Source organism: Melospiza melodia, chromosome 10, assembly GCF_035770615.1.
Source record: "Melospiza melodia melodia isolate bMelMel2 chromosome 10, bMelMel2.pri, whole genome shotgun sequence".
Classification (NCBI taxonomy): Eukaryota; Metazoa; Chordata; class Aves; order Passeriformes; family Passerellidae; genus Melospiza; species Melospiza melodia.
This window is the reverse complement of record NC_086203.1, coordinates 24,624,856-24,739,909: the sequence shown is the minus strand read 5'-3', so window position 1 is coordinate 24,739,909 and position 115,054 is coordinate 24,624,856. Positions and strand designations below refer to the sequence as shown.

Here is a 115,054-nt window from a genome sequence, read left to right as displayed (position 1 = left end):
TCCCTTATATGTTCCTTATGCTTTGTCTCAGAAAATGCTGCAGATCTCTTAGTGCTGGCAGGTCCAGCCTTTTCCAGCTTCTATTTTTTTCAAAGGAGAGAGGATTCCCCCCTTGGTGCTGTCTGAAACACTGTCAGATGCAGAAAACAGAACATGCAGTATTTCAAAACCTCAATTCTTATTTTAAATGACCAATCTCGTAAAAATGGCTTTTCTATAATTTATCCTTAATAAATTATTACACAGACTTTAAATGTGAGCTGCTGTGGAATTAATACACAGACCCTGAATCATATTTAACTTTCCAGCCCTGTATAATGAAAGGGCATTTTAACACTTTCAGTGCTTAGGTTCTGTGTGCTTAGTGCTGAGATTCTGTGACAATTCTTCAGTCTCTTTGTGCAGCTTCAGAGACAGAGGTGATGCTTGATCACTCTGGCCTTCTGCCCCAATGATGGCATTTTTCTTCTACAGAAAAATAAAACGCATTTTGTTGAAGGCTGTTGGAAAGGCGTGTCTCAAGGAATTAGTCCCAAATCAGGACATTTGATTCCTTTCCTTCCTTTCCTCATAGCCACACTTTGAAAATTGAAGAGTGGCAGAGAAGCCTGTTCTGTTGAGTCTTTCCAACACAACTCCTCAAACAGATGATTGAGGGCTGACTCAGAAGAAAGCGTTCTGTCAGGGGAAGAGCACTGAGGTGAGACACCTCCCATCACCAGGCAAAGGCACAGGAATTCAACCCAACCCAGGCGTCATTAACAGCTTAAGTGGCTCAGCCCATGCCCTAAGTTCTCCCATCACTCGAACTCTTCAAATGGAGAACCCTTTCACCCAGGTCGTTGTAAGAGAAGTGTTTCAGTTCATCCAGCAGTCACAGCCCTTTGTGGTGTTGGTCATGTTGTGGGAGGGGATGAGTCCCTCTGCAGAACAGATTCCTGGAGGCAGCTCCGGCTTGCATCGAGCAGGAGGAGGAAGCTGATGACCGAAAGTGGTGCCTGTCAGTCTCACTCCAACATTTTCCAAGTATTTTCGCCTGTGAAGTGATCCAGGCAATTGGAATTGTAGCTTTCCAGAAGCAGATTTAGCTGACAAGTTTCTGACCTCTCTTTGCAATAGCGAGATGAAGAATGCTAAGAAGTTATTTTCAGCCTTCAGAGAAGAGTCTGAGTTTCCACTTCAAAGTTGGCTTAATCTTCCAGCTATTTAACATTTGAAAATACAAGGCACGGATTTCAGAAGAAAAAAAAAAAAAAGGCATAATATTTTGACCTAACCCAAATGCCTTTTATACTATATTTCCTGGGGAGGTTTCTTTTGTTTGTTCCAATTGAAAAAAAAAACCAAAACAACCTCTGAAATTTTCCATAAAATTACTTCTGTGTCTCTCTAGTTATAAATATTGGTTTTGAAGTGTTTGGAGCTGTGATCTGTTGACTGTAAGTACAAGAAGATCTGATGTAGGTACCGTTTAAGTAAGGGGAGGTAGAAATTCATTTCTCCCTTGTGACACTGATCCAGGTCCTTCAAGGCCGGATATGAAATGCAGAGGCTGAGGCCGTGCCCATCAATCCATTTCCACCAGGAAAACCTCAGTTCTGCTGGGAGCAGAATGGTTTCCACATTACATCTCCTCACAGGTTTTGGCACATGCCTGGCTCTAATGATCAGTCTGAGCCGCCAGCAACAAGATCAAGCTGCAGCTAATTAAACATGTGTTGGTAGTCAGTGTCTCCATTTCTGAAGAGACAGTATGAGGAGAAGAGCCAGAAGTCTGGAGTAATCTCTGAATACAAAACCCTTTGTATGTGGGGCAGAGGGTGCAGGGGGAGGCAGGGCTCTGATATTCTCTCTGAAAATCATTACTTGGCTCCATTCATATGCTTATAATTTCTTCATCCTTCTTTAGTCTGCGCCTACATTTCAGATGAGCAATTAAATTAATCAGGTCTTTTCTGCATTGTCCTTTTCTAATCCATCCTCTGACCTTGCTCTTTGAAGCTATTCACAGCTCGCTGCCTGCCTTGCTCAGCCCCGCACAGAAAGGAGCATTGACTGTGAAACGCTCTCATTGCTCCTGCTGCCGGCAGCAGGGAAGTGGGAATGGCTCCCTGCAAACTCCCTGGCAAGAACAGACACGTCCAGGTTATTTGCTGTTACTGGCAAATACAAGGAGCAGTAAATACAGGTGGTGCCTCCAAGCCCCCCGCAGCAGAGCATGCCAGCAGGTACCAGATGCTGCCAGAGGCTGGAGCTGTGGCCTCATGCATGGCTTGGACTTCCCCAGACGAAGTTTCTCAGCTTGGTCCCAGGTGTGAGAAGCCCTTTGGAGCAGGATGCACGTTTGTAGTGGTGGGAGCATGCAGCTCTGCACTTCCACTGAGGATGATGCCTTGCCTGAGCTTAGAACAAGCAGGTACACACTGGTGGCAGCTTTTCCCTGCTTCAGAAAACACAGCACAGCTGAACTGGCAAACAACTGAGACCTAGAATTTCAAACCATGAGCTGCTGAAAGGAGATGTAGGGCAGCAGTGGCCATGGAGGTTTGTTTCCTGGCAGCACAGTGAGTCTGAGCCTTGTCTGTGGGAGCAGGAGGCAATGGCCTTTCTTCTTACCTGTGCTGGGGCTCAGCTGCTGAAACATTTGCTGTCTCTCCTTCATTGTTCTCATCCCTGAGCATGCCATGTCTCCTCAAATCCACATGTCTGAGGGGGACAGTAAACCCAGATTAGTGGCATAGGAAACCCCAGCAGATCACTCTGCTGACTCTCACCTGAGCTGCTGCTCCATTCAGGTAGGACAAATGGAGAGCTGATACCCTTCAGATCCACTTTTTAGAGATATTTCTAAATTCTGCTGACTGAATTGCTTGAAGTGGGGTGTTCTCAAGACATTTCAACAGCTCTTGTCAACACCGACAGCTTCATCCTGCTCTGTGTGGAAAAATGCAGTGGGTGTGCCCTGTGCTGGGGCAGAGCTCACCTGGAATAACCCCTGAGAGCTGCCTGCCTGCCCCAGAGAGGCTCTTGCCCAAGATAACCTGGCTGTGCCCTCCTCTTCAGCTTTGCTCCACATTGTGCAAGTGGCATGTGAGGCTTTCCAGGTACGACTGGCATTCAGATTTCACTGATGGCATTCTCCCATCTGATCATTCCCAATGGCTTGGGGCTTTCAAGAACTCAAATGTATGGCAGCATTTAACTTGGGAGAACCAGAAGCTTTTGACAGCAGGTTTGTCCTGGGCTGTTTGCCTTGGCTAAAGAACTGGTGGCTCCAGCAGGCAAAAACAGCACCAATATAAAATCTGAAAGAAACAATTTCTGGCCTCACAGCCACCTAATCTCTCATGATCTGAGCCACCACCAGCAGCCTGGTTTTGCTAGGCATTTCTCTACCCTATTTATAAGCAGGCTTCAACCCTGTAAAATGGTAAGTAAAAGACTCTTCTCTTTTTCTCCCAATCAAAAGAGACTATAGACAGCTTTAAAAACATGAGTCAAAGGACCTTTCCACCTGCAGGGTGGCAAATGAATGATTAATGTGAGGGATTGCAGGACATCTGTGACACTTCCAGTGCTGTGGCAAGGGAAGGGCAGGAAGGTTTCACTCCTGCCAGCTCACCTCCTGCCGAGCCTGCTGACACCTGCCTCTCTGCCAGTTACCCTAAATCGGTTTGTTTTCCCTTATCTTCATAAATGGTCCTGAAAAGTCAAAGTAGCATGGCAGAAGTGTGAATTTACAGCATAAAGCAAATAATTCTGCTGCGCCAAAGAGAGCTCCAGGGAGTGAGGGGGGATAGTAGAAAGTTACTTGTTGCTATAGCGCTAGGATGTTGTGTGCAAATTGGCAGAGTCCCACCTGATGGCTTTGTTTAGCCTCAAATTGAAAGGCATTAAGTAATCACATGAACTGGGGCCATCTCCCACCCCTTTGTCAGAGAGGCTGGGGGAGCTGAGCTGAGGGGTTCCTGAGCCTGACAGCAGAGAAATACAGACCTGGGAAAAGCTGAAGCACTGGCATTTCATTTCAGAGAGCAACAGCCTGAAGGATGAGGAGTTGGAAAGGAGCAGGAGGGAGGGAAGGGAGCCTGTGACACCCTGCCATGCTGGCATCAGAGGCCAGGGTCCCTCCAGCACCTCAGCAATGCCCAATCTGAGAGGGGCAGGTCCCTTTTTGAGAGGGTAAGTTTTATGTATCCACTTGGCTCTGCATTTCATAGCAGGTGCTCTTCTCCACAGAGTGGGACTGGGCTCCAAGTTTTTATTGGTGTGGACTCCAACTCCCAAATGCTATTTACAGGGAAATTGAAGACCGCCTTCACAATTAACAATAGATGGCTATAAATCTTACTCAGTTACTTAGCAACTAACACAATAAAATCCTAAGGTTAAAAGGAGAAGGGTTATTTGGAGATACCTTGGGGAACACATAATGGCCATTTGCATTCCTGGGTGGGAGGACACAAAAAAAATTCCTGGGATATTTACAAATGAGTGTACTGATGAAAGAAAAAAGGTGCAATTACTCAGTACTGTTTTAATCAAAATACCTCAGGACAGAGAAATCTAACAAAAAAACTAGTAGTCAAATGACTGTGATAAAGAGCACTGAGAAAATGTATAATCTACAGAACTTGTAGAAGGGTTTGTTAAGTTGCTAAGCCCACTTTGTTGCCATTTGTGACATTTGAAGTGTGTGTACTGCAAAGTATCCGTGTAAGAAACGTTCAGAGTGAATCTGACCATTACATGCCTGATGGAATATGCCCCAGAAAATCCTACGCAGCGTAAAAAAAATTTAAAACCAAAGTAACACAGCATGATTCATCCCGGCCTGGGTTCCTGTTATGCACAGCACAGATTGAAATTCCATCTCCCCACCTCAAACTGGGGTTTGTGCACTGCCTTTTCTGCCTGCAGTAATTGCAAATCTTGGAGCTGGAATGAGCAGAAACACTGAGAACTCCTAAAAGACCCTCATGGGGGCACATTTACCCAGGAAGAAGGAGGCTTGGTGGAGGAAAGATGCAGCAAATTAAATGTGTAGTCTCCATCAAACTCCTTCAGCAGCTGTGGCACTTAGAGGTAGTTTTAAGCCCTCCTTTTGCTGTTTGAAAGGCTTCAGACAATAACTTCCTAATAACAGTCAGACATTTATAACCTTCAGGGTACTAGATGGAGACAGGGCTCATGTTGAGCTGTAATTCACCTGCACAGGCTGCTGGCAGGAGGAACCACGAGGGGACTGACTCTGTGTGTAACAGCCAAATTCACCCTGACATCACAGAGGGGAGAAATGGATGGGTCCAGCATGAAAATGAGAGCTGCTTTCTGCCTTACTCCACTGCTTTCTCTTGGTGCTGATGGTCAGGGCTGGACTGTAAGAGGCACAGGGGTGTCAGAGCTGATGGAGGGATGCTGAGAGCTTCCTGCATGTGAGTATTCTGGAGGTGATTTCCTGACATGAGGCACAGTTTGCAGGATAGAAAAGCCAGGGGCACTTGCCTGGAAAGACTAGGAAATTTTCCTGGCTTCACACACAAAACTGTTTTGTCTGCCAGCTAATTCCCATCCAGAATTGCTGGAGCAGAGTTGAAGGCAGACTTTCCATGGTCTTTGGTGGCACAAGTTGTCCCCGTATTTCCTATCCCCTGGTTGCAGCTACTGCTGTGGGCCTGCAGCTCCTCTTCCCAGCTGGCAAGGACTGCCCCTGGGCTGGGACACAATCACTGCTGCTACTGCACATGCTGGTGTCCCACATGGGATGGAGGCCACCAGGAGAACAGAGCCCTAATGACAGCCCTGCCCTGCATCCCGGGCTGCTCTTCTGCACAGATCTATCCCATGGCAGTCCCTGTTCCACCTACCTTGTGACCAAAAGCTAACACAGGAGCTGTATTATACCTTTCCCTGAGTTCTTTGATTTCCATCATAATTATTTCTGTATTATCAGGTACAACAGGGAGCAAGAAGCAAAAAGCATCCCTGTCATTTCCCTCCTCTTGGCCATCCACAGCTTCAAAGGGAAGGAAAATGGGTCCAACTCAGTGCATGAATGGAGCAAACTGGGTTTTAAACTGGTTTAGTCATTAGAAGGGCTGGAAGGAGAGTCAGCCCTAGGCAGGTTTGATTGAAACAGAAATGGGAGGGGAAGATCACGTATGGAACAATTGAAGTGACAGCAGAAACAATAATTTGTCAGCCAAACTGTCTAGCATGTATTATACATGTGTGTCTGTTTCTGAGCCTATTTGACAGCAGTATCTGACACCCCCCACCTCCAAGCTGAGTCTGCCTCCACTCAAGAGGAAGATCTCCATGTCTATAAAAATAATAATGCAAAATACCCTTTTGAAAGTAGCTCTTGTGGCAGCACAGGTAGGGCTGGAGCTGTGTTGCTGTCCCCTGCCTACCCAGCCATGCCAGGATGGTGCATCATCCCCTTTGCACATGGTGAGAACAAGGGAGTGGGAGTTTATTTCCTGAGAGATCTTTACTCTTGGCAGCTTTTCTGGGGGAGGAAAGAGAAGAGGAGCATTCAGGCCAATGAGATAATGTATCCCCTCCCTTTCCCAAATGCATCCAGAGATGATGTTCTGGCCTGGCTGTTTCCTTACAGAGAGGGAGCATCTGAGCATCCCTAAAAGGGGATGGGGTCCTCCAAAATAGCCCTTCATTTACCCTGGATGTCTCAGACCAGAGAGGAATTGTTGTTCCTGTGAGATATTCAGGTGAGCAGGAGTCCCTAAGGACCTGACTTCACCGGGATCTGTGCTACCTGAGTATTTTCATGGCTCTGAATGATTTCTCCAGATCCTTCTGCAGGCACAGCAGAACAGAACCCCTCACCCCTCTTGTCTGCATCTTCTGCACTCCCAGGCTGAGTCCTCATCTTCCCTCTTCTGAACACACTGATGCAAGCCTTGATGCTCAGAGCCTCCCCTGCCTTTTCCTTGTGTCACCCCCTGTGCCTGCAGGACACAAGCATGCAGGGTGACAGGGAAGTTTGGTAGCTTCATGGACAGCTTGGGAGGGGACCAGCCAGCCTTGTTTTAAGTTTGAAGTAGCCAGCCTTGTTTTAAGTAGCAATTTAGGACTTGCATCTTCATCAGAAGACTGGAGCTGTGATTCAGTACAGCCACACCTCCAAGGAATTTATCCTCCAACTTTGACTTACATTTGCTGTTTTAAACTCATAGCAGATGTCCTCGCCAGCCCTGTTATTGAGGGCGCACAGCATCTCTTGCAACAGCAGAGCAATTAAAGAGGATTTGCAGGTCACCTTTAAAGCATTTCCCACAGCACGTTGAATCTTGTTATAAGTCCTGTATCCAATACTGTTTTTATTTCAGCAGTTTTAATTGGAGTTTTAAATATTCTGAACCTTATGCAAGACACCCAAAGTGCTGGAGATTTTTCAGGCCCTCTCTTGCATGACACCCACTCCCTGAAATCCCATTGTCCTTCTGTAGAACTAACAGTAACCCTGATAATGTATTGGACACTGGATACAGGCTGGAGGCTGAGATGTTTCAATATGAGGTCAAACCCCAGCCTGCAACCAGTTGCCCACTGTGTGATGAAATGTATACTTGGAGAGATCGCCTCTTCCCTTGAGAGTTTATAATATATTCATGCACCACTGTATGAGTTGGAAACTGGGAGAGAAACCAAGAAGGGAAATGATGAGGAAATTTAGCAGAAGGGAGCAATAGAGGGAAGCTTGGAGGGTTTTGGAAAGGTAAAAATAGCAACCACAGAAAAACAGAGCAGGGAGCATTCAATATTTTCTCAGTGCCATGAAGAAAGCCTATGGAAAAGGAAATTTTCTCCATTATAAAATTCTGTGAGTGGAGGGTTTTTTATTTTCCTTAGATTGGGTTTGTTTGTTTTATTTGGGTTTTTGTTTGTTTATTTGTTGGGTTATTTTTTTGATTTGGGTGTGGGGTTTATTTTGTTTTTGGTTTTTTTTGTTTGTTTTTGGTTTTTTTGTTTTGTTTTGTTTTTTTTTTTTTTTTTTTTTTTTTTTTAAGAAAGCACAGTATTTATGGCATGAAAGAATGAAAATCTCCCCAAAACTTTTTGTCTGAGACTCTTCAAAAGGCCACCTCAGCTACACAGTTCCCAGCCTCATTTCAGCCTCCCGGGGAAGAAGATACAAGAGAAGAATTGACAAAAATGAGAACTGATTAAATGGAAAAAAGAAATTATCAAAGGGTTACCATTTTAACCAGCTGTGAGGCAGCAAGGCGAGGGAACAAAGAGGCAAGGAAGGAGGGGAAGGAGCTGACAGCATCTGCAAACAACCACAACCCTGGGTGAAGCTGTGAAATGCTAATGGCGAAGCTGCTCCAGCCCCACTGGGGAAGATTTTCCGAGGAGCCCTGTGCTCTGTGAAGCGTTTGCTGCTCCTCCTCTCCCCACGGTTCACTTTGCTCTGCCTTGTGCCAGATGCGCTGTTTGATTGCAAACCCCAGGGGCACGGGGTGGGCATTGCTTTATTGCACCGTATGTATGACAAGAGGGGGCTGATGCATGGGCAACCCTACGGCTCCCAGCCCCATGGATCCCAGGCTCCCAGCCCCATGGATCCCAGGCTCACAGCCCTGCTGGCCCCATGGATCTGATGCTCACAGCTCCCAGCCCTGTGAATCCCAGGATCACAGCTCTCAGCCCCATGGATCTGATGCTCACAGCCGCACAGATCCCAGGATCACGGCTCCCAGCCTCATGGATCCCAGGATCACAGCCCTGCTCTGGGAGCACCGTGAGCTCCGGGGCTGTAACAGGTGGTGCTTTGCGTCCCACTCCAGCATCTCAGGCCGCAAACATATTTCCTGTGACAGTGTTTTTCCTGCACCCTGCCCGTGTTTGTGGGCTAAACGTGTCCTCCTTGAGGAGGGGATCACACGCCCGGCAGGAATCCGGGATGATCGACCCGTGCCTGGGCCAGTTAAATCCCCTGCACAGCGCAGGTAAGCTCAGCGTGCGCCCTGCCGAGCCGCAGCTCTGCCCTTGGGGAGCCTCAGCTGTTTTATCGCCACCCAGCTCTGGAGCCCAACGAGGACATGGCGCTGCCCGCTGCACACCCGGCCGAGCGGGGGGCTCCGAGGGCGGGCAGGGCCCGGGGAGCGGGGCGGGGGAGCCGGTCCGTGCCGGGGCGGTGCCTGCCGGGCTGAGGGGCGGGTGAGGGGCGGGAGCGCGGCCGAGGGGCGGCCGCCGGGGGGGCGGGACGGGCCCGGACGGGGCGGCCGCTGCTGCCGCGCACTCGGGCAGGGCTGCGCCGGGCTCCGCGCCGGGAGCGCTGCCATGTTCGGCCGCGGCTCCCGCAAGCGGCTCTCCAGCCGCTCGGTGAGTGCCGGGGGTTTCTCGCCCCTCGTTCCCCGTCCCCCGCTCCGCTCCGCTCAGCTCCCACCTGTGGCTCTGTCCCGCCGCCCGCTCCGGCTGCGCCCCGGCGGGTCCCCGCCGCCCCCATGTGCCGCTTGCTTGGGGTGTGTCCCCGCTCCGGCCCTTCCCCTGCCCTCTCCCAGCCGTGCCGGTGCCTTTCCCCCGGGCGTGCCCCTTCCCTATCCCCCGGGTGCCCGTTCCCGTCCTCCTCGTCCCGCAGCCGCCGCTGACTCTGCTGTTCCTTGCAGCTGACGGCGTCGGGGGAGCCGGAGCGGGGCCAGCCCTGCAACACCTGCGGGGACCAGTGCCCGGGCTTCGCCCTGCACAAGTGGAGGTAAGGCCCGGCCAAATCCCCTGGGTCATCGCCCCCATCCTCCCCCACGCCCGGTCCCATCGCGGCTCTCCCTTCCCGGGGCTTTGCGGTGCCCTTCGAGTTCCGAGTGCATCCGGGGTGCAGGTGTGGTTCTTTAGGGAGGGTTTGTGTTGGTCCCAGGCGCGTTGCCCACCCACGGTGGGGGTTCTGGGGACACGGGTGGGCCGCCCCCACACAGGTATGCCCGCGGCCGCCGCCGGTGCGGGGCGCAGCAGGACCCAGATGCGGGACTGGGGTAACTGGTTTGGCGATTACCGACTCGCAGCTTCCCCGGTGCGGTCAGGAGCTCGTCCTGCTGCTCCGGGTCATGCCGGGGGCTGGAGCTGCCTTCACCTGTCAGGGACAACCTGAGTGGGGTGGGGTGAGGTGGGAAGGGAAAAATGGAGCTGAAGGGGTTCTTGCGGTCTGCATCAAACCGCTGCGTGAAACTCCGGCAAAAATAGTGGTTTTGGTTATTTCTGTTGTCTTTACAAAGATGGTATTTCTGTCTCTTCAGAAACCTGACAGTGCCGGTGCCTGATAAGCGCAGCAAGCCCTGGCCTTCTCCTGGGTCAGCCCCTTCTCCCCTCCCCACGTTCTGCTGTCTCAAAATGAGTTCCTGCTGATGTGCGATCTGGGACTTGCTGATATTAAATCTGGGCTGCGGGCCCTGGGAGCTCTACATACTCTTAGTAGGCCAGGGAGCCCTTGGCGACCTTTTAACCTTATTTTGCAGGGTATACCCTTTTCTCCATCATCTGCTGTGCTTGGCGTTCCTCCCAGCCTCTGCCCTACTTCTCAGAGCTGTGTCTCACCAGATTAAAGCTTGGATTCGGAGCAAGGATGGGGATTGATATGTTCCTGTTGAGTTGTATCTTAACGTTTAGCCTTGCAAATCATCCCATGGAACCCATGGGACGGGTTCCATAGGCTGAGGTCTGCCCTGAGGGATGCACAGGAGCAGGTGGGGCTCGCCCTGGTCCTCGGGCTGTCCCGGGTTTCCTCGTGTCCCTGCAGAGCCGCTTTGTAATACTTAAAAGTGCCAGGGAGAACTTTCAAATGCAGGATAAGAAGAAAAGCCGTGGTCACCAACAGTATTTCTCTCCTGCTCCAAGGACTTGTGAGGTGCTGTGCTTCACATTTCGTTATGTCCGAGAGTACAACTGTACACTAGCTTTTGAAGGATGAAGTGAATTTGGTAGGATCCCACCAGGGGCCAAATGGCCCAGCAGAAGGGGCACACAGCTGCCTGGGGCGTGTCAGATCCGAGGGATGTTGCAGCTCTTTCCAGACTGTGCCCTCTGCATTGGCACACAGATCTTGACAAACCCCATGTGCAGGAGCCTCCACCCTGCCAGGACTACCCATAACCATCTCCTTTGCTGACAACCTTCAGGCATGGGAGGGGATTTTTGCAAATACAGTGTGGATTTTTCCAGCGGCTTTCTCTCAGGAGAGAAGTGCTTATGTGCCCCGGGGCAGGAGAAGGATGGGGACCCTTTGGGTGTGGGTGGGGTCAGCCCCCAGAGGCATTGCAGCCTTTGTGCTCCGGGGTTTGCATCCCACTGAGCAGGTTAGACCTTACTCCAAGTTTCCTTACACCAGGACTCGATTAGCTGAGAGCCCTCCTGCAGACATTCCCATTTAATTGCCTTGATGTAAGAGTAATTACACAATTAAACCAAATAAAGCAGTCTATTTGCCAGAACACAATGGAGAGGAAATTCGTTCATTTTTCACTAGCCAGTGGTCTATTAATGCCAGGAATAGGTGAGCAGACAAATTATTCCCAATAGTTTGTAGGTTGAAAGCATGCTGAGGAGCCTGTGCCCTCTGTGCAGGAGATGTTGCAGTCACTGACTGGTGGGGCTGCTCACCTGAACGTGCAGAATGAGACTGAAAGAAAACAAGAAAATAAGGGTTTGCAAGGAGATCCTCACATTAGGGGTGTAAATCCAGATCAATTGACCTGTAGAGATTTATAAGGCTTTTTGTAATCCTTTGACAGCAGAGTTTTGCTGATAAATGTAAATAGGGTGGTTTTCAAAGATGCAGAGTGGTGATAGCGCTTTAGGGAGACAGAATTTATAAACTTGCAGACACTGAAGCCATTGCTGAGGCAGGCATTGTCTATACCAATATCCCAATTATGCTGGACTCTGTATTTTCAATTTACCTGTGATTTTAGGTGTGATCTGTGCAGGCACTCCCTCAAGCAAGCAGACTGCTTTGTTAGAGGATGAAGATTCCTGTGTTCCTGTGTTGCCTTAACAGCCACTTTTCTCAGAGATGGCTCTGAGCATTTGCTGAATTTATCATTCCTGGAAGCACAGGCATGCTTCTTGAGACAGGGAAACCTCTTGAAAATAAATTATATTCTGCAGAACTGTTTTCAGAATAAGCCTGCTTTCTCTACTGCAGGTGATGTGCAAAAAGAAGATGAAAGGGGATTCATGAAAGGGGATTGTTAAAGAATTAAATAATGTTGCTGGGTTTTGAAGTTTATTTTAGAATCTTCGTAATTTTGCTCTGAAATTATAATCCTACATTCAAGGTAGTAGGTGAATTATCCTGTAGCAGTGTCAGTTTATTTAATGCTAATGTGGTGGAAACAAGGAATTGAAAACACCTCAGTCCAGCCAGAGCCTACATCTTACTCCATCAAAGAGCTCTCTTCTGCACGCCACAGATCCCTGCCTCTCGTTGTGAGGCAGAAATTCAATTTATAGCTTTAAATCATTTAGCCCCAAAGAGGAAAATGTAAGTGGTTTTTCTGAGAAGGTTTGGGGGCAAAGTCCATGAAGACACAGCTATCAAACTATAACCAGTGAAACCCTGAATTTCTCATGGGCTGAGCAGAAAAATGACTCCTTCGTCTCGTCTCATCACTTTCTGCTGTGGTGGGTTGTCATCAAAGTGCCAAAGGACTGAGTTCATTTGTGTGGGCTCCAGCCTAGGAAATGGAAATGGCGTGTAGGTAACCAAATCCTCATTAATAAAGGTGGCTTTGTGTGGAAAAAGGGAAATCAAATTCAATAAAAATTGAACTCCTTAGGAGCCCGGTTGCTGTTTTCTAATCAGATCTGCATTACATTAAACTGTGTGCCATTCAGCTTGTTAACAAGCTTTGGCATTAAATAAAGCTGTCACTGGAGTTTGGTGAATGAATAGCCATTAGCAGTGTCTTTTGCATAATGTCTTGCAGAGAAAAGCCTTCGAGGGAGGTGGTCCAGGAGCAAGGAAGGGAATTTATAACCTAGTGCCGGTGCAATTAGTGTGAATATGCAAACCTTAAAGGTGACAAATGGTTCGCTTTTGCTGCTGTTAAGCTTACTGTGAAGAACTAATTTCAGATTTACTCTGGGTGGAGTAAAATTACAGCCTTAGTACCTCCGTTAAAATAGCTGATCCTTCGTGTTGGGAGATTGGCATGTGTTTAGCACACGGAGCCATGGTTTGTTTGCTCCTAGAGAAAGCCAAAATACTCCTGCAGATCAGCAGACCTTGCTGTTCCCTGCTCCCTGCCTTCTCCAAACCCACCAACTAAAAAGATAGAAGCGGGACACGCGGGTCTCAGGATGGTGTTTGAGCTTTGCTGTGAGGAAGGGGGGATGTGCCACCTGGCTTGCAAAGCCTGCAGAGGCAGTGGCATACGGCTGGTTTCTGAGGGAAGGAATTTGGATGCTGTCTCAGAGAAGACAATTTTAAAAATAGAGTCTGAAAACCTTTGGAGAAGTCTTTGTTGCCATAGTTATTCTTCTGGTTTGCAGAAGAATTTGAAAAGCAGTAATAAACATGACATGAAGACAAAGACTGGTTTGCCAGGGTTTTAGCTTCAGTGTGAGATTATGTCTTACATCTTTTCTTGGAGCATCTTTTTCCTTGCATACGTCACACAATCTTTGTCCCTTGGAATCACATTTTGCTGAGGAAGAGATCTGCTTCTCTTCATGCCTTGCTGTCACACATTGTGCTCTTAATATCAGTGCTGTGTGTTTGTACAGCACACAGTGCCTGGCCCTTGCTTTTCAGGGTGAATTTATGTGACCTGATGTAGTATTCAGTAATATTCCATATTAACAAATTTTGCTGCATACAGTTGTTTTGAGCGTTTATTTATTTATTTCCATAAATCAGCATCTTTCTGTAATCTACTGCAGTCAGTCCTGCTGAAGTCTGATCTCATCTGGCCTTTTTGGATCAGGGAGTGTCTGCAAAGACAAACTTCTCATCTTCTCAGGAGAGAGGTGCCTGGAGATCCCAGGTGATCAGCCCAGAGGGTTGTGATTGACCACTGGGTCACAGAAACCTATGGACAAGGAAAAGAGATGCATGTCCTGAGACAGTGACCCAAAACGGGGTGGTGGACCAGAAGCCTTGTGATGTTTGATGATGTTGGGTGATGGTGCACAAGTTGCTTTGCAACTCCCTTCTCTGCCTTGTTGACTGTAGGCAGGGAGTTGCTTGTGGCAGTGGATGTTTGTTTTGTTCTGTAGGCTTGTTTGTTTAGTGCCCAGTGCTCTGGAGATTGCTGTGCACAAGAGCAGCAATCTGTGTGTTTGAAATGAGCGAGAAATTCTGTGTGTTTGCAGCCTTTGTCTGCATTCCTAGGGCTCTGATCCTGCCCCTGGGGGGTACACCCCAGCAGGCTCATCCCTGGGTGCCTTTGGGTCTCCAGTTTGCTGCCTGGTTCCTCATCCAGAGAGCAGAAACAATAATATTTGTAACGCAGCACATGAGCGAATAACACTGAATTCTGAAGCATTTGTTTCTACTTCCAAAAAAAAAAAAAAAAAAGTACAGATTATTGCTTCCATATGTTTTCAGCATTTCTCATAGGTTATGTCTCTTGCACACACACACTCCCAGCTTTTCCCTGGCATGAATAACAGGCTTTGTGCCTCTCTTCTTTAGGATTCAGATATTCTGCACTTCCTTGCATGTTTATTGGAAAGGGTTTGGAGATGTGAGAATAGCAGTGCCTTATCTTGAATAGTCTGATGTTCCTATCACTGCCGTGGTGAATTGTGCTAGCCTGGAAGGTTTTAGAAGATTCATCATTTTGCAGTTGGGAACCTGCTGAAATGGGCCAAATTCAGCCAGTGCAGGTGTGGCCCAGTGCAGATCCATCAAACACTCCTGAGGTGAGTCCCCAATGGACTGCAGAGGGCTAAGGCTGCTGCTGTCCCTAGGGGACCTGTGCCTGCCCCTAGGGGTGGGCAGGACTCACCTGCTTCCCAAAGATACTGTCACCCTGGCAGAGGGGATGCAAAAAAATCAAAGGCTGGTTTTGTTTGCTGATTTTAAAGCCTTTCACAAAGCGGTTGGTGTCATTAGCTTGTTTTTAATTTATTTTTTGTGTGCTTATTTGGTACCAGGTTCAGAAAGGAGAAGCCACTCCCTGCCATGTCCTTCAGTGGCAGTCAGTGCCCTTCAGCCCCTGTGCCCGGGCTGGTTTGGTGTGGGTGCCTGTGTGCACTGGAGCTCAGCTCAGGGAATGCCGCACTGTGCTCTTGGCTTGGCATCAGTGACTTCGGCTGTCCTATTTTCTTACACCTGCAAGGTTAAACACTTGTGTAAGTGTTTGGGAAATCAGGTCTACTTTTTTGGGGGGGCTTTTCACCCCCACAGTAGTAGGGAGAACAGGGATGGTGAGTGATGGCTCGTGCTGCTCCCACTGTTCCAGCAGCAGCTCTACCAGGGGGCAGCCAGGCCATTGGGATGGGGGTTTGGGTGGATTGTGGGGTAGGTATCAGCTCTGCCCTGCCCTGGGACAATTCTTTTCCAAAATGTTGAGTGCTCAGTTACATTTAAGGAACTCCCAACAATTTTTTCTGACTTGTGGGTTCCATTTCTTTGTGCCCTGCTGCTGAAACAGCACTTGAAACAGCACTTAAGACAGCCAAGACTGATAAGGTATCCTGTTTGTGTTGGCTGGGAGACACAGTATCCACATTACCAGAGCATTACAGTGTCAGAGGCAGTGTTGTCCCTGGCAAAAAGCCCAAAATAAATTCTTTAATTTTTTGTATGCGATGTACAAAAGAGCAGGTGAGGTATGTATTTGTTTCCGGGCAAGCCCAGGGAGCCTGTTTGAAGTCCTTTACAAGCCACTCAGGATTGTATTGCAAGAACTCAAAAGCAGTTTGGACACTTGTTGATTGAATTTCAGCTGAGCACAGAGCCCTGCTCTGCAGCTGCTCTAACTGGAGCTGCTCTGCCGGACTCCATTGCCACTGAGCTGCTGGCAAAAGCCAGAAAAGCAGAATTTCTCCTAGGGAACGGGCAGTGTGGGTAGATTTTCTGTCTCTTTTGAAGTGGCCATGTGCAAGTCTATTTTTATGAATGGTGTGAAAAAACACTTATAAGCTGTTGCGGGATTTGGGCTGATTTTGTGGGGTTTATTCTGTATCTGGTGTGATTGTGAATTACATTGATGATGGATAGCTGTCTGTAGAGCAGACACACTGAATTCTGAGTTCGTGTGGTATTTTACTTCTAAACAAATAATTTTAAAATTTGGTTGGGATTTTTTGTTTTTTGCACTATTTTTTTTTTTTATTTTTTTGAAAATAACTACAACTTCTTCTTGGTATGCAAAGAGTAGTTTTACCTTCCTGGTGTGAGCCAGTGGGGTTTGCCATCCCAAGGGCCGAATTTGGCTGGTCTGTACTTTGGTGGTGCCTCAGCCACGGGGCTGTGCTGCTGGATAATGGCAAAGCACAGTTCCCTCATGGAGCCTTTCTAGGTGGATTTGCCCAGGAGAGACCCACAAAACCTGGAGGCAGGATGTGTTGGCTTGCACTGGGATCTCCTACAAGCAGACAGCTGTTGGTGCTGGAGGCTGTGCTCGTGGATTTGGGAGCTGTGAATTAGTGGGACGTGGTGAATGATTTAACAGCCCAGTGATGTGTAAGGTCCTGAGCTCCCTGTGCATCCACCCAAGCCCAGGGAAACGGGTTAAATCGCTTGTTGAAGCGTCTGCTGGGCTGATGAGAGGGAGGAGGTGGGAGATGAAGAGCTGACTGGTGCTGTGACACGCGGAGCTGAGCTGTCACCCCGCTGTTGCCCCCGATCCCCTTCCCGAGCCGTCTGTCCCGCCGGTGCCCCTGGGCTGCGCCCCGCTGGAGCCCGGCCGGGCCGTGCTGCGTGTGGCCTGTGCTGGGCCGGCAGGAAAACTCCTACTGCTCTGTTCGAGGGCTTGCAACAGGCCTTTGTCACCAGCGTGGTGTGGCCTGAAAGAAAAAGCTGGCAGGCAGCGCTTTGGTGGGATAAAGGCTGGAAGCGGGATCCCCGCTGGAGGGGCCGGGCGCAGCTTTTGGCTGACGCCCACGGAGCGCTGCCCTCCTCTTTGTTGCTCTCGGCTGTTGAGAGTCTGTTCAGTGTTTTCAAGAGTTTTCCTTTGGTTTTGTTCTTTTTCTGTTTGCCTTTAAAAAGTCAATCTTCAGTCTTTTAGAGTTTTTCAAAGACATTCTCCCCCGCCATCCCCCCCCCCCCCCGCCCAGTAATCCATCCTTATTACACCAGTGAGTCACTCTTCAAATAATGAATTGCGTTTTCATTGTCTGGCTCGTAAGTCTATCACCGAGTTTAAGGATGGCCGATAGTATCAGCTGAGACCTTTGGCAGCTGGCTTTGCAATTTTGTGGTGCTCATTTGGGTATTTGCTTTTTTCTCTAATGAATAATCTCCCAGCCGTGGCGGTGGAAAGCCGGACCTTTCCTGTGCTTGTAGCATCTCTGCGGTCACTATCTAATGTTGAAGGAATTTGTAACATTAGCAGAATTGTCTGATGTGAGGAAAACTAATTTCAGGGTAAACCTCATGAGCATGGCTGTAAAGAACATTTTTCTCATGCTTGCAGACCCCAGATGTGCATCAATGCAGTCCCAATGGCCAGAACCTCTCTCAGTTCCCCGGTGCTTGGGTCAAGAGGGGTACAGAAAACTCAGGGTGCTCCTCTCTGCTGCTGGAGAGGCTGTGTCTTCCCACGTGTGGCTCCGCTCTTCACAGGACCCTGATACCAGGGCTTATCACTTGGAGAGCTCAGTGTGACAATTATTATTCTCACTGCAGAGAGAGACACTTTGTACTCAGCCATTGCAGCAAACATTTCATCCCCTATCCATTGCCCTTGTGTGGATGCTGCTGCTGCGGTGATAAAAAACATAATGGCTGTTCTTGCTGATAAGGGGAGTGTGTAAGTGTAATTATTGAAATCCCTATGCAGAGCTCTGAGGATGGATGGAGAGTCCCTCTCCCTCTGAGGGGTTTCTGTTGCTCTGGAGCCTGTTGGGGAGAGCACGAGCCTGCAGCTCCTGGCAGCTGAAGTGGGAGCTGCTCGGACACAGCTGTGAGCAATTAGTAAAGGATGTCTTTTCCCCTCCCTCCACTTTCTTTCCTCCTCTTCTCTTTGAAACCAAGTCACAGGCTTCAGGGAATCCAGAGGAGACCTCAAGCAGTTCAGGTTTGAGATGCTCCTGGATCAGGTTGAAGGTGGCCACTGCTCAGTGCATTGGCATTCAGCAGCAAGGTGAAGGTCTAGGGATCCAACCCAACCTTGCAGGAAGCATACTGCAGCCAAGGAGCCAGAGATTATTTAGATCAAGCCAACAAAAAAACATATTTCCATGGCAGCAGTAACCATAGGAAACCTCCTCAGCATGTCTTGGGTGGTTCCTGTTTCCCTGCCTTCATCTGTTTGCTTTGCAAGCATAGCAGTGGTTGCAAGTGCCCCTGGTGTCACCAGGAGTGGCCCATGAGCCCTGCTGTCCCCAGGGGCTTGGCAGTCACACCAGGGTTGTGTCACTTCTCCTCGGTTTCTCTTTTGCTCTAGTTGGTAAAAAGATGCTTTGAGAGGCTTCTTTAGATGCCATCAAGTCTCAAAGCCACCTCTTTACCTGGTGTCAGCTCACAAATGTGCATTTGATCCTTAAATACCCAAGGCATAAAGGCGAATTGTCTCCCAGGGTCCAATTCTTCTTCTTTTCTATAGAGTCTTAAAAGATACTTTTACATTCCGTCTGGCTCAGCTAGTGATGCTTGGCCTTCAACCAAGACAGGGAATCTAGGACAAGAATCCCTGAATGCTCTTAGAAGAGCAAGATGAGAAGTTATAAAAAACCACAGCATTTTGTTGGCGGAAAAAAAAAAAGCTGGTAAAAGATTTTGTTTAAAAAAATAATCTGGAATATTTTTGATCAGCTTCATGTGGACACATTTACAGGAGGGCGTAAGAGGAGGCTTGTTTTCCTGGGTAGTGCCTCCTCTAGGAAATCCCAGCTGTGAAGTGAATACAAATGCAGGAAATTGAGAGGTTTTGCAGTGAGTCACTGGAAGGGATGAGGAACCAGTTGTTCTGGTGTGATTGTGCTGATGACAACCAGCTCTTTGACCTGCCAGGGACAGAGTGGCTGTGTGAAAGCACCTGGGGGCTTGGGCATCTCAAGCCAGCACCCAAGGGTGCTTGGACCCCCCTGTCCTCCTCCCACCCTCCAAGGGCAGTGTGGAGGTGTCCTCACGGAGCTCTGCAGAGCAGATGGGCCCTGCTTGCAGTGCCAAGGTACTGCACAGAGACAGGTTAAAAAAAGATGTCTCCTTCTGTGGGAGCGTGACACAGAGAGGGAGAAAATACCTCGTGGTGCCAGTAACTGGGGTGTTTTGGTGCTCCTGTAGCAGACAGTGCTGCTCTGACCTCTCCAGGCTGTTGGGTGCTTCTCATGGCAGGGTTTGCTCTGTGGAGAAGGACCTGGCTGCTCTTTGGGGTGGAGATGGAGCCCTGTGCAGAGGTGCTGCTGGGCTTGGTGTCCCCTGTCTTCCCCTGACTCTTAGCAGATGATTTAATCCCTATTTTTGCAAAATCCCAACTCTATCAAAGTCAGATTTTTGCTTGAAATTACACATTTGAAGAAGTAGCAGCAGGATGGGGACAAGGCTGATTGTCTTTCTCTTCTCACCTGTCAAACAGTGGGAGCACTCATCACATTGCTGTGGCTGGGCCCTGCATTTGGTGCCATAAAGGCCACGTGTCTAAAGTGCAGCCCCTTTAAATGTCAGATATGAGAAGAAGTGGGACGTGACAAGACAATAAAAGTTAATATTCTAAAGTCAGGTTTGTGCAGCGTAGCTTGGATTTTTAATATCAAGTGCATAATTTATTACAAGGTTAGCAGTTTGAAATACATATATTTGAATATGTTTTAATGTTATCTTTCCTTCCAGTAGCAGGAACAATGCTCCTTTACAATAGAAAAATGATTTCACATTGCCACGTGACAGTTTCAGCTTGTACCTCTAATAGATGTGTGATCTGCTGAAGTGTGAAGGCTATCTGATAAGTGCCTGAATAATAAAGCTATATTGTTTGTTCTGATCTCCCTTTGTCATTTTCAGGTGTATAAATAAAACATTTTCACATTGGGCCCTGTGCAGTTCCAGCCCAGACTTATTTACTTTCTGCTGAGGTAACTTGGAAGAGACATGAATCTTCTAGTGTGACAGGAGAAATCAGGTGGCATCATTATTGCATGTTGTGCTCAAAATGATCAAATGCAATGTTAATAAATATTTTCCTGAGAAAAGTTATAAGTATTTAAAGAATATTTTTAAACAAAGAAGCATTTGTCTCATGTACAGCAGAGGGCACTCTGCATCGCTGCTGCGCTACTCGGCTGCTGCTCCAGCTGCCCGAAGGGGGAAAAAATCCCTGTGCTTAAATTATAGTTTGCAGAAATGAAATACTCTGTGTGTGTTTGCTTATACAGGGGTGTGAGTGTGTATATTAAAAGACACAGGGTGGCGTATATATAAAAATAATCCCAGCACATAATGTAAAACTTAAATATTCGTAGTGGTTGCTGAAGTTAGGTGAAGCACATGTTGTGTTGATTAATGCTCTGCCTGCTGTTATGCTGAGCTTCAGAGGGGACTGAAGTGTGCTGAAAGGAGAAAATGAAGAGGCCCTGGCTAGTGAAGGGTTGCAATCTTCATCTTCTTGAAGGCATAGAGGCTAGTGACAGCCTAGGATGCTGGCAACTGCCCGAGCAAAGGAAAGATCTTGAAAGATGGATAATATTGGAGGGTGTGGAATTAAGAGTCCTTCTGTGTATAAAAGCAGCAGATCTGGGGGCTTGTGGGTTCTGTGCTGGGGTTTGCAGTGCTGAGATCTCGTTCCCAGCAGCACCAAAGCTTGTGGAGTTGCGAGGCTCTTGTGAAAATCCCGGAGATTGTTTTTATCCTTACTGTAGGAGTTATCTGTGCAAGGAAATTTAAAATACTGAGGTTTGTGCCTGAAGCAGGAAGCAGCCTTAGCCCCAAGGATGCTGTGGAAGGGCTGGATTCTGGCTGGGGTGTTGTTAGTTGGAAGATGAAGCACCTGCTTGCTGGGGGAGGGACCCCATCCTTGAGGTACAGAGGTGTGTCCTTCATGGTCCAGAGATGATCACAGAGATTGGTGCCATCTCACTTCTTTAATAAGATTTTTTTTCCAACAAAAATGGACTTTTTTCATTTTTGTTCCCTTCAGCTGATTATTCAGACACTGCCAAGGTACTGCCAAGGTGGGTTTCTAGTTTAACTCTTAGTGCACCTTCTTTTCTTAGTGTTTTTCTTTTAAGAGGAAATAAAGAGCTCCAAAGCCAAGTCCTTGTTCAGCTTTTGGCTGTATTGTAATGCTTTTGAAATATTCTGGATAGCTGGATTTTGTGCCATGCTTTGGGTGACAAGTTTCTTGGTAAAACCATGCAATGCCATGCTGAATTTTCAGATTTTAGTAATTAATTCAAGAGGAATTCAGATTTCCTCCTGTCTCCCCCAGTGAGCTGCTTGCGTTGGGCTTAATCTAAATCTCTCAAAGCAGGGCTCCTGCAAGAGTCTGGAAGTGTCAACGCTGTTGTATAAAATATGGGCCTGGTAACAAGAATGAGGGGGCATGTAGTTCAAGATAACCAGTTTATGCTAAATACACAGCTGGGTGGATTTTTCTATAGAGAATCTGTGGCGTATAATGATCAGAGAAATATGGAAATGCCGGAGGGGCTTTATAATAATGGGTGCTAATTATGATGAAATGGATTTGGGTGGTAGGGAGTAATCCAAGATTACAATAGTAAGGGGTTTTTTTAAGTAGCTCCTGCTATTTGGGAGGGCAGCAGAGCTCCTTGTTACATGGCTTAAAACAATCTCTTTTAGGATTGTCACAAGCAGCGTTCGCCCTTGGCTGGTTATTTCACAAGGGCTTGGTGCAGCTCAGACATGACATATGTGAGTAATTTCAAGGATACAAGCTGGCCCACGTGCTGCAAAGCACATTCTCACTAGGATAAAGATGCTGTTATATCATTGTGCCTGGATAATTGCTTTCCTGGAGGTGTCACTGGAGCTGGTATCTGGGATGGGCTGTTTTGTCCCATTATGGTGGTTCCTGGATGGTGTGGTTTTGGGGCTGTGAGAGCAGGATGGTGCTGCCATCACCAGTTAGATGCTCCTGCCTGTGCTGGTGGGCTGGGAAGTACTGGGAGAATGCTGCTGGGAATGAACTGTTGCAGCTCTGGGATTGGGACCAAAAGCAAGTTGTAACACCACAGCCTGGAGCACAGGATCCTGGTTCTGGCTACAGGTTTTTGGGCAGGAGCACATGTGTAAAGCCAGGCACGGATCTGCTCATGCTGCTTGGCTTTTCCTTTCTTGTAAGGATTTGCTGGTCTTTTTTCAGTGCTGACCATGCCACAAAGCACTGGACTTAGCACACAGAGTGCCTCAGGTACTCATCTCCTTGGAAAACAGTGGTTGTGAAATGTTTTGTTGTTGTTAACAGAGATGTGGCAATGCAGAGCTTGAAAAGCTGCACTTGAATTATCCAGCCTTGTGCTGGAGACCAGCAAGCCTTATGACTCACCTTAGCCAGAGTCAATAGAAATGAAACTATTTAAATACACAATTAAAATATGTTGTTATGTTAGCATGTGGACCTCCATGCAAGCTTGCTCTCTAACTAGGTCAATTAAAGGACCCCCATGGAAGAGATGTAGGAGGCTGGTTTAAAAAAAAAATCCCAGTGTTAACTGCTTGTTTGCTGCCAAGTAGATTTTGGTCTGAAGTGAAAGGCATAAAGCACCTGGACTTTATGGGCAGGCTTTGGGGGGACTTATCTTCACTTTGGGACTCCAAAATCTTGTAGGCAGTGAGAAGAAATGGGTTAAAAAGATGTTGCATGCTTCCTTTCAGGGGATGAAATCCAGCTGGCACACAGTGCCCTAGCCCTGGTAGCAGAGAGGGTTGTTGGCCATGGCCAGGACGTTGTTGTGGTTCAGCTTCACCATCTCCCTCAGCTTTTCCAGATGATCCAGGAGCTTGAGTAGTTCATAAAAGGAGTGAGTAGCCAAATGGACCAATAAAAGGAGTTTGTGGAAAGGCCCAATATATTTTATGAAGAAAGAAATGGATCCTCTAATGCGAGGGTTGTGTCTTGTAAAATTTTGCAGGGCTGCAAGTGCTGTTAAACACTGGCTCCCTGCTCCAGCCACTCCTTGGAGCACACGCAGCAACTGCTGAAACTTTCCTTTTGACCTGAACTCTTCCAAGTTTGGGGTGAAATCCTGACCTTGGAGAAGTCATGTCATGAATTTCCCAGGGACCATCAAAGTGGTCATCAGTACAAGAACTGTGATCACAGTCCTTGAATTAAATTTGTCTGGCCTTGTGGGATTTTTTTAGGCAAAATGGAACAAAACTTTACATCTTCTTAATGCTCTTTGATGGCAGCAACAGCAGCTGGAAGGCCAAAATTTGGCCTGGCCATGGTTATTGCTGGGAAATGCCTTTGTGTGATCCAGGAAAAATGAAGCTGTTTGGAAGTGAGCAATGAGTGAGTTTGCAGAGTGGGATGCTCTGTGCACACTTGGTGCTTCCAGTGATGGTAACCCACGGAGTAAAATTTCAGCCCAGCACAGGGGGCACACGCAAGGGTGATCAATGATTTAAATCCCATGTCCCCCAGGCTGCTCAAAGGGTTTGAAGCTGGCTGTGGCACAGGGAGCTGGGGTGCCCTGCCAGCTCAGGTGGCACCATCCATAGCTGCAGAGATCTCATCTCACCATGCCACCCTGAATGCTGTAGGATGGGGAGGCAGCAAGTGAGGCACAGCATCACTGGATGTGGCATTGAAAGGATGGGCAGAGAGCTGCAGGAAAGTAGAAAACAAGGATCTTGCTGCTGATTCATTGTTTTCTGTGTCTGCAGCTTCGATCTTGATGCTAGCCAACCTGTGAGATTTTCAGCTAAACCTTTTTTAGTATTCTCCTTATGTAGTTTGAATTTATTCCAATGGACTGCAGTGATGTGGTGGTGTTCAAGTCAGGCTTGAGTTTCTTAACTGATAAAAATTTGATGACATTTCTTCTGTCTTGGCCCCAAGGAGCAAAGCTTCAGAGCTCAACCAATCTTACAAGATTCCTGTCCTTTTGATCCAACACCTTCTGAGAATTGTTTCTGCTGCACCCAGACTTTAAAATAGGACAAATTCCCAATATCCAGCCTGCAAATTCCCAATTTCCAACCTGTAATTAAAGTTTGGCTTCTAAACCAATGTCTTTGGTCCAAAATGCTGAGCAGAGACAAATTTTGGGTTGTGTCCCTCTGCAAAACAACCACAGAGATGATGCCTGCAGGTGTGTGGCCTTTCACTGAGCCAGAGATGGGGTGACCCCAACTGCAACCTAAGAGAAGAGTCCAGATTTCAAGGGAATGGCATTACATTTCTCAGTCACTGGAAGTCTTTACAGTCAAGGAGGGATTACCTTTGGAGAGGATTTGGTCATTCCCAGTTCTGGAGAACTGGCTTTGCTGAGATCTCCTCACTAGAAATGCTCAGCTCCCCTTCAGCTTTATGGGAACACAGAAGTGTCTCCTCTGGTAGACAGAGATGCTCAAGAAAAAGGGCTGTGGGACTGAATGAAGTTGCCATGCTTTTGGCTACCAGGCCCCTTCCCGTGAGCCTTCTCAAAGGCAAAGGTTGGGTTTTTCTGCTGGAGCTTGGCTGCTGCTCTCACTTTCCCCATGGCCACCTCTTGAGGGGATCAGTGGTTGGTTTTGGCAGGAACTATTTCGTGCTTGGAAACACAGTGATCTCAGCTGTGTGCAGGTCTGCGTGAGGCTGGGTATTAGAGCTGCTTTGATGTCTGCACTGATACATATTAAGGCAGCTCAGGATGGTTTTATGCAGTAGCCCTAAGGTGCTTGCACAGAAAAAGGTGCTTTAGAAATGTAAATTCTGTTTGAGGACAGATTTTTCTCTGCTGTTCTCTCTCAATTCAGGATGAGGCGGTAAAAATGTAGCATTTAATTAAAGTTTGTAAAGGTTTGGAAATGAATTGCCATAAACATAAAGGATGTAATCAAATGTCTGCCTAATCCCCACCTTAAGGGCACATTAAATGCAGATAGAGTATAATATGTTAGAGACCAGGATTGAAAAGCGATGAGGATTTGGGAGCAGATCTTTCTTACCTGAAGCTTATAAATTATTTTACTTCAGGCTTAGGGATTTAGACATCTACGTACAATAGAAAGCCACGTAGCAGCCCAATTCTCAGCCAGCACAGCTGGCATCATTCTACTGAGTCATTTCAGCTACAAATCCTTAGGGCACAGCCCTGTGACGTGGTTACAGCGCACTGTCCTGACGGAGTGTGGCATGGGAATCATTCCTCACTTCATCACTGAGTAGGGGGCTGCTTCTCTGAACTCAGTAGGGGATTAGATAAAAGCACCTAACAGGTTTTCATTGTTGGACTAGAGCAGCATAAAGAAGGGAATGTGGCATTGCACAGTGTCAGCTGGGGAGCTGGGCTTACTTGGCTGCAGGGATGCCTTCTGCCATCTCCAGCTTCAGTCTGAAATCCAAAAAATAAAATAACTCAACCAGTTTTTATCCTGAAAAACTCAGCAGGAAACAAAGGCTGTTATCTCTCTGAGATTTTTTCACCTGTGACATATTTTATTTCTCTCTAGAGAAATAAAATCAGGACACGTTGGAACTGTCTGGCTCCAATTGCCATTCCCCCTGCATCCCTGGGAGCCAGGCATCCCATAGATCTGCTCTTCCCCATGGAACTGCTGGACCCTGAGGCTATCCTTTAGCAGTGCTCTATCAGCAGGACCATGCCGTGGTTTTGGTTTGCAGTTAGTGATATTTGGCATTGTTTGGTTTTGGGTAGAAACCAGGCTGTGTTCTGTGGTCCAGCTGTGTTTCCTGTTGTGATTTATATGGAAATCAGGAATATTTCTCTTGGTGGAGAAAGAGCACGGAGATGCCACCAAAACCCCAGCTAGACCCATGTCTTGTGACACTTTGCTGGTGGCAGTAGAGCTTTGCATTGTTTGGGCCCGAGGCTAGAGGGTGTGGGATGGAAGGAGCTGCAGGCAGTTGGCTCTCGTGGATTGTGGTGGAGGTGGTGATGACAACCCTTAGAGGAGCAGAGGTGGTGGTAGGGAATTGCCCTTGATGGTAGGTAGCAGCAAGGAACCAGCAAAGGATTAACTCATCCTCTAAATGACCAGGAAGAAAAGAGCCTGGACTAAAGGGAAGGGGCCAAAATACTGATGGCAGAGCTGAAAGTAGCCTGGTTAAAGGTAAAATTAGTCCCATGTCTTATACTGCAGGGCCCCATGGAAACGGGGAGGGCTTTCTTCTTCTGTTGAATTGGGCTCTATGCCAGGTGAAAGAAAACATTTTCCCAACACCAAATGGAAAAATGCAAGGCAGACATCTTAAATGAACTGTTAAAGGAATAGAGCCGTGAAAAGAATACATTTGCTGTGCACTGGGGTTATGGATTTAACAGATTTTTTACTATATGCGACCTTTGCAGTTTGTAAAAAGTGGAATCTGCTGCAGAAACTCAAATTGTACTCAAGGCTGAAAGCAAACCTCAGGTTTCATCGCTGTTCCTGGCTTTGCTCAGGAGGAATGGACAGTGTATCTCTGTCCTCCTCAAACCTTGCTGTGATTTTCCTTTCCCCTTTAGCCCTCTCCTTGCTCTTTCTACAGATCATTGGCAGTTTTGCTCGTGCTTTAAAATAACCCAGGCTAAAAAGTGTGATCTGCATTTCAGCGATTTTTGATTACACCCACGTCCTATATTTATTGCCGTTTAAATCATCTATGTTAGTTGGAGATGGGTTTCTTTTGAGCAAGGCAAAAAAACCATGACTCTGTTGCTAACTGTTGCTAAGGCAAAGAAGATATTTATTCATCAGGGCACTTCTTCAGTACTGCAAGGATGGTAGCCATGGAGGAGTGGAAGGAAAGGAACGGTTATGTATTTAAGCCCTTTCTGTTATTGTTGTTGGCCTCTTGCCATATCTGCTGATGGTCAGCAGATGTCTTTTTTTCTCCCCTCCCAGCATTGTGCATCTTGGATTGGAGGTGCAGTTTGGGTTATGGTGCAGGGCAGCTGATCTGAGGAGCCTGGTGTGAAACCCAGAGGGTCCCTGGGATGATCTGCAGGGCTTTGGAGAGTCCGTGGTCCCACAGGCATTACAAGGCTCCCATGTTTTGTAGCTCTTTCCCCTCAGTCTCTCCAAAGACACTTTCTACTTCCTAGCTTCACAACGTCCTTTTAAAAAAATCTCATCAAATCAAAGCCACCAAGAGCCAAAAATTATGCACATGGCTGTGTTCCCTCCCTGAGCTGCTGCTGGGGGATGTGCAGCAGTGCTGTTAGCTGGCTCTTGCCAAGGGAAGAGGTTTTCCTTTCAGCTGTCATAGCAACAAGAAAATATTGTTTTGATGGGGATCAAATTAAAAATTAAATTTGTCTTTTTCCTAGTAAGCAAATTGCTCACTCATGAAAAATATAAATCACTTTGATCAGGGTAGATGTCTTTTTAAGCACCTCTGTGGATTTCTAAAGTCAATTCTGCGAATGTCTCATTCCACATTATGTCTCTGCTGGGTTTATGTAGAGTGTCCCATGAATCTAAGCTTTATTTAACATTAGACTTGGGTTGAAAAGCTCCCTGGTAAAACTTCCTCGGTGCTTATAACCAGCCAAAGCATGTGGGGGAGAAGTGGGGAAACAGGTCTGAAAAGTGTCCAGAAGCAAAAGGAGTGACTCGTCAAATGTAACATTTCTATGTTTTCAACTAAAAAACCAGACAAGCAGACATTAGTTTGGTGGTTTACAAGATGTAGAGGTGAACACAACCTGAGAGTGGAGAGGAAGGGGTGAGTCAGGTAATTGGGAGTGTCTGGGACAGTGCAGGGGAGAAAGCAGGGTGATGGTGTCTTGCACATGTTCCCACACCCAAAGTATTTGCAGTTTAAGGATTTTCTAAGCCATGGTGATTTCCAGGTATTGGGTATCCCTGGGTGCCTTTCTGTCCCATAAGTTCCCTTCTTCTTTGAGCCCACATGGACCTGTGGAATCCATAGCATCACTCACCATGATTCAGTGCCCCTGCAGGGGGGACCACCTTGCTGAGAGTGCTCTGAACCCAGGTGACTTCCTTCAGCAAGGTCACACCATCCAGGTGAGGGAAAAACCTTCCCAGGCTGCCCACAGGTCCTTACAGCACCAGAGCTGCACTGATGGCCACATTTCTTCTCAAAGCAGTACTTGTAAACTCAAGCAAATTATATCTTTTCCCCTATTGGCTCATGGTATAGCAGCAGTTGCAAATTTACTCAGCCTATCTCATTCTCTCATCTATAATAAAGATTCCTAATAGATAAAGAAGAAGCTTTGTGGTTGGATATAAAGCAAAAAAAGGAAAAGGGTTTTCTTGGAAAGCATTTAAACATCACAGGCATTCTTCTGCAGAAGTGAACAACCCCCTGTCCAATGTAGTGCAAATAATTGAGTTTGTTTTGTTCAAAAGACATCCTGGTAGCTCAGATGCTTAGATGGTTTGTGAATGTAACCAGGTTTTTTGACTGCTTGAATGACTCTGACCTGACATGTGCAGTGGAATACAATGTATTGAGGGCTGCAGAAGTCCATGGTGCTTGACTGAAAATGATCTCCCAGACTTTGGTGACACAGGGAGGCCAGGAACTTCCTACACCTTACATGGGATGTACAAATGCCAGCTGTCTGTGAGAGGGGCTGTCCCTTTGGCCACGTCCCTTCAGCTGCTCTCAGTACAGGCTCTGGCTCTGGGTTGCCAGAAGCAGGGGAAGAGGGAGAAACCATCCAGAAAATAACCATTTTATACAAGTGACTGGTGGGCTGTGGGACATCTGAGCTCTCCAGGTGCCCAGGCCTTGGTGCAAAAGTGCTGACTTTGTGGAATGACTGTGCCACGCTCAAATCCACTCACACACACAGAGTTACACACACACTAACACACAGACACGCTCACACACATTTTCCTCTTATATATTTGAAAAAGCAATACTAAATTACATATATAAACGGCAACATCTGTTATGGAAGCCTGGTCCAGGCAAATTACTGCTTTAGAGTCGGTGCAGATCCTCCTGTGATTCACTTCTGTGCTTGCCAGAGTCACATCATACCCACAGCGCTTTTTTCCAGCTATGATAGGTGTGTCTCTTTTCTTTTACACCCACATCAAATTCCTAAAATAAGAGGAGTGTAAAAGGGAAAAGTAACTGGAGTTTATTTTCCTCTGGAGTCCATGGGGCTCTGGAAGTTATTATTAGAGGTGAAGTCATCACAGAGGAGGCTGTAGCCCTTGGGGAGGGGTGTGGGCGATGCTGTTCTTGCAGAAAGAGGGGTGGTGGCAGCAGAGGAGTCCTGGGCCAAGGGGACACAGGCACCAGTGGGAAGACTGGAGAAATCCCTGTCTACACCTTGTCCATTATTTTGGCTGGATTGGAGACACTGTTCTGCTGTGTGTCCCTCCGCCAGTGTGGTGGCATTGGCAGCAGAGCAGAACTGCCCTGGGTGCTCCGAGCTCCACCACATCTGCAGCACCATCCCGTCACTGGCATAACGTGCCCACACCACTGTGGTAGCTGGATGGAGCTGTTCTTTATTTTTACTTCACATAAAAGAGTGGGATCCTAGTTACCTAGGAAACCAGCAGTCCTAATTACAAGGAGTTTGATTCACTGGATGTAAAATGCTATATGATTCTCCTTTTTCTCTTCAAAAAATAGGAATTAAAAATGCATTTCATGAAATGATAACCCCGTTCCTAATGGAAGGTTAATCTTGAATGATATCTGTATGAGTGGTGTCCTGGAAATATAGAAAATGACAGTTCTGTTGTGTCTGTAGTGGTGAGCCAGGCTGGGATCAGCAATACCATCCTTTGCTACCCACTGCTTATGCTGAACCATGGCTGCCTTCAGGCCAGCACTGAAAACAAATCAAAGTCATTGCATTCTCTGTGATTTTCTTGAGGGGTCGGGTTTGGTTCAGTTTGATTTGATTTGGGGGGATTTTTTGTTTGGTTTGGGCTGTTTGGTTTTTTGGCTGTTGCATCATGTGCAGCACAGAGAGGAGATAAAGCCAGAGGGCAGAAGTGAAAATATCTCCTGCCGGGAACTCCAGATTGCAGCCAGGCAAAGAGCTCAGCACTGCTTGGTGCAGAAAGGATTAAAGTCTGTGCAGGGCTTATGAATAACCCCATTGAGCAACTGCTGGACTGGATGCTAAGCAGTGGCTAAAGTGTTTTGCCAGATCTGCTGGAATTTGCATTTTTCAGACAGCAGTGAAGTAATATTATGGTTCACAGCAAAACAGGATGCGAGTCAATATGTAAATGCTGAATAAAGAATGCAGCATGTGTGCAGAGTGGCCTTTGCAAGTGGTCTCAGAGTTCATCCTCCCCAGCCCTCTGTCCTTTGAGGGTAATAGCTGAAAATGCAAAAATTAGGGAGCATTTTGTGCCTTGGCTTTCTGGCTTCCTTTACTTGAAGCATACAGCAAGGGGACCATCCCGTGCCGGTCAGAGCATTGGCTGTATTTGGGTCAGGAAGGTTACCAGGAGGGCAGAGATTTGCACATGGAATTTATTATTTTATTCCATTTTTAGAATGTGCTTACGGTGGTTTAAGGCTAGAATTCGTCTTGTAACACAGATATTTAAATCCTGGCCTGTAACCGTGGCTAAGAGGAGAGCATTTAATACTTGCTAAATCCCTATTTCAAATAAACATGTGAGAGAGCAGCTTTCTGGTTTATTGGTGAAGAAACAAAGCTGATATTTTAGAATGTATCCAATTAAATTCTGCAGAGTGGGCTTTCATGTGAGGATAAATACATGTCCCTTCAAGCTTGAGAAGCAGGGACTGATGAAGAGGTGTTTAGCTGTAACTTCATCATGGTTTTGACAAGGACTTTTTCCAGCCCAGGGTGTGGTCACTGACAAGTTGGGAGCCTCCCATACCAGGGAATGGCTGGTATATTCTGGTTATATGCCATCATGGAAGGAGAAGGCTCATTGTGTTAAATTTATGCTTGCAGTTGATGATCCTAAGGGTCTTCTCCAACCTGAATGATTCTGTGATTGCCACCCTTGGTTGGGTCTGCATCATATGGATGGAAAACCAATGAGGGAATGGGTGGGTGGGTCACAGCAGCTCAGGGGCTTTGCTGGGGAAGCCTGGGCTGCCCTGTGGTCTCTCTCCATGGGCTGCACCCCTGATGCTCCAGCATCCCTCTGGCTGGGTGGCACATCCTGGTTTCTTGTCAGGATGCTCCTCCATGGGAGAGAGTGACTGAACATCCTGGAGGGAGGGAATGCTTTCTGTCCAGGGCAGCCAAGGGTGGTTTGATGTGTTACTGCACTTCACTTTTGTGGGGATGATCAGCACCACCAGACACTTTTAAGGCCTAGAGGAATAATTTGGGAGTGGGGAGGCAAGCAGCATCCCCTCTTTGCAGGAGTGGGATGGGTGCCTGCACCATACCTGTGTGCAGATGGGATGAGGGAGCTGGGAACCCCAAGGATGCTCATTCTGCCAATGGCTTTCAGTTAATGGGGTCCTGATATCCGTGATTATGTGGCAAATTGTGTGCTTGCACAAATGGTTTATCAAAGGCAGCAGAACTGACTCCTGTACTCAGTATTAGGTGTGTGTTTCAGTGCCTTGTAGAATTGTAGAGAAAGCAGCTGACCCCAGCCAGGACTTCAGCTGGACTTTTTCTGGACTGAAAGAATTTTTCAGCCTTTTAAATACATCAGGAATTTCACAAGACATCCATCTCTGGTTTTAAAAACCCATCACCATAGTATAGCCTATCAATGTCTGACAGCTGTGACCAGGTAAGAATTACCATGTCTTGAAGTGAATTTATGAAGCCACAAATTACCTTTTACCTATTGAAAATGAATGCAATGCTAGTGGTTTTGGACTAACACTAAGAAACCACAGTACTGTTTTCATTTAACAGTCAACTTGTGACTGATATAATTTTTTCATGTACACCTCCCCAAATGTTTGGAATGTATAAATATATATTGCACATTTAAAAAATTATAAAAACTATTAGGCAAGAATAGCACATTAAAATGTATTTTACATGTTTTTCTTAGGCTCAGTTGGCCATATGTTAAAATAAACTTCAGCAATGGCAACAATTCTTGTTTGAGATTATGTCTTAATAAAATAGTATGTGGGTGGTAAATACAAGCAGATACATTTCTGCACAGGAACTGGGATTCAGCGATTTGATATGATGCTTATCTAAACTATCCCCACTGAGTAGCTTCCACCTGCATCCTCTAGGTTAAGAAATGGTCTTCATCCCATTGGAGCCAGCAGGACCTCTCCAGTGGTATTGGTAGAATGTGCTATGGCAAAGGTGCCTGTGGGATAGATGAAGCTGGGCATCCCCAGGGACGTGGTGCAGAGCTGCTCCTCTGAGAGCATCTTAGAGCTCCTGTATCTACTGAAATCCTTGGTAGACACAGTACTGGGACAGCAGGCAGGACCTGCAGGGTCTGGTGCCTCAAAGAGGCTGTTGGGTGCAGGGGCTGGATGCAGGCACTGGGAGCATCCCACCCTGTTCTCCAGTGTGACATGGAATGGTTGGAATGGGGGGCAGGCTGGATAATAATTGCATTTTCACCTGACACTGTAGCAGTGAGATGCCATGCAGCAGAAAATGAGCAGTTAAGGCTGCATTAAAGAAAGTGAGCGGTGTCCTGGTGTCAGTGTCACCAGTCTAAGGTCAGGATGGGGGCTGGCTCTGCCTGGGGTTAGTTTGGAGTCCGTGCCATCTCCTTCTGTGGTGTCCCAGCCCCTCTGGCTCCCACATCAATGCCAGACCCATCCCTGTGCTATTTATCTTCAGTGCTGATAATTTACTTAGCTTTGCAATTACTCAGGGTTTAACTCTGCAGCCTGTTTTAATTGGTGGGGCTGCAGCGTTGTTGTGCTAAACTCAAGACAGATGGTGCTTGATCAGGGACCACACACAGAGAGCACAGAAATGGTGCTGGCCAGTCCAGCCAAGCAGGGTCCTGTGTGGATACTGGTGGGTGGGAGCCAGCTCCAAGTCAGGGATGCTTTGCTGAGCTGCCTTAAACACCACGTGGGGAGAGGCAAAGGGAAGGGGCCATGCTGGATACAAGGGAGAGCATCACCTCCCCAGCTCACCCACCTCTGTTTGCCCCATGGAATGGAGGATTTTGTGGAAGAGCAGGGCAGAGCCTGCCAGGTCCAGCTCTATCACCTGCATGGGGAGCTGTCACTTTTGCTGGAAGGGCCCTGCAATGCAGGAGTGCTCTGTTCCCCTTGCAGGGAGAGCAGGGAAAGAGGGCGTTGCCAGGCAAAGGCATTAGAGGCATCACCTCTCATGAGGTGATGTAGCTGTGGCTAGACAGCGTTAGTTCAGTGCACCAGTTGCCATGGCATCTGGCACACGTTGGCACAAGGGCTGGGATAGCACTCTGCCCAAATGCTCAGACAGTTTGTCTCATTGCTTGGAGCCAAGGAAGGGGCACTGGGATGGTTCTCTACCAGGAGACCCCAAAACTTGTGCTCTTTCTGCACCTGCCCCATGACCTCTCAGGGCATCACACATCAACCCGACCTATGTGGCTGTAGTGGTGCTCAGGCAGTCACTGTGTCAGTGTCTCTGCACACCCTGAAGCTCTTCCTGCTGTCAAGCTGAGAGCAAGGAAGGTGTAATCCTGGCTTCAACAAGGTGAGGCTCCTCACAGGGCTCACAGGACTCTCTCAGAACTTGCTGGTAGGAATTAAAGGAGGAACACTCCTAAGGGCTTATGAGGAGTGCTGAGTGAGCTGGGGGCTCAGAGAGGCTCAGTCTCTGCAGCTCCCTGAAAGGATGTAGAGGAGTGAGGGTCAGCCTCTTCTCCCAGGCAGCAATCAAGAGGACAAGAGGAAATGGGCCTCAAGCTGCACCAGGAGAGGTTTGGATTGGATATTAGGAAATAATTGTTCTGAAAGGATTGTGAAGCATTGAACAGGCTGCCCAGGGAAGTGGTTGAGTCATCATCTCTGAAGGTATTTAAAAGCAGAGTAGGTACTCAGGGAAATGGTTTAGTGGTGGGCTTGGCAGTGCTGGGTTAATGGTTGAACTTGATGATCTTGAAAGTCTTTTCTGAACTAAACAATGCTGCAATTCTATAAACTTGTTCTGTGCTCGAGATGATGACAAGCACAGTGGGCACAGGTTTGTAGGGTGCCTGTTTGCAGCTGGGCTTTTTTCCCAAGGTGTGTGGGTGCCCTTCCTCCTGCCCATGCACCAGCTGTTGGAGATGTGGGACAGAGCATCCTGGAGAGATGGTCTTGCAGCTGAGAACACGTGTGGATGACCTCAGACTGTGAGAGGCCATGATTCACCAGAGCCCTCTGATGAGATTAGAGATTTAACCACTTGAATTTCTTGGGACCTCTGAAGCAGGAAGAAGCCACTAATGATCAGACTTGTCCTCTCTTGTCCAGTCCTGCAGGCAGTGAAGCTGGTGGACAGTGGTTTTGTGAGCTGCCAGGAGAGCCAACAGAATGTGCTGACCATGTGAGAGTGCAGGGTGGTGCAAAGGCTTTCTCATCTCCCTTAAGGAAATTGGTTTGCAAGTAGAAACAGTTCTGCAATTAGAAATTCATCTGTCTGTGACTTGGTTGTATAAAACACTTTCACACCTTCCTTGGACTAAATGCAAGGTAACAAATGCTGGGATCCTGACAGCTGGATTAAGGGTGATTATCACAGGATTTCAGGAGAATTAACACAACAGTAAAATCTGAAGAAACCCTGGGAAACAGTAAGAAGTACAACAGGAGAAGACCCATCCTGTCAGTGTGCCAAATGGATGAGTGCTTGTGGTCCAGTCAAAGCCTGGGAAGGGAGAGCAGATCCAGGGCTGTGGACCTTGGACACATCACTGGATGGGAAAGGCAGAATCAGATATCTGTCTTGGGGTGTAACTCCCCAGTATGAAATAAAATGCAGCCCTGGATTGTTGGTTGTGCCGCAGCCAGGGTGCTGTTATGTGCATTTTTATGAGGCATTTTATCTAGTAGTGCTTTTTCTCTCGAGGACCCTTTAAATTGATTTTCCACACCAACTTATTTTTATAATTGCATCGTGTTTACTGATCCTGGCTCATGAACTTCTAACATCTGAATGCTGTAACTGCGAGGCAGCCAGCCTTTCTGGGGGGGCTGCCTTGAATAAATACAGCACAGAGGAGCAGATAAAGTCAATTAATTAGCTTGCAGCCAGCCTCAGTAACGAAGTGGCTCACAGGGTGTTTATCCAGGGAGTTGCACCTTGCCCTGGGCTCTGCCCAGGGACAGGCAGAGGAGAGGTTACCTTATTTCAGTCAGCTGCAAGTCTGCTGGTGCAATGTGAAAAGCAGCAGAGTGGAGCCAGTGTTCAAAGCTGAAGTCTGAAATCTCTAAATAGAAAATTGAAGTAAACAGGGTAAGAAAAAGAATCTTTATTGAAATTCTGATAAACAGCTGAAGTGATGCAGATGAAAAGTGAGAGATTTTGTTGTTATTAGTGAAGTAAACAAGGGTAATACAGGATTTTAAATTATTTGACCTGTAGATTTTTTCTTTTTTTTTTATACTAAACTCATTTGAGTTGCCTGGTCAGTCATTCAGGGAATACCATTTTACTGGGAAATATTGGTTTTCATCACATCAGCTGCTGATCTGTGGTGCAAATCTCTTGCCATAATATTGTAACTACCATTTCACTCATTCCTCTGGCAGGGTTCCCTCCAGCTGTGGGGTAAAATGGTGACAACAAAGCAAAAAGCTGTCCTGACCTTGCCACGATGGACATTTTCCCTCAGAAAAATGTGCCTTTTTAGAACCTCTTGGGACTTGCAGAAAATGGGTTTGCATTTAGGGCTGGCCCATGCTGCATTAAGAGCCTTCCCTGGCGTGGCAGGGTGCTCAGAGCTCCAGCAGCTCCCTGGTAGCAAGCTGGGGTTCCCTCTGATTTACACCCCATCAAACCTTCCCACATTTCTCAGATTTTCTGCCAAAGTGTAGGTGCAGAGTTTCACAGGCCTTGGTTCAGGTGTTGCACTCTGTGTCTGTCATTAATAAACAGGATTTACATAAGTAAGAGGGTGGAATATTGCTCACAGCCCTCATCTGGTGTAGAGTAGCTCTCCACTGATAAACTGTTTATGTCAAAGAGGGAAATAATCTTTAAATGAAATGGATAAGCAAATAGCTGGATTTGGCAAACAGATGTGAGAAGTGGAGTAGAAATCAGAGTGTGTAACAATAGGTAAAATATTGTCAGGATTCATTGTCTCAGTTCCCCTCTCCTCTGCTCCAGCATCTGGGCATACAGAAGGAGGAGGCACATAGTGACTGCCCCACAGCAGCCCAAGCAGCTTCAGGGGGGAATTTCAACCCATACTGAACATTGCTTTAAAATCACTGAGAAGCAGGAAATTTTTCAACAGCTTTGAGAACAACATGTTGATGGCAACAAAGCAAAGTTTTAATAATCAGTGGAGAACAGTGTTATACTCCCAGGATCTGTTGCTCTAACACACAAGTTTGTACTGGGATGCTTTCCTAATGTGATTTATTACCAGGCTTGTTGTTATATGGCTTTTCTAAGTGATACTTTATTAATTCCAAGTGTTTGGTGCCTTTGAAATAGAAGAGAGCCAAATCTGACAATTCGATAGTTTGACATATTTATTGAGATCTCTGTACTCTGCTTATCTATCCCTCCAGCTCCACAATGAGTTTCTTTACCCTGAATAGGGGTTTATGTACTGCACATGGAACTACTATAAAAATTAAAACAACTTTACCTTTGTTTTCTTGCTGTCTGAGCTCCAGCCTCACAGTCCATCCCAGCCATCCACAGCTGGGAGAATTTGGAGGGGTACAAAAGCAAGGTGTGGCCATTCTCATTCAAATTCTTTTCTAAAGTAGAAGGCCCCATTTTGTATCAATAAAATACCTTATGCTTAAAAGATAAATCTTGGTACAAAAGAGACACAAATTATAGGAGAGCTATCATAAAGGATCCTTGGAAAAATGCAAGCAAGATATATTGTAATATAGATAAACTGTATGTGTAGATACCATTCTTTTTACTCTGTTTTATTTAAAAAGAGAGATTTTTTCAATCTCTCTTTACCAGTGGTGTGGTCCCATCTGGAAACCATTCTTTCAGGCCTGCATCCCTACACAACAGATCACTATTTTGTTGTTTAATATGAGCCCAGTTCCCCCGGGCATTCAGTATATCCAGGCACTGGATGTATTTCTTATCATCTATATTGCCTCATTAATGCTGCACAAACTGACCCTGTAGCTGTGGAGCTGCTTTTGTGTGCCTGGTGTCACCTCCTGCAGCCAAACTAAGGCATGTGCCAGGGAGCCCAGGTCACAAATCTGGGCATGCAGTGTAAAAATACAGATTTACAGAGCTGTTAACCACCACAGCCTAATTAAAGTCGGACTCCCATTTTCTAACCCTCTGTCCCAACAGATTGCTGGAGGTTTTTTGTTTTGCTGGGTTTTTTCTTAAAAAAAAAATCAAAATAAGCCTCAGATGAGAAGTTTGAAGGAAGGGTGCTTCTGTGATGGCTGCAGGGTCACTGGGTGTTGGCCATGTAGATGTACCTTGGAGGCAGCTGGATGGGAATCATGTGCTTAATTTGAGGTGCTCACCTGGGGCCCTTTTTTTGGCATCCATGGCACTACACAGGTTTAAATGAACCCCAAACAATTCTCCTTAAGGTGGACTTTTTTCCAGATGTAATAAAAGTGAGATCTTTTTCTGCTGATGGATAGGAGAACATGGAAAGTTCCCAGTGCAGCTCAATGTGTAAGGGAACCGCACTCCTCCAAAAAGGAGGAAAGAGAAGTCAAGTCCATATGGAAAGCCCTGTTGGAACCAGGAGGAGAGGAGAGGTGTGCACAGGCCTGACATTACTGAAATCCAGCAGGATTTGTTATCTCAGTGAAGAAGCTTTTGAGCCTCTCTCTGTGTTTGTCTGGGAGGAGCGATGTGCACCCAAAGAATCATAGAAACAACAAATAATAACAGTGGCACTAAATGGCTTGCTCTAATCAAAAGCAGACTGTTGTGGTTATATTTGAGCACTGTCATTACAAGAAACTCTGTAATGAGGGTTTTTTTTTTCATTTTTCATTTGCATCAGATTCCCTGTATTAGCATTAACATCCTTCTGTGGAGCCCAGGGTATTTACAAATTCGATGGTGCTGCTTCAGTCTTGTGGGAGGATTTTCAGTTCTTATTTAAATCACCCAAGACAGTTACACTAGGCAGATTGGAAGCATGAACTATGTGGATAATAGCACACATAAGCTTTGCTGTTGATGAGTGGTCTGTAGTCTTTGGAGACCCAAAGTACTGATACATAACATATGTAATATATATAATATGTCTATTGACTCACTGTGTTGTGGCTGTGATGCCAAATGCCCAGAGCTTCTGGGAAGGTAAAGATGGACCATCCTTCTGCTACAGCAAGTGAATCTTTGTTTTCCTCATTTGGTTAAACCCCTCTTGTAGCAAACTTTGGATTTTGATAGTTGATAATTGGGGTTATTCGTAAGATAGTGCTCTTATTAATTGAAATGTGAGTTGCCAAAAGTACTATGGTTAATCTTCTCTTTGTAGGGGGAGAAAATACATCTCAGACTCGCGTTGATGTTCTGTAAGCAGATTCTGCTGTGGCATTAGTTTTGTTTGCAAACAAGAAGCCTGTTTATGGTGAAAGGAGTCTATCCCTAATTGCTTGGCATAAAACTGTGGCTGAGGATTCATAGGGGGTTGCACATCCTTACCTCACAGTAACCACAGTGCCTCTGCTTCATGATGACTTCATCTCCATCTCTGACAGCTACTTGAAAGCAAACTGTCCACCAGCCTCGGCCTCTCACCTCACCCAGGAGTGAGCAGGGTTCATATCTGCTCCTGGGTCAGTTATCCCACAGATAACCCCACCCTGCTGGTGCATTGCAGGGATTTGCAAGCCCTAGTACTGCAGAGGTGGTGGCTGAGGGTTTGATCTTAGCTCAGTAAATTTGCAGATGCCACCAAGCTGGGAGCCTGTGTCAGTCTGTTGGAGGGTAGGAGGGCTCTGCAAAGGGACCTGGACAGGTGGAAGGGGAAGTTTGGGTTAGATGTCAGCACTTAAAAAGAGTGATTGGGCAATGGAATCATCTGCCCAGGGAGGAGTCACTGTCTCTGGATGCGTTTTAAAAAAGACTGGTTGAGTTGATGAGGGGATGTTAGGTTAGGCCATACATTGGACTAGGTGATCTCAAAGGTCTTTTCCAACCTAGTTAATTTTGTGATTCTGTGATTCCACTTGATCATTTCCCAGAAAACAAACATCTCTTCTTGTTTCTGCATTACTGTGTGATCGCTCCATCTTGCAAGGTCATCCCTCAGCAGCTGAGACACAGGGTCAACACCCATGACCAACATGTCTGTTCAGTTTAGTACAAGCTTAAACTGGGAATGGAAAGTCCCCTTTTCAGGTCAAGATACTTCTTTAGTTTTCAAGTATCCCGAGAGTTTGCAGAGTTTTGGAATACTTGGATGTTGTGTCAGCTTTCATTCTCTTTGGCATCCAGATGTTAATTATGGATGAACCAAGCAGCATTGCTGATGAGCCCATTCCCACACATAAATGCTTATGAAGAATAAATGAGTATCTTGGCTGGGGCAAGCACACGTTCCTGCTCTGCTTGTATGACTCCACATACCTTTGAAATAGATTCAAATCCACGTGTCACCATGTCACCATATGTTCTCAATATAGTGAGCATGTGTGTCTTGGGAGATGGAAATAATAGAATCAAAGTGTAATTCAGAGCCAGTTGTTGTTGGTCCAACTTCATTTATCATCATCATCATCATCCTTATCAGTTGTGATTCTGACTGTGGGCTGCTGTTGGGCAGATATTGGCTCTTTTGTGGATGGTGTGGTTGGTGTGTTTGGTCACAGTGCAGCTATTTTGGCACAATAACATGAACTGTGAAATTCCTTTTTCATAATACTGTTTTTCTGCTGTTCATGTGTATGGCGTCTTGGAAGTAGAATGTAATTTTGCACATGATATTTTACATTGCGGAGAAGTAGTCCAAGAGTATTTGGTATTAACAAGATGTTTTTTAATGGGAAACATCTCTGTAGACACAGACTCAAGTTTTCATAGCTGTCTTTTCAGTAACTACCAGTTGTGTGCTCATTTGAGCAGATGTGTCTCCACCCATTCCCTTCAGTTTGTGTTTATTAGGATGATTTGTTTGCTTGCGAAACTTGGAGCATTTCAGTCAACCAATTTGCAATAGGAAATAAGCAAATAATAAACTCTGCAGAAGTTGGTGCGTGATCAGTTTCAGGTACAGGGGTTGCTAACTGTTTTTTCAGACATGAGCACAGCAGAGGCTGTTACACACAACAATATCCTGCTGCACTTGATTTCTTCCGCTGCCTCTTCCTGTGTGCACAGATGTAGCCAAGGACCAGGACGCACACGATTACTCACACAATCAATTCCCCTGCCCCTTGGGCCAGGTGGTTGGACTGAGGAACCTTGCATGAACTCTTCTTTTCTCATTATGATTAGGTCGAAACATTGACTTTGTATCCTGTGCGCGCATAGTTTTGCAGCAGGCTACCAGTTCAATACCATTCCCTGCTCTTTGAAAGATTTGCAAGGTGTTAACCATTCATCAGACATTTACTATTGAATTCTGTGGTTGTTCAAAGTTCCCAGCAGCTGCTGGCTTTGAATCTCCCAGATACACATTGCAGAAACCACTCTTTTCCACAGTAATCATTGTAGCAGGGAATATCTTGGCTCCAGCTGCTTTCCAATGCTGTCACTGCCTGGTTTGTGCTTTGGCACACGTGCATTTTGCCACCTGCTGATATCTCAAATACTGTTTTGCACACAGGTGGACAGAGTCCTTTTAGAAATGACTCTAGCACTGTTGTATTCATCACAAGACATGAAAATCCAGCCTTTTCCTATATTGTCCTTATACATCATAGCCTTCTGTTGGGTTTTTGAAAGCCCACTGTGCAGTGCACAGTTGGGCTATCAATAAACGTGCTTGACACTTTCCTGCAGTGGCTAGAGAATTGTCTTGAATGTCTCTGTAGATTTCACGTGGTTTGATAAACATGGTTAGTCTATCATCCCTCCCTCTCTGTTTCCTGCAGTGATAATTGATTGTAGAAACCTTAATAAATAAATTCAGGCCAATCCATCAAATAACCAGCCTGAAAAACATCGTGCCTTTCTCTCACTTGGCAAACAGATGCCAGATATTAGGGCTGCAAGTCACAAACCTGAGTGAATTTAATGGGGAGGTTCTCATCATTGCCAGGGCCTTTGCCGAGAATTGTAAAATAAATTATCCTCATTAATTTTAATATTTCATGAAATCTCACAAAGTGATGGCATTCTGGGCAGATTAATACAAAAGCTATAAAATTCACATGTGCCATATGTTATCTGAGCACCAAATGGGATGCCTGGGCATCAGTATCCTTTTAAATTTGGCTTCAGCAGTGATTCATGACATCGTCCCTGATGAGAGCCTTGATATTGCGAGTGACATTATTTCAATGTGCATTTATTTGCTCTGTGCAACTGGTTATTGGACTGGATCTATGAAATCCCACCACACGTGGTGTTTGCTGCCTGTTTCAGCTGCCTTGGTCTGTGTGGTGGCACAGCACCACCAGTGAAGGCTCTTTCACTCTGGGTTAAATAGCTGGGCTCAGTTGCCAGGTAGGTGTTTGGGTCCTGAGCTCTTTGACAGCTGCTTCCACACTAATGAGCCAGCTCGGGTTTCTGCATTAAATCCACCCTCACTGTTTTGTTTTCCTGCTTGCAGCCTCCCCAGGCTCCTCACATTTAGCCCTGGCTAAAAGCAGGTTGGAGTGTGTCCTCTCTTGCTCCTCCTCACTGTGAAGTTTATTTGGGAAGTGCTTTACCCAGTCAGCATTATCAGGTGCTCTTTCTAAACTCACAATATTAAACACAACTATACTTTGGATGTTCCTCCAATGTCTGTGCAAATGTCTGTAAAAGCGGTCTGCCAGCTGAGTTTAGGGGGTTTTATAATTATTATTTTTTTATTCCTTCCTTGGAAACCCTGGCAGCAATGAGGCTGGACTGTGCCAGCATAGTCACAGGCAGTGCTTGCTACCTGGCTCTGCATTTTGCCCTGCCTCTCCTCGGATGCTGCATCTGTTCATTTATCTCAGAGCTGTCCATCATTTCTTAGGTCTCAGCCTGTCTCACACAGAATACTTTTTGGAAGGGGGATGCTGTGAGGATGCTGGGCATTTTGGCATGCTGGGCTCCCCCACAGTGCCTGCATCCTGCAGCAGCAGATCCTGGGTCCCTGTGCCAGTGCCAGCCCCAGCAAGGTGGCCAGGATAACTTACTCCAGCCACTAGCAGCAAAACAATGGTGTGGTTTGGTTGTGTTCACTTGCTGAGAAGTTAAACCTGTCCCTCAACAGGGATTTGAGATTCACCCTTGACAGAGATGTTTTGATTATAATTGTCTTAATGCACTTTTAACCTGGAGGTTATTCTGCAGCTCACAGAATGGTTTTTAAAATCCTGTCCCATGGGCTTTCCTGTGTGCTGGGGATTAGTTCCATTAACAAGAAGCACAAAACCATGTGGTTTTTTCTTCCTCTGTTTGCTAATATTTAACATAATGGTCTAATGTGCTAAAAATAGCCCATGCTCTTCCTAAGGCACCAACACAATTTATTTCTTAAATAGTCAGTTTTCAGTTTTTCAGGCTGCTGCATTTTCTCTGAAGAAACGAGTTTTCAGAGAAAGAGCTACAAAATAAAAACCAGATATAGTTACTATGTAGGAAAGAGGGGATTAGTTGGCAACATACTTAGGTTTTTGTAGAAATGAGCCATGAGGTGTGAGTCCTTAGCCCAGTACCAGTGTAGTTGCTGCTAGATAGTATTTTATACCCTTTGCACGCTGATTTCATAGCACTGTAGATGCCCAGGGATGGTGTAAGCAGATCCAAGCCCTGGCTGCTGTGTGTGTACAAGAGAAAACAGAGCCCAGCACTCTGGCTTGGGCATAAACTGTGAGTTTGTGCCTGTCTCTTGGATACCTCTTGAGAGAAAAGTCAAAGGTCCCCGAAAGCATCTAATCAAGGCAATCCAGGAGCAATTAAAAGCCTGCAGGTGTCTGTGCTGCAGAGTGGGTGTGGGCATTGATGAGGAAAGCATTAAGAAGCACCCGGGAGAAAGGCGCCAGGACTGAGGTTCAAAATAGAAAAGATGTTAATGTGGATGAGAGCATTGCCTCCTGCTGAAAACATGCCTGAATCCCTGTGAGCCCCTCGCTGCCTCCTGGCTCTGGGGAGAGAGGGGAGAAGCTTGTGCTGGGAGAGGAGTGGGAGCCCCACTGTACTATTAGCCATGTCTGGGATCTCTCTCATCCCCTGGGCATCCTGCTCCCCTGGTGTCTGTACTAGGCAGTGGCTGCCCTGCACTGGTCCTCTCCCTCTCCCTCTTCCTCTTCTTTGTCCCCTTCTTGGTCCAAGATGGGCAGGCAGGAGGCAAAGACTGGCAGGACAAAGGCAAGGTTAGGCTTTGTGATAGAGCTGCCGTATCCTTCATTGGTGCTGGGCAGGCAGCTTGCTCACAGGCAGCTCTCTGGAGGGAATAGAGTCATCTGGAAAGCTGAGCACACATTTTTCCTGTGCTGCATGACAGTGGGGTATCACTTTAAATAGGTTTTCCTGATGTGATTTCCACTGTTCGCTGTCCCCTTGGGATTGTGGCGCGTGTGAGGCAGGCGGGGCGGGTTTCCTAGGAGAGAGTGCAGCACTGTGTCTGCTACCCCTCTGTGTCCCCAGGGCCATGTCACTGCTGTCTCACTCCTGGCACAGCGCTGTGACATCCCTCCCTGGCATAACCCGCCTGCGGCGCTGGGAACCTCGTGAGGCTGGGAGTGTGTGGAGAGAATAAAAAGGTGCAGCTCTAAAAGGGTTATAGGGGTGTCACTGTGCCAAACCCACCAGGGCTGAGCAGGAGTTCAGCCCAGACCCCAGCACAGATCCCTGCTGTGGGATGAAGATGTGTTGTGGGGGTGTTGAGAGGAAACTCTACAGCAAACAATGTTGGTTCAAGAAGGAGAGGAGGAGAAGCCATCCATGGGTCAGGCAGCCCTGGCCATTCCAGAGCTGTTGGAATTTTTCATCCTTCCCCCTGTCCAGGGATGCTTGTTTGGGTTTTCTGGTGGGTCATTCCTAGCTGTCAGGACATTCAGGGGTTAATCTCAGCATTTCTCCACTCTTTCAGCAGAAGGACAGCAAGTCCTTGCTGTGTTTTGTTTTTAATCAGTTGGCCAGTTCAAGTAAAGCAATGTCAGAAAAAGCATCTTCCAGTGACAATATGATTAATTCCTTCTTATGGAAAAATAACAAAAAGAGTTGGGTATTTCCCCCCCTTTTTTTTTGCCATTACCTGGAGATGGTCTGACAGTAAAGAACCTATGATTAATTGCACCAAATGAATTATAATAGACACCATTTTTGGCACCATCTGTATTTCTTATGATTTTGCTGTTATCTCATTGGCTCCATGTAGAAAAATTATCTCCAAGACCACTGTAAGGAATGTTAACTCTCTTTCCTTATTACAGATTGATCTTTGATATCTGCTGTTCTTCAGGAGCTCTTTTATTCCCACAAGTGATACAAACCTTTTGCTGTTTTCCATATATTACACTTAAGTAGTTGAATACCTTTGGAAGCCCATATGGGAACATTTAATAAATATTCAATGATTGCTATATTTTGAAGGTTATATGATATGAGAAATCATATATTGTTTAATAGCTGGATATATCTATGCCGTTAATTTCAGATAAACCAATATTTTTTAATAATAAAGAGAAATTACACCTTCTTTTTGTTGTTTATATCCACTAGAGTGTGAATATTTTCCCATCTGTGGTTTCCAGTTAAATGGATTTTCAATCTCTCTGAAATTTCTGCCCAAATCTCAGCAATATTTGCTTAAGAGTAATCAGAGAATTACCCAAATCTCTGTTCAAAGCAACAGTGACCTTACAGTGGTAAGCAATAATTGGATTATTTTCAGAGCTGTAGTGAAGATTCACTGTAATAACAAGGGAAGAAATACCAAATGATAACACCACTTGTCTTCAGCACTGTAAGCCAGAGCACTGTGCATAGGATAGTTTTAATATCTTAGCATATTATGGATACTGAGTGAGAAAGGCAGATCTGGGGAATAGATGCTACCTTGCTGCTTGGTTTGATGCACGTGCTTATGGCAGGGGAGTTCTTTTATTATAAAATCCTTAAGGGTGGAAAAGACCTCTAAGATCAAAGAGTCAAACAGTTAACTCAGCATTAAACTCTATCCCCAACAACATCCATGTGCCTTTTTGCTGATTATTATTATTATTATTATCGGTATTGTTATTACTGAAGTACTTTTGTCAGGGTGTGGTGCTCTGCATGTGTAGCCAGGGCAGTGCTCACCTGCCTGAAGGTGAGTTTCAGCAGGTGCTGCCTCACTCACACAGGCACAGCCCAAATCATCCTCCCTTGGTGGCTGGGACACCTCCATGTCCCCGGTCCCTGCTCACACAGCCTGGCCCTGGGTGCAGGAGCAGCATTCCCAAGCAAATGCCAGTGGGGTTTCCTAGAAGACAAATTGGAAACCATTTGGGAGAGCAAATCCATCCCCACCCAGTGTGGGGTGAGCCTGATTGCCTCCCTCTCTGCTTTTAATTGTAATGAATTATCTGGCTCAGCACAGCGGGCTGCTGAGACTCTTGGCTGAAACTTGTGTAATTCACGTACGTGTTTACATAAAAGCCAAGTAAATGTTAAGCTTCCTACAGATTCCAATGTACATGAAGCCTTGTTTGTATTCAGTTTGGGAGACTGGGGAAGCAGAGCAGCCCATATGGCTGTGCACTGGAGCAGGGAATGTGTGTGTCTGTGCATACACATGCACAGGTCTCTTGTGGCACTTCAGAGCAGGGTTCTGTGGTGGATGTGGTAGTACTGGTTAATGGGTGGGCTCGATGATCTTTGAGGTCTTTTCCAACCTAAATGATTCCATGAGTTGCACATGTTAAAATAAAAATGTTGACCTTTAATTTTCCCCTGGAGTGGGTTTTGTAGTGACTTGTCAGGTTACCTCACCAAAAAAAAAAAAAGATTTCTGTATAATTTTGGTTTATTAAGAGAAGCTCAAGGATACAGGGAAGTTTTTGCCTCTTGACCACTAAAAAAAGAGACCTGTGCCATTGAAGCTACCAGTGTCCTTTGATGTGCCCATATCATTCTTCTAATTACTACAAACGAGCCTCCTGCAGCCCAGGCTGCTGTGTAATTCTAACGAAGTCTGCTCGCCAGATGGGATCCGTTCTGGGCAAGACCTTGGCAGTGTCTGTCCCCACATGTGACAGGAAGCATGTCACACAAGCAGGATGAGATGTTGGTCCTGACCTGTGATGGCACCTGGTTGTGGAGCAGAGCTCCCTCAGCCTGGCTGTGCCCTGGTGGGCTGAGAGGTGACCCCTGGCTCTGACACTGCCCTGCTGAGCTCCAGCTCTCTTGGCTTCCCCTTGACCTGAGAGGAGCCAAAATTTGTGATGCTGTGCATCAGCCAAGCCCTTGTTATTGTCCTGATGGGGCCAGGTTTGCTTTGAAATAACCAAACCAAACCAGGCTGTTAGAGATTTGCATTAAGATAATTCCCTGGGCACAGTGCAGCCAGGAGATCTCTATAGCTGGATGTAATTTATTTTTTGAAGGCATGTTTAGGTGCATAATGACCTCATTACCGTGCCAGTTGCAGCCCTGCGTGTTTAGGAGTGTTTAATTGTTTTCATTCCCTGTGCACAGCCCTTTGAGTGGATAGGATAAAAAGGAGAGGTTGTGTGATGGGAAATAATAAAGAATGCTGAGGCAGAAAGCAAAGTGCTTGTCTTGAAGCATCCCTGTAAGATTCCTTCCCTAAAACATCCCAATATTCACGGAACTTGCAGTGTTTTCGAGTCCTTTCCTCCAAAGAGGGGAGACAGCTCCTTCCATTCCCTTCTGAGGAGCCACATTTTTTTCCTCTCTTAGATTTTTCTGCTGAGAAAAAAATGTTTGAAAGGCAACCTGAGCTCCCCTTCATCAAATGTCTGGAAGCTGGGGATTGAGGAGGGAGACTGAGAGTGTGCCCACTGCCCCTTCCCGGCTGCTCCCCAGGGATTTCTGACATGTCTGCTTCCCGAAATCTCGAGGTGTCTCTGCCTTTCCCTGAGAACCCCCCAGCAAAGAGAGTAGCCAGCTGCACCCTTCCCTCCTTCCCCCTCCCAGCCTCATCTCTTGTCTCTTAAGTTACCAGTCCTTATCATCTCTTAGGCAACAAATGGGACAAAATTCCCTGAGAGAAAGAAAAAAAAAAAGGAAAAATCCTAACCTCCAACACCTCCTCACTGCTCCTGTGCAAGAAAGAATGTATAAAAGCAGGTAAAAGAGAGAGGAAAGGAGGGGGAAAATACTTATGTTTCTCTGGCAGTGGTTTTCTAAGGAGCCTTGATTATTCAGCAGCAGTGGAAAAAAATACAGGAGATGTAAATAATCTTCAGGATTATGCTAAAGCCAAGCTTCAGTCATTTTCCTGGAAAAAAATGCATGAGGTCTGTGCGTTTAATAACGATCAAGCAGAATTTCTCTAGGGATTCTTATATTTTCATTAAAAGGATCAGTTGTCTTGAAGAGAAATGGTAATTCTGGTATCTACAAATACCCTTTGGTTGGGAAGCATGTGGTTCAGGTTGGTGTGCTTCTGTGATTGGACTTTTTCTTCCCCTTTTCTTTTCGTGGTACTAATGTACATTCACATCCATGGTTACACACTGAAGTGATCAAAAGCAAAGGGTTGGTTTATCATGAAATGGCAAACCAGGGCTGTACTTTGTGGTGCAAAATGTATCAAGATAAAAACACAACATGATTTTTAGCTTTCCCTGTGTTTATGTTTGCTGCCAGAGCTCATCAAGTGATTTTTCAATGTGTATACATTACAGTCAGGTTTTAAAAAAAAAAATTATAGTATCTGTTGAAATCTATACAGGATCTTACCCTACTGGGCTTAATTTTAGACTATTGAGTTTATCGTTCAAGTAGAAAAAATGGGTTTGTTGTGTGTATTTAATCAAATGCAGCAAAAAAGTTTCACAGGCATCGTTCATCTTCACAAGCCAATTTTGATTTCTATTTTGTAGAAAAACCCTACCCCAGTAAAATGAACTCATTTATTGTGCAGATCTGATGGCACCAAGATTACAGCTGCTGGCAGGTATCGGCTGGTTTATGGGGACACTCCCCATATGGATTTTTGTTTTTATGGGCTTTCAATGTTGAGAACTGTGTGTTTAATCACTGCAGAAACGCCGGGAGCCAAGGATTTAGGGATGCTTGGAAAAAAGGGAAAGTGCGTGATGTTCCCACTGCAACTTCCAAAACACGAGATGTGCTGCAGATGCCTGTGGCTGCTGGATCACCAGCAACTGGCAGGGTTTAGGATGCATCCTTAGGAGCTTTTATCCTTCACATCCCTTTGCCCTCCTGGGAAGCCCCAGCTGTGGAAGAGGCATTCATCCCTTTTGTGGTGAACCCAGGTGTGGTAAAGCAGTTGGCACAGGGCATGAAGGGGGTCTGTGGTCCTTCCCTGCTCAGCTCCTCTCCATTCCTCAGGCTCTGGCTGTTTCCATGGAGTGCAGTGCCCGAGGTGATGAGAGGAGGGTGAAGAGGGGAATTGTCCTTCATAACTCATGGCAAGGAACCACTTGTGCTAGCAGTGAGTTCATCTCTTCTGAGTGGGGCACAGCCAAGGTTACACTTCCCAGCAGACAAGGCTGCAGCTGAAGCTTCCTCTGAGGGGAGTCCTATTCACTGCACTACAGAACATTTTACTATTTAACAAAGACTTGAAGAAATGTCATGCTTTGCCAGTTTGGTGGCACATGGGTAGCGTGGAAGATACTTTGGCAGTGATACTGGTCACACATGCAAGCAGCCAGTGAGGTGCCTGGCTGGCATAGCCTGAGCAACAGGCATCCTCATGTGGGCAAATTTTGGGCAGGCAGGCATGAAAATCCATATCCCAGGAGTGGGGTTTAGTAAAAATACTTGGCTTTGTATCAGATAGCACTTTGTGTGTGGGGGATGGTCGGATTTATTAGTGCAGGGGCTTGTCAAGGTGGGGCAGTGGGGCTCACACTGCTCACAAACAAATCCTGGTCATCAGTACTCAAACATCTGTCTGGGATTTGTTTCCAGCAGTCCTTAACTCAACAAGCAGTTTCTGTCCCTCCAGGTTAAGACATAGGCAGAGAACTGGTGGGAGGGGAAAAGAAGTTATGTGTCCTAAGCTGCAGGAAGGGAGCATTGGTATTTTTCATAATTTGAAGTGCTAAAACCATTATCTTCCCTGAACACCCTGGCTGTCTCATATATCTGTGGGCTGCTACAGCAATATATTCTTCAGGTCCAGATGTGCCAGGGTTGATGGCTTGTGAGCTATTCTGAAAATACAAAAAAAAAAAACCCCAAACCAAACAAAACTGACAAACAAAACAAAGGGAAAAAAAACCCTGGGAAGGGGCAGGGAGGGTATGTGATGCCAAGTGGAACAGCTCTGTCTCACCAGTCTCAAAGAGAAATGATGGAACACTGAAGGAGACAGGCTCCATAGCACAGATTAATGTGCAGTGTTTGAAAGCAGCCAAGAACATTTTATACACACAGCAGAGCTGGAAGGAGCTGGGTGGCTCATCTCTGCAGAAACCATTCCTTTCCCTAAGAGAGCATTTAAAAAAAATATATATAAAGGAGAGTACAAAGGTCTCCAGGAGAGCTCAGCTGCTCAGGCAGTTTAATTGGCTGAAAGCAGAGCTTTACAGTTGGGATTAATATGAATATTTTTTAATAATGTGTGGTGACACATTGTCAGGAGTTCCAGGGTCAGGACTGCAAGGCTGCACAGTGGTTGCAATGAAAATTCTTGCCTTTTCCTTCTGGTTTTTATTACTGCAGTAACTCCCAATAGTGTGTATTGAAAGGAAGATGTTGTTAAGTTGGTTTCTTCATTTATTCCTGTGCAACTAGTGAAAAAAGTGGAAAGATGAGAGGAAGAAATGATGATAGTGATGCAGTGATGGCTGCATTGTGGGTTGTCTGGTGGATCCACACAGGTTTTGACCTGCACATGGAGATGTGCAGTGCATCAGTATAAACCTAAGCAAAAAGCACCAGAAAGCAAGTAAAAGTGATTTTAGCAGTGCTTGAGGTGTCTCAGAAGGACCTGAGACCATTAGTGTTTTTACAAGCATTTTTCAGCTGGCCTTACTGCCTTTTATCTCTGTGGGTCTCCCCTGAGTGACTGCCAGCAGGGGTTGCCTGCAGGGAGGAGCTGGCTCTCCTGTCCCTGCTCCGAGGCAGCCAGGGGATGTCTGTGGCCGTAGTTGAGGGTTATTTTGCTGCTTCTGGTCTTTTTCCTTTTTTTCCATCTTTCCCTCACCTTCCCTTCCCTCCTGGTAATTTCAGAGCCCGGTAATTTCAGTTCTGGGAAGCCCGCCTCCTTGATCAGCATGTGTAATTGCCACCAGCCCTAATGGGATGCACTCAGAACAACGTTTCTGTAATTTCCCTGCACTCCCACCTGCCCTTGCCCCTCTCCAGGAGTGATTGCCTCCACAGCTTTATAATCAACATCAAAACCACAGAAGAGAGGTTCCTGTGCCTGGAGCCACTGCAGAGCAGTGAGGCTGAAGCTTTCCCCACTCTCTCTACAGCCTGTGCCTCTCTAAATTAGTGGCACAACAGCGAGCACACAGCTGATAAAAGTCTCAGCCAGGCGTTTGTTCCTGTAATGACTGTCTTTTATGCATAGATAATTCTGATAGAGTTAGACTTCCCCAGCCCACTGTCATCAGGGTGGAGTGAGCTGACCTGTTAATCATAAGGGGAATTAATGGGAATTACAGCTGCTGGAGCCCCCCTCTCTGCAGAGCTTGGTTCAGGGTAGCATTGGAGGGGAATTCAGAAACGAGGCAGCCGTGTTGTCCTTAGAGCTGCAGATAAAGTGGCAGCAAGGCCATTCCCTGGGGAGAAGGGAGGTGTGGAGGAGATAAACTCCAGGAGCACAAACACCAGATTAACAGCCTAATTCTCAGGAGCATCAGCACACATGCATTTTCATTGCATCCACTTGGTAACTAACAAAGACTATTAATTCAGCGAGGAGAGAGACCAGGGCTGCCAGGATTTGCAACCTTTCTGGTGTCTGTATCCAAAGGACACCCAGGTGGGATGATCCTGCATTACCTCTCTTGATGGGACTTCTGTTGTGTAAGTTAATTTAGCACCATTGATGTGAACTGAAATTCAAAGGATTCCTGCTGATGTTTTACCCCATCTTAGGTCCTGACTATCTGCAAATATTAGCAAACAGCTACTACATAAACTCCACCAAGCATTTCTTCCAAGTTTTCCTTTTAGGATAACCTGCTTTTAAAATGCCATATATCCATGCAGCCTGCAGAGATTTAAAAATCTTTATCTCATCCATGCAGAAGACTCATAAAGCCATTAAATATGCTTTATATTGGTGTTTCTCAAAGGAAGGGCTGATTATCTGGTCTCAAATATCCAGAATGTGGTCCTTGTGTGCTTGAGTGTGAGTACTCAAGAGCTCTCTGATGAGTAGTCAGACAGGCTGCTCAGACAGACCACACTTAGGAATTTGTGAAGAATAACACAGCAGGTTGCATTGAAATGCTGTTGTCATTGTGCATTCCAAATGCATGTGCCAGGGTGTGGAAGAGAGGACAGCAATTAGTCCTGTTAATAATGAGTATGGTGCTGGGAAGGGAAAAATGATGATAGAATGAGTTGTTTCTTTTGTAACAGTAAAAGGAAGGTAAATGGCATTTGCTCAGTTCCATGAGTGCACTTCAGGAGTTTTTAAAGTCTGCTTATCAGTTTGGGTACTAATTGATAGGGAGGAGGGGCAGTTTTATGCAGAACTAGCAGCAGGTTTGTACTTTGGGAAGCATGATGAGGTACTCCTCTTCCAGGGCAGCTGAAGAGACATGCCCTGAATGAAGGTGGTGTCCTTGCCCAGCACAGGCACTTGCCCACCATGGGCACCCCTATGCTGTGCCAAGCAAGGAGCAGTTTCTCTGTGTGGATACAGCCTTTACCTAAAGTTTTACTGTGTGGAAGCCTATGAGGGTGTGAAAGCCCCCATGCAGAATACATGTTCAGGAAAGGGTGAGCACCTTTCCAAAAGAATAAATTTTGGGATCTTCAGGATGTCATTCAAGAATTTAAGACCGGGGAAAAAGTACATTACACTGATTTCTGATGGTGCTGTCTCTGGCTCAGCTGAGGCTGGCACTGGGTGGCACAAGGGTGGCTTTAACTGTGTGTTTGTTGTGGGGAAGCTCAGAAGGTCCCCGTTTGCTGTCCCATGTCTAGTGCTGAGGTGCTACTGCTCACCTACCACACAACCCAGGTTAAATGACACAGTGGGGAAAACTCAGACTTGCAGGGGAGGGTGGGGAGAATATATTTTGGGTAGTCTGTCAGTCAGCTTGACACTAATTGGTTGCAGTAAGTAATCGTTCTCCATGTAAATTAGGCTCCAATTTCCTCTGTAGTCTGTCTGTTTGCTGTGTGGGCTTCGGTCTCTAATTAGGCTCTCACGTGGCAAACCTGGTTTGTGAGCTGCTTTTGTTCCTGGAGAGCCAGGCTCAGCCCTCCCCGAGGCTGCCAGTGCTCTCCCAGCCCCGCTCCCCAGTGGAATGTTTCTTAGATTAACACTGCCAAGTTCTAAGTTCTTCTTTTAACATACATTTTGATTACTTCTATATTTAAAGCTTGCAGTGGTGGTGGGGTTAGAATGAAAAGAGGCTTATTGGACTTGCAATGGGAATACCCCTCTGAAATGCTTCCTCTGTGTTCCTGGAAGCCCTGCTCTCCCCTCCATGAATAGACCTCATTGAATCCCCAGCCTGTGCTAGGGCTGGGGCAGCTTGCCCACATCTGGATTTGCTCCCTGTCTGCTGGGACACCTGGAGTGCAGAGCACTGCTCCCCCCTCGCTTGGAGGAGCTGTGAGAGCACATTCAGAGGTCACCCAGATGCCAGCCCACGCTCTGGAGCTGCTCCAGGGTTGCACATCTGTAAGCGAGTGCAGCAATGTGCAGTTGCACGAGAGGCTTTTATCCCTGCCTGTCAGTTGTTTGCAAATAAATGCAGGTTTCCAGGTCGCTGCCTGTAGCCCTGTGCTTTCTGAGAGCAGAAACACAGAACCAGTGCAGCCAGAGTGTCAATCAGGGTCAAGCATCTAGGTGTGTGTATAGCAGAGAAAGATGTGTCTCTACAGTCAGTGTCTGTGCCAGGCTGAAAAATAAAAGGCAAACCATATGTTTTGGCCAGCCGGGCTGTTTGCCAGCAGCACTTTATGATTCAGTTACCTTTATGATTCAGTTGCCTTTGTGAAATTCACTATAACTTCAGGACCCATGTGCTGATGGTTTCTGCAGACCTTCTCTGTATGTGTTACAGTCCTGCCCCAGATGTGACAGGAGCACTGGTAGGCTTTCTTACAAACAGTGCTTTTATTGGCATCCTGCTATTTACCATACTGAGTTTTGATCTGGTGATACAGGCTGAGCGTTGCCAGCTTTCTTCAATACTCTCACATGGCTGTTAGTAAGTAAATAAGAAACTTTTTTTGTCAGAAAGAGGTGAAATAAATTTGAGCGTGGGGGTGTTTTTTTATTGCTTCTCTTGGTGTGATTTATACATTGGCAAGGTAACTTTGCTTTCATACCGCTAGTCAAAACTGGGAAGGATGTTGCCTCTGCAGAGAGCTACATTTGGGTGAAGGGACAGGATTGGATCGGGGTTTAGGGTTTTCACCAATAAGCTCAAGCTGCGGTGGGCGTCGCTCCGGCAGCCGGGGCAGCGCCGGGGCTCTGCCCTCCGCAGATGACCGCAGCTGCCGGCAGGGCACGGGCAGCCCCGGCTCCGGGGATGCTCCAGGGTCTGTCCTGCCGCTCCTTGCCTCTGTCCTCACCCCTTCCATGGGGCTGTTCCAGCCTGTGAATGAACGCCTGCTTAGCCGGGGTAAGTAATCGTGCCACGTTTACAGCGTCTGAAAGTATGAGAGGCTTGAATGCTCTACAAATGTTTGCGTTAGGAGATGGTTTTCTCTTTCAGCTCTGGTTCCTGCCTGCCTTTGTGAGCATCGAGCATCGGTTCCCTTTGCAGGCAGAGCCCAGGCACTGGAGCAGGGCTGTGCTCTATCCTCTGCTAATATTTGGCTGAATACCCAGACACAGTAAAACTTTTCCTTGATGCAGACACGACTTGTGTCGCCAGTCCCTGAGCTGCTCCTGCGTTTTCGCTCTCTTTAAAACCCATGAAGAGTAAAACCCCACGGGAGGCTGCAGCTTATCTTCAGCTCTGAGTTTCCAGACCTGCTGTGTGTCTTCTGAGCTGTTGCAAGGATATGTGTGGAATGACAGAATGCGGATTTTGGGTCTTTGGCAGCTGTGTTTAATGCAGGATAAAGGGGTTTTTTAACTTTGGGATGTTGGATTTCTTATGCCTTTGTTAATATGAATTCAGGAGAAAAACTCCAATTTTCTTTCAGGCAAAACAAAAGCTTCTTTTGAAGGAAACAAAGTGTTTTAAGTACTTAATCAACTTGCCGAATTCAATTGCTTTAGGATAATTTAGGAATTAAACAGAAGGAGGCTGTGCTAGTAACAAACTGCGGTTTTGGTTGGAAACAAGGATTCATTCCTGCTGGAGAAGGCAGAGGAAGCCGCAGCCTGTGGGCAGAGCTCCTGGGTCGGTTTGCTAGGCAGGGGGGTGGGGGTTTAACAGCATCCTCTATTTGCCTTTGTTTAGGCAGTGCAAATTATTTGTGTACTTTAGGATTCCTTCCCTCCTTCAGCAGATGTTTTGTCTGTGCAACTGGTGGAATAATTAGTGAGAGATGTGGCACTGGTGTGCAAACACCCATTGGGGGTGGGTAGAGAAATCCCAGAGTCCATCCTGGGAGCAGCTGGCTGAGGAGTAGAGTCAGCACAAGATGCCAGAAGCAAAATTCATATGGCCCAACATATTTGAATTTATTTCTGCAGAGGGTTTGTTCTCCCCACTGCCAAAAGCAGGTGGGGGCTGCTTCCTAGGGCAGAAGACCCTGCTGCTGCTGCTTATTGCAAATTTCTCTCAACATGTGAATCATTCACTTGGGATTTTTATGGTGGTGGCTGGGGATGATTAAATGTTCAGACTGTAGGAAATTACCAGGAGGTTTGAGTGTTTTCCTTAGTGGCTTTGGCCCCCGTGGAGGGGTGACATGGGAAGCTCTCCCTGTGTGGATCAGGCTGACTGTGGATTTTGAAGTCTCAGGTTGAGTGAGCATGTTTTAGCTCAGCTGCCATTTAAGTAATGGCAGCAACATGCTGCTTCCTCTAATGATCTTGATTTAAGTTATCGGTTATTTCCTAATTAGCTACTTCATCTACTTACACCTTAAATTACTCTATTTGCTCACCCAGAGAAGGGGGGAAAGTTCTTTTTTTTTCCTTTTTTGAAGGATGGCAGTGGAAATGTGCCGGCATGTGCGGTGTTCTGACTCCAGGAGATGCTGGTTGCTTCTTGTGGGCTGACTCTCCTGGCAGTATGAATTTGAAATGAGATTTAGATGTGCATTTATTCCTGGCATCTGTGTCATGCAGACAAACAAAATGAGTTGAAGTGGTCCTTTGAAAGCCCTGTTTGTGTGTATTAGCTGGACTGAGGCTGGGGTTGTGTTTCAGGATCAGTTCTGAAGGGGATAAAGCACCTTTTAATCACCAGTAGTCTTTACATTTCCCATGCATTAGCACATGGCACTGTGTTGGCTGCCCACTGTCTCCACACAGCACTTCAAAAGCAGCCTCTCCAGCTGGCACCAGTTCCTCACCAGTATTCCCCACACACCATCCTCTGCTGAGCTTTTTCCTGCATCTCAGAGACTCAAATGGAGTCTCTTTCTCTTTGGAGACTCCTTGTGATACATGTGGCAGCAGCCCATGCTTCAGTCTATTTGTTCCTGCTTCAGTACTGTTTATTACTTTAATGATATTCCCTTCGTTAGCCTTAGCTTCACACTCTCCCTGCTGCAGAACTCGCTGAAACACATATTGCGTAATGAGCCTGCTTCCATATTTAAATCACAGGGACAAGAGCTGGGACTCTCCCAGCTAAAATGGAACTAAATGCTTGCCCTTCAGTTACCTTGAAGCATCTGTGCAAAAAAATAATGTATTTGGGAGGAATTACCAAAAGTTCTGACATAGACAAGCTTTAGCCCTTTGATTCTTCTACATTTTTAGCCGTTTGGCATGAATTTGGGCTGTACGACTTTCCTGTCAGAGGAAACATTTCCCATGGCCTGTGTGAAAGGCAGAGCAAAACCACAGGGAGCAGCACAGATGTGTCTCCAGCACCAGCACTCACCCCAGCTGGGACCTGCTTGGATGGCAGTGCTGGAAATCCCACGTGTCACGTTTGGCAGCACACACAAACCCCCAGCCCCAGTGCTGCCAACTGGGCTGACTCTGGGCTCTCAGCGTTACTCTGTGGTCTTGGGTATCCCAGGGGAATTGCAGCTTTTGGGTTGGTTTGTGAAATAGCTGAGGGTTGGTGGGAAGGACTCAAATACAGGAATTCTAATGGTTCAGAAAACAATATCCTAATATTTCTATGTGATTCCTAAATGATTGTAATGATGTTGTGCAAGCAGGCATGGTGGATTTTGTGGTCAGATGTGCTCTGGACAGCATGGTCACTGCTATAGCAATGCCTCTGGGTGATCCATGCTCCCTTACATGTCTGTCCTGGATTGCTTGTGTAATCTTGGACAAATCATGGACACCCTCCAAGCCGCAGATGGGGGAGAACAGCAGAATTCCTGTTGCAGCTGTTCAGGAGTTGGTGTCAGAGCAGAGCCAGCCCCAGAGTGGTACCCAGGGATTCATTATCCACAGGATACCTGCAGTGGGCCCCCGCTGTCACAAGGACCTCCAAATGCAATGGAAAAAGACAATAAAACCAAATAAGCTAGACTCAAGAAGGAAATATATTGCAGGCTTGTCCCCTCTGCTTTTCTTCCTCTGATGATCCTGGGAGGAGGTAGCTGAGAGGAAATATTTGCTCTTAACAGGGTTCGATTTTTCTTTGCATTCCTTGGAAATCTGTGTTTGGATTTTGCCCTGTTGCTGTTGGTTTATGCAATGATGTTTCCAGCAGTTCAGTTGTGTGGTTATAGTTTCAACTCTTGGTATTTCATGCAAAGATAAAAAAGGAAGAAAGATGGTACTGAGTAATGAGGTGGCTATTTAATCACAGCAGGACTTGCAGGAAAATGTGCATTAAGTATTTATGGGACAGTATTCATTAACATTTTCACTCTGTTGGCACTGGGCAGTTCAAGAAAGCTGCTGAGAGAACTGGAGTCTGTGTTGCACAGCCACAGACCTGGAAGGGCTGCAGCAGAGGGAAGGATGAACGCTGCCTTTGTTTCCAGATGTGTCCGTCATAGCTGGCAGTGCATTTGGAGCTGCAGCAGTGAGCAGGATTTTGGTAGTTTCACTTACCCTTCTCAAAATGCTTGTGGTGAATATTTTAGGTTGGATTTTTCTGGCTGCCGTGTCTTATGAGAGTGCAAGTGGCTGACACCGAACCCCTGGATTGCAGGCAGGCAATTAGAGAGATAAGCCTAAGTGACTTCATGTGTCTCCTTTTTAGGTTGCTCTGAGTTGATGTAAAGGGCTGGGATTAGCAGAGATTGAGTTCTCAGAGGGCTGGAAACCAGCTGTGGCCAGGGGCCTCATCCAACACGAGCTGTAGGTACCGAGTTACAGAGTGAGTTTTCTGTGGGCATGAAATGATGCCAGGAAGATTAGAACTGATGATAAAATGCTATTAATGCTTGCTTCATTAGCAGCACAGAAGGTATCAAATTACTCTGGTGCTATAAACCAAAAGTGCTTCTTATATTTGTTAAGTGAAGCTATTTAAATGGTTGAAATACTTTCACTTGCTGGCCATTGCATCCTGAGATACAGGATCGCAGCAAAGTGTGTTAGATTTCCCACAGTGTTAGTAGAAGTATGAAGCAGTAGCAGCCTGAGGGTTTAAATTTTCCTTTGAGACAGCACAGGGTCTTGTGTTAGATTTTAGGATGCCTTGTTCTGGACCAGTACTGTGAGCCCAAGACTGGCCTCAGGCTCATGTCAAAAGCTGCAGTGGTTGCACAGGTCTGCCACATTTGGGATTAGGGGCTGAAGGTCCCTGATGCTTGCCCTGTCCAGCCACAGCAAGTGACATGCCCAGATCAGGCTATGCCCACAGGCACCTCCCCTGGTGGAGAGAAAGTTCCTTTTAGGATTTCTGTCATCAGGAGACAGCTTTGTCTTACTTTTAACAAGTGTAAAAGGGACATGCAGAGAGAGAATTACCTCCTTTACCTGAATGCTTGTTGGATAAAATAAATGTTAATCTTGACTAATTAGCAAATGGATTCAATGTGCATGTCTCTGTGATCCATTTATGTACTTGAAACCCCCATTGATTTCCACTGGAACCGTCCAGCAGAGCAGCAAGTGAAAGGTCTGACTGTAGCAGTGCTCTTGCCTTCCTGATACCTTTCCCCTGTCCTTTGTATGAGAAAGGAGATCCTGAGGACAGTCAGGACAGTGGTGTGGTGTGTGCCAGGTGTGCAGCACACAGCGCTCTCACTGGGCCTCAGCCTCTGCTTTGTCCTGTTTTTCACTCTGCATGAAGTGATGCCTTGTGGCACCCCACAGTGGCTTTGATTAATTTGCCTCTGACACTGCCTAACTGGTCATTCAGGGAACATTCAGCAAACCTCCTGGTTGCAGTTGCTCCTGAACCCTCCCACCCAGCCTTGGCTTTTTCCTTTCATGAGGGGTTAAATTTACTCAACATAAATATTTTCTGCTCTCCGAGCTTGTCCTTATTAGTTGTCTTCATACTCTCATTTTCTTAAGCACTGCAGGAAACAGTCCCTTGCTTGAAAAGCTTAAAACTCATACCTCCAAACATATTCACAGCAGATACTTTCTGAGTGTCTTAACACCCACTAAAAATCATTGGGAACTGAATCCTTAACTACTGCCAAAAAATGCAGATACCCTGAGGATCTGACTGCTTCCCCTGACCACCTCCATTAGACCAAGGGATAGCAGAGAGGAAGTGAGAAGAGCATTCCCTCCTGGAGCTTGAGCAGCAGAAATTACTCAGAATTAGTCTGGGTCTAAACCACAGCATATTTTTGCAATTTAGGTCCTCACATCAGCAGATTTGCAACCCTTGTGCTGACTGTGGATGTTGATCCAGACCCTAAAACTGGTGGAAGTTTTTTCTGTGCTTTATGCTCACTGCCAACTTTGTTGTGCTTCATGAGAATTTACCTTAAAGATGTGTCAGGGAAGGACATCAGACAAATACCCATCAGTGGAATATGGTTGTATATATCCACTGAAAATTGTATTTATCATGTTTTGCCATTTTGTGTAGAACAGCTTATCTCTGGGGCTTCAGGCACTTCAGAAAGTTGAGTATGGCAGGTTTGCTTCAACATAGAGGAAACAATGTTTTGGTCAAAGTCAGAGGCAAAATTATAGTTGACATCAAAACTAAACCCAATTTCATGTCCCTTCTGTCAGCACACGGTGCAGCTCACTCAGGTGGAGGTGGAGAGGCTGGAAAAGCACAAACGTGCTCTGCTCTGTGTCTTGTGTGGAATGCAAACGATCAAAGTCAGAACTCTTTTCACAGCAGAGACGTTCAGAGTGCAGCAAGTGTCAAAATCCGTGGCCATGGTTGGTGCTGGTGCGTGCAGCAGAGCTCAGGGAGGGCAGGGCAGCTGTTGGGCTGCAATTGCTGCTTATTACACTAATTACAATCGTCTCGCTGCTATCTGAGCTCCCCTTCTCCTCCCCCATCTGTCAGGTTGGCCATCCATGGTTGCTCATCCCTTTGAGATGAGTTTGAAGTGCTCATTGCCCCAGAGAGCCTGATAGTGCTCCCGCTCTGCTCCTCTGTACTGACACCAGGGAATGGTCACAGTTTGTACAGAGTAGGGGTTTGGGGGACTGAGCTGTTTGCCTTGAATTAAGGCCATGGAAAGGGGAGGTGTTGCCCTTACTCTGCAGCTCCACATTTCTGAAACTCACAGCTGAGTGAGCCACCCTGGTCTGGAGCATGCGAGCTTGTTTGGGATGGAGGGAGGAGAACTTTCTTCCTACTTTATTTTTTCTTTTTACCCTGTACCAGTGCAGCCAGCTAACTGCTGGTCAGAGCAGTCCCCTCCAGTCAGGGCATGCTACAGGAAGGTTCCCAGCTTTAACCCATCCACAGTTTCCAGAAATGGCTTCAACCCTCTCTGCAGGAGCCTGGCTAACCCTGCCTTGAGTCAGCTGCTGAGCTGACCCCAAACTGCTGTTGTTTTGTTGCAAGGAGACACTGTAAGTTAAACACTCAGCAGAAAGAAAGCCCCACTCCTTGGATGCCCACCTGTTTTTTATTTCCCTGGGGAGGGGTTATCCATGTCACAAGGTGCTGGCTTTGCAGAACAGCCCAAAGAAGCTCAGCTTCCAAAGAGGCTGCATGAGCCACAAAACAATGGGACTCACTCAGTCTCCAGCAGCAATGGCTGCTTCTAAAAGGCTGATGTACTTAGTCTGCTCGTGTTTAGGAAACATCTTTGCTTTGCCCTTTGAAGATAATGCTACATGTTTGACAGAGCTTGGTAGGAGAAAAAAGAGGAAGAAATGGCCTGTAGTTTGATCGTGTTTAATGAGCAGTGGCTGGTGGGAGCCATAGCATTCAATAATGCTGGTGTCACCTGTTATTTGCCAGCAGTTGGGTTTCTGCACCCCTCCTGGTGCTTGAGCTGTGGGCAGGATGCCCACATGGGCTCACATAAGCCCCACAGCTGAGGCTCAGGCTGTTGGAAGGCCAGCAGCAGCCTGGCAGGGTAATGTGGTCTCTCTGCAAGCCATGTCTCAGTGTGGCTGTGATGGAAACAACAGCATCTTAGAGCAGGATGGCTTTGAGCCTTCCTAGGACTGTTCCCAGGCGTGTGGGTCTGGTCTGGCACAGTGAGAAGGGATGCTCTTGTGGCACTGCCTGCATTGGGCCCATCCAGGGGACACTGTGGGACCCCGTGGAGGAGGGAGTCAGGGTAGGAATCAGAGATCACGTTTCTGGCCAGCCCTCTCCTGATACAGCCTTAATCCCTCCCTGCAGGTGCTGATCCCCCTGTTCCCAGAGCAGACTATAGAGTTGCATTTCCCTACAGATGATGATAAGATAAAAGCCTGGCTGTGTTGTACAAGAAGAGAAGAAGGTTCAGGGGATGACAGGCTGCTGCAGGAGGAAGGGATGCAGGTTTCCAGCTGCTGCTGAGGCTGCCTTTGATGAGGGCTGTGATTGATGCTGTGTTTGGAGCAGGCAGTGACGCGCTGACCTTTCCCTGACGGGCTGAGCAGCTCTAATGATCTTGATGGAGCTGGCGATTTGTGTATTGGGTTTGATGTACAAGGCTTGACACGGCATGGAGAGATGGGACTGGAGTATGACTGACAGCCCATTCCCATTAAGGATGGTGAGGCACAGCCTGTTCTCTAGTGATTCCTTTCAGTGAGAATGCTTTGACGAATTATATTGTAGCAGGGAAGTTTTGCTGTTAAATACCGTCCTTTTAATACCTTCAAAGCAGTTAAAAACAGATGAGAATGAAGTGACTTGCAGGCCAGAAGGCTTATCACTAAAAAGGCTGTCCAAATTACACACTTAATTAATATTTAGTGAATTATTTTTACTCTGACTTTAATGTTGAGTCCTGAGGCAGATAAAACAATGCAGTGGCTTGCATCCGGGATTCTCTTTTTCTGTAATTCAGCTGTATAAAATTTCAAACCGTGGACTTCTTGCAGGCAACATTAAAACCTTTTAATTTCCATGAGTTGAGCTGTGTATAAATCGCACCCTGGTTGGCACATCTCGTGGGTGCTTGTGGCAAGAGTAATGAATTTCATGGTTTGTTATGAGCTACTAAAACCAACAGAAACACAGAAAGCCTGTTGTAATCTCAGCGTATCATTCAAGGAAGCAATTTATTCCTAAGTATGAACAAATGTCAAGCCACGATAACAAGTTGTTATTACTAATTAAAAAAAAGGGAAGAATAGCAAACATCTCCTATCATGTGTGTGCACTTGCCAGGCTGTCTGGAGGATACTGGAGCTCTATCCAGCTTCAGCCAGTGGGACAGCCAGGCTGGGAACCTTGCCATTGCCTAAGACAGGATGACCCTCTGTGCATTCCAGGAAGGGCACTGGTCCATGATCCTAAGAGGGCTGGGGCTGAGAAACCACCCAGGCTTAAATACAGATGCCACTTTTCAGAATTTTATAGTTTTCTGTGTTTTGGAGGGTTATTTTATAATCAAGGTTGGCTTGATTGTAGAAGTCTTGTGGAATTCGGGGTGTGCTGAAACAGCACATGCTAGTCCATCTGCTGGCACTAGCTGGTTTTGTATCATCCAGGGCCACTTCTTGTTCTCAGGTGTGAAATAAAAACCCATTTGGACACCTTTCTTCCCACTGCTCTGTTGGGAGGTGAGGAGCCAGGTGCATTCCTGACCATGTCTGATCTCCCTGTGCTTGCAGATACACTGGGAAATTCAAGACTTGAAGACATTGCAAGCCCCTTCTTGTTCATGACCCAGCATGCATGATTCCCTCTCTGACATCATATGAGAGAACTGGCTGGATCCAAAAACATGCTGAATTTGCCACCTCCCTGTGCATTTAACACAGTTTGGGTGCAAGCAGCAAAGAGGTCTTTTCTCTTAGTTGGTTCTGTGTCTCCTGGGTGGGAGTAGAAGTATGACCATCTCAGACCTGTGCTGGTGTCAGGACAGAGGTTTGTGCAGCCCTGCAGGACCTGACTGGGAGCAGGGGCTCATGTGGTGCCAGCCAAAGTGAGGGAAGCACTGAAATCCTGCTGGCAGCCAGGGGAGGTGTGCACAATGTGGTTTAAGGAGGTAAAAACCAGGCTTGTGTCACTTGGGCTGGCTCAAGGTTGGCCTCTGAGCACGGAGATGGTCAATTCAATTCCCCTGGTCCTGGGGAATGCACAGCTTTGGTGGTGGGGCCAGGCTGTGCATGACTAGTGCAGAGGAGAGCTCAGTGACTTAAGGCAAGAAATCCTCAGTACATAACCACTGACCCGAAACACCCTGTTAGACAGGTTTGAAGCCAAAAAATAAAATAAAAATCATCTGATGTGACAGCGACCCTGACAGTGTCAGGCAGCGAGAAGGGCGGCAGCGAGGGAGTCCTGAGCTGCTGCCAAGGCACATGTCAGTGCAGGCTTGCAGGGTGAGTTGGTTATCCTGAAAATACATCTTCTATTTTGTGTAAATGGAAAATTAATTTGTTGCTGATCAAAGGTTTAGATCTTTGGACAACATACCACCAGATAAGCTGAAGATTTATGCATTTCTTTTGTAATGTATTTTCAGTGAACACTTTATTGTTTGTGGAAAGGCCCCAAGAAAAAGATATGATTACAAAAATAGCTGTGTTGAGTTTATTTAGCTTAAATTACGATAGACTGCTTTAATGAGGCTTTTGTAGACATCATTAAAGGACAATTAAAGTCTTGAGATGAGAAGCCTATCAGGCTAGCAAAGGGGAGAAAACCACGGGTGCATCTGGATTGTTCACATTCAGTTACAAATTTGATTTCAACATATAAAAGTAAAAAACATATTAGTGCCGAGTGGAAGCTGGAGGCTATGAAAGCCTTATTGTGTTAAGCTCTCTAAAGCTTCTTACATTAAGGTGATTAAAAAAAAAAAAAGAGAGAAGAAGAGATAGTGATTGATGAAACCCTGTTGTTGGTGTGCTCTGTGTGTCACACCGGGGTGTGCAGTGCTGGGGTAGGGACAGTCAGGGGGTGAGGATCCTTTTGGGGTGCCCTGCCAAGGGGGGGATTGGGGTACCAGGCAGTGATGCTCAGGAGCATCAGCACGGTGTGCTGATCATCCCTGCATTTGTGTGGTTCAGTGCTGCCAGAGGACATGGGCAGCACAGCGTGAGCTCATGGCCACACCTCACTGTCCAGCTCTGGCTGTGCACCAGAGGGTACCAGCCAGGGCCAGGCCTGTCTCTCTGGGTGAGTGGGTAGGAAACACAGAAAATTGCCTCCAGAATCAGCTGCCGTGTGTAGGGGCTGTACCTCCCCTTCTGCATCAGCTACTGCTGGGCTCCATGGTGTTTTAAAAACTGAATTCCTCCTTGCAGACTGACAGCACAGATCCTTACCCGTGGCTCTGCCAAAATGAGTGGAAGGCAGCAGTGGTGACAGCCGGAGGACTGGCTCTGTTGTGGTTGGTCTCAGGCAGCAGCCACAGGAAGGTACAAATGGCAACCCTGAGGAGAAGTGGAGGAGGCCAAGTTTGGGGATTAATGATCTCTGTCTGATGCTGGTCTCTCTGTCTATCCCATTTTTATTTGAGATAAGGCATCCCTGCTTCTAGCATTGAGAGCTGTGAGGAGGAAGTGTTTGCTGCCTTGCTCAAAAAGAATAAAGAAAAAACAAAGCTCATCCGCATTTGAAGTCCTGACCTGTATTTCATGACTCAGATTCTCCAAGGAGCTTTTCCCATACCTTGGGCACATGCTTGTGTGTCTCCTGAAGAGCCAGGTATATTTGGCTGGGCAGAGCGGGGCTGTACCCTGCCCCATAGGGTCATTTCCCTTCCCTGTCACTAACAGCTTTTTGCAGTCATCTTGCTTTTCCCATTCAGTGTTTGCAAAGCTGTGCTCCCTCCAGCCTGTTGTTCAGCTGCTTGTCACTGCCTTGTGCCCAGGGACCACACTGGGCTCATCCTGTGCTGGCACTGGGCTGGGAGCACTGGCTCTGCCAGTGGGGATTGCTCTGCAAATTACAGGCTGAGTGTGGGAACAGTGCAGGAAAAAACCACTGTAGTGTCCAATTCTGCATTTCTGTGGTCAGAAAGAGCGATGGGAAAGTAATCTATTACTGTGCCTGTGGCTGTGAGCCTGGATGGGCTCGATGGTGCTGGGGACCTGCAACCCCCCTGCTCCAGGACAGGCTGGTGGGGTGTGACACAGAAGGGACAGACTGTGTCCCTGTGGGCAGCATTTTAGGGTGGCGGAGTCTGAAGACTTTTGTAGCAGTGCTGTGCAGTGCCCTGGTATGCTGCAGCAGAGGATGTTCACTAAATAATTCAGAAAGGCCACTTGATCTGACATTCATCAGGTTAGTAGCCCAGTGACCTTGGGGACACCAATCTGCTGTTGCTGCTGCGTGTGGCTCTGCTGTGCAGCCCATTGTCATCAGGAGAGTCAACATTGTCACGTGGAACTCTATTGACTGACAGACAATCAATACATCCAGGTGATAAAACACAGCATTTATGAAACATGGGCTCTGCAATGATTTGTTAAATTAGCCATGGGTCTGAGTTTGTGCAAATGGCAGAAAGTTTAGAGTTGACTGGGTTTGGCTCTTTGTCATTAAAGCTAGCAGCAAAGGGAAGAAAGATGGTGCTACATTTACAGGCAGAGCTGTCTGTCTCACACCTCTGCATTGAAGCAGGGCTTCCTGCTCTTGATCTTTCTTTATTTTAGTAGCTTTTTACTTCTGGTCGTTTCCTTCATTGCTGGCAGTTGTCAGCATCTATCCTTGTAATGGTGCAAGTCCTTCACCTAACCTTTGATAATGTGCCCCACCAGCTCAGTATTCTCCTTTCTGCCTAATGAAACACCCATTTCACCTGCATAATGTGCAGAATCCGTCAAGAAATCTTGTGTGCCTTCTGGAGTTATTCCAGCACATGACCTTTTCACAAGCCCCACAGTGGGTAACGGTAATATGGAGCAATTGCCAGCAAACCGGCAGCTTTCAAAGCAGGAAGGCTCATTTCCATTTCCCTGAGACAGTTGTGTGTCCAAACGTTACACAGCTTCTGATCTGATTTCCTGTCTCAGAAGAGGCTGTTCGTTGGATTTTGTGGATATTTAGATTTGCAAGTATTGGAACAAGAGATCTGTCAGGAGCGATGACAATCAGAGACGCTGTTTGGAGACACAAAGCTCTTCTGCTCACAGCTAGCCCTGCAGCTCAAGTGTTACAGACATTGGTCTTTTACTGATCTTTTACTTCAGTTTGTGATTCTCACACCCATTTTATCTTTGTGGATGAACTTAGACTGAAAGGTTTTCAGTTTCTGGTATGATCCCTTTGTGCAGATGATCAGTTGACCAAGAAAGCCAAGCAGAACTCACCTTTAGGGGGGTTGGTTGTATGGGGATGACACTGCCACGTGCCCTGGGGTGGGATCACGTCAGGCTGGTGCAGGGTGATTGAAGCTGCTGTAGATGGTGGCACAGAGGGTGTTGTACAAGAAGTGTGGGGTTGGACACTCATGCCTTGCCAACCTTTCCCCTGAGGGTGAGGCTGGCTGATGGAGACCCTTGGAGCGTGAAAAGACTTTACTCCAAACTGTTTGCAGCTAAAGGGCCTTTCCTCCTGGAAAGTTAATGCTGATAAATTCAGACATTTTTACTCGTTTTGGGTGAAAATGAGTGTCCACAGGATGTGCCCTATGGAACAGGACGTGTTCCTTGTGTTGTTTGTAGCCCTGAGTCACTGCTGCGTGCTTTGAGGGATATGTTTCCAAGGAACACACGTAATTTCTGCTCGACAGCATTTCTGCTCAACGTTATCATTTTATAAGCAGGCTTCTTTGTTTGCTTCTGCCCATTTCAGTTTTGTCTCATTCCCTTTGTGTTGTAATTAACATGTTCTGAGTGTAAGAGGAAAAGTAAATCATCTTGGGGCCATGGCACATTAATCACAGAGAGACAAGATTGACAGCCTGCCTGCAGTGCTGATTCAGGCTGGAAGGGGCAAAATGGGCCAGTTTAGGGAGCTGAAAGATCAGGGAAGATTTTTCCTACAAGTTCTATTGCTCTTTGTAGTTGGAGGAGTTGAAGGAGACCATCCTCAGCACTTCAGCCATCTCTAGCAGAAGCCCCTGCTCTGTGAAAGGAAGGTCTGATCTGGATGGATGCTCTAAGAGTCAGTGCTCAACTCTTGAACTTGCTGCTCAAACTTAATATAAATGAAAAAAAAAAAAAAAAAAAAAAAGAGAGTTCAGATCACTGCACATTCTTGGTTTGTCCCACTTGGCTGAGTAGTAACTTGGGGAGGCTCTTAGAGCTGGGCTGGTTTGTCCCAGCTGCAGATCTCATCCTTGAGATTTTGAGTGTAATTCCATGTAATTAAACCTAATTTATGAGCCTTAATAATAACAATTTAAGGCATTTGAGGCTGCAGAAAGACTCACAGCTGTAGTTTCTGCATCCTTCTGTGTTCTGTAAACATAGCTAATATTGCCAAAATCAAGGACTCTGAAATCTGGAGTCAGACATCAAAAGTCAGGAGCATGCAGGAGAATGTTAAGGAAACTTCCCACTCTGACCATTCATGAGACTCTCTAGCAGTGACACTCCCAAGGCCAGAGACTTTGATTTCTGGGACTCAAGTCCCTTCATGGCAGCAGCTCCAGTGATCCAAGAGCCCCTCTTGGCTTCCCCACTCACAGCCAGACCAGGTTTCCTCACCGTTAGTCCCAGGTTTCCCATAGCAGTCTCAAGTGTCCTGTTCCATAAAGCCATTTATTCCCAGAGCAGCAACACAAATGTAGCCCAAGCTGGTGCCTCTGAGAATCCTCCAAGAAAGGAACTCATGGGCTTTTATCCTCTCCCAGTGTAGCCTTTCCCCCTAGTGATTTTCCTGTCCATCCACCGCACTAGCATCAGTGGTCTTCAACTCCTTTGTTATCCAGAAGGTCGGCAATTCCCAGTTCTGCAATGTCTCACAGTGTTCATTTACCTGGCTGGCATCCCCCATCTTCATGTCCTTTGTTATCCCAAAGGTTGGCAGTTCATGGCCTCCTGTCTTGGGGTCCCACCCAGAGGTTAAAGTGCATTTCAATCTCCATCTCAATCTGCAGTTTGGAGCCCAGCTACCTGGACCAGGTGTATTCCTCAACGAGAAACGCTGCGTGTTTGGAAAGTTTTATTTGCTTTCTGTGGGGTTTTTTTGAGTCCACAGAAACGAGTTTTTGGAATTTCACACACTTTTTTGCAAATGCTAAAAACTGAGAAGTACGCTGTCCTCCAGATGACTCGAATTATTCATCTGTGACCACCAAATTCCCAAACAACGGAATTGAAGAGCAGCAGAAGGGATTTGGCAGCGTAGCTCCTTCTCTGCGTTTTCTATTCCAAGGGGAAGGAAGCACAGGGGGAAGAGGCTTAGCATCCCCGTTGAGGTGGTGAATTCCTGAGGCTCTCAGTACTCACCTGAGACACACATAAAAAGGTGTGAATCGTTCATCTGTCCTGGCCGTGTGGGAGAAAATGTATTAAAATATGCAGTGACCAAAATGCCACGCTAATAACTTGTATTCCCCAGAATATTTAGCCCTGCTGGTCACAAACATGCTACGTTTGATTCCAGTAGGGAATCAAACTAGTGTAGAAGATAATTGAGAGGGCATTAAAAGCCAGGAAAAACGACGCGTTGCTCGGAGCCAGCGGATCATTGCGTTAATAGCCCGCGTACCTAAGAAGCGGTACCTGAAGTTTGACAGCAAGTTGAGGTTCGATCAGCATCAAATAAGAAGGGAAGGATAATTAATGTCTTCACACCATTCAATTTAGGCAGCTGGTACGCAGCCAACTCTCAGAAACACGCAAGCGAGCGGGGAGGACTTTTTCCCCCCCTCTCCCATTGCCCAAACAGCCTAGAGGATGTATCGATTTGGGAGAGCGGGCTGATTTCCGTGTAAATAAAGGGGCGGGTGGCCGGGCCGTGGCGGTCCGGGCGGGATGCGGTGACTTTGGCTTGCTGACATCATTGCTCATTAACATGCAGGAGAGGAGAGCAATGCAACAGCAGAGCCCCGCGCCGCTCCCGCGCCGCCAATTATTCTCCATGGGCTGCATCGCTCCTCGTTAATGCCTGCGCCCGGCGAGCAAATTGGACATCCTCTCGCCACCTCCGAGGGTCACTCGGAGAAAGGCAGGCTGCAGGGGGGAGCTGCTGGAGCCGCTCGCATTGGGAGCAGAGAGGGAGGGACCCTCCGGAGCCGGATTTCTAAGCCAGGCAATTGAGGCGAGAGCTGCAGACGCGGGGCAGGAAAGGCACGGCTTGGCAGGGCAGCTTTCCTGCGGGAACGTGCCTGCTCGGAAAGGCTTCCACAGAGCCCCGGAGCCGGAGCGAGGGATGCTGTGTGGCACTGCGGCGCTCCGGCTGGTCCTGCGAGCAGCCCGCGGGCACCGGGCACAGCTAGGGCAGCCGGGCAGCTCATAGAGCCTTCCCTCCTGCGCTGCCATCCCAGCGGGAACAGGTAAGGAGCTGCCTTCGGCCAGCCGCTTCACATTTGCCGTGGGTTTTTAGAAGGGATAGAAAGTAGAGGAGGAGGAATGAGGAGCATTCCATGGATGCACGCAGCGCTAACTTTGCTCGGTTAGCTGCGAGGGGCTGCGCTGTTTTTCCAGCCTTTGCTGTGCTCTGTGTTTATGGATGTATAAGGTTAATTGTTAATTGCATTTCTGCAGCTGCAGGACGTCTGGGAGAAATGCTGATGCTATTGTAATGGAGTTCTCGTTTTAAAAATAATCAGGAGGGCTCAGCTGGCTGTAATAGGAGTTTAAAAATCTTCATTTCTCGGTGTTAATTGTATTGCTGTGGTGAATGCAGCCCCTAGAAGCCTGGATTCTCTGCACATTTTCTGAGCAGACTGCGTGGAGGCTGGGGCTGTGAATGAGGACGCTGCCGTTCAGATGTTTATTTTGGTGGTTTTGCCTTCCTGAGAATAGGAAGTTTTAAAGTAATAATCTTTTTAAGCCCTTGTTGTTCATGCCAGAATGGCAAACTATAAACCAACCTAGAACTGCAACCTGGGGGTTATGTTTTTCAGTGCAATCTTTTCAAGTCCAATTTCCTTTTTTTCTTGTCCCTTGAAGGAACATTTTAAGCAGATGTGACACAGACATGACCTGTGACCGTGGAAAGATTTTAATCCAGTTATTCTTTGTTTTCTAGTCATGATTCCTTGGCGGTGCTAAACAGTGATTGAATCTCTTTGAGCAGTTGAGGATTAGCGCTGGACAGAATAATGCCAAAATAATTATTTGCACCAGATGCAGTGTCATCCTTTCAGTTTTAGCTCTCTTATCTTGTAACTTATCTGACTTATTTTCATTCGGCGATTATTTCGCCTGCTGTGGGAGCACTTACATGTCTCGCATCACTGCATTGTGTTTATAAGGGTGCCGGCTTGAGCCTGTGATAAAGATTTGTAAAGTAAAACTGTCTGCAGCTAACAAGATTATATTTTGCTTCCCATTTTAATCTCCTCCCGTTGTGTGTTTTTCGCCAGCCAGACTCGGCTTAACAGAATGACCCAGCCTTGCACATTTGCTGCTGGCAGCCTGGCTGGGCTCAGCCAGCCCAGCCTCGGATCAGGCTGCCAGTGTTTGCTTTCACATGCGGGTCAGTATTGCCTGCCTCGGGGGACGCCGTCTGAGCCTCAACTTCTGTAATAAATTACCATTTTCAGCCTAGCTCATCCTGCTTCTGAGCGTTTTGCCCATCAGCCAGGATTTTTTCCTTTAGGATGTATGGCCTGTGAGATGCTTGGATTGCAGTGTGTTTACTGCTTCCCGTGGTTTCTGCTTGTCATGCTGCAAATACAAGTGAAGGCCCTTAAAATAGTGTGCACAGCCCTGGGGCAGGTCGCTGGGAACTCACTTAGCTTAGCTAGTCTGGAGTGATTGGCTTGGAATGGGATGGGGGAAAGAGAGGGGCAGGAAGATAAATACTGCCTGTGGAGAGCCCAGAGTTATTAAAACTTGAGAAAACAGTGAAGATCTGCATGCTGAACAGAGATGGATTTCTCAGTGGACAGCTCGGTTTGGATCCAGGGTGCTAGAACCCCAGGCTTGGAATTTTCATCTTCAGTTTATAACAATGCAGAAAGGACCTCCTGTGATACAGCTCTGCATCCTGTTAGGCTGAAAAGCCACCCAGTGCTATCATTAAAATCTGACAGGATAGCCCTCAGGGTAGGGCAGGGCTTTGTCACACAGACCCACCCTGGCTCTTGGATGGGGAGCCCAGAGGGAGAGTTCCTCAGGGCCCTGCTGTGCCTGCTCCTCCACTGTGTCCCCTCTCCCGTCCCCATCAGCCAGAGGCCCATTGGTCTCTGGGGTCCATGGGGTTGGGGTTGTCCTGCCGTGGGGGACACCAAACCCTCCTGGGTGCCCACAGCCCTGCATCTGCCCATCCTGTACCTACTGCCTTTTATAGTCACGAGCTTGGCTTCAGCATTGTTTGCCCACCAGCTTCAGGGTTATTACTGCTGCTGCTGTTGAGCCTGTTCTTCTCTTCAGCTTGTAAACTAGCGGTTTGCATTTCTTCTCCATGACTGGGGAAAAATATGTGGTTATTATTATTTCTGTATGCTGAGAGCTGGACCTTTACGGGGAAAAAAACCAGCCCTAATATAAATATGCTGAGAGTAGCGGTAAGCCTGTGAGCTGGCAGACTGCCTCGATCTTCTTGGATGTGAGGGAGCAGCCTGTTGGATGCCTTTTCTCCTGGTAGCATGGCTGGGCAACAGGCTGGGGCTCACTGCAGCTTCTTTTGCCTCTTCTCTCTCTGCCCTTTGCTTGATCTGCAGCTCACATGGGTGTAGCAATTTGCCCACTTCCATCTAACCTCTATTATGAAAAGAAATTATTGAATCTTTTGCAAAATATCCTGAGAGATCCAAGTTGAGGGTTCTTCTAAGAGCTGCTGAGTTATTAATATCCTTTAATTTAACCATCTCATCTTTATGCATCAGAATTTTCACAGTTTGTGTCAGGGGTTGTGGCTCATGGGAGCAGCCTGGCACTGTGGCTCAGGTCAAGAGGGTGTTTCAACACCCAGCTGCTCTTACCCAGCTCACAGGGAGAAACTGGAGCCCAAGCAGGGACCTGTGTTCACTGCAGAGCACTGGGGTGCACCTGGGCTCTCCAAATTGGCCTGTGATGCACCCCAGATCTCCCACTGGGGTTCAGCCACTGGCTGGAAAGATTGGTCATGTTTTCATTCTCATCCTGGGGTGTTGCTGAAAAGTCTGGCCACAGCTTTGGTCTGTGGTTTGATTCCTTGTTTGCTTAAGAGGGCACCAGACAGGTCAGATGAGGAATCTGGGGGGTTTGTGCATTGTTGTGTTGTGTTTTGTTCTGATTTCCTGGTCTGCCTCTGGTTGTTCTCTGCTGTGTGGTGCCTCAGACCACAGCAGGACTGGGAGCAGCCCCAGGCTGTGCCTCAGGGAAGCAGTGGTTTGGGAACAGGGCAGTGGGAACCCACAGGCAGGTGTTCTACCTGCTTGGGAAAGTGAGGGTCCTGATTCATGATGGAAGCAGAACAAATGGAAAATCCTCAAAGGCTGCTTTTGCTCATATTTGGCTGCAACTGGCAGTACTGGGGATAGTTCTTTTTTTATTCTTAGTTTTCTTAATTAAGCAAGAATAGCTTTTGCATTGGTAAAGGATGAGTTTTAAAATTAAAATTAGTCTCCAGCCTGAGGCCAAACATGGACAAATCAGCTAGAGAAGAGAATTTTTCCAGGAGCAGAAATGAGCTTTGTCATAAAAGCTTCAATGGCATCCTGGATACCTTCACAACTGCTGCTGTGGGCACTGCAAGGGTCAGGGGGAAACTACAAATAAGTCAATACTGTAAAGAAAGTTGTCTCGCCTTGAGCAAATTGAGGAGGGAGACAAGAACATGGATGGGGAAAATGGAGAAGAGTTTGATTTGCAACTCCTCCATCCCACTAATCTCTCATGCAGATGAGTGGCTACATGTGCTTTTCCTGTGGCCTTTGGGATCTGGGGCACTTGTATCTGTAGGATGCAACCAGTTTGGTTGCTGGATTATTTCTCTCTTCCTTGATTTCCTGGCATTACTGTTCTGCCAGCTCTGTTGCTACCACCTGATGTTGATCTGTCAAGCCAGCTGTTCCCACAACATGTTGTGTCAAGTGAATGTTGGCATCCCTTGACTGTCCTTGCAGGCCACCAAGGGCACCTTGTCCTCAGACTTTGAATTCCTGCTATTATTGGTAGCCACGTCTAATTCACCTCCTTCTCCTCCTGCACCACAGTGGGCAGGTAAAAGCTTTTGCAAAGCTTCCCTTTCAACCCGGGTAACACAGAATCTATGCAGTTCATTCCCACTGAGAAGTTGGGGTTTTTTCAGCTGCAGTGACTGGAAGAGCTGGGAAGTTACAGAAATGTTTTACCTGGGGAGATGCCACTGTCACTGAGATCCTTGGGCCCTGAGGCCATGGGCAGCAGCTGGATGGGGGCTGCTGGGACCATTTGGTTCAAAACACAGTGTTAGAGAAGCTGGAGAAAGAGGCAGAGCTTCAGCCTGAACTGTCTGTTTTAAGCACAAAAGCTTGGGGCTCCTCTGATGGTTAGGAAGTCCATGGGGAAGCCACAGCTGGGTGCTGCTTGTGGTTGCTCCATGCCTCAGTTTCCCCATGCTGGAGGAGAACTGCTGGGCTCTCCCTATGGCAGTGAAGGACTGTTGATTTTTCCATTTAGGTAAATATTTGCCCTGCTTGTGGGATCTGGAAAAACGTGTCTGTATGGCTGGAGTTCACTTGGGATGGGAAGATGCCTCATTAACTCTCAGAGATAACAGGCAGGGATATTAAGACGCTCTCTTTAAGAGACTCAGGGGTCATAGGAGCTGCCCCAAATCCTGAGCCTTCTCTCCCTTTTCCAAGAGGTCTTGGGGTTTTGTGATTTACTGACTGATGACCCAGAAGCCTTATTGCAGTCAGAATGATGGCAGGATGCTGGAAGGAGATCAGGCTGCCACGTGTGCCTTAAGCCAAGTGAGAAGGGAATTGTCCGTCTGCATTTACACCCCCCATCTGAGCAGAGCAGACAATTGCTTTTTGAGGGATTCCAAATCTTGCATGCTAATGTGTGCACAAATGCATGCAAATCCTGTATTAGGGAGCACAGCAGAGGCCTCCATGGCCGTGCAGGGCCGTGGCATTCCGGCTGCTCGCTTTGTCTGGAGAGGGAGCTGCTCCCTGACACAGCCCATTTATTCCCATCCCAGAAGAAACAAGTGAGAAGCAGAGATAAGCACCCGCTGGTGGGTGATAAGGGCTGTTTACCGAGTTCCTTCTTTGTCCAAGAGGTATTTTAACATTTCTGCCACAATTTTAAACTCTGCCTTCGTTCCTGCTGTTGCTGGGAGGCGTTGGGCTCTGCCCTTTCTCAGAATATTTGTGGATCTCAGCCTTTGAGAGGCTTTGCCTTGGTGCTCCTTGCCCACCCACTGAACAGGAAGAGAAAGAAGAGCCCTGTGGCCAGGAGCTTTTCTTGCAGGCAGGGGTGTGCTGCCTTCAGCATCCTAGGGAGTCCCATCCCAAAAGCCAGACACACAGGCTGTTCCCTGGGATAGGCCAGCTCACCTGGCTCCTCTGCTGGAGCTACACACTCTTGGCAAGGACCCCCTTTGCCATGGTGACAGGCTGCCCTCCACCTCTCTTCCCTGACTTTTCAGCTCTGCTCATGCTTTCCCAAATTGGAGTCTGCTGGTTTTTCACAGCAGGGAGACCTCATCTCTCTTCAGAAAGCTGGGATCACACTCACAGCTCTCTCCAGAGCCTCTTGCACTGCACTAGTGTTTTCAGCATGGTTTAGCTTTTTGTTGGTGCCATTGCTGGGATGAAAGGGCTGCTGGAGGCTCCAGAGATGGCAGAGGCTGTGCTTTGCTAACAGGGTTGTACAACAAGGGACTGCCTCGTCCCAGAGACCTCACAGGTCAGTTGGCTTTGTGTCAAGATCCACGTAGGTGGACCAAAGCTGGGAGTGTACTTCAGCTTCCCAAGCAAGAGGTACTTTGAAGCCATGTTCTCTGCTTGGTGTGTTTCCTTAAGATTCCCCTTGTGTTCTGTTTTCATCTATATAGAGAAAAGGCCTGGTGTGGGGTGGTGGATCTATTTACACCTTCCTCCTGCACCAGTGTGTGGGTAGGGATATGTCTGGAAGTGGGCTTAGAGCCTCCTCTGAGGAAAGGACTTGCCCACTGTGCCAGGAGCACCATGTAAAAAGCAGCCAATGCAAAATAAAACACATCCATCTTGTAACTTCACTGGCCTTGAGGAGAAGAAATTTTTCAGTCTGTTTCTGAGACGTTGCTGCTTTGTACCATGTGAAGTCAATTCAAGGCAGGCTCCTTTCCAGCTAAATCTGACACCAGGAAATGTTCTTTTTCTCCCCATTTGCTAACCGCCGCCGTGGCCCCAGCACAGGACAGCTCTGTGTGCAGCGCTGTGCAGAGCAGCCCTGCCGATGCTCCCCAGCCCGAGCCTCCTGCAGCAGCCTGCCTGCTGCCGGCTCCGCTCGCCTTTCCTCCCTGCCCACAAGCTTAAAAGCTCCTTTATTCACCCTCTGTGCTCAAAGCCAGTCATGCTGTCAGCCATCCTTGCTCCGTTGTTTCCTCCCCAGTGCTGGTGATATCTCTGATTCTTCCCTGAGACAAGCTCGCAGACCTGGGATGGGAGCAAGATGGAAAGGCTCATGAATGAAGACGGGATTTCCAGACAGTGATTGGTGCTAATTTATTCTTGCTAAATAAAACCTGGCTGCCTGCACTCTGCTCAAGTTGTGCAAGGCTGCACAGGCAGCAGAGGTTGTTGTTGCTGAGGCTTTGGTGGTGGTGAGGCTTGGCCAGAGCCAAGCTAATGGGTTTCCCTTTGGAGGAGGTGCCACCGCAAGGCTGCAGCTCCTTGTCCAGGGTAAGGTGTGTGACACACGGATGTGTGAGCATCTGCAGGCTGTGCTGCACTTCCTAAGGAGCTGCTGCTGGCAGGAGCAGCCAGGCAGGCTGCCAGCCATGGCCCTGCTCCCCTCCAACAGCCACCAGCTCCCTCTGTGGCACCCACATTGTCAGTGTGGTCACTGCAGGCACAGGCGAGCGCTGACACGTGCGTTGTCTTGCCTTGTGCTGCTCTGCTCTGAGTGCAGCAGGGGAAAATATTTTTTTCAATTTCATCTCACATTTGAAATGTACATTCTGATATTAAATTTTTGCCATGGGGAATTATTTTTAATTATAGTGAGCTGGAAGATGATAAAATAAAGTTGAGTAAGTGAGACCTATGTGAAGAAGTCATGGAAACCTGATCATAGAAGTGGAAAGACACTCCTAGGACACTGGGTATTGTTCCCATGAAACAGCATATCCTAATGTAAAGAAAATTGTAATTAAAGCTGTTAATCATCTGCTTTTAATGAGGAGGAAAAAGCTGACTATCTCAGAGACAAGGTCTTGAATTTTGTACAGTTTGCCCAGGGAGGTAGCAGAAACCCCATGCCTGGAGATGGTCAAGTTTTAATGGTGCAAAGTCCTGGCTTGGGACATCACTGCTGAGTAGATAGGCAACCTGTGTTGTTTTCATCCTTTGCTTTTCTGACTAGGGCAGCCACTCACCAGCCGTACTCGCTTGCCTGGGATGGGGCAGGAGGAACGGGGGGTAAACCAGCCTCCTGACCCAGTCCTCAGGCTCCTGGCTGTGTGTGGTGTGAGCTGGGGGATGGGAGTGATCTCTGGGGTCTGACTGATCATACATCTCACCTATTCAGTTTTTGACACTGTTATTACAAGTCCTGATTTATTTAATTTATTAAAAGCCAAGGCATCTGATGCTCTCCTGCCATGTCCCATCTCCTGAGGGGGATGTATCTAGAGTGGGAAGGAGGAGCAAGCCTGTGCTCTGGATTTTCCCCCATCATAATGCTCATGCTCCCACTGGGCTGTTGGGTTTGTTCCCCTTTGAAGCACATGATCAATATCCCAAAAGTCAAAATTTGGTGAAATCCTGAACTGCCTTAGAATAACTTAACTCCAGGGCCAAATCTGGGGCTCTATCAATTATTCTTAAAATCTTGTTTCCTATTAAGCTGCTTTTAATCGTATCATGAAATGAGATGGAAACAGCAATGATAGCAGTGACTTTGCTGAGGCAGAGTACCCCTTCCACAGTAGCTGATTAATTAAAATACTCACATGAAATGGTACCTTGGTTATTTTTTAAGGAAACAGCCAGAGGTGATGCCGAGACTCCCCGACTGGACGCAAACCAGACACTGGAGTGTGTGGGGGTTGCTGTGTGGTTTAGATCTGATGAAAGGCAGGAAATGGGAAAATCTGGCAAATCTCCCTGGCTTGACTTAACGGAGCCTCTTGACTTTTGCTAGAGTGCGTTTTTTGTGCTGTAATGGCCAAATGGAAATTTAGACTTGAAGCTGGATCCGAGCACTGCTATGCTTAGCTGGCTTGTACACAGCAGTGAAAGAGAAGGAAAGGTGTTTAAAAATTCCAGCCCCTGGGTTTAACTATTGCTTCCCTCTGAATTTCTTTGCTTTACTGCAGAGCAGAGAAACCTGCAATAGCAACTGCAGATTTTCCCTTGATTTTGTGTGCTACCTTCTTATTTCTGAGATGTCTCCCTTCTGCTACCCAAGTGAAACCTTATCTCATTCCTCAGAAGTCAGTGGTGCTTCATTAGTGCAAATTAATTCAGAATCCTGTGTGGTTGCTCTAAAATAGATACCATTGACCCAGCCTGTGGAAGAGCGTTGAGTTTTTAGAAATAGAAGCCAATTTATCAGCATTCCCTTTAACCTCTTTTGCTTTGTCCGGAGGTGGTTTCAGCCAGGTTTGTCCTTCGCTGTTACCCTGGTGAAGGGGTGTGATGATTAGAGGGATGAAACACCTGTCCTGTGAGGAAAGGCTGAGGTGGTTGGGATTGTTCAGCCTGGAGAAGAGAAGGCTCTGTGGTGACCTTATCAGCCTTTCCTGGAGGAGCCTACAGCATTGCTGGAGAGGGACTTTCTACAAGAGCATATAGTGTTAGGACAAGGGGGAATGGATTTAAACTGAGACAAAGTTTAGATTGCATGTTAGGAACGCATTCTTTACAGTGGGTGGGTGAAGCCCTAGCACAGAGTGCCTGGAGAACTTGCAGATGTCCCATCCCTTGAAGGCTCCTGGATGGAGCCCTGAGCACCCTGGTCTAGTGGAAGGTGTCCCTGCCCATGGCAGGGGATGTTGGAACTGAATGACCTTTAAGGTTCCTTTCAACCCAAACCATTCTATGAGTCTGTACTGTCCTTGCAGCCCTACAGATAGAAGTTCAGGTTCAAGCCTGTGAAGAAAATCTGTCACAGGCCACAAGCTGCAGGAACAGCCCCTTTAAAGTGTTAAGAGCAGCAGATATTGCAGTGAATTAATCTAATGGCTGTTGCATTGCACCCTCTGTGGGCTCTCTTTCAGTTCTTGTGCTTTCCTCCCAGTGCTGCTGAGCTGTGGCATGTGCCACCAAGCCAGGTGGTTAAGATTCCATTGCAGTATGAGTGTGGGTTTTGTAGCCTCCCTTAATTTAATTTAGATTTATATGTTCAGACTATAATCAATTTTTATGCTACTTTAATAAGCAAATTTATGCTATCAGCATGCTAAAGAGACTTGTCATTCATAGCTTCTCAGTCAATCCACCATTTCCCATTTTAGCAAAGTGCTCAGTTGTCCTAAATTCAGTAGTGGCTCTGCAGTTCTGGCTGGCAAGTTGAGCCCCACCAGGCATGGCCTGTGCCTGTGCTGACCCCTGTAAATACTCTGTGTGGTGCAGTGAAGGGACAAGCAAATGTATATCCCCAAGCACTGGGCAGTCTGACTCAGATGGATTGTCAAGTGTTTTTACAGTAAATATGGACTTTTATTTCCTCCTCGTAAGAGAGACAAATCCTGTGTTAGAAAATGCCTGAGGATAAGAAAGGCTTGAGTTTAGTCTCGACTGGCAAGAATCACTTTCTCATTTAAAGCACTGCTCACCAGGGCATCTCTTTTTCTCTCTCCTCACCTTACAGGAAGATCTGCCTTCACTGTAAGTGCTCCCAGGAAGAGCACATTGTAACAGTTATGCCTCTGGAGATGGAGAAGACAGTCACCAAGCTCATGTTTGACTTCCAGAGGAATTCAACTTCTGACGACGACTCAGGCTGTGCTTTGGAGGAGTATGCCTGGGTGCCCCCTGGCCTGAAGCCTGAGCAGGTAATGATGACACCACCCAGATAACAGCAAATGATTGGTTTTGCATGTTCTTTCAAAATAGTTTACCTGATTTTTCTTCTAGGGGTGCGAGCACTTGTTGTGTGTGATTGTTTCTGGGTGCACTAGAGAGACTTTGCAGGGTCTGAATGCTCAAATGGAGCAAAACAGACACGTGATCCTTGCAGGACCTGTGGTTTTCTGCATCTGTGGATGTAATTGGTAATTGAGAGGGGGGGGAAACTAAATACCTCCAGGATGGGATTTCTTGTGGTTGTGCAAGGGAAAAGACATATCTAATGTTTCACTGGGAAAGAAGCAATGGGACTCAAGTGTTTCCCAGGGCTCAGTGCTTATGTTCTGCCCTCCTGGACTGCTCTTCTCTGTGGTGAGTCCAGGGCAGACAGTCAAAGCTGGTAGATAACTCTGAAAAATGGGCCAAAAGCTTTGTGGTTTGGGTTTTCCAAGCATGATGTTTATGCCTTGCTGGAAGGAATAGCTTAAATAAAGCTCAAGTCTCTTGGTGCAGGATTGAGTGGGACGGATTAGACCTCAGTGTGCTCTGTGGAGTGTACATTGATTCTGCTTCTTCCAGTTTCCATGATTCCTTTGATTTTTACGCTGGTCCTTTATGTGTTCAAGTCAGAGCTTCATTTGCAGTGAAGATGGCAAAATGAGCTTAGCCTTGGTAATTGCAGTATGATATGATGTGGCAATAATTTTAAACTGTAAGGAGGCTGGAAGGGGGTGGAAAGCTTTCATTCTTGCTGCCATAGCTGCTGTCCTTAAGTACTGTGTTTTCCTGTGCTTTTATTCAGACAGGCTTAGGAATTTCCTGAAATATTTTGGCACCACCCGTAGGCTGTAAATATTATCTGTCTGATTAGAGAAAATCCAGTTGTTTGGTAGCTTGTTTCTTTTTTTTTCCCCTTGTCTTTATAAGCTTTGCTCAGTGCTCACTTGAAACTCCACAGCACCATGTGTTTCATTTGGTGCCATCCAACCATGCAAATCAGGCAGCAGCCTTATTTTCTGTCACCTTCCTTATGTCAGAGGCTCTCTTTTTGCCTCACAGGAGGTACAAGGCGTGGTGTGTGGAGAAATGCAGATGGTTCTGAAGTGGCTCTGCTGGTCCTTCATGCTGTGGCAGCATGAACTGATGGGTTTGGGAGGTCCCATTGGAGGACCATACCCCAGCTGGTGCCACCTGCTCTCATTGCTGGTTTCTGCCCAGGCATGTCAGCAGCTTCTGGAGCTCAAGCTGGCCCATAGTCCTGTAGCTTTGGGTGGAAATACAGGTATTTAGTGACAGGTGGCACCTGACCAGGTAGACATGGTTATGGGCAGTGATTGAAACCCTCTTTCAGCATGGAGGTGACATATTCCAGGAGATCTCTGTGCTTCTTTGATCCCTTAGGTGCTCTTTAAGCGTGGCATCAGGGAGTTGGGAATGCTCAGGAGGAAAGAGAAGTTCTTTAGCTCTACTAGTTGCTATTGACAACTCATGCATTACTCAGGTTAATATTAGGTTCTTCCAGCATCTGTTCCTTGCAGAGGTCATGGTGCTCCTCAGTCCAAACCCTTGTTTTCTCAGTACGCCCCTCAGTCTGCATGGCTGGGCCTCTCAGCAAATTTGCCACTTCAGACCTGTCTCTAATCACCATGGAGATAAAGAGCAGCTGTAAGCAGAGGCAGAGACAGGCCCTGAAATCCATCCAGCAGAGCTCATCTGCCAGCCCTGTCATGACTTTTCACATGTTAGATGAGCCACTGAGATGACAAAAGTGAGGAGTGACTTCCCTGAGCTGTGCAGGAGCCACACTGCAGGCCTGGCCTTTGTCCCTGGTGAAGAGCAGCACCCTGAATTTCGTGGAATCACAGAATGGTTGTCCCATGGCTGGGGTTGCCCAGGAGGGGCCATTTACCTCCCATGGGGGTAGGAGATGCCTCTGCAGCAGCTCACTGGGGCTGTGTCAGTCTGCAGGCAGATGTGACTTTTTGGTCAGTGAGTCAGGTGTGCAAGGCTGGTGCCTGCCATGGAGCAGCTGGTGGGCTCTGCCCTGGCTGAGGGTGCTGCTGTCAGGCTGGGCTGAAAATACACATTAACAGGCAGGGAATTTTTCTCTGCCTCCTGCTGTTTCGCTGGTGCATTTTTTTGGATGTGAGACAGATTAAATGAAACAACTTTTTCCGCAATATTCTACTTTATTAAAATCTCAGTGCAGTATATGAACTGGGGAGGTAAGAGTTCCCCTGAAAGACTAATGCAGTTTTCTTATTTTACTTGGACGACAGCCTCCCTTTCCTCACTATTCTTGGGAGACAGCGCTCATGCCTCACTCAACACAGCAATTTACAGGATTTCAGTGGGGAGGAGTTGGCCTGCAAACATGACATTGTTTTTTGGCAGTGCCCAAAGGTCATTTCTGTATTTGAAGAGTCCCTTCAATCCAAAACTTAAATTACTGTCACCTAGAGGGGAATAGACTCAAGCCTATAAGGTCCCACTGAACTCCTGTACACAACTCAGGCCTCAGCTGCTCTGTGGTACATGTCATAGTGAAAATCATGTTGGTTACTCAATGCCCAGTACTGAAGACAAAAAAAACATTGGTCCAATGTTCACAGATACTGATCCAAACGTTGTAATGAGGAGTGGAGCTGGAAGTTATCCTTTATGGCTCATCAGTGTGTGAGACTAAAAAGTCTTACAGTGTGTGAGGCTAAAAAGGGCTTCACTCAAAAGCCATACATGCAATATATTTCTGGATATGTTTATAACACAGGGGTTAGGATAGGAATTTAAAAATTGATAGCACCACTGCATAAGGTATAATAAAAATTTTTCTGGTAAATCAACTAAAATATATGGCGTGTCTGCTCAAGAAAGAGGGCTATAAACTGGAAGGACACTGGAAATGTTATTTCATTGAGGAGCCTACAAGAGCTTAGTTTGTCCAGCCTAGCAAACTGTTGATTAGGATTGTTCTTTGCCCTGTTCATTAGAGGGGTAAGAGCAGGTATCCAAGCTCCAACTTTAGCCCAAGAACATAGACATAAACTGTCTCCAAATGCATTCAGGCAGGAAATTGGAAAAGGTTTGAGACCATCAGAGGTGTAAGGCTCAGCAACAGCCTGCCAGCCAGGAAAGTGACAGGTAAAAACCCAGGACTGAGCTCCATCAATCACAATGTGATAAGGAAATAGGGTTTCTTGCAGTAGCAATCAGCTACACAGGATGGCCAGGAGGCTTCTGTGGGGTCTAATCCCACTTGGATTGGATTCAATGAGAAGTTGTCTTATGGCAGAAGAGGGACTTCCCTCTTCTGGAAGAGGATAGGCATGCAGATGGGAATGGCAGAGATGGCTGTACAGAAACAGGGACATGGGCTTTGTGAAATGCTTTTTTTTTCTGCCTTGCAGTTCAATGGTTGGATAAAGAAATCAGTGTCAAAGTCTTGAAATAGGCAAACACCTTTAGAAGTGTGTCCTCAGCAAAGCAAAATCCCAGGCTGAGCCTGGCTGCAGAGACAGAGGCAGACATCTTTGAGAGCCAGTTTGTCTGCTGGGGCTGGCAGTGTGACAGCTGATCCTCCTTGCACTGACATAAGTTTGAGGGCAGATGCTTGAAAATAAGTCCTTCTGTGATGTGTTTTTCACATTTTTAGGCAAGGCATGTGTAAATACATGTGAATGTGCAGCCTTGAATTCCTTGGGCCTGTGGTTTGGAGAAATCCAAAGGGGTTATAACATGCCACTTTGAATTTCTGAATACAAGGGATTTTTTAGGATTTCTGTCTTTATTGTGTCTCAGTATTAGGAGCAGCTGGTTATGGGCAGAAATTTCCAATTAAACAAAAGATGGGGCTGTACTTCAGCCTCGCTGTGGCTTTTTTGTATGGCTGTGGCATGCCAGCATCTGAGAACCTTGCATGTGCTGTAAGAACTTAATTCCCTCTTGTTGTCAACACAGTTGCTCTGGTTGAGTCCCTTAAAAAGTTATGAAAGTCTCATCTGAGCTAAAATTAGCAGCATGAAGGTTCAGTGGACCATTTTTCTCCAAGGCAGCTGTTGGAGCTTGGACCTCAAGAGCTTTGCAGTGGTGTGAAACTTGTAGCTGTCACAAGGAATTTATCCAGGGGCTAGAATACGTGTTAATCCTTCTTCTGGATATTTTGCAAGACCTGTTGCAAGGGCTTGAGTTATAAAACCTCCAAGTTTCATCAGTTGCTGTTCAGGTCCCAAAGTGCGGAAAGGAGAACGGAGATGAACCTACACTGAACATGCATTTACACCTTACATAAAGATTTTCACCATTCTGGTGAGGCAGAAAGTACATTATCTGGGCCAGGCATCCCTGGGGGACGTGTGTCTCACTTGTGCCTGTGTGTCACGGTCATTGTACCATCTTGTTCTTTCTTGAGCCTTCTGAGTTCAGCAAACTGTTTCACTCCTCAAGAGGCTGAAGGCTTGCATGGGGCAAGGAAGGAGTAAAACAAACCAAAGTGACCCAAACCTGTGTAGTAGTGGGAAGCTAATTTACAGCCTGGTAGAGGAAGGACAAAAGGCCCATGAAGAGCTCTTCCTTGCTGGTAGATCCTGAGAGCAGAGCAGCGTGGATGGAAAGCTGAAGGCTCTGAGAAGCTGTTCCTGGTGTACCCTGCTCCCAGGAGCTGCAGCTGCCTCTCATTCTGCCCGCTTACACATGTGCACGCTGGAGTATTTTACCCAAAAGCTGCCTTTCAGCACGTTTTGAAAAGCTCTCCAGTTTCACTTTGAGGTAGGGTAAGTCCATCATCTCCCCGGTGAACTCTCTCAGTATCTAAATAGCCCGGCAGTTAGCGGCTCCTATTTCAAGGCTGGAGCTGTCTAAATCCAGCCCCCAGGCATCGGACTGTGCCGAATGCTTCCCAGCTGCTGGATGGAGCAGCAGTCCTGCACACGGAATGCTTTGCTTTTTCTGCCTGTGATGCCAGTGCTGCATGACTTGGGGGCAGCTGGAGTGGGGCAGGAGGTCCTGGAGCTGCTCGCCTGGCCTGGAACGGAGTGGATGAAGTGTGAGCACATCCCATGCTGCAGAAGAGCCCATGACAAAACCGTGTGTCTGGACATTTGCTCCGTTTCTGTATCCTAGGGTGTTGGCCTGGTCGTGGTGAGGCAATGGAAGCTGTCAAAATTACTTAATCCTTGAACAATCTGATTATCAGGGAAGGAATCAGCTACTCTTCATGGGTCACAGAAACGAAACCACTCACCTGACATGGTTTGCTCGGTTCTGAAATTTGAAGAATATGTGTGGGGGTCAGCAGAGGTGAGAGGCAGGGGAGGAGCAGGGAGTGGAAAAAGAAACTGAAAAACCCTGGACAACCCAACAGAAACTTCTCCTGGAGTTTTATTCCAATGTGCAAATCCAGCTTTTCTGAGTTGCAGTGTTACACAAGTGTGCTACCCCATGCCTTAGAAATCCAAGAGCATGTTACGTGGGATACCCAGGGGAATGATCAGTGATGATCAATGCAGAAGATGGTCATTATCATTCCTGGTGCTTCAGGGAGCATGGACCTCGCAGCATAGACTTCTCTTGATGCTGTTGAAAGCACTGGTCTGACTCTTTTTAATCCAAATTCAATTTCTACTTAAAAAAAAAAGAAAAACCATGTCCTAGGCTTTCACAAGCCTAAAACGTGCAGACATAGAGCCTTCATTCAAACGTTCCTCTTTGATGGCAGCAGGAAGCGGCGCTTCCGAGGGATCCCTTACAGGGAGAGCTGCTTCAGAGGCTTGGCAGGGATGGATGTCGCTGTGACTCGGAGCAGCAGCGCTCCGACGCCTCGGCTGCCGTGGGAGAGGAGCGTGCGGAAAGCCGCAGAGCGTGCCAGAACAAATAGCGCTTATAGAAATGATTTTTCCTTTGTTCCCTGCCTTTGTCCCTCTGCCTTGGGAGCGGGTTTCCAAGAGCAGGCGCAGCGTTGCGGGATGCCGGGCTGCCCGGCGCCAGGAGTGCGTCTGCCCCCACTGCTGTGCGATGGGCACTCTCAGTCTGGGGGGACACGGGCCTGCTCTCAGCCGGGCTCTGGGCTCTCAGGGGACACTCTGCATCCCTCCAGGGAGCCTGCCCGCCTGCCTGCATCCCCACGCTTGGCAGAGCCAGCCAGCAGTTCCCACTCTTCATTTCAGAGCATCTGGCCCTGCTGTAAGGATTGTTTTGCTTCAAAAAAATAAATCAGTTCTTTGTATCCTAATGGTCTTGCCAAAGGAGGACGTGCCCGACTCAGGCCAAAGCACACTGAACCCGTTTTCCAGGCTCACACGTGCTGTCATCTGTGGAGCTTGTGTGTGAGTCAACGTGTACAAACACTTGCAGTGTTTCACAGACATTTTGGGAAGGTTATTTGCATGTGGTTTGTTTGGGATTTTTTCCCCCTTGCTTTTCCAAGGGAGGCCAGCAGGAATGAGAGACTCACAAAAGCATCGGGTTTGTTTCTCTGTCAATTTTAAGTGCTCAGTGTAAAGGGTCATTAAAGCCTGACGTGTGCTGTTCAGAAGCTGGCACTGGGGAGGAGCAGCCCTGCTCGCCCAGGCCAGCACAGGCTTGTCAGAGCCACTGTTTGCCTTCCTCCCTCAGCAGCCAAGTCCCGTGGGAGTTTGCACGCAGCAGTGAGCCAGGAGAAGGGGCCACAGTGGAGCACACACACATCAGTGTGCCAGCAACTCCTTGTGCTGCCATGGGACATCCCAGGCTGTCATGGAATGGGCTGCCAGGGCTGTGGTACCCTGGCACGTTCCCTGGGGAAATGATGCTGTGCTGGGCATGGGGGGACACTGGGGAATGCTGAATTTTGAACAGACTCCACTGTGTGTGATGCTGCACTGTGCCTGAGTGCTGGCTGACTCACCAAGGTCCCCTTCTTGGGGACATCCGTGTTCAGGCTCCCTACTGCACAAAGGCCAGGACATTTGCCCTCACAGGGCTCTTTGCAAACACCTTGCAGTTGGTTTGCAGTTGGTTTGGTTTCAGGAGAGCCAGGCAGGGCTGCCCAGCTGGAGCTGTGAGGGCTGAGCAAGTCAGCACCCGTGCCAGGACACCGTGAGCTCCTTTGTAGTCCATCCCAGGCACAGAGTCATCCCAAACAGCCCGGTTGGGTGGGTGCTTTGGGAGGGGGGTTGTGCTCAGGGCGAGTACAGCAAATGCTGCTTCCCAACAGCAATTTGTGGCGTAAGAAATATGGTATTTCCCCTCCACCTCCTTTAATTCATTGATCAAAGAGATCCTTCACCAATAGCTTGAATTTACAGGATGTTTGCAAACTTTTCCTTCTAGGAGGTGTAAGGCTTTGCTCGCAGATTATGCTCATGTGGGTTTTGTCTTTGGTCACCCTGGGACCATCAGGACAAGCTGTGGTCCTGCCTTTATTTAGCAGGGCCAGGGTAGGTTTGTAAACTGTCAAAGTTAAACTGGAAACATACTCCAAACCTAAGAAGACCACAGAGCACAAAGGCATTTGTAAACTAATGTAATTACTCTCTTCAGTGCCTTTGAATAAAGTTGGCTCCAGTTTAAAGGCTTTTTCCTACCCTGTTTTTATATTATGTTCTTTCCTTTCTCCTGGTTTGTGACTTTTTTAATTTCTACCTTCCCCTCCTCCCTTTTACCATCAAGCAGCTGTTAATTTCCAAAATGTATATAGGTTTTGCTTAGCAAAACTTGGTGTTTGGACATTTTCCTTATAAAGGTGAGAATAACACCTTGGGAATCTGCTGTGCCAGGTTCTGGTAGCATGAAGCCAGTCCAAGTGGGACTTCCCTGGGACAGGATGGAGCTTGCCCAGCCCACCAGCATCCCTTGGCACCCACAGCTGTCTCCATGTCCAGTGCACTGGCCAGACCATGCCCATGGCATCTGCGACCTTGAGATGTTGTGTGAAGCTTTATTTTAACTCAGTGTGATGTTTCCCAGTCTCTTTTGGGATTTCTCTCATACAGATATTAGCAGAAGTCAGAGACAAGTGATAAAACTGAGGATAAAACCTAGTCCAGCCCCAAAAGGGGCTCCTGTGTGTTAATGATGTTTGTTGGGATAACCATGGGCAGAGCAGATCTGTTGTGAGGGGCAATAGGAGGATGCAGAGCTGCTGGGTTGTTCAGCAGAAGTATTTAATAATAAAACAGTTACAGATACTGCATGGTTTAGAGAGGAAATGTTATCTCTCTGGGGTCATTGCCCACACTGTTATCCTTATCTGGGTGCAACTCCTGCTGCAGAGCCTGTAAGGGCACTGAGGAGCCATCAGGCACATGGGGGGTCTGGCCCTGGCCCTGCAAGGCTCACCAGCTACAAGGCTTGTGCATGCTGCAACACAGAGCTGGATGGAGGAGGAGTTACTTTAGCATAAAACAGTGACCTTTTGTACAAAAGCAAAGTGCAGACTGAGCAGTTTTAGTTTCCCAGCAAGTTAACACTTTCTGCAGGCTTTTTCCCTGAAAAGCCAGATTGATCTAAGAATCCCCTTTTCCTTCTTTATTTTTGAGCATCAGAGAGGCCTGTGCCAGCCCAGCTGCTCCTATGCCAGGTCAGAAATGCTGTTGGCAGCCAGCTGGACACAGAGGCAGGAACAGTGCAGCCTGTGACCCTGTCCCTCCCAGTGTTGGTCTCCCATCCAAGGAGCTGGCTTCATGCCATGGGAACAGCTGATGGATGAGAGTGTTGTATGCACAGGCATGGCCTAATGTCAGCCTGGGCAAGGGACATCCTTCTGCTCTTCATCTGCCCTCTGGGTGGATCTCTTGGGATAGAAGTGATGCCTTGGGTGAAAGGATCTGTGCATCCCTCTGGTTCAGGTTTTTCCCAGAAGGGGATGGTGCTGCAGGAGGGAATGATGGCTCCAGAAGGGATTTTCTCCCCATGAGATGTTCCACAGGTACTGGACAAGGATTGGCAGCTGCCTCTGCTCCATCCTCTCCATGAGCACTCCTCTGGAAGGTCCCTGTGGCCGATGCAGATCCAAAGCAAACCCTTTCAGGTTATTTCAGGCAACACAACACAGGTTGGAGCCTGTTGTATTTATTTTGTTTTGCTTCTCAAACCAAATTGCCCATCCCTGCCAAGCTATGTTGCTGGTGTGATGGGAACCAGTTCCTGCAGTCCTGCTGGGAGTAAATGGAAAACTTCCCAGCGGAAGCAGGAGCAGAGCTGGGCACGTACATCCTGCTGGATTGTGCTCCAGGAATGCAGCACCCAGGCAGCTGAAGGAAGAGCTCCCATCCTTGGGTTTTGCCCAGGGTGAGCGTCTTGGGGCTCGTTCCTGTAGTAGTTTGGCAGCTCTTCAAAATAAAAGTAATTTATGGTCTCCACCAGCTTCAAGGCTTGAGTGGGCAAAAAAAACTTTGCAGAAATCAAAACACAAGCTAACCAGTGTGAGCACAGGGCACAGTGAGCAGCCTCTCTGCACGTGGGGGATTTGGCAGCAGAAGCCACAGCAGTGTGTGCTGGCTGGGCACGCACAGCGTGGCTGTGTGGGAGCCTGGCAGCCCAGGAAAGGGTCTGCTGAGGCAGCTGGGGCATTGCTGGGGGATTTTTAACTGCAGACTTTGCTGCATGAACTTAGGGAGCTCATTTAACATCATGATGCTGCAATTAGTCCTTTGCAATGTGTATATTTGCTACCTTGTGTAGCACGTCGTAAGAATTTTAGTGTTTTTAATGTGCTTTGATGTTCCTGGATGAAGGATGCTCTATAAATGCAAAGTAAGTATTCTAATGTACGTAGTTTGTTTTCTTTTTAACATTACAAAATAGTTTGCAGCCATTCTTTCTTTGACAGTTTCCATAGCTGGTGGGTCTGTTTCTGCTGTGCCTTAGCAAAACAAATTTAGGGTTTTGCAGTGGCATATGCTCAGCATGTTCCTCAGCTTTGTGACACGAGCAGTTCCCTTGTCATCAGCACTGCAGACCTGCATGTGGAAATCTGCTAAAATCTCCTTTTCTGGAAAACCTGATGATGGGGAAAGGTGGATGGTGACATCAGTTTGGGAGAAACCATAAATTGAGAAAACCACTGGAGCAGCTCTTGCTCTCAGGTAGTTCTGAATGAGAGCAGCAGTGAGATGAATGCAGAGCAATTATTCATGAATAAAGCTAGGTTTGGATAGTTATTCTGGAATAAAAGGATATTTCTTTCTATAGAAGATAACTGCATGTGAGCCACCCCCATCAGCCTGTGAGCCCATGGGTGAGCTCCCCTGCCAGCCAGCCCTGTGTGCCCAGCCCGTGTCCCCATTCCTCCCAGTGACCCACAGCACCCTGTCATCTGCAGATGCTGTGGGGCTGTGCAGGCAGAGGGGGCTTCTCTGGAGAGAGCTGGCCCAGGTGGTGCTTTCTAGGCCAAAGTCCAAAGCATACAGCAAGGGGAAAAGCTGATCAGAAGCCACTGTAAAGGAAGTGTTATTTGGGGAAAGCCCTCTGAAAGCTGCAGGCAGTGCAGCCACTCCAAATGAATTGCTGATAGCCTGAGGGAGCATCTCGGGGCTAATCCCACTGTGGCAAAGGCAGAAAGCTGTGCTCACTGGGAGAACAGCCTGTGTCTCTCCAGCCAAGAGCAGATTTAAGGAAGCCAGCCAGCTTTCTGCTTCTGCCCAAGCATCCAGAGACATCTGGGGCTGCGGCGAATCGCAATCCCAGCTGAGCTTACCTTTACCTTCTCCTGGTTCTTCCCAAGCTGTTCAACGTCACCGTGGCCGTTTCAGAGCGGCTCCTCAGCCAGCGAGTCCCCTCCCGGTGCTGGCCCGGCCCTTGAGTGCACATCCAGGTGTGGCAGTCGGAGCAGAGATGCTGGGGTTCAGGGTGTGCTTCCTCTCCGGGCTGCACTGCGCTCCCAGCGTCGGGCACGCCGCTCCTCAGCCTTTTTAATAGCTGACTTTAATTACACGCTCTGAGACGAAAGAGAAAAACTGAGCCTTCCAACAGATTTTATCTGCTGTTTATTTCCACAAATTGCTGCAGAAAAAAGCCCCGAGGGGTTTGATGGAGGTGGAGGCTGAGATAGCCAGCAACACGGAGACTGCTGGGGCGCAGCCTTCTTAACCTCCGTGCCGAGGCAGGTGCCGACACATCCCCGCAGCCGGCGCAATGCTCACGCTATGGAGGCTGACAGAGCAAACGGTAACGTGCCCACCTCGCCGGGGCTGCCACCCCTCTGCCTTGCAGGACAAAAGAAAACAAACCCACAGCAGCTCCTGGCAGCGTTTCCCTGCTCCGAATCTTGGGGAAGACCCAGCGCTTGCAGCCTCAGGGGGTGGCTGCTGGCCGGGCACAGGGGCATGGGCTCGGCCAGGGAACCCCTCTGACAGGAGCCCCCTCTTTTGTTCCGTAGGTGCATCAGTACTACAGCTGCCTGCCCGAGGACAAGGTTCCCTATGTCAACAGCCCGGGAGAAAAATCTCGCATAAAGCAACTTCTTCACCAGCTGCCACCACATGACAATGAGGTTAGTATCCAGAAAATGTGCTTGGACATCAGCAGGGCTGCGGGTGGGGAGTGGACGCTCCTCCTGTGGTTTCTTGTGGGAAACGTGGCTTTCCTTTCTCAACTCCTTTTGCTTTTCAGGGGGATATACTTGAATTTCAGTCATGTTGCTGTTTAGGTTGCTGTATTTGCTTCCTGTTTTGATTGTTGGAGGTTTTGATTTTGTTTCTAAAGTTTAAATTTTTTAAAGTAATTTTTCTTCAGTTGTCTGAACAAAAAGCATTTCCTCAGCCCTTGGAGGCCAAGGCTCTGTTAAAAGTGGCTTGGAATGCTGTTGAGATTGTCTAGAGACAAATCCAAAGTTGCAAAAGCCTTTTCCCAGGTGCTGCTTCCGACTCACCTTGGAGTGGGAGTGAGTGTGCTAAGGAGGGGCTTTCTGGGCTGAGCTCATGAGCTGGGAGAGCCTGCAAGGCCACAGGTTGAGTCAAAACCAGTCAGAGCAAAATAAACCTTCTTACGTCTCGCAGGAATGATGTGAGGCAGCAAAAAGGGTCTGGTCTGTGACGTCCTGATCTCACCAGTGAGAACACTGGCTTTTGGTAACCCGCAAAATTTCCCTGTGTAAACAAAAAAATTTATTTTCATGCTACTTTCTGAAGAAGCCGCTCTGGGAAATACATGCAGGTAACTTGTTTGATCTCAGTCAGATTTTAACAACTTCGCCTGCGTGTGGCTGGGTGCCATGGGCACAGTACTGTCAGCATGGGGGGAGCTCCAGGCACAAAGGGATTTCTTCCTGTACACCCTTGGGTCCCAACCTGCCTGCCTGCTTCCCTGGCAGCTGCTGGAAACCCACAGCCTCTGACAGCCAAAAAACATAAGAATAAATACACACAAATGCTGCTACTGCAACCTGTTTTCCTGCAAGTTGGACTTGCAGGTCTGTGTGTATTTTCTGCAAATTGCAAATTTTGCATCCGGTTTCCCTTCATGCTCAGTTTTGCTCCTTTTAACATTGTGTTGCTGGTTGCTCATGTGTATAACCCTGCTCAGCTCCATGAGCCTGCTCTCCCAAATAACGGAGGGTGGATTGGGCACTGGTGCTACATTTGACCTCCCTGGCTCTTCAGTTGTATTCCCCATTGAAATGCAACCAGCCAAGAGCTAAGCCTGCAGGATGGAAATAGCCAGGAAAACCTCAGAGTTTTATAAGCTTCAGGGAAATTACATCATTCATTGTTTGTATCCTTTTATTTTACTTATTTCCTTATTACCTTGCAATGCAGAGGTTTTGCAAATGAGCAGGCTTGATCCTGTGCTGGAAAAATAGTTCACAAGTCACTGGAACTCTGTCTTTTGTGCAAAGAAAAGGGCCTGTGCTGTAGAAATGCCAATGGAATATTATGAAGGCCTCTGCCACAGGAAGCTGATGGAGAAAGCAGGAAAACCCATCGTCCATTTGCTGGTCTGGGTGGGTCTCTGAGAACCCAACTTTTAAGACTTTTCTACAAGTTGAGCACCCAAAGAGCAGCAATTCTCCTGCCCCTTTTGTCTCATCTCAGCCCCAGATATCTGAATCCTGTTGTTTCTCCAGCCTCCCCACAGCCGAGGCAGAGGTTTGCAGGGCCCATGGCACAGTGCCTCACTGGGTGGTGAGCCAGGGACACCCCAGGCACTGAGCATCACTTGTGTTTTTTAGGTTCGCTATTGCAACTCATTGGATGAGGAGGAGAAGAGGGAGCTCAAACTCTTCAGCAACCAGAGGAAGAGGGAAAACTTAGGGAGAGGCAATGTTCGGCCATTCCCTGTAACCATGACAGGAGCCATCTGTGAGCAGGTGGGTAGTGGCTGATGAACTGGGACCTGCATCCCCCAAGTTAAGTGAAACATGTCTCCTCTGAAGGCAGGCTGAGAGATTTGGGGCTGTTCACCCTGGAGAAGAGAAGGTTCTGGGGTGCTTTAAAAACCTTTCCAGTACCTAAAGGAATTACATGAGAGCTGAACAGGGACTTTTTACAAGTGCATATATTGATAGAGGGGATGGCTTTAAACTGACAGGGGGCACGTTTAGATCAGATGTTAGAAAGAAATCCTTTCCTGTGAGGGTGTTGAGGCACTGGCACAGGTTGCCTAGGGAAGTTGCAGCTACTTCATCCCTGGGAGTGTTCAGGCCAGATTGGATGAGGTTTTGAGGAACCTGGTCTAGTGGAATATGTCCCTGACCATGGCAGGGGGATTGGAACTGGGTGATCTTCAGGTTCCTTCCAAGTCACACCATTCCATGATTTAATGACACTCACGAAACAAGCACCTGCCTGTGGCCCTGCCAGGTGTGAGTGCTGTGGTCTGTCATGGAACCTTTCATCATATCTGACATGGAGTTGGCAGTTCATCTCCTGGCATTATGCAGGGCAGTGATTGTGAGATCCTCCTGTTGGTGATGGGTGGCAGTGGGGTCACCCACACTCCTCCATTAATCCCTGGCTTTTCTGACAGTGTGGTGGCCAGATCAATGGAGGGGACATGGCTGTCTTCGCCTCACGAGCGGGACACGGCGTCTGCTGGCACCCTCCCTGCTTCATCTGCAGTGTGTGCAACGAGCTGCTGGTCGACCTGATCTACTTCTACCAGGATGGGAAGATCTACTGTGGCAGGCACCACGCCGAGTGCCTCAAGCCCCGCTGTGCCGCATGTGATGAGGTAAAGGCAGCGTCTGCCATGGGCACTGCTGCCCGCTGGGCTGGCACAGGAGGATTGGGTGGCATTTCCCCTCCATCCCTGACTTTTTCATGAGGCATACACACCAAACTGTGTGGCATGGCATGGCTTTGCCAAGGGTTTGAGCAAGCTTTTCCTGAGGTTTCAAATATTCTTAGTTGCAGTCTGCCTAGTACTGTTATGAGTTAGAGCCTCATCTACACGCAGGAAGCTGGGGGATTTCCATGAGTGTTTCCAGTAGAAGCACAGCTCCTTCTCTTTGTGATTTTAGCCCAGCTGGGTGTGGTGATCTTCCCTTCTCCTCCATTTCCCCAGAAGAAGCCCCTGATGGGATGAGTGCTGTATTTCTTACAAGTCAGTCATGTCTGAGTACACGCCGAGCTGAAATAGGCTTTGAGAGAGGCGATTAACAGGCTACAGGAAGCTGAACAAATAGAATACAAAACTGAGATAGAAAACCGTACAGAGTCGCCTCTGAGCACTTCTCAAGTGTCAATCTCTGTTTAAAGGGCTGGTGAAGGAAATTGCTCTGGTTTTTAAAGTTATGAAAACCATAGTGTGGAAAACCGTATGTACTATAAAATACCACGTCCCATCCTTGTAAGCATGTAATAGTAAATATCCAAGGCTATATGCACTTCAAATATAAAGAGCATTGATGTATGTGTCCAATTAAATTTGTAGTGTTACCAGTGGAAGACATCCCTAACCATTCAACTGGCTCTATTTCTTTGTAGCTTAGGCAGGGTAATTTCTTTTTCATGTATTTTTTATCCCTGCAAATTCTCGCTTAATTCTTTCATTCAGCTCATTCTTCAGCATATTTTTCTTCCCCTAAAACATCAAGTACTAATTGTGGGAAACAGTAATTCAGGGTTAGGAGGATCTGCAAGGGAAAAGCTTTTGGTGTACCCTGTGCCAGCACAGAGAGCCAGGGAGCAGATCTGGGGCTCCTGGTTCCCTTGGCTTTGGGAGTTGAGAATGGGTGGGGATGAGAAGAAGCCACAGCAAAAAAGCATCTGCTGAAGACATTTTAGATGGCTGCTTCTCCAACTCATCCTTAACAGCACTCTATGCCCCAGTTTCCCCACTGGTATAATGACTGCAATCATCTTTACAGACACCCCAGCTGGGGTAGCAAGATGAGGAACCAAGGTACCTCCATTTTTTCTCCTCTAGAGAGCTGCCACTTTTCCTTGTGTTTTTCTCATCCTTTGTGGTCAGGTCCCTGTTTCAGAGATGAGTTAATGTGTTCCAGTAAGCAGCTGCTCTGTTCTTCAGAAGTCCAGCAGATCGATAGGTTGTGTATAAGTGTGTTTATTACCCTGATCGACCTCTCTGTTTGATGGGTGAGCTCACGAGCACATTACTGCAGCTCTGCCTTAACACTTTGTAGTCTGGGCACTTACAGGCTTCGGAGGAATTTGCATTTTAATGGATTTTCCTAAGAAATGATGGGTGCTCCTGCCATAAACCAAACTATGGGAGTTTCTCATGCAGGACTGGGGGAGTTAGCTGTAAAATTTAGAGGGTGCAGGGCAGGAACCACAAAGGTTGGTGTCTACGTGCCGGATCCCTTTTCTGACCATCTCCTCTCCACGCTTGTGTTTCCTGCCCAGATCATTTTTGCAGACGAGTGCACCGAGGCCGAGGGGCGGCACTGGCACATGAAGCATTTCTGCTGCTTCGAGTGTGAGACGGTTCTGGGCGGGCAGCGCTACATCATGAAGGACGGGCGGCCCTACTGCTGCAGCTGCTTCGAGTCCCTGTACGCCGAGTACTGCGACACCTGCGCCCAGCACATCGGTACGGACAGGGGGCACGGCCAGCAGCTCCTGCATTACAGCACCGTGGGGCTGCGGGCAGGGCTGTGTCACTCTGGTGCATAGCTACACAGGATAGCACAGAGTAACACAGGAACAGGCAGGAGGCAGTGTTGGAGAAAGTGCAAAAAAGGATTTGTTCAAGAGAACCATGCGGTTTTTATAGAGTGATACGATAGATTCTGTTTGATTGGCTAGCTAACAAAAACATCTTCCTCATACACCATCCTTGAGAAGAGCAGAAAGATGAAGTAGAAAAACACCACCTGCAGATTGTTTATACTTAACAAGTTATCACATCCTTACAGCTCCCTAAAAATTCTCACAAGCTGCTGTGAGAAACGCTTGCCATTTCTGTCTCTCTGTCCCATGGCATCCACAGGACTGTGCGTGGCTGGGGCAACCAAATGTGCTTATGCCTCTCTCTCATCCCACCAAGGAGGTAACAAGGTGATTTATTTGGTTAAACCGCTGTTTATCCCTTTTTGTAGTCACAGAGGCGAGGGTTATCAGAGGGCAACTTCAGGAGCAATGGCAGCTAGTGAAAGCTTTCTCTGGCATAATAAAATTTCACTGGCATGTTTTTTTCCCTTTAAATCTCATTTTCCTGTAAACAGCCTGGCTCTTCAACTCAGGTTTTTCTCATCCAAGCTTGGCAAAGGATCACATGATTTGATGAGCTACTGTCAGAAAAGATGCTTGTTCATTAGGCATCATTATTGTTTCTGGGCCTTTTTCAATCAACTTGCAGATAGATGTTCTCAGAGAGAAAGAAATAATGGATCAGGGTCAATTTATGTTTCTAGAACAGTGATTTAAAATGCACTTCAGTCAAGGGGCTAGATGTGCCCAAGCTGGATGGGCTGGGAAGCCCCTTGTTGCTCTCCCCAGCTCCCTTTGCCACTTGGCTGAGCACAGAGAGCACACAGACAGCCCTTCCTTTGTCCATGGAGGTGAGCTGTTCAAATACTTCATATGCTGCAGAAGAAAGAAAACCAAATATTTTCCTGCTGTGCAGCAGCCAGATGGCACAGGGAGGGGAAACAGGGTTTTCAGTGAAGCACTTGGAGGATGCATCTACTGTGACCTGCAGCACATCCTTCCCACAAGCTCAGCTGCAGAAAGGTGAAGAAGCAGCTGGTAATGTTTCTTGCATGGTCCCTTCTCTTGTGCTTCCCCCATCTGCTGTCCTTCACTCCAGCTGGCCTGCTGGAGCCTGCTGACTGTCAGATTTTCAGTCAAATGTCTGGTTTGGTGCATATTTGCACATTTCTAGCAGAGGAGGGACTGCAACCATTTTGCTGCAAGTCTCTCATAGTACTGAACTGAGCACTGTGCTGACAGGCTACATAAATCAGGGGTAAGCATGTGATAAAGCCTTGTAAGGCTTGGATTGGGTAGGTGAGGATGGAGCATGGAGGCTGCACTCCTTCCTCTGCAAGATGGCTTTGGGCAGTGGAAAAGGAGCTGATAAAATCCCACCCAACATCTTGTCTCTCTTCAGCCCACAAGTGTAGCACTCCCATCTGTATAAAAGCATTTTGCTCGCTATAAGGAGAGGAAGAAACCGATTCTACTAAACCTAATTGAGCTTGGAATAAAGCAGACCATTAACATAGTGTTCATTTATAAGTTACCTGGCAGCACTGGGCCCACAGGGGGTGAGCAGGCACGTGCTGTGCACATGTGGTGTGACACCCATGTGCCAGCCAGCCCACACTGTGTGGCAGTTCCTCAGGGAATGGGGGCTTTGGCCAGGAACAGCAGCTCAAACAAGTGTGCAAATGTTGTAACTGAAACCTCTGGAGCTTTGCTCACAGCCCTGACAGAGAGCCCTGTGCAGATGTTGCTCCCTGGGGTTTGGCTGGAGGGAGACAGACTGTCTGTGTCAATTCCTTTACTGAACCCAAGGCGGGCCTGGTGAAGCAACCCAGGAAATGTGGCTGGGTGCAAGGCAAGGGTGTGTGCTTGACCCCTGGGGCCAGCTCTTTTGAAGCCAAAACAAAGTTAGGATGGGACCACAGTAGCAGCAAGGGACAGGGGTGTCATCTGTTCTGTTGCATACTTAACCAAGGCAGAACAAATTCCTCATTATGGTTTAGCTGGAGGCTTTTTTTTTTTTTCTTTTTTTTAATAAGCAGCATATTGCTTTTACTTCAAGGACTTTATGGAGAACTTCTTGCATTCCTTTGCTTTATGATCGGAAATATCCCCATTTAATAGAAAATAGCTTGAGGCATGGTTCTGCTGCCTTTCCCAACCCTGAGTAACTCCCAAGCAAAGGCATGGAATTAGAATTGGAAGGAATTAAAAATGGGATTAACTTCATGCATCAGAGAAATCCTGAAAAGGGGCTTTCAAGAGTGAGGCTGAGTGCATGTCACTCATAGGGGATCATAGGATAGTTTGGGTTGGAAGGGACCTTAAAGGTCATCTCATTCCAACCACCCACCATCAGCAGGGACACTTTCCACTAGGCCAGACTGCTCAGAAGCCCATCCAGCCTGACCTTGATGCAGGTGTTGGTGCAGTGCTAGATGACCCTGACACTGTGATCTCCTCCCAAGGTATTGACCAGGGCCAGATGACGTACGACGGCCAGCACTGGCACGCCACCGAGACCTGCTTCTGCTGTGCCCAGTGCAAGAAGTCACTGCTGGGACGGCCCTTCCTGCCCAAGCAGGGCCAGATCTTCTGCTCCAGGGCCTGCAGCATTGGTGATGACCCCAACGGCTCCGACTCCTCCGACTCGGCTTTCCAGAGCGCGCGGGCCAAGGAGTCGCGGCGCAGCGCCAAGATCGGCAAGAACAAGGGCAAGGGCGAGGAGGGGGCACGCAGCCCCTGCAACCAGCTGCAGGTCACCTCCAACCGCCTCTCCACCGACGTGGACCCGCTGTCCCTGCAGATGGATCTGCTGAGCCTGGCCAGCCAGACACCCAGCCTCAACAGGGACCACCTGTGGAGGAGCCGGGATGAGCTCTATCACTACGGGGGCAAAATGGAGCAAAGCCAGTCTCAAACCCCCTTGCAGCTTCTCAGCCAGTGCAACATAAGAACCTCCTACAACCCCACCCAGGTCCCAGGCTCGCAGTCGGATTTATGGGCAAAACACTTCAGCAACCAAAAGAGGAGCTCCTCGTTGGCCATGAAGAGCCACGGTGGCAGCTTCATCCAGGACTGCAGAGAGGACTACTACTCGGGGAGGCTCCGCTCGCAGGAGAGCTACAGTGACATGTCCAACCAGAGCTTCCCAGAGACCAGAGGAAGTGTCAAAGTCCCCAAGTATGAAGAGGAAGAGGAGGGTGGGATGCCAGCGTCGCAGTGCCGCACCCGTCACCCCATCAATGCCCTCAAGTTCACAGAGGACCTGACGCCCACCGAGCAGACTCCCCGCGGCTCCATGGAGTCCCTGGCGCTGTCCAATGCCACAGGTATGCCCCCCCAATCCCACAGGTATGTCACCCCTGCTCCTGCCACCCTGAGACCACCCCAGCACACCCTCCATGCAATTGAATCCCTTGTGTCCTGGTGTCTTCCCAGGATGAGGGTAACCAAGCCTGGGCATCACTGCTCAGTGACACAGCCTTGTCTGCCAGGTCCTGATAAGCCTGACAGTTCCTTTCCATTTGCTTGTTTACAAAAGCTTGTTTTATAAAGCTTGCAGAGCTTTATAGATGGCTGGCCTTTTCTGTGCAGCTCAAAACAAATGTTTTCAAACCCTTTAATCCTCCCTTTTGTGAAGAGAGGGGGAAAATCAAGGCCAACTGCTAACGCAGAGGCAGATTCCAGCTTTCAGCACTTGAAGGGGTGCTGTCAGCTGCCCTTGCAGGCTAAAAATATTTTTAAATGCCTTGAAATAGGCCCAGTTAACCCCTTTTGAATGTTATGCAGTCCTCAAGCACGTGACTAGTTAAAAGAAATTCCTCCCCCTCTATGCACAGCTTTAATTCCTCTTCCCCAACCCCTTGGTAGAAACTGCAGGGAAAAGCCAGGCAAGATGTTTGTCCCATCAGGCTGAGCTTGTTTCTCACGAGCACATCCCAGGGTCATATTTCTCAGTCCTCTCACCCTAAACATGTTTGTGTTTCACTCGTGGCTGCAGGGATGGGTGTGTGTGTGTGTGCACAGGCTCTGGTCTGCAGCTGGGGCCGGGCAGGCTCTGTCCTCCTGCAGCCTGCTCTGCTTCGCTCGCCCACCACAGCTCCCACGTCCCTCAGCACAGAAAAGAGAACACTGAGCCTGGTTTGCTCTGGTTTTCTCACCAGAGAAGCTGCCTTGCTTTTTCTTTGCAGCTCCCCTGGCTTTTCTCTGTTCCAGCCAATCATTGCTTGGATTTGGGCAGGTCCTGCATCTGAACCCCTGCAAAATGGAGCCCTTCTGCCTTATTGCTGGCAGGGAGTGGCCTGTGGGGTGTTTGTGCCTGGTCCTGAGGATCCCCCACAGGTTGCTGGCAGTGGGTGGTGAGGATTGCCAAGCCCACAGAGAGCTGAGCCCCCCTGAATCCCAGTTCTGGGCTCTGCCCTGCCTGGATGGACAGGTTTGCTCTGCTATGCCCGTGACTCCTCATCTGGGGTTTGGTGTGTTTGTTTAGGGAAGCTGCCAGCCCCATGCCAAGATGTGAAGTGATCTCTGTTTCAGCAGGATCTCCCTATCCAGCAAGTGGAAAAACAGGGGGGTAGAGGAGAAGCTAATGAGCTGGGAAGGATTTTTGCTTAAATAGTCTCAGATATACACAGAGGAAAAATAGATGTGAAATGGCGAGGGAATTGGGAATTGCTCTCCAAAACAGGGTTTTCCTGAGCAAAGCTCCACATTTCCAAAGCCTTTTGTGTTCCTGAAAACTTGTGTTGTGTAAACCCCATCAGTACAAAGAGTCTTGAGCAACACCAAGCTTGGATGAGCAATCCCTGAGCAGTGGGGAGGTTGTTGCGTGCTTTGGAGCTGAAGTGTAACATATTATTGGGGATATAGGTCAAGACACAGAAAACATGGCAGGGCCTCCATATCAAAATGAAAATCATTCTGCTTTTCATTTTAGAAACCCCTTTTAAAATGCTGGGAGGGAGACCTCCCAAAGGCATCTGTCCACCATACAGAGCCAGAGTCTGAGTTTCCTCAGGGGCAGTGACTGTCTCCATGGCTTGCTGTGTTCCTGCTTTCTGGAGCAGATGTTCAGCGTGATGGGGCTTGCAGTCAGTGTTCATAGTTCCTCTGCAGAGTGAGGTGATAACATTTTTATTAATGTGTAAGGTTCTAATAATTTTCCTTGCTCTGGGAGCTGGCTCAGCTGAGCTAGGGGCACTGCAGCAGCAGGCAGCTCCCCCAGGGCCGTGTCTGCAATTATGGAGAACACAATTATCATCCCATTTAATTGGCAGTGTTTTGGGGACAGGGAGATTTGGTGACCTGGATGAGGTCTGTGAGAGAGCAGGTTTTTGGTCAAGTGATGTCAGGGCACAGCACTCCCCTGCCTTTCTTTTCCCATCCCTGCACTCGCTGCTGTGGCTGATCCAGCTCTCCACAGAGCTCCCCCCAACCACAGCCTGGGGGTCTGGCTCACCCCATATCCTGCAGTCCTGCTTTGCCAGAACCTCCCAGGCATCCACATACAGAGTCCCTTTGAGCTACCAATGCTGCAGAGTTGCTCCACCTTTCACTTTGAAATAATTAACACTGCATGCATCTCAGGTTTATGGCATCACTGAAAACAGTCTGTTTTTTGTAGGGAGCTGAAGGGCAAACAGTCCCTGACCTGGAGAGCACATGGTAAATGCTGGTACCTCCCTGGCAGCAGATTTTGCTGTGATGTTTCTACTAGGGCTGAACTGCTAATTAGCCAGAGACAGTCAGCAATGCAGATAACTCAGATACTCAGATAGCTCAGGGCTGTGCAGCACTAATCCCTGTCCTGTGGCCGGAAGGCTGCCTGCCGTGAGCAGATGTTGCTCCCTGTAATATTTCAGGGTCAGCCGTTGTGTGGGTCAAGATCTACGTGACCCCAATCTCCTGCAAGACCCCAGGTTTCTACCTTACCAAAGGGCTCCATTTAATCACTTTAAAGCCAATTCCCCATGGGTTAGTAAAGAGGTGAGACACCGTGTTAATCCTGGGCACGTGCTCTTACAGCGCTGGGTCACAGTGCTCTGCTGTCACCGTGGGCAGTGCTGCAACAGCAGACATGTGAGTGGCAGAGGTGGCTGTGACCCTGCTTCTGCTCTGTGTTGGGGTTGGAATTAGGTGGGAGTGTCTCTGCTGTCCTCTGGTTTGTGCTTGTGTAATTGCCACAAATGCCGATGGGATTTAAGCACATCCAGTGGCAAAGGGCAGTGTCTCCTGCTGGTGGAGGGCATCTCCCCTTCCATGGTTCTGTTTCAAAATCCCTATTCTGCCATCAGCTGAAGGCTACAACAGACTCCAGTCTGTTACAGCTTTTTAGAGACTGCATCCTGCACTACATGGCCATTAGATGGAGAAGCAAAAAGGAAATAGTATTTCTCAGCCTGTTTTCTAAGAGAGAGCTCATTTTTGCTGATTTTCTTTTATATTATCTTTTGGGGCGTTTGGGTTGTTGGGTTTTTTTAATGGCAGGAAGAACAAAACCAGTGGATCCTGTAGCAATGTTTGCCTTGTAGCTTCCTGCATTAAGCAGTTGGGACAATGCTAAAATGGAATTTGTCCAGGAAGGTTTGCTCATGATGAGAAGCCTGATCCTACCAGAGGTTAATCACTTCCCAAAAGATACTTGGCCCATCAGCCCTGCTCCCTGTGTTTGTGTCTCCCTCCAGAAAGGTTTTGCACTCGCTGCATGTGCCTGGCAGTGGAATTGGAAATCAGGAGCTGAACTCTGTTGATTCCAAGCAGTTATTTCCACAAAACGACAGCTGGTCAAGTAGCCCATTTAAGAAAGTACCTGCAGGGTAAATGTTGTTGTCTGGGAACAGTCCCTTTGTGTGCTGCTTACAGACAGCAGGAGCCTTTGGGAGGTAGAAGTCATATTGAATGGTGACACTGCTGCATGCAAAAGGAGAAACAGATTTTAAAGATTCCTTGAGAAAATGAGTTTGGGTGGGGGGAGCATCTGTCACAGGCATAAATCCAGTTTAAAAATATGTTAAACTGGTGCTATTACAGGGTGGAATGTGATTTCATTTGTATGGCACACACTGTGCTTGTCATCATGTGTTGTGTGATGCCCAAAGGCCCCAAATAGTTTGTTTTTCCAGGACTAGACAGCTGTGATATAACCAGAAAGCAGAGAGAGCAGGGCTGATCCCTGCCTGTCTGAGCTGCAGAGTGACAGAACAGCATTACCTCCCTCCAGTCCCTTTCCTTCCTCTGCCTGCACAGGAGTTAAAAGCTGCAGGGCAGGTGAGGGTAGGAACAAACCCTGAATTAGGCCAGGGTTGTATTTTCTGGAGAGACATTAATTAACCCAGCCTGTCCTGCACTGGGGGCTTGGGAGCAGCTCCTGAACACCCTCAGGGATGGCCGTGAAGGGGTGAGGGCAGTGAGCAGCTCAGGGATGGCAGGGAGGGTCTGGATGCTGATCTCCCCCCCTCAGTGCTCCTCTCTCCCCTGGGCTGCCCCAAGTGCTCCAGCTGAGTTATGCAATGCAGAAAGTAACACATTTGGCTGTTCCTGAGTTTTTCTGTGAAAAAGGAGGCTCCCAGCTCTCCACCATGTTCTTATCACTCTCTTTCTCCCAGACACAGCCAGCACAAAACTGCTTCCAAGTCGGAAGATCAGATCCCTGGGGGGAATTTTTGCAATTTTGAGGCACAGGTATAACATTTCCTAATTCAAAACAGATAATTTCAAAACTGATGTGAAGATAAAGGTTTTCCACCCCAAAGGCCCAGTGCTAAATTACTGTAAAACTGTCAGGAACATTTCTTTTCCCCTTCACTTACCTTTTGCCACTCAGCAATGGGAGGTGTGGTGTGCCTGCTCTGGGGGCCACCCTCTTGCATGTCTTCACCCCTTCAGTGTCACACCTGGACAGTGCAGAGCAGGTGGGGTAATGCAAACCAGGGGGACAACCAAAGTGGACTCTGGAAGATGTTACTGGGGGAAGCAACATCACCAGCATGACTTATTGGCCATCAGCTGGGGAGGATGCAGGAGATGGGAGTGCTGGTAAAGGAGCTATGTGGGGCTTCTAGGTTAAAATCCAACTCTTTTCCAAGCAGTAAGGGACTTCTTCCACCCAGGTGGAAAGGACTGGTTGGGTGGGAAATACCCAATAACATCCTTGGTCACACATGGGGACATACTGTAGGAGACTGGTGGGACTGTGACCCACTTAGTGAGGGCTGTGCCTTCCCCCAGATTGTTTATTTTCCATGATTTCCAGTTACATGAAGGTTCTGCTTTATTTCTGCATGCCCTGAGGTCGTTCAGAAGTGAGACGGAGCTGAGCTATAAACAAAGCTCTGTGCAGGCTGTTTTCTTCTTAAATTTCTTTTTAGTTCTACAGATTGACCTTGAAATAAACCCTGTTTGAGGGGTGGTGAGGATGCCTGCTGCTGTGTGAGAGAGAAGGCTCTGAAATAGGGGGCTGGACACAAGAGATACTGTGATGTATCCTCCTGTGCATCTATAGCTGCATTTAAACCCTGGCTGTTGGGGCTGGGTGCTGGGTTTTGGTGCTGGCAGGCACCTCTGTGGTGAGAGCTGTGATGCACAGATGTGTGTGTCTGCTGTGATAAATGTTAAGGCAAGAAGCAAGCGTCAGCACAGCCCTTGTTGTTTGCCACATCCTTTGTCAGGATATTTTGCATTCCCTGGCTGGTGCTCTCCTGCAGTGGGATGCTGGCTCACCCTGTGTTAGCACAGCTTCACGGGGAGTTTGATTTAATGGGGGCTGGGAGCTGCTTCCCCTCGTGGGGGGCTCCATTGCCAGCCTCACACCCAGCCCACACACTCTCTGGGGCCTCTGTGCTGTCATCTGCTGAGTGCTTTAATAATTCATAATGCAGCTTGCAGCCCCCATTTAGCACAGCTCACAGTGGGGCTGGAGCACTCTGAGTGCTGTGTTGTGGCAAGGTTGTTGAGGTGATGTTCTCCAGGGGTGTCTTTGTGCTGTGGCTTTGCTTGTTCAGGTGTTCATTCCCTTGGCAGTGTCTGTGGGATAAACATGGTTCTCAGGAGGGGTGGGGACAGACTTCAGAGAGGATGGTGCAGGGTGTTCTTAGAGAGCCTGAATGTTTCCCAGGAACCTGCTTGGTTTTCTTGGTGCTGCAGCAAGCTCCACTTCTATACTGAGCACCCACAGCCGAGCTGCAGCTTTCCCTTGTGCCCATTGGAAAAGCCTGTGTTTCCATGGCTCCAGGGTGAAATATTGAGCCTGGCAGCCCCATGCAGTGGAGAGCAGCAGCAGAAAAACCTGCTGTGTCTGTGTGTGCTGTGGTGCTGGCACCAGTGACATCTCTTCCAGTGCATGAGCGTCTGGGGCAGCCAGCAGTGGGTGTGCTCAGTCTCAGAGCATCATGCAGAAGTAAATTTTGGTGGGGTCAGCATGTTATACCTGGGTTTTTACCCTTGGAATGATCTTGGGGATGTGGTAACAGCCATCCCACACCACGGGCCAGAGCAGGGCTCCTGCTCCCTTGGATGACCCTGGGAAACAGAATCTCACATTTCTTCATTAGGAGAAAGTCAGGGCTGCATGGTGGGGTCTCATCTTGTGTGCTCTTCCAGACTGCAGCTCTCTTGGGTTATTAGCTGTGTGCCCAGATTAAACACTTCATTGAGCAGGAGCTGCTGCAGCTGCACATAAAAACTGGCAGCTCAAGAAGATGGGGCCTCATGGATGGGTGTAGCTCTGGAATGGCAAATGGCCTCAGGACACAGGGGTTGGTGCCACCTTCACCATCCAGGGCAGTGTGGGACCAGCAATCTGGAGACACCCTGCATTTGCCTGGGCACTTTGGGTGCCAGGGACACCCTCCAGTGCCAGAGCCTGCCCCAGTCACCTTCTGTTGTGATTACACAGCAAGAGTTTTCTTCTTCTCCAGTTTAAAACTTTCGTTGCAGGAGTCAGCAGACCTGGAGAATAATGTGTTCCCTCCTCTTTGCAAGCATTTTTTTCTGCCTTTGAAGGTTGTTACTGTATCCCCTTCAGCTTTCTCACCTCTAGACTAAACAACCTCTGCTCTTTAAAACTTTATTCCCAGGTCATGTTTTCTAGATGAATTTTTTTTTTTGACAAATGGTTATTGCTATCCCCTGATCTCACTGCGGTCAGACTGGAGCACTTTTGGCTTGTTCCCACTCTGCCTCCTGAGGTCTTGTAGCTCCACAGAGAGCCATAGAAAGGGACATTTTGAGACTTTAGAAAGACTAATCTGGACCTAGCCCTGCTCATGATGCCTTGGTATAAATGTAAAATTCAGCCTGGAGACACCTTTGTGTTCTGCAAGGATTGTAGATTGCATTCTGGACCTGCACACTATAAGAGCCATGCAGAGCTCTCAGTGCCTTCAGCTGGAAAAGCACAGCTTTGCTCCTGAGCAAGTGGAATAAATCCTTCACTTGTCACCATGAGCAGCTAAAATAAAGTTTCCCTCTCCAGCTGCACAGCTTGCTGGGTCATTTCCAAGTGTGGCTCCCAAAAAAAGGCTTGTGCATGTGCAGCCTGCCCAGTCTACCTGGGAAGACACATTTTGCCCTCAGCATAGAGCTTTTTCCACTCTGTCATGTGGAGAGATGAAGCCTTTGGATGTTGGACTGGCTTTGCATCAGAGCCTCCTGAGCACAGGCTCCATCACACCCCAAGTTCTGTGTGCTGGCAATGGTGATGGGCATTTTCAGTGCTGGATTCCTCTTACAATCAGCATTTTCCCAGCAAATCAAGATCTCAGAATGTTTGTGCTTAATTATAATCAAGCTGTCTGAATGACCAGCCAGAAACATCCCCATGACTGATTAAACCTTGCACTCCGAGCATGAGCCATTCACGTGGTCACAGAATCCTTGTCTGAACTCACTGCCCAATGCTGCCTTCTAAGGGGGAGAGACTAAAGCACTCATGGTTGTTTGCTGGAGGTGTTTTGGGGCTGCAGACCCCTGTCCTGCACAACTTAACCAGTGAAGCTCTGGCTCTGCCCTTCCCAAGCCTGGAGTACCTCGTTTATCACAGCTTGCTTTACTCTACACAAAAGGAAACAGGTTTCCCTCCTGGTTGTCCTGCTTGATCTTGGCCACTGCATTCCTGTCCGTGATGTGAAGGATGCAGATATGTCTTGTTTAATTTGAAAATACTGTTTCAGTCTTGCCATGTCTCCAGAGCCTGTGCCCAGACACTCATTCTGTTCTTGCTGGATGCAGGAGCACAGGAGGGAGATGGCTGTGAGGGGCACCTGAGACCCACAGGTACCATCTGATATGGCTGGTGCTGGAAGCAAAGCTCACGCCACACCCCTGTGAGTGAGGCAAGGTCAGCCCCTCGTTAATGATGCTGCCAGAATCCAAGTGTTGCTGCCCCAGCAGCATCCCGTGGTGTTGGAGCTGTATTTCTGCTGTATTTCTGCACAGCGCTGCTGTTGCTCACTCTTACTGCAGAGCTGCACCGGCTCCTTAATGAAGTGCTGCATAAATGTCACCGAGGGCTCATTTTCCTTGGTGTCAGCTGTTGTGTGACAGATGTGATTAAGGCCACATTGGGCTGTCACCAGCCATGATTCTCATTGTGATCAGCTCTGCCGGCAGTCCCGCTGCTGCTCCGGCTTTTCAGGAATCTTTGCGCATGTTCCCAAGTTGCTTCTCCCTCGCCAGGGGCTGCTGGGCTCCTCCACAGTGGCACAGGAGGGGACATGGGGATGTGACAGATGCCTCCACTGGGTTCACAGGCAGAAAATTGCAGCTCCAGCGAGGAGAAACATTATGGGTGTGTGGAGTGTGGGAGGGCAGTTCTTCAAAGGGGAGGGGAAGCCCATCCACAGGGCTTTTTCCAAAGGGCATTGGGTGGGGTTGGGCTTGCTCACTCAGTGTGACTTAGGGAGGAAAAAAGAAAGCATTAAGTTGACTTGTGTATCCTTTTAAAAAAAAACATGACTTTCCCTTGTTTTTACCCAGCCTATCCCTCTTCCTGTAGCCTTCAGGGATCCTTCACTTTACCTTCCTCTGTAATCATAAACTCCAAAAGCATTCTCATTAACAACAGAAAAGCAAAGAAGCTGGAACTCAGGGAGCAAAACCAAACCATGTGAGGGCCAGTAATGGCTAAAGCTCTCCCTGATGCCACCGAAAGCAGGATTTGGAAAACTCTGCCCAGCTTTGCAAGATCTGTTGATCTTTTCAAGGCTGAGCCCGAGGAAACCCTAAAGCAGCTCATGAATGGGGTTAGTGACAGCAACCCTTGTTCTTGTTCAGGTTTAGCAGCAGCAGCTAATGCAAAAGGAGCCAAGCTCTTGATGAAATGCAAACAGCTTTTGTTAAGGGAAAAAAGGCTTTATTCTTGAATTGTGGGCTGGGTTGTTATTTTTTATAATTAATTTACAAAGTCATAAATTGTTGGTGATTGCATAAAGGCTGTGTGTCATGTTGGAAATTCTGCTGACGGTGCTGTGTTGGGTCTGCACTGGGATGTTGTGGGAGAAGGGATGGAGAGAAGGGTGCCAAAGCAAACATTCCACGTTTGATTTGGGATGGAACAGATTTTCATTGAAATAACTTGCGAAACATCTTGTCCTGAGCGTGCAATGCAGCCAGTGCCTGCTGCCAGTTGTCAAGCCAACAGGGAGACAGTCAGAAACTAGTCAGGAAACACCCATGAAACAGGCCAAGGACCAGGGCACTGTGGGATGCATTGAGTGTCTTGTTGACAGGCAGGTGCTGAGCAGACACCCCACTTCTTCCCTGCTGCCAGGTGAAGGCTTCCTGGGCTGAAGGAAAGCACTTTGCAGGAGCCCAGGGCTCGTTGGCACATTGGAGAGATCTAATGGGTCACCTTCCCAAGCAGGGCAGCCCATCAAGGTGGAGCTCACGTTTCTGGCTCCTGCCCATGCACAACTCCCTGGATATCTGCAGGGACAGTCTGGCCCTCCCACTGTCCTGCTGCTCACAGGGAGCTCCAGCAGACCCTCTGGTGCTTGGGTGTTTCCTTGCTTCCTGGGAAACCCAACTGCAATTTTGGTCTCTCCACGACTGTCATTCAGGGGACCTGTGAGGTGCAGCACAGTGAGAACCCTGAATTCAGTCAGTGGCTGCGTTTTCATCTGCCACTGACATTGTTTAGTCCTCCAAAATGTGTTGTCATTGCAGAAGGTGTGAGTGCTGGATCATGGCACCCTAGTTAGCTCGGCATGCAGGAGGCCTCAGGTTACCTCTGACACGTGATTTCTCCCTGGCATCGTTGGTTATTCCTATCAAGTCGCAGACAGTGCAGACATATGGGAAAGGAAGTCGTGAAAAGCAGCTTGGAGTCCAACTCAAAACACCTTAAATGGGTGTGATTTCCCCAAAGGAGGAACTGCTCTTTAAAAAAAAAATTAAAGTCCTCCTCTTAAAAAGGGCGCTTCAGGACAGGATCAATACCACTGAGTTACTTTTTATGGCAAAAGTCTTGGGCCAAAACCAGCCTCCACCCTGCATCTTAGCTGACAGAAAATTCTCTTTCTTAACTTCTTCTTTTATTATTTTTCCCTTTACCCTTTTCCTGCCAAGGCCTCTCAGCAGACGGCGGAGCCAAGCGCCAGGAGCACCTCTCCAGGTTCTCCATGCCTGACCTGAGCAAAGACTCGGGCATGAACGTCTCGGAGAAGATGAGCAACATGGGCACGCTGAACTCCTCCATGCAGTTCCGCAGCGCCGAGTCCGTGCGCAGCCTGCTGTCGGCGCAGCAGTACCAGGACATGGAGCCCACCCTGCACGACCTCGCCAGCCCCCTGGGCTACCAGGAGCGGCCGTCGCACGGGCGGATGCACCAGAGCTTCGACTACGGCAGCGGGGTGCCCGGGGGCCAGCTGGGCCCGCAGGAGATCCCCCGGCACGCGCCCATGAGCGAGCGCACGCGCCGCAGAACCGTGCTCCGCGACGACGAGCGGCACTACCGCCCGCACCGGCCCCGGCGCTCGCGGCGCTCCCGCTCCGACAACGCCCTGCACCTGGCCAGCGAGCAGAGCTACCGCCTCAAGGAGAGACCCTCGCTGCGCGCCAGGGACGACTACGACCCCTTCGTGCACCAGAGGAGCTGCAGGGAGACCGTGGAGCAGGGTCCCTACAGGGATGTCTACGGCCACTGTCCCCGGACGGTGTCGGATCTCGCCTTGCAGAACCACTTGGGCGAGAGGTGGGGGCCCTACTTCGCCGAGTACGACTGGTGCTCCACCTGCTCCTCCTCTTCGGAGTCCGACAACGAGGGCTATTTCCTCGGGGAGCCCATCCCGCAGCCCGCCCGCCTCCGGTACGTGACCAGCGAGGAGCTGCTGCACAAGTACGGCTCCTACAGCATGCCCAAGTCCTCCACGGTGGGGGCCAGGGGACAGTTGCACAGCAGGAAAAGACAGAAGAGCAAGAACTGCATCATATCCTAATGGAATCCTCGCCAGGCACCTTGGGAGAATGTAAATTAACTCACGATCTTGCACTGTTTTAGATCATGTAAGTGCTTTTATTGTAACAAAAAAAAAGGCCCGAAGAGTAGGGATTTGTTAAGGAGGTTGTAGACTGGCTTCTATAAATAGTCATAATCCTGGGCACAGTGAATATATTTTGCACATCTTACTTTGGAGATAAAAATTTTAAAAGTTCACTTTAGCCTGCAATATTTACCCAGTAGTTTCTCTTCCTTCTCCCAGATACTGCCAGCCCCTTGAGCTCTGTTTGTCCGTATGTTTTGATTGCCACTGTTGACTCTCAGCATCAGTTGTTTGCTGGTAGCTTTTGCTTTCCACCACATTTTTGTTTTCCATTAGCCATGTTGGTAGGTGATTTGTCTCTTGGACAGTGTGGGAGCCTAAGTTATTTCCATGATTGTTGTAAATGCGATGTAAATGAGAGTTTGGAGAAAATATTTTTGTATTTTGTAATATCAGAGGAATTTCTATATCTTAGGAGTCACTGGGAAAACGCATGCACGTTCAGAATTGTTTTCAGTCAGAGCTAACCAAACAATACTTTGGAACCCCCTTTCCATTTCATCATCACTTAAGTTTATCAGTGAGAGTCTGAGTTTTCATTGGTTTTGAGGGTTTTATTTGTTTTAACCCATTTTTTCTGTTTATTTGTTTTGGTCCTGGTCAATAAACAGAATGTTTTTTGATTCATTAAATCTTGACAAGCCTCAGTGGCATTTTGAAGCCTGTGATTTGCAGGTACACTCCATCAGTCAGATACAGGAACCCCTGACAGCTGCAAAAGGGCCTTTTTTTTAATTATTACTATTATTAAATAGGAAAGACCAGAACTACCAAATGTCTGCAACATTGTAAATTACCAAAGCTGGAGAAGGAATTTCACACCTCTGTAGAGAACGCTGAAGTTACTAAACATTGAACTATTATTTGGAGTAAATAAAGTGTAAATGGTGCAATTGTGTGATGTCAGCATGACGTTGTTTTGAATATAGACTTGTCTTATGGTGCTCTAGTCTCCTGGGTTAACTGCTGTTCATTACCAAGTGGAAGTCTCAGTATTGCCTCCTGCCTACGACATATGAGAACACCTGCAAACTGCTCCCCACGGCCCCTCCTGCCTGGCAAGCTGCCCTGGCCCCTCTGGGGCTCTTTGTGGCCAGGGTTTGTCCCCTGGGGGCTCAGCCCAGCCCCTGCCATGGCAGAGGGCCCCTGCATGGGGCTCAGCTGTGTTGTATTCTGGTGGATGTGAGTTTGTTCTCTGTGTGCTTTAATCCATTGGGGTTCTGCCATCCCAGCTGCAAGCCAAGGCCAGGTTGTCCCAGTGCTTCCCATAAAGGAGCAAGTTTGCAAAAGGGGCTCTTGGCCCCCAGAGCACCTGTGGGGTTAAGCTAAGGCTGGGCTTTGAGCCACAGCAGGGCTGAGAGCTCAAGCAGCTGCATTGCCCTGGCCCATGTGCTGCTGGCACCTCAGGGTGTCCCTCCCTGCACCCTGGGAACGTGGATCCCACTGCAGGGGTGGCACTGGCAGCCCTGGGCACACACAGGGACACCCCCATGCCTACTCAAAGCAGCAGATGCAGAAAAATCTAGAAGATGGATGTCTTCATACCACAGACTATTGCTAGGAATTTTTTTGTTGTTTGTAAAGGACAATGTGATAATTATTATTCCTTTAAAAAAAAAAAAAAAAAAGAAATGATACTTAAATATATTTAAAAAATGTTTTTTCCAGTTGGAATAAATGGAAATATTCATCCAAAGGGAAGAGTCTTGTGTACGTTTTTTGCTCTTAAGGAGTGTTGGTTAATCATGAGTAGAAAACTTGATTTTTACTAAGCTGATCTTTAAATAAAAGCACAAAAACCAGCTCAGCTCAATCGTTGGCTTGGTTTTGGTGGGCAGGGAAAGCTGGTGGAGGAGCTTCTCCTGCACACCACACACCTTCCCCAGGGTTGGTGACCTGGTGTTGTAACCTGGACCCATTATTTGTTGTTAAAAAAGCCACATCACAGATTCATTAAGGTTGGGAAAAAACTCTAAAATCATTGAGCAAGAACAACCCAACACCACCATGTTCACCGCTCAAAGATACTCCCAAGAGCCAAATCCACACATTTTGAAGTCTTCACCTGGTAAAAGCCAGCACAGCTCAGCTGAAATCCCTGCTGGGCCTCTGGCATACTGGGGGAGACTATCAACCTAAAATGTATAAATAAATGTATAAATAACAGCCTTTTCTCAGGAGTTCACAGATCTTTCCATGTTTTCCAAAACAGACCTGTTAAGCTGGATAGGGGTATTGCTTACAGCAACCAATATGCACTGTAACTACAGGTTATTCTATAATATATAATTAATATGTACAGTTTAATTCATTGTCAGTGATTAAAAGCACAACAAATGTCTGTCAGCTCTGGTACAGCTGAGCTGCTCTTGTGCAGCAGGAGCTTGGGTAGCTCAGCAAATGGTAAAAAACTCATCCCAGCCTTTCCCCTTTCCCTGCTTGCTGCCTCTCCCCAGGGGTAACAGAACAGGTTTAGAGACTCCAGGCAGCAGAATTGCAGCACTCTGCACAGGCAGTTTTTCTGCTAAAATCCCAGGCACAGTGCCTCTGTTCACACAATGATTTTGATGGTCGAAGCAACTCTTAAAAATTTGGTTCTCACTGCAGAGCATCTCTGCATCCCTGCAATGCACCCCAGTTTTAATGCAGTGCTGGAATTGGAACAGAGGGCAGCAACAGGAGAAGTCTCTCAGGTGATGTTCCCCTCTGATGGACCCTTCACCAGCACCACAGAAAAGTGGCAGATCACATTTTCTAGGAGAGTCAGAGTTGGTATAAATTTCAGCAATAAATGCAAATGCAGCTTCCAAACCCTTGTGATTTTTCATATGGGCTCCAGAAGTCCAGTACACTTTGAGGCACGTGATTGAAAAAGAAAAAAGAAGTTGGTTTTTTTTTTCTGCTTAGCCCAGTTGGAGTATGATTAACCATTTCTGACAAACCCACTGAGCTTGAGGGATGGAGCTACAAGTCTGTAAAATCTTGCTCCATTGCCATCTGGCCCTGCTGATTCCCCTCTCTGTGCCTGCTGCCCCTGGAAGCGGGGCCCGTGTGCTGACGTTGCTTTTGCGTCTCCAGAGCTGCTGAAGGTGACCCCACCTGAAGCTCAGGGTGAGTGTCAGTGGCTCCCAGCTCCCCTGGGCTCACCTGCAGTGTCCCTGCTTTGGCCAAGCTGGAGGTTTGTTACTGGGCTCCTCCAGACAGCTGAGCTGCCAGAGCCGGCCTGGCACACTGTCACTGTCACTTACAAAAATAATTCAATCTGATTGCTACGGGCTATTGCTACCACAAGTTTCTTCTGGAAAATCTCTCTTTTTCCCCCTTTTTTTTCTCCAGAAAGTCCTTGGCAAAACCCAGCCAGTGTTACCGTGGGATGGGCTGGTGTTAACCTCTATTGCAAGGCTCAGGTTTGCATCACATGCTTGGCCATGACTCGTGATGGTGGGAGCACAGCATCCTTCACATCCATGTTCCCCAGCAGGCATGGGGGGCTCTCTAAGGTCCCTGCAACACCTGAAACACCCCAGCATGACAACATGTTGGCCCAAAAACCCCTAGAGCTGTGCAGGGAAGCTTCTAGCTCACCTAAGGCTTGTTTTTCAGGAAGCCAAAGGCCACATAGCCTTGAACCTGGGAGACACATCATAATGAAATGAAGAAAGCCTCTGCAGAAAGATCAGAAGTGTAAAGTTAGAAATATTCAGCAGCACTTTGTCTGGAAATTATCATCCACAGATAATCCCACATTTGCTAAAGGCCCAAGTGACTCTGGCATAGCCCAAGGCACTCAGTGGCTTTGAAAACCTAGTTGCTTATGAAGGAAGGGACAGCATTGCTGAGTGGAGGGTTAATAAATTACCTCAGCTTGGCAAAGACCAACTGCTCCTGAGAAACAGACACATTTACCCTCACAATTCAATACGCCAAAAATCCATGCCTGTGCAGTAGGGGGTTGGCAGCACCCACCTGGCACTGCTGCTGTGCCCCCTCCCCAGCTCTCACCTTGTCTGGGCTCCTGGGCTTTGAACTGCCCTGATATCTGATGAACTTTGCTCTTTCAGACTAAAAAAAGCTCCCAGCTCCTTGCATTTACATACAATTGTGCTATTCTTGAAATCTAGGCTGTCCTCGTTCTCCTGAAGATTATCTGCCACCTATTAGATGGCCATCCTCCATGTCCAGAAAAGCTCATTAACTTAGAGCAATTCCAGAGGATTTTATTTTTAAGATTATCCTTTTTTTCTTTTTTTTTATGCAATACACTTTTAACCTAGATCCTTAAAACTATTTAGGAATTCAGATCCGGTTTGAGTACAAAGGGGAGTCACTGGAGAGCTGGGGCCCCTTTCCAAAAGCATCCACGAGTTTGTCTGAATCTCTGAGGAGGGAAGAAAAATTTAAAAGTTCAAATGATTTGAATTTGCTGCCTCTGCTCATCAACAATGGACTCCAGTGTTGTGCTCTGTGTTAAAACATCAGCTCCATCTGCAACCAGGCTGCATCCTCACTGGGAGGACAGAGGAAGCCAGGTCACAGGCTTTGCCACCTATGGGACACTGGCCCTTAGGTCAGGGACCAAAGGCAGCTCCACCTTTCTGCTTCTTCACTTCTTGTTAACACTCAGCAAATTACCAGTTTCCTTGTTCTAGGCAAACCCAGTCAGTTGCTAAAGCATTCTCAGGAGAGTTTTCCCCTTGTAAAAGCAAATATTTATATCTGCTGTGCTCTTAGAGGCTCTGGATATGATCAACTCTTAAGGCAAGATTTAGCTGAAAGAGATGATTTATTAAAATGGATAAACAAAGCCCTGTGAAGCAAGTTAAT

The 115,054-nt window shown here is 47.6% G+C and overlaps 1 protein-coding gene across 3 annotated transcripts; it reads left to right on the top strand.

Annotated features, from left to right (window-relative positions):
• The first annotated feature begins 9,256 nt into the window (after nt 1–9,256).
• Nucleotides 9,257–111,926, top strand: PRICKLE2 (prickle planar cell polarity protein 2). 3 transcript variants are annotated; one of them, XM_063164935.1, is made up of 9 exons: nt 9,257–9,351; nt 9,636–9,721; nt 79,409–79,592; nt 90,959–91,072; nt 92,750–92,887; nt 93,547–93,750; nt 95,388–95,574; nt 98,159–99,022; nt 109,257–111,926. In XM_063164935.1, the coding sequence occupies exons 1-9, from the start codon at nt 9,310–9,312 to the stop codon at nt 110,123–110,125; spliced, it is 2,688 nt and encodes an 895-aa protein (XP_063021005.1). In that variant the 5' UTR covers nt 9,257–9,309; the 3' UTR covers nt 110,126–111,926. The 3 variants fall into 3 exon arrangements, with proteins under 3 accessions (XP_063021005.1, XP_063021007.1, XP_063021006.1); XM_063164937.1 differs by lacking the exons at nt 9,257–9,351; nt 9,636–9,721 and adding an exon at nt 54,248–54,386; XM_063164936.1 differs by lacking the exons at nt 9,257–9,351; nt 9,636–9,721 and adding an exon at nt 69,317–69,801.
• Nucleotides 111,927–115,054: the final 3,128 nt, after the last annotated feature.

What these genes read in the sequence shown, in the direction of transcription:
- PRICKLE2 (XM_063164935.1), top strand. Translation starts at nt 9,310, where the DNA reads ATGTTCGGCCGCGGCTCCCGCAAGCGGCTCTCCAGCCGCTCG. An exon ending in GCTGTGCCGCATGTGATGAG is followed by an intron (nt 93,751 to 95,387) that starts GTAAAGGCAGCG and finishes TTTCCTGCCCAG; the next exon opens with ATCATTTTTGCAGACGAGTG. An exon ending in GGCGCTGTCCAATGCCACAG is followed by an intron (nt 99,023 to 109,256) that starts GTATGCCCCCCC and finishes TTTCCTGCCAAG; the next exon opens with GCCTCTCAGCAGACGGCGGA.